Genomic DNA, 144,179 nt, shown 5'->3' on the forward strand with positions numbered 1-144,179 from the left:
AAAATAGGTAAGTGTTCAGTAAAACAGTAGTTTCAATTAAAGATTTTTTTACAGAATTTTCATGAACTGTACTATTTACTAAATTCATCATACCTATAAAATGAAAACAGTAGGTAATAAATACTGATTGTTCACTTTACATTTTCCTGCTAAGCTTTTAATATCAAAGTTAAACTTTATTAGATATATACAGATTATGTTTTCTTTCTACTGATAGTTTTAAAGGAAATATCTGAGTGAAATAAGAACCATAATTTTAAATCTAAAGTATTTTGCATGTGATGGCATTGTTGCCTTGTCAATATTGAATCGAGAATGTTTTTACTAAATGAATACCTGGTACCTGTGAAACAATCTGTGCGATATCTTTATTAGCAGAATGGTATTTAACACACTGTTAGACATGTACTTGTTCTGTACAGGTTTGTAAAAAATCCAGATCGAGTAAAATGCACATATAAAAACTAACAAAAAATAGGGCTAGTAGACTTCTGATCAGGGCTAGTGAAAAATTGATGCTACTAGCCCTTGGGCTAGTGCAAAATTTTCAGAATTGTACACCCCTGTATTTTCGTCATTTTTTATAAGCGAGTCTCCATAAACATTAATTAAAATCCTACTTAAAATCGTCAAATCCTTTAAAAAATGTTATCAGTGATGGGTTATATGAAAACAGTTTAAGAGAGTTAACCATAGAAAGTCAATTGAAATTACTTGAATTGGGAATAAGCAATTAAGTATTAAGCGAACAAACAGCTTTGCACAAGACCATACAATGGGCTCTACACACACTCGATTACGAGGCAACTGAGGGATACTCTCTACTTAGTACTAGCTCTTTTGTAGTTTTTGCATACAAATGCATGTTTAAAGTTGCTAGACTGGACAAATAATAATATTGTAGTGTGTTTCTATATTTGAAAGAAGAAACTGTTTTATAAGGATGCACAAAAAAATTGAATGAATTTAAATCTCTAAACATGTTCTAAATTTCCCCCTGGTTTCGCTGACCTGGTGATCATCCGGGTACATTCGCACAAAGCAATTTTCTGACAAACACATTTACATGTTCCATTTATATATATTAGATATGCAGTTTTGTCGAAACTGTACATATTTGAACAAAATTAAGTAAAGATAATTTCATGAGGATCATCAATGTTTAGCTTGTAGAACATTCATAAAAATATAATGGGACTTTAAATTCTTTAATGCATGACCGACAATATGCTAGACTATTATATGTGATCACGATGTTATCATGGCATAGGATGTAACCACATACAGTATATATTGTCAATGATGACACATCATCAATTTTGTTCTTGTGATGATAGCATGATGAAATGCATGAAAACAATTGAAATTTCTTCTTGAGTATGGGGGAAAAATATATAATAATAAACATGGGTCTGTAAAATAGACAGCTATATTTTCCTGGCATGCATGGCCAATCAACTTTAACGTTAATACTCATGAAGTCTCATGATGACCAGCCAAAATTGGGTTGAGATGTGCATGTTCACTAATTGATAGTAAGATTATATATATATTACTGTCCATCATTCTAGTTCTAGTAATTCATACTAATGTTGACATTGTCTTTTTTTTCATGTCCTTCCTTGGATTGCCGATGATTTATACCCTGTGCCATTTTGTCTGCTTTGTTGACATCCTCTGTGTCTGCTTGGTCAACGATACTGTTTCTGTGATGGCTTCTGCCTGTTTGATCAACTATACATGTCCTCAGCAAGTACCGTGAGTAATGAGCAAGTTCAGGCTTTTGAACTTGCTTTGTAACTCCTAACATTTAAGATGACTTTTGTTACTAACATTAATATTTTCTTCTCACCTACCTAGCTATATATATACCTTAAATGTAATATTTGTACCTCACCTTAGCTGAATGCTATACCGCTCCAATTGTCATGATATGACAATTAAAACCTGATGCAAAAGAAACTACAGTGGAACTTGGTTAATACCAATTTGAAGGAAGCGTGAGAAAACTTTGAGTTATGCAAGTCTGGGCTCACACTAACTTTCCAGCTTGCTTAGCAAAAGTTGCGAAAAGTTACTTTTTTTTCTCTTTAGCAAATAAGAATTTCATTTAGCAAATTGTGTCTTCAAAGCATTCCATAATGAAAAACATTAAATTACTACAGAGCATCAAATAATGTATTTTATGCATCAAGTGAAAAGTACACACATACAAAAGATCCTGATCATTCATTAAACCATACTCCGTTTTGCATATTGTTACTTTACATCCCTTCAACATTAAAATATATATTTGGTACAGTAACTGATTTATTTATCAATTGTTTTGCTATGAAGGTAATGCGACTGAAAAAAACTATGTTTGAAGCTTGTATCCGTGTGATTGGATATCAGGTGTGTGAAGAAAAACTTTAGCATTTTTTTGCGAATTGGATGAATTTATTTTAGCATTTAGCCAGATCGATTCGTTATTAACAAAAATGTGAATGGGTAGCGTGAGCCCAGCAAGTAATCAAATGAAGCTCAAACATTTGCTGATCACTGATGATTGTACATGTTGATGCAGTATAACTGGAGATATTTGTTAAACATTCAAAAATTTTCTCCATATTTCTGTAGTTAGATACAGCTATTGAAGTGCCATTCTGCGACAGAATTATGAAAAAGAAATCAACATTTTGGTGATCTATTAGTCTAGATTTATTTACAGTAAAACCCCTCTAACTCGAACCCGGATTCCTCGAATACCCCCTACTCGTCGAACTGGTCGTACGGTCCCGACCGTGTCCCTATATAATCTATGTAACAAAACCCCGGATAGCTCGAACAGCTATTCGTCGAATACCCCTTATTCCTCGAACAGAAATATATCACTGTTTGAGCAAATACATAGTATGTGCCCATGCATTCGTCGAACAGGTAATCGGCCCTTGATAATTGTATATCTGTGTCACACCTGACTGCACCGACCGTCACGGATAATAGCTCACGACCTGTGTTTATACAGGTGTCGTATCAAGCCTTTCGGTAATTAATGGATTAACAGTGTCAGTATTACCTACCTTCACGATCGCCAGTCGTTGTTTGATGCAAACTTTATTTGAATATTTCAGAAAAGGCATTAAATAATCGATATCTCTCTGGTAATAATCTTCGCTTAAATACGAAAATACGGAAGATGTTGATTCGTGTTAAATAGAAAGTACGCATTGTGAAATGACAAAAGAGTTGGAAGAAATCGCTGACGTCCGACTTCCTGTATAAGTTCAATATTTTTTATTTTAATTTCTGTGTTCTTTTTCCAAAAGACATAAACGATACCAAAATTTGATAGTGCTAAGTACAAATCACATTGACCCATGTTCGATTTTATCAGTGCGTTCCGTATCTTTCCCCGCATATTGTATTTTCGTAACTTTCTTCGTGAACACGTGTAACCTAACGCTTTTACAAGGAAGACATAGGTATCGTTGTTTGTTCTTAACTATGCTGATTAATAACTTTATAGTGTGTATTTATTTTGTAAATGTGTTCAATGATTTTTGTTAATTAAATCATTGAAATTGTACACATTGCCTGTTTTAACCAATATGGTACCACGTTTGACGATTGTTTACATTTGATTTACTTTGTCGTCAGTATTTTCAAACCCTTATTTTATGTAATACATATTTTTTTCAACTTGATATTGCTATCAAAAACACTTTCATAAAAAATCCAAATTGCTGAAATTACGGTAATTAAAATGTCATTGCAATGTATTGTTTGTCTTAGGGAGACCGGACATTTTGACTGTCAACGGTCGATCATGACCAACCTCGGATGAGTCGAATACCCTGTATTCCTCGAATTATTGATATGGTCCCCTGCTGTTCGAGTTATAGGGGTTTTACTGTACTTTGTATTACCCATGTTTTTCAAATTTTCAGAGTTTTTAAAACAAAGATAAAGAGGGAATACGGCTTGCCAGGAATGGCAATTCCAAAGTACTTTGTATTATAAGCCAAGTTGTCAAATCATCTGAGTTGGTATGAACCAAGTTCCACTGTATTGTTTAGGGACAAGATAACTGCAGACTTAGATGTTATTCGTGCTTATTGCAGTCTGTCTTTCTCTTTGTCCAGATGTTTCCAGACAATCGAACAGAAAGATTGATTTTTAGCCTACCGTTATCAGATGGTCAAATTGCCTCTCGTCTATGATCGATTATGATCCTTCATTCCATCCATATATATCCGTCTGTAAACAATTGTTGTTATTGCTATTGCTGTTTCTTAGAAAATACTGAAGAGATAGATACATCTTTCTCAAATTTCATCTAGAGGTTCTTTTAGACCCTAACTATCTAGTCATACATGTCCCCAAACGAAGTGGGGGATATATTGTTAGCTTATACCTGGTATATGCGATGCTGCGACCTCCATTGTCAGTTCGTATATCATCAATCGACTTCTTCATAACCGCCAGTCGATCAGGTGGCATAGTAGTTAAGCCGCCCGCCTTTTGCCTAGCCGGCTGGGGTTCGATCCCGGCCCAGACATGAGAAGGTGAGGTAGGATTTCTCTAGGAGCTCCTGTTTCCTTCCACACCCCTAATTTGCATAAGTTGAACGACTTATTTCGCAATTGATGTAAAAATAAATAAAGTTTATATATTAACCACTGGTGAGTATTTAACAATGTTTGACGGGTAGGATCCTTATACTTATAGGGTGGTAACTCGAAATTGTATATATGGTTGGCTCAGACCTCATAAGGGCCTTAGAGGCGGGGCTAAATGGGTTTAATTTGGGTATTTCCATATATTTGAATGTCTTCACTGAAATTAAGCATTGAATATAACACTCATATTGTTGTACTCCAGTTTCACTTATGGGAGCAGAATATTGGAAGTGATAGAATATAAAGTGAGGGTTGGCAGGGTTAGGTCATCTGACACTAAGGGTGACCTATATTTAGTCATTGTGTTTTGGTCCACCGATGCCATTCCAAAACTTTTCATTCAAACGTTTTCTTCTAACCTAAAGGTTTAGGGTACTGATATTTAGCTTCACGTAGCATGCTGGGATGAAGGGTTACCAAGTTTATTCAAGCAAGTGACCTTGACCTTTATTCAAGGTCATCTTTAATTGACTTCTTGTGATCATGAATTACTAAAAGAAGCATATATATGTTGAGACTAAAGCAAGTTTAATTACCACATGTTAAATTTTGACATGAAAGAAAATCTATAAATATAACCTATGAATGAATCATAAGTTACGATAGCCCCTGACTTGTCATAAGTTACGACATAATTTTATTCATAAATTTATATACAAAGTTTGGTAAGACAGAAATTTCAAATATCTTCACTTAAGATAAGTTTATGGAAATAGATAAGGTTATGGAAATTTTGTATCTTAATTACGAAGCTTAGTAAAAATGGCCACTGATATTGACAGATCGTCAGCTGTCAATCAAAGTGCATGTGACTTTGTATTTTGTATTGTGTGTGCTACGATATTTGCTCCGACATTGAATAGAAATACATGCATTTGTGAGCACAAGGCGTGGCTATATTACACATGACGATCGGTCAATTGGGCCTGTGACACGCTAGAATGAAGGACATAAGGCCTAGTCAAGACCTGGTAGTGGACTTGTTTACATGCTTGGATAAAGGGCTATCAATTTTGTTCAAATGAATGACCTTGACCTTCATTCAAGGTCACAGGGGGCAAATATGATTCACTCTTTAAAAATACAGTTTACTGTGTATTTCAGTTTTACTTCACTCAAACCTGCTCTTTCAACAACCTTCCAATGACCGTATGTCTATAACGACTGCGTGTATATAACGACCAGTTTTTAGACTCGCTGTGCATTTTTACTTGATAATCACTGTGTAGAACAACCACCTATCTAATGTGGCTAATGACCGGTCATTTTTGACCCATCAAAGTTGTCTTAAACGATCAGTTGCTCAGATCAACTTTTCGAGTAGCATACCTTTGACCATGTTTCTTCTGGTAATTAACTGCCTTTAATGCCTCTCGCTGGGCTGTTTTTGGGCCGATTATGGGCCCAATTCCCAAACTAAATTAAAATACCCTTGTTTATTCAAAATTCCTCAGGGTTATTTTCACATCGCCTTTGTGTAAAAAAAAAAAAAAAAAAAGGAAAGGCCAAAAGAAAGAAACCTGAAATATTTTACGAGATTGTCAAACTTGAAATAAATCAAGTTTTCAGTTGTTCTTGTTTTATTTGACAAATTCCAATTTTCACAATTTTGGTCCCCCAGCCCCATTTACACAAAAGTGAGAGAGAGCCCTGAAAGCAAATAACCGCCATTACTGAGGCTCAAGCTATGAATTGTTTATACTGGACTGCTGAGCAATCGTAATGTTTGAGGTACAGATATAGTTGGCGACTTGAGGATGGAAGTTTTAAATTAACAACCGTTTGTGCCTATCAAAGACTGAAATAATATTGATCACTCTTAATGTGTGATTTCGAAGCCACAACTTGGCTGATACTGTAGGCAAAATAAAACATGTCAAGTTGTGCGTATTGCATTTTGGGACCGATGGGTCAACAAGATGGACAACCGACCACCATCTTGGATTTTGATAGTTAAAGTTTGTAACGGCTCTTTCTCAAAAAGTGCTAAAGAGATCTGTTTCAGATTTCATATGTATGTACCCTTAAAGCTTGGACTCTAGTTGTGCATATTGCATTTTGGGACCAATCGGTCAACAAGATGGTCGACCGACCACCCAGGATTTTGTACATGAAGTTTGAAAAGCAGAGAAAAGAGAAAAAAAAGTACTGTGCATGTATACCTAGTAGTTGTTTAATAGTGGTGTGCATATATTGGTATACTAGTATATGATTATCAGGTTCAGTATGAAAAAGATATGAATCATGGTTCATAAAAGATGCTCCACCGCCGACTGAGCATAAATGATATTCATCATTTGAACAATAATTGGTGTTTGATCATGTAGATATGTCTAATTAACACAAAAAAATAATATAAAATAATTTATTTCGCCATTGGTATGCTAATAAGTGCTTCATTCCATATAGGATATAGTGACACATAATTTTTTCGGGATGCAACTAATAATTTTTCATATTTTTAACTTAAAGTAAAATTAGAAGCTCAAACTTTTCAATGGTGGCAATGTTGTAAAGTAAGTACACCTTTTGCAACTGAAGAAAACTACTCAATCATTTGCTCTTGTTTTTAATAGTGAAAAAATACCATTTGTCAGTGGTTGAGCATCTTTAATGGAAATTTTTGAAATACATTTTGGATATATTTGTAAATGTAACAAAACTAGTTCGTGATCGGTTGGGGAAACCATGCTTTATGACAGCAACCATGATGTGATTTTGTTTACACTTGGCTCATTGCATCCTATATATTATCAAGATCATTCGCTGTATTAACATTTTCGGGGTAATTCTCCAACATATTTTAGGTTGCCATTTTCTAACACTTATGACAAAACAACTACATATATACATGTATATGTGATCAGCTGTTTGAAGTTTAGACACTATCATACGGTCATTAAGTGGAGACAAATGTATGTAAATTCTTCCATCACTTAGGTTCAAAATTAATATGTAGTATTAGTTATTGCATTACGTTGTGGCTTTACTTGGACCAATGAATTCTTTAGGCCAGCATGTCAGCTAGACACAGTCAGCAAAAATATGATACATATCACGATATTTCGCGATGCTCTGATCATGTTTCACAAGATATCACAATACCAAAAATTCCACGATACCCACCTCTATTGTTTAATTTCACGAACATATTCGCCTGGTGGGGGGTTGGGGGTATAACACAACATATTGTGGTAGAAATATATATATAGTGCCACCATTCTTATTGAATAGCACACTGTACTGTTGTAAATGAATTTTATCAATGGTTGGTTATTCTTGGACAAGTAAATACACACATTTATCGTAACAATAAGCCTCTGTTGTTTTTCCAGCGTTTGCGTTTTGCTGACTATATCCTATAACAGTTGTAGGCTATACTTTATGAAGATAAGATATACCTATCTCCTACTGGTAATGCTGATACTGTGGTGTTCAGCAGTAAATAAAACCTGTCAGATATTTATATATAGCATAGCTCTACAGGGTCTGCCATACTAGCATGTGTACAATATCTAAAACACAACTCTTCAGGATTTACTCGCTGTACTTGAGTATTGTATGTACCAGTATGTATATATACATACATTAAAACATTTTACACTACAGATCTGTCTTACTGAGTATTAATATACTACATTAAACCAGTATAAACAGTGTGACGTCCAGAGAGACATTCCGCAGATGTGTCAGAGGATGAAGTCGTACCTGATGTGTATTTACCTGTCCATTGTTAGTCAGTCATCAGAGACACCTGGCTCTGTATAGTGTGTGTAATATGTGTTAAGTAATGTCAGAATCATTCAACCAATGTTGTGATCTGTAGCTAATTTGGTGCTAGCTGTTTCTGCTGTGGGACGTCTGCTCTGGAATATTAACAAGTTTGCAATGTGTATTGGGACTGAAATTTCAGATTAAAGCTGATTAATGGTCCAATTTACATTGTGAACGTCCTAGTTAATACATCTACTATAAAGGGTGTGTTATTGTAATCTTTGTTCAACCTATTGGATATTATTCTATTTCCTTTCTGTCAAGGGTTTCCTGTTCAGCCTTGAACAGGGTTGATCATTCCAAGTGTATATAGTGAAGGTTTCATTTCACACATGGCTGTTGTAAATGTAAACTTTTCACTAAGAGCCTGCAAATTGTGAGAATATTAGCGGGGCAAGCTTTGCGGAAGTGCTCAGGATAAAAAGTGTGTATGGATGGGTTGATTGTGAACTTTTGACATTAAGCAGTTTGGATTTGTATTACGTGTGCAGTGACACTGCAGCTGAAGAACAAAAATATAAAAGAATTGTTTCTGAGTTCATTTTCCTACGGATTAGTCAGAAAATGTCGACACAGACAATCCCACTGAACTCTGAAGCTTTTACAGAAGAGGTAAGTGTTGTAAGTTGTAAAGTTGAATTTTTATTCTATTTTTTACTTGGAAGTTCATATTCTGTATGAAGTTTATGCTAGTGAAGCTTCGAGGATCATGTAATCTATATCTACAGGCTATCTTTAGAGACATTATTTCCTTATTAATGTTAAGTGGGTATTTTCTGTGTTGGTCTAGACATTTATAGGTTTGGTATGAGTTTTATAGAACATGCTGTTTGAGATAGTACTGTGCATGTCTGGTCAAATATGTACTCAAATATGACTGAGAAAATTTCTATGAACAACCCCACCTACATGTACCTGCAACAAACTTAGGGGATGCCCCGGAGTATCCACATTTTAACTGGAATCTGCTTGTATGTCTGCATTTCTATAGAAAGTTTTGTCCAGACGACTCCTAAATTTAAACTACCGGGTAATAATGTTATATCATTACGGTCCATGCATGTATCTAGATATATCAAAATGCATGCAGGTTATCAATATTTTTTGTTGTCATGATAACCAGGTCACAACACAAATTAGTATGGATCAATTTTGACCAGAAACATGAAGTTGAACTATAATAGAACTTATAAAATATTTGCTCTGACCCTCTTGAGGTGGAAGGGGGGGGGGGGGCTTATATGGATTATCAGTGGTAAGAATGGTAGAGTTCAGCATAGATTTTAATCAAATTTGACCACAAATATGATCAATATCCTTTACTAAAACAGAACATAGTTTTGCATAAAACTTGGTTCTTTATAGTCCACAACAGGAAAGATTGAGGGTAAAATACTGTTCAAAACGGTATGGAAAGATTCAATCAACATAAGATTATGCGACCATGTCGGAGTGAATACTGCTATAGTTTACTAATTACAAATATACAGTTAAAGTAACCTTTATATTCATCAATGTTTACATTACGTTATTCAGCTGTTCAATATTAGATTGTTTTCTCTCGCTTGTACGAGATGTAAAATATGAAGAAAACAAAATCCCAACCTAGGCATTATTAAATCCTTGCGATAATTAGGAAAATCTGATATGTGACTAAATATGATACAGTGATATTCAGCCAATATTCATCTTATTGTAAATAGATATCATTGCTTCCAATTAGAACAAATAACAGTTGGTAGCTATACATGGTGTGAATTACGAGTTGACACAGAGTGCACTACAATGAAATGTATTAAAGCATCCGGAATGAGCTTTTGAAAAGTTTGAAACCACAAATCACATGCATAGTTTCAAGTCCTCTCCCCAAATATTTTAGCATCATGTAATGACAGTCTATAAAAACTCTGGGAAATAGCAATGTTGACTTCAAAGGGACCTACTGAATTGACTTGAATTTGTATCAATGATCTATTAGCATTTATACACCTGTGAATATAAAGATTTGAAATCTCTTTTAAGTCACTCATCATCACATACCCACCGAAAGATAAAGCAACACAAGGTCTTTGCTAAAGTTTCGTAATTACATTACCTGTAAATGGCGGTGTGTAAATGTTTGAAAGCTATGGAAAGGAAGCCAATCCAGAGCTGGATATCCCACCTCTAACATGCATTGCCAATTGTAATAATATTGCCTAGGTTTTGCTTTTTCACATATTTTGATATTTGAGATACCCTACATGGACTGGTGAATATATAGGTCGAAATAATTATGTTAGTTTTAGTGATTCTCAGGTCTTTGTAAGAGACTACAGCTATAAAATATTATTGTAAAAGCCACCAAGATCATATCACTTAGACCACCTTGTTAAGATATCATATCACAAATTACAACACGCTTACACCTGTGAACTAAAGTAATGTACATGTAGATCATACTATAATATTGTTTTTTACGATTTTGTATACCAAACATGGCTTTGTCATAAGGTTGTTTAACAATGATTGAAATTACAAGTGTAGCCAAGTTTTTGAATGTGTAACAGCCAAAACAGGTAAGTTCTGTCCTCAGTGAGATTAGATTTGTCACTGTTAACTCAACTCCACCATAAGTTTGACTGACATCATTCCCGAGCGGAGAAACGCACATACAACAGGTTGAAACTATTCATGTGATTTATGGTTGGAACATTCCGAAAGTCCATTCCGGACACTTGAACACATATCACTCTAGGTTTATAGACTACAGGTAGACACAGAATTCACAAGGTTTAGACTACAGGTACCTAGACACTGAGTGCATTACGTGGTATCCACTACAGGTGGACATGGTGTCCAGGTGCGTATTGTCAAGGTGATACATATATATCCACTTCATTCAGACTACAGACAGACCAGGTGGGGTGTTACAGGGATATGGGAAAAGATGTATTTAAAAGACTTTACAATTCTGTAATCTGATATATAGACTTTGACAGATAGGAATATTTGTTCAGACCAGAAACATCGCAACATAAAATTGCTACTGGAAATAATCATACTACAATGTTTAAATTGATCATGATACATATGTGAAATAAAAGTAACAAAAGTGTGTATCAACACTTTCTTTTATCAATACATCTTGGGCCATCGTTAAATTTTATTATGTTATAATTGTTTTGAGGAAACTATTTTTGTTTCCGAAAAGTAGTGGCCCATTCATAAATAAATAACACAAAATTGATTATGGTATCATTTACATTGACTGTAAAAACACTTACCTAAATAATCTAAATTATTTTTCTTCAAAATTGAATTGTCATATCATGTTTAACTATGCCAGCTTCTGTGTACAGAAAAATCTGTCAAACTTTCCTATACATTTTTGCCTATAATTATAAATAATGCTGAATAGTAGGCTTTTTAGCTATACTTGTGTAATTATTCTTAATAGTGCGTATGTTAGTCATTGAATGTTGAGGTCATCTCTCCCTAACTCTGTGCACATCCGGCCCTCAGCTATGTAGGCCTAGGCTTGCCTGTTCTACACAGTATGTACATAGTATATAGACGGAAACAGATTAACATGATACACATGCTAGCATACACAGGGCAGTTTCTTACTGTAACATAAACAGCTATAGCAGAAATATAGTTTCTATCAAACGCCCAGGCTAGGCCACATCATCAGAATCCCTATAGCTAGGACTGCTACAGATACTGGTGGTGGTGGTGGTGAAAGTGATGGCAGACGGGGTTGTGTGTTTAGCTGAGAGGAGATTAAATTTCACCCCTAGGCTTGGTTAAAGAATGTAGCCTGCATTACTGAGTACATTCTCTGTGGAAGTTTCCATGTTTATGGAAGTTTGAGGAAGTGAATAGATGTGGAAGGAGTATAATATGTGATGGCGATGAAGACTAGACTGTACTCGGGAACCAAGTGTTATTTGTTTTTGTGAAATTCATTTTGGGATCTTGTGTTGTGCCTGGAGTTTGTTGGTAGGCCTTGTTTTGTCTGCCAGTAAAATATACAACTTACTGTGTGCTTTTATTGAGATTTACCAGCAAAAAAAAAAATTTGCCTGGAGCTTGTGGGAATTAATCAAACAGGCTAACAGCTAACATCGGACTATCTGATTCATACCACATGGCATCCACATCAGTCCCAAACCCTTCTCCATCTTCAACTGGCTCGAGGGGGCCTGCTCCACCTCTCCCTGAAAAACCACCCTCCGTTGCAGAACGAACACGTCTTCTAAGATCTAGTTTTCGAAAAGAAGAAGCAGAAAAACCCAAGGTGGTGGACAATCGTGGGAGTCCTTTATCTGACAGAAGTACCACACTTCCTTCATTGAACAGTAATAATGGGACCACAAATGGTGATAAATCTGAATCGCCATCCCCTGCTAGCAGTGTGGGGTCAATGACTGGGGTAGGTCGGTATGACAAACCGGCCCCTGTACAGACTGATAACAAGGATATACAGCCTATACAGCCTCCTGTTGTAAGTCTTACCAAACTCAGCATAATACCCCTAAGCTTTTTGGAAAGTACGTATGTGTGTGTTATAATGTACTTCAGATCTAGCTATATAGATGTAAGGAGCTGGAGCGGTGGGGCCCAATAGGGGAAATTTGGCCAGAAACATCCTTTGGGGAAGGGGAACAGAGTTTATTATACCACTCACAACAAAGTAAAAGGGGGGGGGGGAGGATATACGGGAATCGGGTTGTCCGTCTGTCTGTCAGCTGTCTGTCTGTAGACACAACATTGTCTGGCCTACTCCTCTTAAACTATTTGACAGATTTTGATAACATTCGGAACATGGAATTCTGACATAAAGGGGAGTTGAGCAAACGATATAGGGCTCTGCAATTTACCCTATTAATGGAGTTGTTACTAAATTTGTGCTGCAGGGGTATTAGTCAGCCACTCTGACTCTGGTGACAGTTCTAGTATTAATATATATTGGCTCTGACTCCCTGGGGGCAGGAAGGGCGGGGCCTAATATCAGAAATAGAGGTAAATCCTCAAAATCACTACTAGTTAACGAGTTCTGCATGAATTGTAACCAAATTTGGCCAGAAACATCTTTGATGGGAAGGGGAACAGAGTTTATATAGAATTTGGCTCTGAATCCCAAGGGGCAGGCGCTAGCTATAGGGGCGAGGCCCAATAGAGAAAAAAGAGGTAAATCTTTTAAATCACTGAAACGCAAACTGATATGAGAACCGGTCCGGAACTATAATAAATATGATTTTGTCAAACAATTTTGCGGTGCATGTTTTCAATGGAATAATCGGCAATCAAGTTTATCTCTGCAGTGATATGCATTTGCTCAATACACAAAGGACAAAGTCCATATTTACGGTAGCAAGCGGGAAATCTGAATAAGAGTGGAAAGAGTTAAGTACTGTGCTGTGCGTGCATAAAAGTTTACAGCTACATATATATACGAGGTGACGCAAAATCTTATCGAAGCGTGAACTAGAAGAAGTCTGAACCTGCACTTCGTTTGTATTCATACGTCATTGCGATTAAGCTAATTTCTACGCAACTCCCCTCCCATTGACTATATAGGGGCATATATATGTATTGTAACCTTAGTTCAGTTGCAATGCTTGCTTTATATATTCATGTAACCATACCAGCATCATAATTGTACAGTAGCTATATATAGATATATTTGTAAAATTCTTGTAAACCCATATCAGGTATTTGTGATATATACACCATGACTACCAAACAGATCACTGCCGTTGTGCTTATGACTTTACATACGGTTATTCACCAAATTTGTGTATTCAGAGGGCGGTATCTCAGTATTGAAGGGGTCGGTGCGGTTTTCAACATTCTTATCTAACACAATAACGTTACATATTATAATATGATTTAACGTTTCAAGTACACTTTAAGGTTCAAGGGCCTCTTCTTGTTTAGTTATAAATGTGTGGTGTTCATTTAATATTAGTTTATTAGCTCAGGATGTCCTACAGTCATCATGCATCGTCAGCATTGCATGGTCGTCGTGTGCAGTCGGTAAACTTTTCTTTCAAATGACTTCTCAATAAACGAAAAACTCAGGGTACTGATATTTGGCCTGTAGCATTCTTGGATGAAGGACTACCAAGATTTTCAAATGGATGACCTTGACCTTCATTCAAGGTCACATGGGTCAAATAGGCTAAAATCTGTTAATTACTTCATGTGCATAACAAAGAGACCTGGAGACCTGATATTGTAGCAAGTTTGTTCAAATGAATGACCTTGACTTTCGATGAAGATCACAGATTATAACCTAATTTTGTACCTGTAGAATTATACCATGCTGGGATGAAGTACTACCAAGTATGTTCAAATGAATGACCTTAACCTTCATTCAATTGCAAGGTCACAGTGGTCAAATATGCTACATTCTGAATCAACTTTGTATTCCATTTATACTTTATATTACATTAACAGTAGATGACTGTTCAGGCCCATTAGGCCTCTTGTATAGTTTATAACTTGTCCTGTTGATCTTTCCAGATCAATGCTGCCAAGCGAGAAGCCTTCTTTAAAGGTGGAGATCCATCAGCACAATTGCCAAAGTTTGATCCAAGTTCTCGTTTCGGGGTTGATCGTGAAAGAATTCAAGAGCCTCCACGTAAAGAGGTAGCAGATCATGGTAAAGACAAGGACAAGAAGTACAATGATAGTACTAAAGAGTTGGATGGTTATGTTGGGTTTGCAAGCTTACCTAACCAGGTCTATAGAAAGTCGGTGAAGAAAGGATTTGAGTTCACTCTTATGGTTGTGGGTAAGTCAATTTTTTACAAAATCCATCTAATACTTCATTAATGTAAATGTACTTATTTTTGCTACAAAAGTAAAAAAAAAAATCTAAATTATGATTTAGAAGTGTGGATAGTAATTAGAGTAATTTGTTGATTCAATACCAGAAATACTCTTTTACAAAATTGAGCAATGTACAGGAATAAGCGCTTCAAAGACAGCGCCAAAATAAAACTGGCCCTCTGAACCTGTTGTTAATCACATCATATCTCTTTTAGGTGAATCTGGTTTAGGAAAATCAACCCTGATCAATTCCTTGTTCCTGTCCGACCTATACAGTGGAGATTATCCAGGCCCTTCCCATCGGATACAGAAAACTGTCAAGGTATTGTCAGACTTCTGCTATAGGAATATATAGGGCTTTTTAGGTCATCTGACCCGAATGGATGACCTATAGTCAAGCGTCGTCCGTCGTCATACACTATTTGTAAAAATTTTATTCAAATGACATCTTCTCAATAATCAAAAGGCTGATAGCTTTCTGAGATGAAGGCTACCAAGTTTGCCTGAATGAATTATCTCGATATTCATTCAAAGCCACAGGGACCAAATAGGTGTTGAACAGCTTCTTGACAAGAACCAAGAGGCCTTGACACCTGATATCGCATGTGCCATGCATAGAAATTATAAATTTACTCTCTAGGTAATCACATTTACTAATATATTCATTATGGGGATGGATTTTAACCAAATTGAGCCAGAAATATCTTGGTAAAAAGGAGAACAGAGTTGGTATGAATCTTTGGCTTGGCCAAGTAGAGGAAAGTAGTGGTAATTGATTCTTTCAAATCGCTACTAATCCTAAAAGTTCTGAATGATTTTTAGGTCATCTGACCTGAAGTAGCCCAAACACTAAGAATTCCATGAAATAGGAGTAACTCTTCTCTGTCCCACCAGGATCCCTGTTAGAGTGGCAAATCCTGCCGGGATCATGGTTGAGTTTTGTTTTGGTTATATTTTTTGCCAGAAACATCCATGGGCAAATTAATTTGATATAAGGGGAACAGTTAAAGTTTGGCTCGGGCCACCCTGGGGAATAGGGTGAGAGGCAATAAGGGAAATATAGGTTTAATCCTTTAAATCGCTATTAGAGTTCTGCATGAATTAATTATTCAAGGTCACAGGGGTCAAATAGGTTACAATCTTTAAACGACTTACTGTGTAATTGTACTATATGTTGTATTAATAGTCAAATGATCATTAAGGCCCATTGGGCCTCTTGTCTATTTATCACCACCATTCATTGCTCTGTCTGATTTAACAGGTAGAAACAACAAAAACAGTTCTGAAGGAAAATGGAGTGCAATTACAGCTGACGGTTGTGGACACTCCAGGTTTTGGGGACGCAGTAGATAATAGTAACTGGTAAGTGTTCACGTCAAAGTGATGATGATATCATAGAAAACAGGTTTGTTTTTAGCTGTAATCACTGGTGCTAATCATACAAACCGGCTACACTATTGACGTTCGTCATTTTACATAGAAGATATCAGAGAGAATGCGTAATGTAGAAAATTTAGATATAATAGTAACATTCAACAAGAAAAAATCACCTAATCATTGAAATCTGTCATAATTTTATGAACTTAATCCAGTTATAGCTGTCTGTCTTTCGCCTGCACTGTGCGAAAACACACTTTAAAGTATATGCAATGAAACCTCAATTTTGCTTCTACGCATTGGTAAAACAATGTTCCATAGGAAACTTGTAGATATAGATTCTTGGCCGTTTTTTGAACACTGAGCAAATATTTATCGCGTATGCTACCCCAGACGACATCTTCAATGTAAAAAAAAAAAGCATTTCCCAGGGCGATAATAGTTTGTATGATTAGCCCAATTGGTAATGCTTGCAGAACAAGACTGTTATATCTGATGTTTGGATTTGATTAAAGTGATATGAAATAAAGACATTAAAAATGACCCAATCATCTTGTCACAGATCTGTTCCTTTTAAAAAATAGAAAAAACAGCAACAAAGTTCGTTCATTGGTTTATAAAAATGAAACTATCGCTCTGCAAACTACTTTTGACTATGTTTTATTTTTTGTATGATTAACATTTACAGTTGGCAACCAGTTATTGACTTCATTGACAGTAAATATGATGATTACCTCAACTCAGAGTCCCGAGTTAGCCGCATCACCATGCCAGACTACAGAGTTCACACATGTCTGTACTTTATTGCTCCAACGGGACATGGGTAAGTTCTTTCATATCTCTGTCAGAACATGGGTAAGTTCTTCATATCTCTGTCAGAACATGGGTAAGTTCTTCATATCTCTGTCAGAACATGGGTAAGTTCTTCATATCTCTGTCATGACATGGGTAAGTTCTTCATATCTCTGTCAGAACATGGGTAAGTTCTTCATATCTCTGTCATGACATGGGTAAGTTCTTCATATCTCTGTCATGACATGGGTAAGTTCTTCATATCTCTGTCAGAACATGGGTAAGTTCTTCATATCTCTGTCATGACATGGGTAAGTTCTTCATATCTCTGTCATGACATGGGTAAGTTCTTCATATCTCTGTCATGACATGGGTAAGTTCTTCATATCTCTGTCATGACATGGGTAAGTTCTTCATATCTCTGTCATGACATGGGTAAGTTCTTCATATCTCTGTCATGACATGGGTAAGTTCTTCATATCTCTGTCATGACATGGGTAAGTTCTTCATATCTCTGTCAGAACATGGGTAAGTTCTTCATATCTCTGTCATGACATGGGTAAGTTCTTCATATCTCTGTCATGACATGGGTAAGTTCTTCATATCTCTGTCATGACATGGTAAGTTCTTCATATCTCTGTCATGACATGGGTAAGTTCTTCATATCTCTGTCATGACATGGTAAGTTCTTTCTATCTGTCATGACATGGGTAAGTTCTTCATATCTCTGTCATGACATGGGTAAGTTCTTCATATCTCTGTCATGACATGGGTAAGTTCTTCATATCTCTGTCAGACATGGGTAAGATCTTCATATCTCTGTCATGACATGGGTAAGTTCTTCATATCTCTGTCAGAGCATGGGTAAGTTCTTCTTATCTCTGTCTTGAGATGGGTAATTGTTTTATAATAATGCTAGGCATACATTACTCCTTGTTAAAATACTCTGATGACTTGTGTGACTAATTTGACCTTGTTGTTTTACAGGTTAAAACCATTAGATGTTGAATTTATGAAAAGACTTCATGACAAAGTGAATATCATCCCTTTAATAGCCAAAGCAGACACCCTCACACCAGACGAATGCAGGGAGTTCAAAAAGACTGTAAGTACCCCAGAATGTTTAGTGTCACCTGCAACAAAGTAATTATTATGGTAACCTTGATCTTTATTCTAAGATAAGATTGGTTAGATATCATATCTCATTTTAATGACCTTCGAAAAAAAATGTACTTGGTTAGAACTCTGGGGGCTCTAGAGTAGAAAGAGTATTGCTCAATAGGGAAAATAAAGTTATTTCAGGAAAGAAAAAATGATTCATTTCATTCAAGGTAATAGGTGTTCAGTCAGCATAAATCCTTCAATACCTCCATCTTAGTAAACCAGTAATGTTGTCTTTTCTGTGAACAAATTTCAATTGTTATTAGGTTCAAATGTATGTTTTTGTCTTTAACAGATTTTAAATGAAATTGCACGTCATAAGATCAGGATATATGAGTTTCCAGAATGTGATGACGATGAAGACAGTAAAATACAGAAAAAATTAAGGGTAAGTAAATTATTTCTCGAATTGGTCTGTCTAAACACAGAATATTGAATATGACCAAATTTATGGATGAGACCTAGCCAGTGTGACCCTAGGATGTAATCATCTTAAGCAGGCCATGTCAATATCCACATGTAGCACTTATAAACATCAAATTAAAGCTATAAAATCAGTGAAAAGTCTTAGTTTTCAGCAAAAAAATAAAGACGTTAAAGCTAAAATGGAACAAATACTTTTAAAATTAGGTCACTGTGACCTACTATTTTAATTTTTTCATCAGTTTTCTGAACTGAAAACTGCAAAAAAAAAATCTCTATTCTAATATTTATTTAATTAACGGTAGGACTTAAACAATGAAAATGTGAATTTCAACCCTTTTGCCTCTGAAATTACCATGAGCCCAGAAAAATTGGATATTCTGATTAGCATACAGTATGCAGCTGACCCTAATGTATCTTCATGCAAAATATTTTGCTTATCGATCACTGAGTGGCCGTTTTACGGCCCAAAGTGATACCCCTCTTTTGATGGTTATGATAAATGAAAATCTGTGAAGTGGAGAATACAGTGCTTGCTTCAATAAACGAAGCTGTCTTATGATATTGATAAACCTATTTTTATAGCAGTTTAATCATCAAGATCATTTGACATTTGAATTGTCCTATTTCCTCTAGGATCGTGTGCCATTTGCTGTAGTTGGAAGCAACAGAGTGATAGAGGCCGGAGGCAAGAGAGTACGTGGCAGACAGTACCCCTGGGGGCTGGTTGAAGGTGAGTCACACACTCTGTAAATAGTCCATAGCTAAGGGAGTGTAGGGCAGCCATTAAGTCAATCTGTAAACATTTGTTTTAAATTGCTACTAGTCATAAAGTTCTACATGGCCAGAAACGTACATATAGGGGCAGGGCCCAATCGTAGAATTAAGAAATAGAGATTATAAGACTCTTTCATAAGTAGATATGAAGGATAGGGATATTCTACCGGAGGGTCACAAAATGTAGTAAAACCTGAGGCTTGCCGAGGGTTTTGCAACATTTTGTGATCCCGAGGGTAGAATATCCCTATCTTTCATATTCTCTTATGAAAGAGTATTTTTCTTTGATACATCGACGTTTTATTGGAATTTTACAACAATAATATATCCCGTCATTTTGAAATAAATTTGAAGAAATCCACGACTGGAAGTCAATTTTCAATACAGGAAAAATAACATGATATTTTCAACACAAATTCCGTTGCATGCATCTTTTATAGTAAAACCAGTAAATTTTGAGAAAATAATGTTTAAATTTTACCGCGGAAATAGAGATTTTGTTGACGCCATGACGTCATGAGGCTTTATTGCATGGGTAGCCATGCAATACAGCCTCAGGCGCCATGAGTGTATACACAAAACAGTGTATTACACGTGTAGGTATGAAAGAAAAAACCTTTACATTGCTACTACTCATTGAGTTCTACAAAGATTGTAACCAAATTTGGCCAAAAATATACTTTTGGGAAGGAGAATAGAGTTTGTATGAATTTTGGCTCTGACTTCCTAGAGCCACAAGGGGTGGGCCCAATAAGGGAAATAGAGGTAACTAGTCAGAGTTCTGCATTTATTTAACCAAATTTGGCCAGAAACATCATTGGGGGAAGTGGAATGTAGGTTGCAAAAATTTTGGCTCTATCAGAGATGTATTGGTATTTTACACATGTATATGACAGACAACAGGTGTATTTCCGGGGATTCTGTCAATTTCCCAGTGTTTTCAAAGAAATTAGTGGCAGCAGTCAAGTTGATCCATGTAAATTACAGGTAACATGATACGGATTTTATAAGCATCACAGTTGTAAAACATAGTTTAATCAATCTCTGCAGCGACATGCGTTTTTCACACAAAGGACTAAGCCCAGGTAATTTGATTGAGTACAGAAATAGTTAAGCCCATCATTAGTCATCAATTATTTCCATTGCCAGTACTGTTAGGCCTCTTGGCCTTTTGTGTAGCCTTGTAATGTGATTTTCCTTTGTAACAAAATAAAACATAAACCATTTCATTTCTTTTTCAGTTGAAAATCTGGAACATAATGATTTTATAGCTCTGAGGAATATGCTGATCAGGTAGGGTATATTATGATACAAATTCTTTAGTTTTGTGTCACTGATTGCATGAATGGCATTCAATTCGCTTTTTCTATGTATGAAAATATATCAGAAACTTGCTACTTACTGAAGAATTCCTATATACAATTCCTTATTGTTAGTTGAATGAAACAGAGAATTTTCAGTCTATTTCATTCTTTTGTAATCGTCAAAAGACTTTTTGCTTAGATAACTTTTGATTGTGTTGTATTGTACTAATAGTGAGATGATGATAAGGCCCATATGGACAGGGGTTTCAATATCAGGCGGTACCTAGTTCTTTTTGCCTGTTTAACCTGGCTGTGGTACCACCTAATTTAGGCTAAATTGCATTAGATAGCATACAGATAGTATAGAAAGGTACCCCTTGAAATTACAATTGTACTGCCTCTCCTGAAAGATATTTGTTATGTTAAATTCTACCGGCAATTATTCCCACTTTGCAATAAGCATCTTCCCCTTTTTAGAAGTCTTTTTCAACTATGGTTAAACTGGCCCCGATTTCTCGAAACAAACTTAAGTCAAAAACTGACTTAAGTCATAAATTTTCATATAATTACATAAGGAGAAAATCTTAAGTTTTGACTTAAGTCTGCACTTTTGTTTCGAGAAATCGGGGCCTGGTGTAACAACTAATTATTCCCCCCTTGGTGAACATTTCCCCAGGGAGAGAATAGGCTAGCTGATTCTTCCCCCTTTAGATTATTTCTTATTCACAATCATTCCTAATGCAGGAAACCATTGGCTAGCTGATTCTTTCCCCCTTTAGATTATTTCTTGTTCACAGTCATTCCTAAGGCGGGAAGCCATTGGCTAGCTGATTCTTTCCCCCTTTAGATTATTTCTTGTTCACAGTCATTCCTAAGGCGGGAAGCCATTGGCTAGCTGATTCTTTCCCCCTTGTCTATTTATTTCTAGAGGGGGGATCGGACATGTAAGGTTTACTTCTTCTGTTGGTTTGTAAAACATTAATGAAGGGAGATAAATTGGAATTTGGATAAAATAACTTAAGTAGCCACTCAATAGTTACAGATTTTGATTTTGAAACCAACATAATCAATTGATATTGATTTTCAATCATAGGAAGGGAAGCAAAACATCTAACAACATTACAGAAAATTACTAGCAATAAACAGATGGTATTCTGAAAATCCAACTCTGGGATATGGAAAAAATACATTTGCCTATATTCAGTAATAAGACCCCTCTCCTGAAAATGCCATTATTTCTGTTTAAGGTATTGCCAGTAGAATATGGCACATTGAAATTTGGTAGTAACTCCTTGTGTTTTCTTTCAGAACTCACATGCAGGACTTGAAGGATGTCACAAATAACGTTCATTATGAGAACTACAGATACAGCAAATTAGCTCCTTCAACCGGTGACAGCAAACAAATCAAACCAGGCTCAATGACTAAGTAAGTAACTCAAAAAGCAGGCTCAGTGTCAAACTAAATGACTAAAAGGCTCATTGATTAAGCAACCAGACTCAGGCCTTAAAGTTGCGAGTAAATTAAATACAATTGTATTCGCAAAAGCAAGTAAAAAGTGGCATGTAAAAAAAATTTGAGTAATAAGTTTTTTGCCCACCATCATTGGATGATGGGCTATTCAAATTCAATTGCCTTTCATCCGTCCTCCGTCCATCCTTCCATACATTAGCAATTCTTGTTACCGCTATTTTTGAAATTACAAAAAGGATCGTTCTTAAATTTGATATGTATAGGTTCCCCTATGAACCATGTTGTGCATATATCATTTTGGGAACTATTGGTCAACAAGATGGCAGACACGCCATACTGGAATCAGGATGTCTGTTTTTCTGTCTGTAGACACAACTTTGTCTGGAGAACTTCTCCTAAACTTCTTGACAGATTTTGATAAAATTTGGTACACAGAACCCTGACATAAAGGGGAGTTGAGTAAACTCTATAGGCTAGCTTATTAAGCAGCTACTATTAACTGTTACAGAGATCCATTGTCACAGATGGCTATATATAAACATTGGTCTGTCTATATAAATATTTATTTAGAGAGTTATTTTATTATTTAAACAAATTAACGAGCTACTATTAACTGTTACAGAGATCCATTGTCACAGATGGCTATATATAAACATTGGTCTGTCTATATAAATATTTATTTAGAGTTATGTTATTATTTAAACAAATTAACGAGCTACTATTAACTGTTACAGAGATCCATTGTCACAGATGGCTATATATAAACATTGGTCTGTCTATATAAATATTTATTTAGAGTTATTTTATTATTTAAACAAATTAACGAGCTACTATTAACTGTTACAGAGATCCATTGTCACAGATGGCTGAAGAGAAGCGTGAACATGACAACAAGATGAAGAAGATGGAAGCAGAAATGGAGCAAGTATTCGAGATGAAAGTCAAAGAAAAGAAGCAAAAACTGAAAGACTCTGAAGCAGATGTGAGTGATATGATACCACACTGAAAAAAAATGTATATTATTGAATGCCCCGCTATGGGATGGAGTGGGTCATATTGGTGAAGTTTTTAATAGTATCCATATCAAGAGTTTTGTGAAGAGTGTAGTGGGTCTTATGTCATCAAAACGTTTGTTTACTCAGTTTGGGCCGGCCAGCTTTTGTCTTGACGCGCCATCCATCGTCGGTCAACTTTTCACAGAAATCCCTACTAGCAGTGAATAGTTTAATGGATTTTGAACAAATTTGCTCTGAAGCTTCATCATGGATGGAAGGGAACTAATTTGATATAATTGGTGTGTCTGGTTCCCCAGGGGCCCAAAAGGGGAAATTAGCAAAGTCTTAAAATCCTTCTTCTGTAGGAGTGAATGGATTTGGTTTTAATTTGGTCTTCTTCTTTAATTCAAATCCTTCTGTAGGAATGAATAGATTAGGTTCTTATCAAAAGCCTTCACGTTGGTAGCTTGTGTACTTGCCTGGAACAGGTGAGCTATACAGGCTCGTTTGGGCCTCTTTTTTTTAACTATGATATGACAATGTTAACTATATATATTGCATTGTTGAAGCCCTCCCTCCCCTAAGAGGTAAGTACAGTTCTTATATAAAGTGTAAGGCAGTTTAGTTTGTCATTAATACTAGGTGCACATACACTTGGACTTGATATTATCATGTCCCGCTGTCATCGGGAATACAAAATGTATTATTTTGGTGTTTTTAGCACACCTGGCCCTAGGGGCGGTGAGCTTATGTTATGGTGCGGCGTCCATTTGTCAACATTTCCTTTAAATCAATACTCATCATAAAATCCTACACGGATTGTAACCAGATTTAGCCAGAAACATCCTTTGGGGAAGGGAAATAGAGTTTATATCAATTTTGGCTCTGACCTGCCGAAGACAGGAGAGTTGGGACTCAATAGGGGAAATAGAGGTAAATCTTTAAATCACTACTTGTCTTAGAGTTCTGCATGGATTGTAACCAAATTTTGTCAGAAGCATAGAGTTTAACTCCCCTGGAGGGACAAGGGATGGGGCCCTTTAGGGCGAATTTTACCACTGTTCCCTGGAATTCCACTGGAAATATGACTGAAATTCCAACAGTAGAATTTCAATAAAATAACATTGTTTATTCACTCCAGTGGATAGTCAGTCATAACCATGCAGCACTTTTGAAATAGTTTAGTGGAGTGTAAATATTCTCTATTGTATCAGTTTGATAGCTCTACTTGAATGTCCTTCTTTGATTCAGTTACAACGACGGGCAGAACAAATGAAAAAATCTCTAGAACAACAGCAGAAGGAGCTGGATGAAAGGTGGAAGCAGTTTGAAAAGGAGAAGACGACATGGGAAGACTCTGTTGGCCTTACCGGCAAAGGATCTTCAGAAAATATGTAAGTAGGATTAAAACATTTTGGTTATGTAGTGGGTCAATGAAAATGCAACCATTAAGGTAGCTAAATCTATAGACGCTACCAGGTAAGTCATTCTATATTCTACATTTTCTCAAAAAAGATCTGTCTTAAATTTCATATTCAGGTCCTCCTATGGCCCTAGCTGTGCATATTGCAGATTGGTCAACAAGATGGCTGACAGAATACAATCTTGGATTTTGAAAGTTAAAAATTGTTATCGCTGTCTCAATTTTAAATTGCCTCTTCATGGCTGCTTGAACCCTATTTCAAGAAGCATTACATCTTAGTTTGTACATTACAATTGTATAGAATATGACAAATGGACATACATTATACCTGTCAGCTGTAGAATTCAGACAATGTATTGGCTGACCAAGGCCACTACAATATGTCCACAATCACCATAAAGTCATTCTTTGTTTTCATTTTCAGATCAGGGAAAAAAGACAAGAAGAGGTTATTCTAATAAAACAGCATTGAAGAGCCTGTATTTCTACTCAAATGATAGATACAAATTGGACCAATATCATCTAACAAATTGGAAGCAAGAAAGATGAAATATACTGCACAGAATTCCATGTTTAGATTGTGAATGAACAGGCGGTAGATCGGCCCACACCAGACTTCTCGCTGTAAAGATGGTTTTAGACTTGGACAGTCCATAGACACACATCTAAGGATTTTGTCAACATTTTCTAAACAATCTGCAGCACTGCTGTGTAATAGGTATTGTTTAGCTGGCAGTGTCATGCCCTGAAGGTTATTTGACCCGTCTGTGTGGACTAGAGGGTTATTTATCTGTGTATGTCAATGTAATTTGTAATACAATGTCAATTTTTATAACACATTGTCTGATCTGTTTGTTTTAATCTATTGTACTGCTGTCACTAGGATGGTTACAATGCTTTTCACCACTGTAAGTGGTCACCCCACAAATGGGAACTCTGTGTTAGATTAATGTCCTTTTCTTGGGCACCATTGGGAGTAGGAGATGGTGCCCTCAAATATGTTGGCACCATTTAGAAGTGAAGGTAAATAGTCTCAAATTACTGTTAGCTTTAGGGCTATAATTGAGATTTAACAAGACAGCTGACCTAGAATCGAAATATGAATTTCTTTTATTTATCATATGTTTACCACTGATATCATACTTATTTGTAAATGCGACTATATGACCAAACTTTCCACAAGTCCGTATCTCTTGTTCTAATACTGATGAGAGTATACTGATGAGGTTACCAAAACTTGTTAAAACACTGGTATGTAGCGAGTAATGATATCGGTATCCTACTCCTGTGTAAGCTGTTCATTTTGTACCACTATATATATAGATATTCTCTATGCAGTAACTGTATCTGTTTTGCCAAAATACACTTTACCAAGAAAACTGCATTTAACACATGTTCATATCCCAAAAAAAAGTTAACCTCTCAAATCTTCTAGCCCCCTTATATATAATAAGCAGCTTATGAAATGCAGTATGATCAGTTTGCTTCTTTTTGTTTTGAAAAAGCTATATATATAATATATAGATACATTCTTGCCAATTTGACATGTCTGTAAGGCCCAGGATAATCACAAGGTAAATCTGTAGGGGAATTTAGAATGTGCTTTGATTTATTTATATGTTTAACAGTGTTAAATAATCACAAAAACATATGTTCTACTTTTCAAAATAAAAATGTTTGATACTTTTTCATGTTCTACTTTTCAAAATAAAAATGATTTACTTCAACTGAACAATGTACCACATTTTGATGACTTTAACTACGCAGTTGCACCCAAAAAATACAAATAAGCAACATATAAAATAAGCATAAAATATCCCTCAGACGCCCCTTTTAAAGTGTAGCTGGCTTTCTGTATTATCATTCAGCAAATGTAACATTGAATAATTTGTAAAGGATTTACAGATTTTGAGGGCTTTTGATATTGACTACCATCAAAATTCTGATAAAAATTACGATGACTTTCCTTTATCATTGGCAGTCAACATGTACAGTGTGTTTACGAATGCATCCGAGGTCAAAGAACAAACTAGTCCTCATGTGTGATTGTCTATATATGGAGTGAGGCGGAAGTATGGAATCTCTGGCAAACTGATGGGATTTCTTTTCTTCATTCTTGTTACAACCCTGATTAACTATTATATTTTCAATCAAGTAATATCGCCTTTAGGATAAACACTCCATCATTAGGTCAAATTTGGTATTTATTTTAACATAATGTGACAATCATTATTATTTTGAAAGGGATTTTTAATTTTGCTCTCCAAGGATTATAAAGATATCTAAATTCATGCATTGATTTCATGAACACACACTACAGATATAAAGCCCTAATGGAACTTCAGTAGTGTACCTGAATCAAATATGTACTAATAATAGGAAGGTCAGACTTAATTTAACCATGTTTAATTGAAAGATGATGCGGTCTTTGTGAACGTTTTTAATATATGTTACAAACATATTAAATATTTCATGCTAGAAACCTAAATATACCAACCAGTATGTATTCTCTTAAAGCATAATCAGCCATATAAATATATATGTTTATATCGCCTGTATAATTATATAGGGTCCAATGATGTTGTCACATTTGAAAGTATGGATGGTCGTGGATCTTTTTATATGGCATGTTATAGGTATCCTTTACACCAATATCATTTTTGATTATGATATAAATTTATAATTAATTTTTATTTGTTTTCATACTAAATCTGACGATCTGATTGGCCAACTCTTTTTCTTATGAAGCTATGAAGAAAAAAGAAAATGGCACGGAAATCTGACGTAATCATGATGTCACAATAGAGACATCGACATTGTGTATTTTTAACTTCATCAGGATTATGAAATAAATTTTGTTTGCAAACTTTTGTGAGAATCTGAAATGCAGATTTACACAAATTGCAAACAAAATTTCATTCATACCCCGATGAAGTTAAAAAATAATGACATCAATACTTAAGTCAAACAAGTTTTATGAGAAGAATATCAGGAATGAAGGCTAGAAGGGTGCACTGACTCTCCAAAATATATTTTAATCTTTACCCTTTCAAATGGTGCCAAGGTTGCATTTTCAGATGACCGTTAAGGCCCTTGGTACCGTTGTTGATTAATATTTTTTCTTTTATTGTTTTTAAATTCTGAACTGGAAATAACTTGCAATTGTTTTTTCCCAAATAAGTATATACACAATTTTGCTGTTGGAATAATATGGAATTTGATAATACAATAATGGATTATGACATTATAAGGCTACAATCTGCAGAAACTCATTTTGACAAGTCAGGTGTTTTGCATGAGATAGGGTATCTCTCTCTATCTTCATTCTTGATGTGATGCTCTCTTGAATAGATGTCACAACTCTTGTATCCACTGTATGTATATGCCTTGTTGTTGTTTTTTTTCTATGATTAATGGTTGTCATTGTGTAACGTAGTCTTATTTTATATATGCAGTTTTTTAACAATGTAACACATATATGTTTTTCATGTTGTCGTCATTATATGTAATAAACATGTATTAATGCATTTATTTATGTTTTCATAAACCTTGCAATAACTTCCATGTGATCTAATGCAATTCCTCTATAAATTTCCGTGTTCTAATTTGTCTTCTTTTTTTCTATTAAAAACTGAAGGTAATGAAAAAGTTTACTAGAACTTTTTTATCTTTAGTATCATCTCCTTACAGTAATTGACTGAATCAAAATTTCATGCAACTAGTCAGAAATCATAATCATTTTCATATCAGTTCACAAATATTAAGTTTAAAGTTACCTCTTTTTAGGTCATCTGACCCAAAGGGTCAGGATGACCAATAGTCATCATCCTTCATCTGTCGTCGTGCGCCGTCAACCATCCATAAGCTTTTCATTCAAATGACTTCTCAATAACCAAAACAATATTTGGCCTGTAGCATAAAAGCATAAAGGGGTACCTAGTTTGTTCAAATAAATGGCCTTGACTTTCATTCAAGGTCACAGGAGTCATAAAGGCTAAAATGTTTTAACGACTTCTTGTGATAAACTAAGAGGCCTAGATACCTGTAGCATGCTGACATGAAGGGCTTATAAGTATGTTCAAATGAACGACCTTGATCTTCATTCAAGGAGACGGGTAAAATAGGCTAAAATTTGTAAACAACAACTTGTGAATAAGTAAGAGGTTCTGAAAGGTACTGATATTAGGCTTGTAGCATACTTGGATGAAGGACTACCATATTGCTCAAATAAATGAACTTGACCTTCATTCAAGTTCACGGTTGCCAAATATGCTACAATATTTAAAAATTTCCTTAGTACGTGTATTTCACTTCTACCATGTATTGTATTAACTGTCAGATGACCGTTAAGGCTCATTGGGCCCCTTGTTTCATTTTCATTCCTGACTGAAGTGTTAAGTGTTGATTTATGAAAACATACTTTGGTTTTACATTAGTCAGAGTTTTAAATTTAGATCCGTAAAGTGCCTGTCAGTGCCTGCCTGCTATCTGGATCACAATGTCGAGGTCCACACAATCTAATTACGATTGTTAATTTTAATTAGATTGAGGTCCACATGGCGTACATTTGTGGTTTCGTGGCTTTTATCAATGGTCAGTCATTTTATCTGCCAAATCAAATTCGCAGGTATGGCTGATAGAACATAAACTCAGTATCACCAAATCCGACGTGTTTAGACTTAATACATGTATCTTAATCAAATTACTTGTATTTCTCTTTATTCAATTGCATTGGTATTCACTGGAGACAATAAATAGACATGCTACTATATGTTTGTGTTGTCTTTTTTACCTCAATTTACTATCTACCTAACTACAGTCAAATCTGAACTAACACCATCTCTGTTACGCGACCGTCTGCTATCTAATCAATCACTTCCGTTCCTCCCCTACGTTTTCACTAAATATTTTAATTCTATTAAATGACTCTCTAAACAAGTCTGGTGACCACGTCATTTTTTTTTAGTGTTTCCAGAAAAAAATTCACTGAAATTAATTATTTAGATTTATTTTATAAAATATTTTTAAAATTATCTATGTATATTTTCATATCATATGTCCTGAAGGGATAACCTATATTCTAGCTCCAGGTAGAAGTGCCGTCTTCAGAGCTACACTTGGTGCCTATTACTGCTAATGGAGTAAGGTCGTGATTATGCAAACCATGATAAAACGTTTGTATGCATTTTTGTCATCATGCATTGTCCGTTGTCATTTTAGTGTTGAATTTATAATAAACGCCCTCAAATCACGTAAGTGGCCTATTTCAAAGCTAAATTAGTCAAAAATGTACATTTCTAAAAAAAATAACATCATTTTAAAGCCAAATAAATGCCCTTTCCAATGATGTATGACATGTTCGTTTTCATTTAAAAAGGACCAGCAGCAATTGGCTGTCAAACAGATGTTTTAAAAAAAAATAACAAAAAATTGAGTTTTGTCTATCACGGCACCTTTAAAAATGACATTACTGATTAGAATTATGTTGCTTTCATTTTTCAGAATCTGCAATTTTCCCTAACACATTAAAATTTAAATAACGATCATTAAGCGAAATATTTGATAGTGACCCGAACATACCTCGAAAATGCAAAAATACATAACAGCAGTCTGCAAATTATCATATGACCGAGGTATAGTTAGAACATAGTAAGAACGATAACTCTGTTAATTCTTCCTAAGGAAATATAGAACACATGAGCATTTACGGAAGTTTAATCCTCCACAAACATTAAAATCTTTTAAATTCATAGAACTGTATGACCAGCATGACTCGGAATAATATATTTCTGGAAATAGCGAGAAATTCAGTAGCTTGGAGCAACATTTTCTCAAGGTTATATTACCATAGAATCCATGTTATTCATAGCCCAAATCCATATCTGTGTTAATCTATATCTGATTGTGTAATCTCATGAAATCAGAGTTGTTTTGGAGAACATTCTGTTAGCAATCGAAGATTAAACATGTTTCACGGACAGTGAAGAATCGAGTCACAAATCGGGGTTGTATTGACTTTCAAATATTATTACATATTCCATAGCACTTTATTATTTACTGCAATGATTTCTTTCTTTTTTGCCTCCGCCCACTCTAAGAGGTCTATGAAATCCTTCACCCTGAACTCTGTGAAACATTCAACACGCCAAAATTGTCGGTATACATCGACCACAAAAGTAATCCTCTGATCTCATCTGAGAAACATACAACTTATTCAGCAGATTTGTTTCTGTTTTACATCAACGGAGTATAGCCATTGTTAACGAATCGTGAATTCGGATGCTATTTTACAAAAATAATGAGTTGGTTTTATAGCTAATTGTCAAGAAATCGTGAATTCTGATGTTATTTTACATAAATTTCTGAGTAGTATAGCTAATTGTTAACGAATCATGAATTCCGATGCTATTTGACATCTATGTAGTAAAGCTAATTGTTAACGAATCGTGAATTCTTATGCCATTTTACATAAATTTCTGAGTAGTATACACTCGATATGGTTGAATGGATATTGGCATGTGAGTCTACATTGTGATAAACCTACCAGAACTATGACGGGGTGTATGATTCCACTTGAAAATAACATTCTAGTTTATGCAAATACAAAAATAATCATATTTGAGTGGTTTTGTCGGGTAGTTGCTTTGTCCAAATGTAAAATCCATATCTACACAAGGGTATCACTTGTTCAAAGATTACAACGAATATCGTCGCAGCTACAAATGTCTTAAACTGTGGTAAGATAGATTCTGCTGGAGGTTTTGCTACATTGATGATAATCATCATACTAATTTAGTAATTGTCTTAATGTTTTACCTCAAAGTAAATGTTCATACCTCTAGATGCTCATATATCTGTACCAATAGTGTTTGTTAAAAAACGAAATTTTAATACTTAACATCACTTGTTTTGATTGATTGTATTGACATGCATGTATGATCTAAGACTGAGGTATTTTGTTTTAAATACATTCCCGAGTACATGGATTCTCAAAATAGGTTCGAAAACAGTCAAAAATTAAAATAGAATGATATCAATGCATGCATTATTAAACATTACCATTTGTAAATCATCAATACTAAAATACATATATTATCTGATTTTCACATTGATAATTTTGTTTTAAAATGTTACTCATATAGCATAGTCGTTTAGTCGCTACAGTTACATGAATTTTGAACATATGTAGAGTGTTTCCCAATAAACATAACGCCAAATCGTTATTAACAAGAGAAAATTCAGCTCTGAAATTGTAAATATAAGTATTGGGGTGAATTTTTCCAATAATGCTCAGTACCTTATAATTAGCCGAATGACTACCCGACATAATATTTAGAACATTTAACGTTTTCAGTCAAAGAATATTGATAAAACAGACACAAGACTGAATATTGTTTATTCACGATACATAAATCAATAAATAATCATTTACTCTAAATGATAAAAAAATAATTTCTTTTTAAATTACACAGTCAACATTTCAAATAATCGATTAAGATCAGTTAGATCTATTTAAAAAAAAATCAAAATGTGATGATAATGACAGCCTTAATTGTTCTGAAAGGTAACGTCATTGTACCCAAATTGATACCAATACACATACATTTCTCTTATATGACATTTGTTGCTTGGTGTGCTTCAATTTTTTTCTGTTTTGTTTTCAAAAAGAGCATAAAACTTTATTTTGATGCTTTGTTTTTGTTATTACAGTGCTTATTTTTACTGTTGAGAACAATTAATATCATGTGTCAGGTTTATTATAATGAGTTATACTGAATACAGTTATACATTTTACTGTGAAAATTGTACAAGTGTTTTTAAACAGTACCTACACTTATTCAGTACCCCCGTTACACCACGTAATGATTTGTGTGATATTTCAATGATTTAAATTAAGTTTTCACCTATAAGCCTATATAGTTCAATGAGGTGTATACGTCAAAAGAACACTATAAATTATTTTTAATGATTGTAAAAAAAAATTCAATGTTAAAAAAATTACAAGCATAATTATGAATCAATCAAGTTACAAGATACTTGAATCTAGTAACAGTTTTAGTAAAAATCAAGATGGAGAAATAACGCTATACAAAGAGCAATTTAAATTAAAAAAAATAATATGTGTCAACTATATCTTTTCTATTTCTGTTATGTGTTTATATCTTAAATTTCATTATTTGATAAAATTTTCTGTGAGGAGGCCTTACTCTTTGTAAAAAAAAACATAATTATAGTACAAAAAGTAATTGTCGCACGGCCACATTTCTAGGGATTAACACGTTTCAGACAGAGTTTTCAATTTCAAAGTTATCTTTCAGAGAAAATAACAGAAATGGGTACACAAAACAAAGCGTAATTATCAATAAATGATTCATCTTTGGTATCACTACTGAGAAATGAGGTGTAATTTATCAAAACAAATGTTTTAGGTAGTATTTTCAATTAGGGTATCAATTTGGGTACAGTATCAATTTGGGTACAATGACGTTATGTTTATTTTATACTTCAAAAGGAAGCGATCTTCCAGTATTCTTAAATCTTCAATATTCAACGTTACCTGTTAGTGGCTATTATCTTATATAAGATCAGTTATATTGTTTACATAGGCAGTGTATTATCTTTAGACAAAAGAGTAAAGTAGCATTGTCATCAAATGTAAGGTTCACTAATTCTCGTTTGTGTATAAAGACCCTGTAATGTACTAAACGATACAAGAAGGGTCTACCATATGTTTCTCTCATACCAAAATACTATCAATATTTAGTCTCAATCTTTAGTTATATATATGAAAACTTTTTTTTTAAATATAAATCTTAAAAAGTTCTTTTACGGATAATGAAAGTCAATAATCCATATACATGTATACAGTGTATACCACAAGTTTACATTTTATAAATGTATGACACAAGATTAAATTTTATAATGTATACCACAAGTTAACATTTTATAAAGTATACCACAAGTTTACATTTTATAGTGTATACCGCCAGCTTACATTTTATAGTGTATACCACAAGCTTAAATTTTATGATATATACCACAAGTTTACACTTTATAATGTAAACCACAAGTTTACATTTTATAATGTATACTTTCAGTTTACATTTTATAATGTATACCACAAGTTTACATTTTATAGTGTATACCACAAGTTTACATTTTATAATGTATACCACAAGTTTACATTTTTATATTTATTTTATAGTGTATACCACAGAAAGTTTACATTTTATAGTGTATACCACAAGTTTACATTTATAATGTATACCACAATTTTACATTTTTATAGTGTATACCACAAGCTTAAATTTTATGATATATACCACAAGTTTACACTTTATAATGTATACCGCCAGCTTACATTTTATAGTGTATACCACAAGCTTAAATTTAATGATATATATACCACAAGTTTACACTTTATAATGTATACCGCCAGCTTACATTTTATAATGTATTATACCACAAGATATACACGTTTAATTTATAATGTATACCGCCAGCTTACATTTTATAGTGTATACCACAAGTTTACATTTTATAGTGTATACCACAAGTTTACATTTTATAGTGTATACCACAAGTTTACATTTTATAAGTGTATACCACAAGTTTACATTTTATAATGTATACACACAAGTTTACATTTTATAATGTATACCACAAGTTTACATTTTTATAAAGTATACCACAAGTTTACACTTTATAATGTATACCGCCAGCTGACATTTTATAATGTATACCACAAGTTTACATTTTATAATGTACCCACAAGTTTACATTTTATAGTGTATACCACTAGCTTACATTTTATAATGTATACCGCAAGCTTACATTTTATAATGTATACCACAAGTTTACATTTTATAATGTATACCACAAGTTTACATTTTATAATGTATACCACAAGCTTACATTTTATAATGTATACCACAAGTTTACATTTTATAGTGTATACCACAAGCTTACATTTTATAATGTATACCACAAGTTTACATTTTATAGTGTATACCACAAGTTTACATTTTATAATGTATACCACAAGCTTACATTTTATAATGTATACCACAAGTTAACATTTTATAATGTATACCACAAGTTAACATTTTATAGTATATACCACAGTATTACATCTTATAATTTACACCACAAGCTTACATTCATAATTCCATTGATTTCATGTTTTCTCATAAACTGATAAAGGTATGTTTTTGTTAAAAAAATAAACACAATTTTAATAAAGTTATTCTTTGTAGAATGTGGTATCCTGTATGATATTGTTGTAAATTATTGTATTCTAATATCACAGTCACTAACGCCGGACTTTCCTCATCAGACAGAAGGTTTTACCTGAGCAAGCCTTGTGTCGTAAACTGCCATGGAGAATTATTCACTTGACTACTATATAGTTGTTAATATTCGCGAGAATAAACAGTCACGATTTACTGTTTGGAGTTTGGAACTCATCCGCGAGGTTTTATTAACGCGATTCTCCTTTGAAAACGATTTTACATGTTGTGTTATGTTAAACTATGATTCTGGAGGGAAAAAATCGTAAGGTATCAGATTTCTCTCATAGTAATGAATCCGCGAATTGAGTGAAATTAATAAGCCCGCGAATTTTAGTAACTATACAGTATGTAAAGTTCTATTTACCACTTACGCCTTACGTTTCTGTTTTGTTATTTCATATTTGATCTCGGCGCTGTTTAGTTATCACATCTGTTGATATATCAAATGTAGTATATCACTATTAAGTGACCACAGTCACTTTAGGGTTAGATGAATCTAACCTGATCACTTTTCATAACGTCAAATCAATGAGCATATATCGGTTCCGTCATGTTTCATCAAACATGACGGCTTCAAAGGCCACGCTCTCCTGAAATGACAACACAATAAATTCGTGTTTTCGTGGGTGGTACGTGACGAAGCGAGGGCGTTTGATATCTCCTTGATATGAAAGTTTGCGTCCTTTTTGGCCGTTCTGTGGCAGTTGGTAAATATAGCCCTTTGGTTGGGTCACGCAGCATACGTGCAAATGGCCGTACATGTCTAGACACATCCCTCGAACTTTCTTGCAGTCATATTGTTTTCTGTTGAGCCTGCAAACTTCGCTGCCATCCATCTGACAATAGACGATATCTTTGTTATGGGCATAACAGAACAGTTTAAGGTTCCTACACACAGTAACAGCGTATGGTTTGCCCTCACGTTTGATGACGCGGAGCACACGTCCGTCCTTGGACATCAACACAACGGACCCCAGGGATCCAACAACGAGAGTATCCTCAAGTAGCTCTATGCCACAATGATGATTTGATCCGGCAGGAAGTTCAATTGTGCCAAGCTTTCTAAGTCCATATCTATCAAGGCTGAATTTAACAATATGTATTCCCGTTCTGACATAAACGATGTTTTGATATTCGCAGTAGGCTACTTCCTGAGGCCCTTCGTCCAGCTTTTCCTTTCGAATAACGTTATACCTTTCATCAAAAAGTATGATTTGTCCGTTCCCGAAATCGGCCAGTATTAACCGTCCGTCCGGGAGATAGGTGGCTCCAGTTAGCCATGTTCTGCGGCCTAAATCCGAGGACTTTACACTGACTAGGCGCTGCAAGGTGCTTGCCAGGACCATTTCTGGCCGACTTGGCACACACGGCCGAGGAAGGACGGAACTGCCCATCTGGCCAGTGATTGGACGTTGTTGACTACCCGCCGTGTCATTCCGATAGGGTAATTTTACTGTGGTCTCGTTCTGGTAATTTTCCAGCGATGGCGGGTCCATGCAATAGTACGAGGAGTCGTTTTTGTCTTCTTGTCCCAATGAACTGAATTGATGATCCTCGGATGAATTTGGAGGAGTGAATTCCTGTTCAATATCATCTAAAGCATCTTTAAATGTGACAGAATTGTAAAAGGTCTCGGTGATATCACCTACAGAATCGAGTGTTGCTAAACCCTGTACTACGTCCGCTACCGCCATCTCTACTTTTACATCAATGCAGCCGTTCAGAAGATGTTGAATAGTTTGAAAATGTCGTCTTGTTTGATCATTTAACTGTGTCGAAATCACTAACATTTTCTTCTGGGAAACATTATTTTCTATTGTGGAGCTAATCCTGAAATTGTTCTCTAACTCGGTTTGAAACATTTTGGTTTGTTCAAGTATTTCCTTTTGGTGTTTCCTCGTCTTCTTTTCTTCTTGTACTTGTGCATTAAATTGTTTATGTAATCTATCTAATGTGGCTTTCGCCTTTGTAATGCAATCAGCCATCGTTGCAAGATGTTGTCCATATTGTATATCTAGTTCATTAATACTTTTTTCCTGAAGTTTACATAACTCCGATATTTTCTTGGCCATTTCTGCAAAATGTACCGTTCCAAGTTCTCGTTGGCGAGCGTCAGCAATTGACATCAGTTCACACTTTATGTGGCGAGATGTCCCACACTCGGAACAACACAATTCAAAATGCAAAGGACAAAACGAAACTAGTTTTCTACCTTTATGATGCGAACACGTTTCGTCTTCCATTGTATTGCTGACGTCATCATTTTCAACTGTTGCGATTTCAATGATATCATGATGCATAGATATCCGTCTTTTTCTGTGATCCACCGTACAGGCTTCACAAAGCGCTCCCTTACAATTTCGGCACCACATTGTTCCTGGTCTGGCACCAGTGTCTGCTGGACAGTGGTCACAGTCACGCGCGGCCAGACGTTCAGATTTCGCAAGGGAAATATACAATGAATTGAGAGGTAATGTCTTGACAAGTTCGTCAACTTGCATGGTCGTGTCCAATACCTTTGGCAATACACAGCCCACAGGACATAAAAACTCCACATCAGAGAATGTTGTAATGTAACGTTTCAAACACTCGGCGCAAAACGTGTGATGACAAGGCAGAATCCGAGGTACATTATAATCTTTACAACAAAGTAAACATTTCAGAGACACACCTTTGGCTGCGCCGGCCGCCATCTTGACAATTACTGTTAAAATACTTATCGAATGTGGCTTAACTCCAGTTATAAATACACACCAATAACATACAGCAGGTTGTTCAGATGATTGTCCTCTGATCGATTGAATTACAGCCTTAAACTTCCCAAACGATCATGACATAGTGTCACACTGCAGCTCTCGTTTAAAGGTCTCGGTCGGTTTTGTTAGTTCATTTAATCAGAAAACACATATTAATTATTAGACACATATATTCATTATTAGAATATCCCATATACTAAAAGACGCATATCTGAAATTTTTTGTATTGTCACTTGAATGCGTGCCTATTTTACAGAAACAAACCAGTAATATACACTCGACTAGATCTTACTTTACAAGGAAGCAGTACTTTTAAAGCCTCAATATGCGGAAGTTGAACTCAACCAACTGTGATGTTAAGGTTACTCACGAGAATGACTCTCATAAAGATGTAAAAAAAAACATATTTTGTTAAATGTATATGTGCCATAACTTTGCAAAAACTATCATTTTTCAGTTATCTATTGAAAACCACAAAGTTTGATGAATTTAGATGTAAAAATCATTCAAAAGCAAGGGCAAACATGTGCACAACATAGAAGGTATGCACCAAGCTTTTCTTTTATCCTTTAATGCTGTATTAGTGGGTTTTTTTTATTCATCCAAGGTTTCTTTTCCTTTCTGCCTGTTCGTACTTTAGTAACTGGTATTCGTACAATTTACTTCCACATACTTGAATATGTCTCTACAAAGTACTCCCAAGCTACAGCTATGTCATCTTCTGGACTTCATGCTTCCAATTTACAGTATTAAGGTCCTCTCTTAATCCGTGGTAGAATCCTCTATAATAACTGAACTTGTCTCCATGCTGTGGACACTTGTTCGCTGGTATATTTAGGTTTAGGGTAAACGTGACATGGTCACTTTTTCCTATAGACGGTCCAATACATAAGTTTTGGATAATAGTCTCATAGTTGCTGAAAACCAAGTCAAGTATGGATGGCCTTCTCTGAAACGGGTAGCCTCGAAAACGTGTTGAATTAAATAACAATTACTACAACTATCCAAGAAACGGCCAGTTGGTGATTCCGGAGCTTCATTTGTACTGATGTTCTTGTACTTGAAGTCGCCAACTATCAGTAGGTGGTTGTTTACGTTTCCAAATGTTTAATTGATCCGAATTATCCCTACTACTATTGAACTCCTGTAAATACATTCAATGACCATCATAGAGTCTATTCTAAGGTTACACCAAACCATCTCTTTTAAAAGCGAAATCCATAAGGTCCTCTTCTAAAATTGCATGTAAATATTGTTTGATATACAAGGCTACTCCTCTCCCCTCCTCTAGCTTGTTGGTAAAAAGGTGATATCCAGTGATGTAAAGTTCCTCTGGATTTATATCTTTTGTGTTTTAGACATAATTTCCGTTGGTGGTATTATTGAATGATTCTCTTCAGTTATTTATATAGTTCCTTCCTTTTGTGTTGGCGGCTATCCACGTTACTGTACAAGACTGTGATATTTATGTTATCTTTTGTTGACACATTCTTTTGCTCATTAAAACGTATTTCCTAGTCTACTAACTGGCGGTAAATGATTGATGGCTCACTGTCACTACTTTGCTCTGTAATTTCCTCTCTCAATCCTTCTATCTCTTGTCTTCCTCGATACTCCAGGGGTTCCGATCACTTACGATCTCTACACCCCTGGACTATCTCATAGTGAAATTGAAGGCAGCTCAGCGGAAAACATTTGATCAATCACAGGCCAGCAAAAATTTCCTTTGAAGATTACAGAGAGAGCGACGCCAAACATCAAAGCCACACAGTCCAACCACAGTGTACCGTTATACGGCTCTTTTGATGTACATCAAAGGACTGAATTGCCTGTACTGTTCTGTTGCCTCCAGTTTCACTATGAGATAGTCCAGGGGCGAAGTGATCGTAAGTGATCGGAACCCCTGGAATATCGAGGATGATATCCTGTATGCTTGAAATATCAAGGTTGTCTATTAACGTCTCTTCCTCGTATTTAGACATTGGTGTCCGATCATGTTCTGTGATCAGATGATTTCTGGTGGTTCACGATAGGCCTTTATCTCTGCTTAGATACTCGGCTGGAGCAATCTCCTCGCCCTGTTCCTGAAGTACTTTTTCCGTCAGTGTTAAATTTGGTCTTTTAGATTTGGATAACCTCCCCTGCCCTAATTTTCACATCTTCTCCAGTCTCTCTTCTCTTCTTTACTCCGTCTCTAAGTTGTCTATTTCTTTGTGACGGTGTTAAGTCTTTAGTGATAACGACTTTTTTCAGTGTGTTGTAGGTGATTTGTTTAATTCCTGGCATTATCCAACAGCGCCTTTCTACTGGTGTTGTCGTCGAAAACTAAATTTGTTGGTCTTAATCTTGTCCCTCCCCTCTTTTCTATCCTTATCACTTATTTTTTCCACTCCAAGATAGATTTGTCATCTTTTGATAGTCTGCTCTTGTCCTTTGCTTACCGTCGCTTAAAAATAGATCGAAGACCATACCTCTAGTTAGGGATACAGTCGCTTTGAGAACGACTATCAGATCTATTGAAGAAAAGGGACTTTGACACTTGAAATCAAAACTATGTCACTTTAGTTTAGTTTAGTAAGTTTTAGATAATTATGACGTAAGTACCGAACACATACATTTTCTTTTACACATATAGAACAAAATCAGGTCAAATCAACAATTTCAAAACACAAATAAGTCAGTTGGACTTGATGGCATGAAGCTGATGATGTGATGATCTAGAAAACTGTGTGTAAATATTTAAATTACCGTTTGGATGTTACTAAATTCCCAAATTCCCTAAAAGCAGCTCACGTTATCCCAATATTAAAAAAGAATGACCCCCTTAGCAAAGAAAATTATCGCCTTATCGGTATTTACCTGCAATATCTAAAAATATTTGAAAAAAAAATCATTCACAACCAGCTTGAAGCTTTCTGTAACACCGTCTTTAATTCCTACTTGGCGGCTTTCAGGCGGGGCTTTGTGTGTCAGTCTACTTACTCTGCTGTGCCTCATTGAGGATTGGTGTCGGACCTTGGAAAATGGAAATCATATAGGAGCAATCCTTATGGACTTAACTAAGGCCTTCGACTGCATTCCTCATGGATTGTTGCTGGGAAAGCTGGGTTTGATCAACCTGCTTCTGAGTTCATCAGCAGTTACCTCAGCAATAGGCACCAGACTGCCATCATACCACGGGTACATTCAGGTTTGAGGCGGCCCGGGTGTGGAACAGCCTAACTAATGATGCATGGGATGTTCTGCAGACTGCTTTACACCTTGGACGGCAACCTGTGTAATTGTGGGAGCTATTCCCAGTAATTGTCTGTGTTTATCTTTTAGGCCAGGACTAATGCAGAACACTGTTACATTAAAATATACACTGTTCAATAAACTTGTTTTTCTGATAAAATTGAGATATGATTTGAAAAAATACAAAATATTCACCTGGAACCCAAAATGCATTGTTCTTAATAATCTGCATGGAGCTCCTTATTAATTCTTAGCATTTACAATATATATAATTATACGTATATTAAAGCACAGATTAACTTTAATTAATGATTTTCTACATAACACGTATATTGTAAGGAATATATTGAAGGAATTATTTTCCAAAACCCACCACTGTTACCTCAATTCATTTCTTTTTCAATTAAAAAAAATGTTACCTATGATAGTGAGATACAGGTAAATCTCAGATGATTTTACAGGTGAAAATAAAGACAGCTTATATGATACAGTATATAATTGCCTTCCCATTGTTTCCTAAAACAACGCCTACCTATTGTTGATAAATATGTTGGCGCTCAGAGAACACCCCTGCAGTAGGTAGGGCTGCCCACTGTCCAGTCACTTGCTTCTTCTAGTCTTTGTTCCAGAGCGACTGGTAAAGAATTTTTACTTGAGTTCTCTCCCTTTTGCTGTAGTTTTTCTTTTCATCTCTTAATTTTATTTAGCTATTACATGTATATGGTGTGCTGCACCCTATATATATGTTTTTGTTATCTTTTAGCTTATTAGACTATTGATGAATATATTATTGATGGGGATAGAAAAATTACATAGATAATATTGTTTTGATGGTGTTTTGATATGTGTGATGTGTGAGAGCCCCACTGTGAGGGGACATTATTTATATATGAAGGCTGTCCCCAAGGCCCCAACCTTGGCAGCCTTCAACTGATAGAGATACATGTATGTCTGGGGAATAAAGAATGTGGTAATAAAATCTTTTAGCTTATTAATCTTGTGTATTTGTGTATGCTTGAGAATATCAGCTCTTAATAATATGCAGCATATTTTATCTAATAATTTCTAGGTTCAATTTTTACTACATAATATTGACTGCTTAGTCTATCCCTTTTAAGTATATATATTATCATTTTTTTTACACTTTGCTATATTATTAAAGCATTTATGTACAATACACTCTCTTTTGTTTAGCAATACATGTGTGATTTACTAGTATTTATTATTATCCTAAACTTTTATTTTATTTGCATTTCTGTGATACTCATAATGTCCATCTTTTTGTCTTTAAACATTCTTTTGTTGCACATGCTTGCTTTACTTACCCGCATGCTGCAGTGTATATGATTTGTCGCAATGGTAACTCTACAGAGCTTATGCTGTTTGTTACTCAATATACGACGTTAAATAAAAAATTATTGTATCTTGTATATGTACCTAAACATCAGCAGATGTGCGGCCAAAAGGAAATTATTATTCTTATAACATCGTCAAGGTAAGACAACTCAGTTTAGTTTACAGCTGTCAAAGAACGATGGTTATCTCCCTTCATATACTGAGCTATGAAACATTGCATTTTGATTATTGTGACGTCTCTGTTCAACGTGTTGATACCAATTACTAGACCCAGTGCACACGTCTAAAACTGATGTATATGTCTTTTTATCCCCCGTCTCTCTCCGTTTCTCTCTGTTCGTTATTTCCTCAATAAAATGCTATATCAAACAATTTAGTCAGTTTGAACATTTTTAATTTTATTTCCGCCAACACATTCTAATTTGTCTATAAGTAATGTCTCCCATCCCGAATGATTAAATGGATCAACAATATTCTTTATCCCACCAAGCTTGGCAAAAAGCCAAAATATGTGGTAGGCGTAAACCTCCATTTATGTAATCATTGTAAGTAGCATTCCTTAAAATAATCTGGCTTTCCATCTCACATGAAATTTAAACAAAAAATCATTAATAACATGTGAGGGTGGGTCAGGAAGGACCGTCAATGTTTGAATGAAAACAGGAAAAGCCGACTCCTAACAATGGTTGTTTTTCCCATAAAAGATACATTTCTAAATGACCAATCTTTTAATAATTTTGAACCGATTTAAATTTTTCATTATTTGCTTTTTTTAGAAATTATATTTAATACCTAGAAGTTTACAGACAGTGTGTAAAAATGCTGCTTGTTTCTATATCCATCGAACTACTTACAAATGTAAAAGATTGAAGCTATATAACGTTGAACTTCAAAAACTGGAACACTTTTGAAGATAATTGTAATTTAATTCCTAGCGTCTGCTTGAATCCAGATTTTTCTCTTGACATTCGACAAACAGATGCCTTCAGATTTAATTTTATCTATATGTTTACTTGTTAGCAGTGCATATATTTATAATTAGAGAGTATTGAAGCAAGCCCTGTGTTTCAAAAGGTTTGAGTACCAAAATTGACCACGTCCTAAATATAGCCTGATTAATAAATGCCCAGACATGGCAAAAAATGTTTGAATTCATTTAAAGAAATTTCAAAACATTTTTAGTTTATTCAAGTCACATATCTGTCAAAAATATTCCATTGAGCAATTGTTTTTCTTGTTTTGAAATATATGGTGTTTTTACGGTTATCGCACGACGTTATTTTTCGGAGTTTTTCACATTTTCATTATTATTTTTATTTTTAAATACAGAATATAAGCAACTGGAAAGAAAATGACTTATGGAAATTGTCACAGTTATTATTCAACAATTTCATTTTTACTAAATCCTCCATTAACAAATCGTCCTTATACGACCCTGGCTGTTAATAGGACGTTAAACTAATAATAAACCAGATACATTTGTTACCTCAATTATATTTCCTGACCAATAATATGCTTATATCAATGTTGAACGTACGTTAACATGTATATGTAGTTATGTTGCCGAATCTTGATTTGAACCCTAAACGAGGTTTGCCATGAGAGAATTCGGGTGGACCTTTTTTATATGGTATGGTGTACCTTTACTAAAGCCAAAACAGCTGAGAAACTTTTGTTAAGGATGCTCCAGCGCGGACAAATAGTATTTTTCTCTGTGAAAAACATGAACAGACAAATTGGTATTTTTCTTCAGTAATAAAAGTTATTTAATTTACACCATTACCACCATATTAAAATTTGAGCTTCTCATTTTACTTCAAAATAAAAATAATAAATTGCATCCCGAAAAAATTCCGTGGCACTTTGTTCTATATGGAATTAAAGAGGTAGTGTAATGGAAATGTTCCTTCATTTATTCTGAAAGAAAATTTTAATCCAACAAAAACAAAAAAAAATATTATGAAAATCGATCCAGAAATCTTCGAGATATTCAAGATCGAAATTTGCCCATTTGCACCTGTTTGAAAAACAATCAACGCAACTTCCGGTTTGGCTTCGAAGTAAAACCGGAAGTATCGTGACGTCATATGAGCAACATTCCGCCGGGTTTATTTCAAGATGTCCGATCACAGCAGTGAGAGCGACGCAATGGAAAGTTTTTCTGATGATTCAGGCGAGATAGAATTAACAGACGTGGAATCAACTAGTCAAGCAGATATCCTACCATATCAGTTCGAGCCAGAACGAGACATAGAAGGAGATTATGATCATGAACAGAACAACGACGTTGTGCCAAACATGGTTCAAGCTGACCAGGCCCGACTCCTGAACACGGAATGGTAGGCCAATTTCTGTTTTACTTTCATAGGCCTATCGAGTTTGAAGTAGAAACGTAAGTTACGTAAAGCTGTGATATTGGGACGTATGTAAATTGATTTTAAAGTATGTAATTACCGTATATTAGACACAAAATAACTATAGGCCACCTACTTTTATAACTAACAAGAAACATTACGAAAATGCTTCACTTATAAGTACATCTTTGTAATGTTAGTTCTGTGATTTATTATATATATATATATATGTTGAGTAATTGTTGGCCACTACATATCTTAATTGTTTTTATCCTAGTCTTCTACTAGACCAGATAATGTACATTGTACACGTACAAGCGCGGTGCTGTAGGTCTAATAGTAGTTTAATGTACCTCTGAACTGGGCATTTCTATAGCATTTTTGTACTTCATAGATTACACCACATCTTCATTTATACAATATATACATGTACATATCATATGTAGATGTAGACTACGTGCATGTATTGTACTATATATCTGTGCAGTCATCTTATGGAAAATCCATATATATGCCTAAAGGCTTGTGGTATATTATTGTATATCTTTCAATTTCACCATGTGTGAATCTGCATCAGCAAGATACTTTGGCCCCAAGACCAGACTTAGGCAATATGACAGATAGATGTCTGGTGTACATGCTAACATTTGTTTATTCATTTATTATGACGTAACTATACCTGTGACATCCTAATCGTGTTATTATATGTGTGTCTTACGATATTTATGACATGGGCTGGCTGGGTGGGCCATTTATGTGATAAATGGCATGTACACCATTGTAGCCATTGTAAGATCATGAAATCATATAATCTATAATTGTTGTAACTTGTAGGTGCAGATGTGGAAACTGTGTGGCCATGCCAACTGCAGCAGAGAGCCGGTGTTGCAGGGAGATAGAGAGGATATCACAGAAAATGGAAGATGTCGAACTTGAAGAAAACGACCTGAAGTGCATTCTAGACCATCCAGGCTTTAACCCAGTTTGCCTCAACGTTTATGTATTGGAAACGGCATACTACCAATACCAGCAGCAATATGGAGGACAACATAAGACAGATGAACAGTAAATAATCATCATTTTAATATAATGCAAATAAATAATATGACCTTTATATTTCGATGTCATAATTTTTTTTAACTTTTATATTCAACATTTTTTTTTAAACTTATACAGAGATTGAGTGATTACCGTATTCGACCCAATAAAAGCGCAAAAAATTGAAGAAACTCAGGGGGCGCTAGTAATAGAAACAAATTTGGACTTAGCTTGCCTTTCATAACATTATTCTACAAATTAAGCCATAAATCAATTTTCAGAAGAAATCAGTAAGAAAACCAACAAAGTATTTATATTTTCAGTCTGCATTTAATTCCAAGTAAGTGAAATTGAAGCCTATATAAAAGAGGGAGGGGTGTTTATAGGAATGGGGGAGCTTACTGGGTCAACTAAGGTATCATACCCTGTATTACAGCAAATGAAATAAACAAATCCCAAATATAACAATCACAGCAATATTAACTGCAATATTTATAACCTTTACCTTTAAAAACAGAACATACTGTTTCAAAACACTCTTTTAGTTGTGCAATATTTTCAGGTTACTAGGACAATTAACAAATCATAGGCATTATCATATGACAGAATAAAAAAAAATTCAAAAATAACTTTAACACAGTATTTTAAATTTCACATTTTTTCTCTTTGCAGACGCAACAGATACACATCCTACAGACAATTTGTCAGATGGTGCTGGGGATATTTGGGCAGGAGAGTGAGGGTACCATTGCCATCTTGTGTAGTTAATGTTATACATCAGAAATTCCCTTCTCCTACATATACAGGATTTAAAGAGTCTGGTAAGTGAATTGAATTAAAACTAATCATTATTGAACTGATTAAATAAAACTTTCCTATACAGTTCTTAATTTTTTAGTTCTGGAATTTAAACTAGACCAGTTTATAGTACCAGTTTATAGTATTGGCTTTATATTACACTTTAAAATCAATGTTTATCTTAATAATTAAACTTTTGACATTATCTGGTGTAGGTATGTAGCTTAACTTAAATATTTATTTTGCAGGTGAGCCTACAGAAATATGAGTTATATACGAAATCCAGCCAACAGAAACAAGAACTGTCTTTACCAAAAAGACCCGGGTATCTTCTACATGTATGTAGAAAGAAAACAAATTAAAAAGAATTCAATGTAAAAACATGGTTGTCCTTTTTCAAACTACCCAGTATATTGTCATACTGTCCAGAAACAATGCCGCCTTATGCACTTGTCTCCTTCCTGGCAAACCGTGATGAAAATGAAGAGATAGCCTCCTCTTTGTCTGGATGTAAATAGTCAGAACACAATGGAGCTGGCACAGATGTTGGCAGTCTGATGCTGTTGTTGTTGTGCATCCGCACTTTCTTCGTTATCTGCGTTGTGACGCTCATCAAGTTCTCTACATAGTCTGAGAAATATATAGGTAAAAATGGACATCTTTTCAAATTCAAAATATAAAACAAACTGTATTAGTCATGTCAAGATATGTTAATATTTTCATTTATTTCAAATCGGTGAAGTTCAAACAGTAGTCTACATTGATCTTTATTACTTTATCCAATATTGATGCTAACAATACTAAATATTAACACATTTGTGATTCTTTTGGGGACAAAAAAATTAAGATATTTGTTGTTGTTTATGAACATGATCATATAACTTACGAAATGATTGGTCAATTTTCATTTGTCGGATCGTGTGTTCTCCTTTCTTATATTTGGGGTAGACAATATTGTATTTTGGAATGCCTTCTTTGGTCAGACTCTGTTCTCTTCCGGAATTCTCATTAAAATGCATAGCAGCTAGCAGCAACCTGTAATTCATAGGTAATAGCTATAAAAATTTAGATGAAGTGATTAACAAACCAAAACATAAATACAAAATTACACAGGTGTATTCAATAAGTGAAAAAACTACCTTATCTGGTATAGTATATACAGTTATTTATTCTGCCATTGCATATTACAGAGTTGTCAACACAATCAATACCTACCTGCAAGGGCAGATAACTCTGTAATATGCAAATACAGAATAGTCGAGACCATGGAAGTTATGTAAACAGATGATATAAGAAAGAAAATATACTGGTTAAAAGGCAAGATCCTTTGATTATCTTGTTGATATTGTAATGAAATTGCTTTGAAATATTTTACCTGCAATACATGCCATGATATGAAAAACCAATCATTTTGGGGGCAAAATGGTTAATGGTGCTGTGATATGCCTCAATTTCAGATGTCTGGAATTCTGGTGACAGTTTGGGGATATCTCTCTTCATCTGTCTGGAAGTGATGAGGTCACCAACTTTTTCACATGCTTTGGTTCCTATGAATACAAATATATTTTTAAATAACACAAAAATGAATTAATAAACTAGAAATGTTTGTGAGCAAGAAATGAACTTAGAATATAAGATGTGACAAGACAAGAATTATGGATTTCACTATGTCCTACAAACGGTTTCATGGAAAGAAATTAAAAAAAAAAAATTAAACATGTTGAAATTGTTCACAATCATAGGGACTACAATAGTAGGAAACAATGGTACTACTGAATCAATACCATGTACATTATTATTCAACCATTTAAAAAAATACCTGGTTTCAGCCATTTTTTCCTTCTTCTGACTTCTGGGTCCATGTCTGGATGAGCACAGTCAGGAAATAAATTTCCATGACCATGATGGATGTTTTGGATGTGGTTTTCCAGAGAAACCCACTTGGCCCACATTATATTACCCTCACCAGGTGGTGTTGACGCAGCGCACCAATACAGGTGGTTTGTTAAGGACTTTATCCAGTCTGTCACCTCTCCACAGTCTTTCTCCTTTGCCAGAGAACAAAGTTTTTTCTTGAGACCTAAAATGAAAGTGGTCATGGATGCTAAATCATTTTAATTTAAGCAGGTATGGTAGGGAGTGATAAATTAATCCATATAGATATATGTAGAAACATATGAATATATATTAATCAATACAATGGCAACCTTCCAAATTCAAACTTAAAAGTTTATCAAGAATAAATCAATTGATATTTCTTTATTTGGTTAGAATCCTCTCATTACATGACAACTTTACGTGTTACTTTAAACATAAGGCAAACAATCATTAAAATTCATCATGTCATTATACTCACCCTTTGCTACATGCCAGACATCATAGTAATGGTCAGTTGTTGGCATATTCTCTCTAACCCACTTTTGAATCTGTAGGTGCCTGTCTGTTACCAGGGCACCAACACTCAATCCTCTCTCCTTCAACACACTCATAGCCCGGACTAAACCCTCTTTCTCCATATTGTTGCTACTTTTTACCTCGTTACTCTGAAACATATCAATAATACAACTGTATGTTATATTTTTAAGAAATTAAAATAAGTTTATATTGAATAAGAGGACCAAGGGTCTAAATGGTCATCTGATAACCTTGGCACATTTGAATGGGAAATTGAATTTAGTTGAATTGTAAGGTTTTTTTATAGTTAATATTACTGACTTTGGCATGCATCCTGAACTTTGGACAGGATTGTTTTTTGGAGCGTCTAAATAACTACAGTTTTTCACCTGTACACGAAGAAGACAAATAAAAAAGTAAATTATACAGAAGTCATGTTTATAACTTTTCATGGCACTTATAGATAAAAACATACCTGTACTAACTGGATGTCTATTACAACACCATCTTGAAGGTCCATCAAGCCATATGACCCATACTTGGCACTATGTCCTGGTGTGTCAGCACGGCCATCACCTCCTAACACCAATGGTGTACCTCGTGCCAAGGCATTCTGCACATAACGGGACTGGTGACTGTTCCAGCAGAAGCTGATTGCAGGAAAAAGGTAGTTTTTCTGGTGTAACATGAAGGTTTCTTTACTTACATGAGAAATGTTCATAAACTGAAACATTCGGAGTGCTTTTGTTGGAATTGCTCCAGAGAATAGGATGCTTGCTGACATAGCTAAATTCACAGATGGAATAGCCCCAACAAATGGCTGACTGTACCAGTATGTAGGGAATGTACATGAAGCGCAAACAGTCTCAATTTTCACTAAAGTACCCATAACATGTTTTATCTCCCCATGAGCTTCATTCCCACAGAATCGACACACCTGGAAAAGTTCCATCAGGTTGGACTCACAGACTATGAATTTTCGTTCACCTGATGGTCCACTGGGAAAGTCCTCACTAAAACACAAAAGAAAAGAAAATTTATTTCTAAAAGTTATAAACTGTGAACAGACATTTTTGTTAAGCTACAGTATATTTTTTCAGTATAAAATTCCTCCATCCCTAAACCTGACACATCCTTACTAAATGACTCTGGCTGTTACATTACTGTAATTTGTGTAAATTTGCACATTACAGAGTTATCTGTTCTTATGGGTAGGTAATGATTGTGACATCATACCAATATCATTGTACAATGGGAGCTATTAATAACATTGTACCAACATTATCGTACAATGGGAGCTAACTCTTCCGAAATTATTAACCAGCATAATGGTATTCGTAAACAAGAGGCCCAGAGGGTCTGTATTGCTCACCTGGATTCAGAGTCAAAATTTATACAAACTCTGTTCTCCTTTCCCCAAGGATGGTTCTGGCCAAATTTGGTTACAATCTATGTAGAACTCTATGACTGGTAGCTATTTAAAGGCCCACTACCTTTCCGAAACGGCTTATAATTATTAAAATGGGAATGTAAAACGAGACCGATAATTTTGAAGATTCACAAAAGTTATTAACTTACCGTTAATACTGCACATATATCATCACCTTCTTAACAATTCTATTAAAATAAATAAAATGTTAATATTCATAACGCGAGTCGTTTTATGTTTCCCCCCGTCGTCCTAAATACCGACGGTGGGGGACTATTACTGCGCCAGACGGCAAAACAGCGAAATGACTCTCCTCTGTTTTCATTTATTACGGATGAAATCATGCAATCTGTTTGGTGTTGTTACCTCATCTTATGCCATCGGCCATATTTTCTGATGTTATAAATGTTTTCTACGAAACCTTTATGTTTTACTGCGGAAAGGTAGTGGGCCTTTAAAGGAAATGTTGACAGACGACCGGATGATGGACGACGTCATGACATAAGCTCATACTGTATCTTCATAGAGTATCTTTTGTAAAATATTTGTTTTTGTATTCATATAAAGAAACAACAATGTAAATTTATAATATTGGTTTCAATGACACAATGTTATTTTGTACAAATTATATTTTCTTTCTAATTACATACTCACTGGCTATCAATGTCACTGTCTGATGAGTTATCTGACAAAGATGGTTGATAGAGAGACGCATCTTCATCAGATAAATAGCTAAGGGTGTCTTCACTATCCACAACTGATATTACAGGACTTTCTGGTGCAGGAATAGGAGGCTCCGGATCAGTAACTTTTCCCCTTGGCTCACTGGGCAACAGATCACACTGTATACCTATACTTCTTATACATGGTGAGATGTCAACACCTATACCTAAAGGAAAACAGATGTAAACATTCTTAATTGTCTTTTTTCTTATATCTTTGTAAAATCAATTGCAAGAGCTGGTGTACAAAATAATACTAAGTCCATGTGTTGTGTGTCAAAACAAAATAGATATATGATTAATATTATTATGTGGTACATATCAGACATAAGCTTACATTTGTAAGTGGTAATGCGAAATAGTTTAACGAGCACTGAAATCACTTATCATGTATAATACAGTATTCTAAGAGAAGCTTTCAAATTTCTTTACTGGTAATATATAATTCGATAAGAATTTATGAGATCCATATCAAATGCCTTATAAGCATTAGATTACAGTCATCAGAAAGTTTAAAAACTAAATTATTTACATTAGTATATGTGTTATGTAACTACAAACATACCTTTTTCTTTGGTCCTGATTTTTATTTTAACCTGTGTTTTTTTGTCCACAAGCTGAACTTTTGGCTTGTCATCGCTGATATCGCTGATGGAGTCGTTCGGAAAAAAGGCAGGTTCTACATTCTAATGAAAAAAATAATGAGTTATAATAAAGAAAATCATAATATAAACATATTGGCAGTGACAATATTACACAGGTATGCTACACTAGGCCTAAAATAAATAATATATCATTTGCATATGGTTGGTTTTGGTTTTATTAGTTTAACGTCCTATTAACAGCCAGGGTCATTGACGTGCCAGGTTTGTTGATGGAGGGAAGCCGGAGTAGCCGCAGAAAAACCACCGACCAGTGGTTTGTACCTGGAAACTGCCCCACATGGGATTCGAACTCGCAACCCAGTGGCTTGTGGTAATATGTCATGACATCTTAACAACTCGTATATATACATGCATATATATATGTATTTACATATATACATACATGTATGTACTGATATCAACAACTGAACAAGTTATATTTTTATCTACATACATATATGATATATTTAACATACCTCTTTGTCATTATCAGTTAGAGGTACATGTGGTGTTGATGTACATGTTGGTGTGTTCTGTTGACCAGCAGCAAGAAAATCTGACATGACCTACAATTCAGAGAAAAGAAAACCCAGTGTAAACAGATGTTATTACCAACTGACAATACAAAGTAAACATGACTAATTAATAATATAACCAAGTTAATTTTACAGTGGCTTGTGGTAATATGTCATGACATCTTAACAACTCGTATATATACATGCATATATATATGTATATTTACATATATACATACATGTATGTACTGATATCAACAACTGAACAAGTTATATTTTTATCTACATACATATATGATATATTTAACATACCTCTTTGTCATTATCAGTTAGAGGTACATGTGGTGTTGATGTACATGTTGGTGTGTTCTGTTGACCAGCAGCAAGAAAATCTGACATGACCTACAATTCAGAGAAAAGAAAACCCAGTGTAAACAGAAGTTATTATGTACTGACAATACAAAGTAAACATGACTAACCGAGTTATTTTATTGTGTTTATTCAAACTTCCATTGTTCAATATACAGAATGTACACTTACTTTTCATATACAATATACAGTGTAACATGTAGGCATACATGTATTCCATATTTTTTTCAATTTTGGATTTTTTTTTCAAATATTGGCTCAAACAGAGGCTTGCTTATATATTTAGATACGTACCCTGGCGATTTTTCTTTTCTCATATGCTCCCCTTGGTTTTTTTTCTGGAACTGGTGCGTCGTCTTGCCTCTCACGGCCTCTCTTTGGGTATATTGATGGCACTGACCCAGTGTTTAGCCTTCTCTTGGAAGCGAAACCTAAACTTTCTTTAATGTTGAACTGGACAGCAAAACATGATGTGGTAAAATGTTCACTACAAATTGCGCTATGCTTCGTGGGTTCTTCCCAGTCGGCCCTTGTCAGCTTAACAAACCTTTTCCATGCGTTTCGTGTCTTTGTTTCCTTCGGGAAAGTGTGGACGGACACTCCGTTACCTGCGGTGTTGCTGCAGCCTGCTACAATACACCGTCGTCCTTTGTGGCGAAAACTTGCCATTTCAATCACATTTACAGGGAAAAAATATGGGATATAAAAACTGTATACGTACGTAAAAAAGATAAAGTCAAATATAAAGAGGCGAGGAGTTATAGTACAATGTTGTCAAATGGATACGCATCGAGCAGAAGCCATAGTGTTGTCACAGACGCAATCTGTTGCTCACAGTACGTCACTTCCGGTAAAAGGGGAATTCCCTAAAGTTGACAGATTCTAAAGGTATGTTTTTGAACGGAGGTTACTTTTACGCCCTGTATATGTGAAATGACGCACCGGAAAATTTTTTTCTTCGTGGCTCAGTATTTTTTATGGTTTATTAATGATTTTATTTAAGGTTTGCTTCAACATTACACTACCTCTTTAAGTACTGACAGCGCAGTCACCAAAAGCAAAATAAATTATCTAATAATATTTTTGTGTTAAATAGACATGTACAGGGGTGTCCCAAAAACACGTCCCGACTTTGACGGGTAATAAATTTTGGAATACTGAACTTTTTTTTGAAAATTCAAAATAATTTGGAAAGCAGGAGTATCCAAATTTAACTTAATTGGGTAAAAATGTACAGATTACATTGTCATTATGTGTGATTACGTCATAATAGAAATGATGACATCATCGATGATGTCACATTTTGATGACTTTCTAGCACCATGAAGATTCAGGCTGAAGTTATTAAAATCTACAATGCGGTAGGAAAATCCCCTACTTTAGTAAATGAAATGTTATGTAAATGTCACCCAACTATGTTGTTCATCTTCAGGAAGCAGATTTACAGAATTGTGAGGTGGTAAGGAATTTCAGGGACAGAATTCCTCATGTCATCGAAAAGAAGGGCGGACACCTCGCGCCCTTTCTTTAACTGAAAGTTATTGATTTTCTGAACAAATCGCAAAATTAGCGAAATATGACTTTCTCTCGATTTTCAATGTAAGTATTAACAAAAAGATATTTCTCCAGGTTGTTATATATCGTTGTACAGAGCAGATCACTACCTTTCTAATGGTATATAGATCAAATTCCTCAGCCTATCAAAACCTTTTTTATTTTGGGACACCCTGTATATTTTTCAAAGATGCTCCACCGCCGACAGAACAAAAACGATACTCATTCTTTAACAATTTTGTCTAAAGTAATTTGCTCGTTGCCTGGCCTATTGTGATCAGTATTGCCCCAGGTGAAACACACTTCCGCCAACATGTAACCACACATGTAAATCCATCATAATAATTGGTTTGATTGACAGTATATAGTGTTACAACATATGTCCATCACCACTGGAAGTTATCAATGAAACCATTCCACAACAATAGCGACTATATAAGTCACATATATATGTCATTATCATATGAATTGGGCATCCTGACCGCAGGATAGTACACATATAACAGCATTTACATTGTATGTGGGGGTAAGTCAGGATGTGTTATAGATTTGTATGTAACACAGGGACCTGACACGAATTTCTAACCAACAGTAGTTATATTTGTTTGTTTGTTTGATTAAAGGCCCATTACCTTTCCGGAGCAAAATATAAAGGTTTCTTAAAAAACATTAATAACATCAGAAAATGCATACCGATGACCTAAAATAAGGTTACGACACCAAACATATGCAAGATTTACTGCGTAATATATGAAAACGGTGGAGAGTCAATTCGCTTACAAATGTAATAGATTGAAGCTAACGTTGAACTTCAAAAACTGGAACACTTTTTGAAGATAATTGTAATTTAATTCCTAGCGTCTGCTTGAATCCAGATTTTTCTCTTGACATTCGACAAACAGATGCCTTCAGATTTAATTTTATCTATATGTTTACTTGTTAGCAGTGCATATATTTATAATTAGAGAGTATTGAAGCAAGCCCTGTGTTTCAAAAGGTTTGAGTACCAAAATTGACCACGTCCTAAATATAGCCTGATTAATAAATGCCCAGACATGGCAAAAAATGTTTGAATTCATTTAAAGAAATTTCAAAACATTTTTAGTTTATTCAAGTCACATATCTGTCAAAAATATTCCATTGAGCAATTGTTTTTCTTGTTTTGAAATATATGGTGTTTTTACGGTTATCGCACGACGTTATTTTCCGGAGTTTTTCACAATTTCATTATTTTTATTTTTGAAATACAGATAATAAGCAACTGGAAAGGAAATGACTTATGGAAATTGTCACAGTTATTATTCAACAATTTCATTTTTACTAAATCCTCCATTAACAAATCGTCCTTATATGACCCTGGCTGTTAATAGGACGTTAAACTAATAATAAACCAGATACATTGATACCTCAATTATATTTCCTGGTCAATAATATGCTTATATCAATGTTGAACGTACGTTAACATGTATATGTAGTTATGGTGGCGAATCTTGATTTGAACCCTAAACGAGGTTTGCCATGAGAGAATTCGGGTGGACCTTTTTCATATGGTATAGTGTACCTTTACTAAAGCCAAAACAGCTGAGAAACTTTTGTTAAGGATGCTCCACCGCTGACAAATAGTATTTTTCTCTATGAAAAACGTGAACAGACAAATTGGTATTTTTCTTCAGTTACAAAAAATTATTTGCTTTACACCATTACCACCATATTCAAGTTTTAGCTTCTCATTTTACTTCAAGATAAAAAAAAAATTGCATCCCGAAAAAAATCTGTGGCACTATGTCCTATATGGAATTAAGCACTGATTGCGCATATACCAAAGGCAAAATAAATCATCTAATAATATTTTTGTGTTAAATAGACATATATATATACACACGATTTATTTTATATATCAACACCAATTATTTTTCAAATAATGAGTATCGTTTTGTCGGCGGTGGAGCATCTTTAACAATTCTGTCTAAAGTAATTTGCTCGTTGCCTGTCCTATTGTGATCAGTATTGCCCCAGGTGAAACACACTTCCGCCAACATGTAACCACACATGTAAATCCATCATAATAATTGGTTTGATTGACAGTATATAGTGTTACAACATATGTCCATCACCACTGGAAGTTATCAATGAAACCATTCCACAACAATAGCGACTATATAAGTCACATATATATGTCATTATCATATGAATTGGGCATCCTGACCGCAGGATAGTACACATATAACAGCATTTACATTGTATGTGGGGGTAAGTCAGGATGTGTTATAGATTTGTATGTAACACAGGGACCTGACACGAATTTCTAACCAACAGTAGTTATATTTGTTTGTTTGTTTGATTAATTAACATCCTATTAACAGCTATGTCATGTCATGTAAGGACAGTCTCCCATGTATGTGTGTGTGTGCTACTTGTATGTTGTGCGAGGTGGTGTGTTTTGGGAGACTGCGGTATATTCATGTTGTGTCTTCTTGCATAGTAGAACTGTTGTCCTTTTTATAGTTCTATATCACTGAAGCAATGTATATTATAATATCAAGGGTACATTTATGAACACATATATATAACAAATATACCCAAATTGGCCTAGGAAGACATTTCCCTGTCCGCTCTAAATGTAAAAAACCAAGTCAATACCACAAAATCTACTCTCTGTGTTCATCCACAATCTCCTTTGGAGGTGTTATGTCTCATACTTTGTAGAAACCGAGTTTAAATTTCGTGTAATATAGTATGAATATATATATATATAAATTCACCCTATACACTATATAAAAACATATATATAGTATATAGGGGTATTTTTTAATATATTATTTATATACTATATATGTTATTGACAAAACGTCAAACTCCTGTGCCTACTTTAAGCTCCACCGCCATGGTTTTTTTCGGAACCCTTCTCGACTTTACCGAACAAGATAACACTACATACTTTTCATAATGCATCCACGATATTTAAAATCGAAAGGCAATCCGAAACATGATGTTTCCAAAATTTTCAACACGATATTTGTAAAGATTGTATTTAGATGAGTTTGACATACATTGTAGTTCCTAAAAGGATTATCCTGGCATGGTCAAAAATTCGCTCCTTCGACAGTTTTTTTCCATCAATATAAGTATGCTGGTTGATCCAGAGAAAACCTAAACCAAGACTAAAAAGTTACTGCTTCATAAGTTGGCTAGAGTTTCCATCCTCAGTCATTTGGCGCAACATTTTGTATTCAAATATATTGTACCAATATTTGAGTACTAAAGTTAAAACAAAATATTCCAATGGATATCTACCAAGTTCGTAAAACACAATGGAATTGCACGTTGATTATTTTACCCCCAAACAGTTTCTTACAAAAGTCTAGACGGTGTTTAATATAAGCATATTTCTTTATGTATGTACACATTTATATTTCATCGTATTTATTATAGTATAATTAGTATATAATTTCTTAATTGCAAATTAGCGAACATTATGCAGTATAATCATACTAACGCTGAACCATGCCAATTTTCTTATTGCATTTATATTTTTAAGGAGATACAAAGAACATTGCTTGATTTGCTTTATACGTGTCTATAATTGGCGTCGATAACACCGAGCGAGACGCTCCATTCACTTATAAATACATGCACATTTTAAGTTGTCAGACACTGGTCTAATGTGATACCGGATGAGGCCACATTTGATAGAGTGCCAAAGTTACCTTTTTAATTGAAGTAAAATAATTTACCCGTGAAGAGTATATGTTTTTCGACGTTTGAAAGGAGTATGTTTTATTTTCGCTGCATGAACGGAGTAATTAAAGTTAACCCATAGGAAAACCCCGTTGGGGCCTTCCAAACGACGGGCTCGCGATATGACCTGCAATTTGATTGGTCCATCACAAATCCGAATCACATGACTACACAGTCATTCAGATTTTGCTCACTGATTCAGTCATTATTACTACGTGTAGCTGTGTGTGTGCTCGTGGTGTTACGGACCGGTGACTGCCCCTTAGTGAATGTGTGATCACAAACCGATCAAGTTACATGGGTGCAGCCCTGGATACAAGTTGTACTATGTCTATGGTCGTGGGAGGATCATTTTCTACAGCCTAATGTCACAGGCCCATATATCACCACGTGGAATGCGGGATTAACTCTTGAAGTTGTATAAACATTATTACTGTACAACTTCGTTGAAGGTTGTACGACAGATTTAGTATATTATACACTAAGGTTTTTCTGTGATATTTCTAACGGAATCCAATGACCATGGGTCAAAACGGAGGAGAAAATGAGGCAGCCGCCTCAAGTGTAACTGTTGTGAAATCCAAACTTGTTGTAGTAGGGGATTGTGGATGTGGGAAAACCTCCCTCATTAAACGTTACGTACATGGCGAACACAAAGATGTAAGTATAGAAAAGTAATGCAGTAACCAGATTTCTATATATCAATATCGACAACAATTATAAAGATAATCATTAACATTTCTCATTATACGAGTGTGTTTTAATTTCACGTGTTATCATATTCCTCTTGATTGGGGGGTCGAGGGGTCTGGTTTGATTTAATTAGGGAGGGGCGCATTTGATTTAAAGCTCCAATGTAGTTTAAAAGCCTATATTTGTATGTGTCTCACTCGGGAATGGTAAAAACGATCACCATATTAATAAAGTAATAGTAAGTTTATTGACAACCCTTTACTTCACATTCAAAAATATAATCTATTAAAATATAGTCTAGTTAGCTTAGTTGTAACAAAACTTTATTAACTCATTCTAACATTGTAGTATTCTAAGTCAATAACATCCTTACCCGCCATACCCGATTTGCCATCTGAATGTCTGTGAATATATGTATAGCTCTGCCTCAAACCTACACTCTGACTGTAATTAAAGTCTCCGTGATTAATTACGTACCCTGGCCGATTATATATACCACTACACGGTTACTATCAGCAAGTTATCAAGTTCTGCAGTCAAGGGGTCAAACTAGAAACAATAGTTCAATGCATATCCCAAAATGTATACTGTTACAAGCCCTATTTAACAAGAGGCGTTGAAATCTCATTTCTGTATTTTATAGTTCTAAAACCCATATAGATATATTAGTTATAAATCAAATATATTTTTATTAAATAAGTGATGTCCATAATTTTAATGTCATATATTGTAGTTTTAGCTTACTCCACCACTTGAAGTGTATTATTTCACTATATACATTGATGTATAATTATATTAGTTCACTCGTCACAACCACAAACCGGAAGAATTTACTTGTTTATAATACAATTCTCTTATTATAATCAAATATTATGCAATGAGACGGGCAAAGTCTAGCGACATTTTCTGTTTCCGGAGCATTTACAATAAAATGTGGTATTGGTCACACTGTGGTTTCCTGTACCACTTGACAAGTCTACATATACCTGTATACATGTTACCTGTACAGATATGCGTTCTCACCTGCTGACCTAGATTGATCGCCGAGGAGTGCCGTTCATATACATTTTTGTCGGTTATAAATACCTATAAAACTTATGCAACATAGTACAGTAGCGGCATTGTCCGTGTATGGGATATATAAATTAGGCGACAAAAATCGCTTGTACTAATCTAAATGTGCAGGTATTAATGATCCCCTCTGCCCCTATTACCAGACATTGATATTCTAATCTCATCCCCTGAAAGTCCTCTGCCCCTAATTACTTCAATAACTTGATTTCGTTCCTTTGTGATTTTGACATTATATTAAACAAATAAGTTTTCAGTGGCTTACAATTGTTACAATCTAAATTGAAACTAGTTAACTTGGACCTGGGAGAAAATGTAAAAAGACAAAAGCAATATATCGGATTTTATAAATAGATACAATCTATAGGTATACTTGCCAAGTATAATAACCTCTCACATCTCGTCGAAGACTAAATACTTTTGGCACTTTGCGTTATCAGAAAATGCCGAATTATTCCGATAATTTAATTATCCAAACCTAAATACAGCTACACAGCATGACTATTTGTCACGTGACCCGTCATTGCCGATCTCCGTATGCACATGCTCATTAGTGACTAACGATAGCACTAATGTAAAGTGTAGATTTGCGGAGTAAAATTAACTTCATTGGAGATGTTGTTCGTGGGAAAAACCAAAGACATTACTTTTAAACTCTGAAGGCTTAAATGTGATTAGGGAGAACGCATCACTTAATTACTTATAAACACTGACATTTAGAGTTCATGTAGAATTAAATTTTAAAGTCTTTGAGTAAAATTCAAAGAGAGTAAAAAGATCTGCTGGATTGTGCAAAGTCTGGTGTTTTGAGCATAAGAAAGTGACATCGTACAGAATTCAATTAACTACTGGTCCGTACTAGAAATGCATTTACTTTGTTTTTAATTATAAAACAGTTTTCGATGGATACACAAAGACATATTATGCACTCCCAGCGCTGACATTGCTGAAACCCCTGCTAAGTCGACAGACAGATCTATGTGAAATTAAACTTGGTTGTAAATTTCACTGATGAAATGGATTATTTTGTGGGGAATGTTGATTTGAGGTTTCTCTTGAAATATGAATTTCATGATGATTAATGAAGTGACTTTTTATGGAATGCTTGTGTAGGTCAGAGATATCGAATAAAGAATTCTAAAAAAAAATATGCTTATTCGACGCGTTTATAACGGAACAATTATTATAGTCTTTGTATTACGATGCTTTATTACGCACGATTACATAACTTTGTCTGACAAGACCGTAGTCTCACATATACATGGTGCATATAACTGTCAGATATATGTTTGATATAGTGGTAGTATAATGACTGCACTGATTTCCCTAAGAGTCCGTCACATATCAGACGTTTTAGTGCCGATAAACTGGGGTTCCTATAAAGCACTGAATGCTTACAAATTCGGATAAAACACGTGAAACGTTTTAAAATAAAACTTTATATGAAGCTTCATAATCAACTCATATCATAACGTAATCAGTGTCAAAGTGTATAAGTATTAGTTCTTTGATATGAACAAATCACAAATCGTGAAAATAGCACGATCTCTTGTATGTATTCAAATAAAGATTTCGGCGAGGATTTAATACGCGTAGTGGGCCAAGGTTTATACCATGCGGGGGAGATATTTCTAGTGGCTAACGTTTTAAATTTGACAAGTTATCAGTGACAAGTATTTTCGTAAAAGTGGACCGCAGGATTTCAATTTAATGTCAGTATAGTTTCCATTATAAAGTGTTTGTTTCTTCTTCAGTAGTCCCTTTTTGTAGAACTGTATCATACTAAGTTGTTTTTAGAATTTAAATCTAGTACTGCGATATGTTTGAGAAGTAAACGTTGGCAAAATGTTTATTGAAATAATGTGAAAGTTGTGGTTGCGCTCGCGGTAGTTAGAATAGTTTTTATTTACCCGAGAAGAAAAATAAAAAACCTTGAAAGCCATCGAGATTTATTGAGAAACGTTGAAACAGAGAAACTAAGGCTAAAAAGAGTACATTTGAGAAGTCATTAGTCAAATATATATTGATTTCTTTCGCAACTTTGATGCCTTTCTGGAAATTCGCATGAAACAAAAATGGAATTGAATCGGATATACGACTCGTTAAAGAGTTAAAGTAAAGTTACTCTTATAATTGGACTGCAAAAGTCGATGTACGGTAGTGAAATTAACAAATATTGAGCCTGCTGCGCTGAATTTGTTTTCCTATGTCTGTTTCGTTATCTGAAATCGACACACCGAGACTCCAACACACGCTTTTTGTCGTCGTAAAAAATTGGCAAGGTTCCTTGTTTAGCTGGAGAATTCTCTAAATATTTTGTCGGTAAGAACCTGATATCCAAACACGTTATCATTTGATGATAATTTCGCATGTTTTACATTTTAAATTTCATGATGGACGGTCAAGCGATTTTTGGGCGCGTAGTAAGTTCTAGTTGTTTGTAAACAATATATATTCTTTTTTTTTCTACATCAAAATGTTTCCTACATTTAGACTGAAACCTACTCCCGTTGCAAAGGCTTGCTTTTCTTGAAAGTATTTGAGATGACGTGACCCACATTTCGCTATCTCGGAAATCTAAACACAAAATAAACCACTAATGGAATAGATTGTATCGTTAAATGGCGGAGTCCAATTTCTCTGACGAAACGTGATGACTGGAAAGTTCCGTCTTTCTCTCTCCCCTTTCCCAATGTTAGTTTTGGCGTTGAATCAGATTGGAGCCTGCAGGTGGGCTCAATAAGGATGGTTAGTTTACGTGGGATACATCGATATCATTGCCTCCGAGTAAACCTGTAAAAGATAGGTAATGCATGTTTAAGCCGTCATATGATGGTATATACGTAACCAGCCAGAGCATAGGACTACTCAAACACTAGGTGATAAAAAAGTACTTTCACAGCACATTTTATTTGCGACGTCTAAAATATAGACGGACCAGGGATAACAAAAATGGTGTTGATTTAGAAAATGTGGACGTAATTACTATTGTATAAATTTATCATTTTAATGCCTATATCTTAAGTAGATCATATTGCGTGTATAGCTACCAGTTTGGTAGACGCATCGTAACGCTACCGTCAGTATAGATTTTCTAGAAGAATGAATAACTTTCTTATTCAGAAAACCATGAATGAAGTACGATCAGGTGATAGTAGGCTCGACACCTACACACATTACATTATGTATATATATATATCACTGCTCAGTGACAGGTTAGGGCATGTGTCGGTCTGAAAATCTACAGCGAGATAAAAATAGACTTTACGAAATGTGTCTCTAGTACGTACACAGCGTATAAATGTATGGAGCGTTCTCATTGGCCATTATACTACCAGAATATGTTTAGGTATGCAACATTTTCTCAAGATCATTTCTAAAATGAATATTATGTACATGAATATGTTATAAAAGTTTCTCTTGGCTCACCCACCAGTACACATAGGAATGACGTCGGATAGGAAGTGAAATTGTAGCCAAAATGTAATTGCTATAAATTAATTAATTTACAATTAGTTTACGATATACGTAGATCACCGTTTTGATCATCTTGATGCATCTCAATAAGTTTGTTTCGAGGCGAGTCATGGTATCTAGAGAATTTACATTCCTCTATGGAGGATAAAAACAGAAAAGTAACATTCCATCATTTTGTCGGACCACATGTACTTACTCTGTTTTCATATCTTCATGTTCCAAAATTGCATGTACTATAACTGATATTTGAGTGCAATGACGAGTTTTGTACAGACCCTGACGATATAAAGAATCCGATAAATTTCTTTTTCTGACATGAATGTGAACATTATCGAGATTGAGTTGGAGGTTCGTTGTGCCACGATGAAGTGGTGTTTAACATATTCAGACAGGGATGAAAGTTTTATCAGCGGTAACGATGGCGTTATCATTGGAACTTGTAACTGGACACTTCACAGGTCAGCTCAACAAAATTTACAACACAATGTATGAGGCATGTATCTGATAGTGTACCCTTAATTACAAGGTCAAATCCAGGGCAAACATATTTTACGTGTATCTCGTGATTGTAATACAATTCCAACACAATTGCATAGATTCATGTGATTCGCATTTGATGCATTATGCCACAATTCATCCTCGGAAAATTGGGGAAAATGAGCATAAAGTATCCTTTTGGATACGGCCAGTGTAACTGACTTTCCCTGACTGTGTGTGCCATATACATTCACATAGCCTATAAGTGGGAGAATTGTTCTTTTCATTCTTTGTCAAGTGAATGAAATCATTCATCTTCTTTAGCGTATGACATGCTATGGCTAAGTGGACAGGAGGGATACAAAGGCGGCACCTTATAGCAGGCCCCAATTATCGACAAATTAAAGGTTCACTTCCCTTCTAGCGTGGGAACAGAGCGTTTGGACTAATATAGATCCCAAACGGGTTTGTCACCAAAACTTTTTTTCGTGCGAATGCCCAAGGTTTGATGATCATTTCTGTATCTAGAAAGTGACGAAATTGTTCTGACTCTAGATTAGTATCGAGATGAAACTTCCTCTGTTATTGCCAATTGTCTTGTCTGGTGTAGAGGCTTACACTACTGATATTTACTAGGTTTCCGCGACGAGATTAATCGAATGTTAGCTTCAGTTTGTTTAGAAAGATAATGCAGTGCTTTTGAAGTAATATTAGGAAAAAATAATTCACTGCATCAGCTCTTACATATGAAGTTGTCATCAATATTGTATATGTCACCTATTTATCTAAATCTGACTGCTAAATCTGAAAATGCATATTCATGATTTGTGCTTGTCATTGAGATTGCATCAAAATACACTTGTCATTTCAATGATTAAGTCTACTCATCATTCACGTGGAACCAGATACGGTTGACCTGTAGGAATTTCACACATGAGTTGAATTCTATGGCACAATTTGTGTTAGATTATCTCCCTTGACAGCGTTGTACATACCCTCCGGGAAAACAAATGTTAGAAATATTTTTACGATTATTTGAGAGATAAAAACAGAAAAGGCAAGCCTCGGGTCTACAAAAATATTTACACATTTTCAACGACGAAATACGACAGTTTACATAACGATAGATGATGTAGATATTAAGAGTGTCACTCGTCTTGGCCAGTCGTGAAATAGCTGTTTTGATCGGTATGTGTCGGGGTCAAGCAATCTGCTCCCTCAGGTGGCGCAGTGTAACACTCAGAATATATATGGTGCATTACACGTGCACGTAGAAGTGTTTATGTGTATCTCCGTGTGTCTCGGAAAAAAGATTGGGTAAGATTCCTGTCACAGCGGGACAAAGTACCAGACCAGCCTGTAAAATACCACGATGTGCAGACACGAACGACTAGATACACATGCTGCTGCATATATTTGTGAATATATCAAAATTCCAGACGAAGACCACAGGGATCTGAGAGTTAGTTCCCGAATTTTTTATCTAGACCTCTAAAACGTCTAAAAATGGTCTTGAGGCATTCTGGTGGGTCCATATTTATATAAACTATAACTAATTCTCAGATCCCTGTGGGTTTTTTTCTGACGTCTTGCGTTTCACCGAATTATATGCAGCATATATTACCACCTGAAATATTGAAATATACATAAATTCGTGTGTTATCACCGAACGGCAATATGATGCATACATGGTGAAGACATTAGACAAAATCTGTTCAGTAGTATCAGTGACTGATCGACAGATTGGAAATTTATCATTTGTTTGCGTTTTCTGCTAGAAGAAAGCACGACAGACACGCGTTACTATGCACTGTGATAAAAATAGCTTAGCGATTAAAATAGTTTAAGGACGCTCTACGCATTCAAAGGGAATACTTCACTTTACAAATGAAACTCCCATGTTTATAAACAGAAGTAAAGAATTTTGAGCTTCTAGTTAATTGTAGGTCAAGCTTATTTGAATAATGACGTCATTACTATATCTTTATTAACCTCCACATTGAGTTATATATATTTATTATAATAAAATTACGTTAAAGAAGTAAAATACAAGTACAAACTACATAATATTTTTTGAGGATACAGTCCATTTATCACCAGTTAATTAGATAACAATAATAAAGTTAATTGATAACTAATAAATCAAGAAAAAACGTTTGTTGACAGTGATATAATTTAATACAAATAATAATTTAAATATACGTTCATGAGATGCACTAGGGAGTATGCATGTATACAAAAAGATCTGTTCACAACTTGTTTATAACGATTTTGAAAACAATGTCACTCACAAATAAACTGTACGAAAGGAAATAATTTATAAACAGGAGTAAAGATTTTTGAGCTGCTAGTTACTAGTAGGTCAAGCTTGTTTGAACAATGATTCATCTCCCTGTAGTGTGCGATAACAACATGCATAAAACTCACAGATTGAAAAAAAAAATCTCGGCACGCGAGTATATTATTAGATGTTGGCAAAATGTCACATTCTTTAGAAAATAAAAACATTTTCCCTTAATCCTATAACAGTCATTTCTTCATATTAGTTTATGATAGTCTGCATGGAATGTATACACCCAAACGAAAAGAGCTAGTCTAGACCGGGCCCAAAGGCGTGAAACAAAATATAGCAAAGATGCATAGAACGCGAGTGTTTTATTAATGAATAGAAAGGGGAAATGTGTTTTGTGTAGATTGTGTTGTATGTAATGTCGCTCCTCTCTAGGCCTCAAGGCCCGTATACGGTACTGAACTACAGTTTATAACAAAACCATGAAATCAAGGATATAAGCCAATGCCACTATTTGAATGATACCATTTATAGCTGACCTTGTCCTTTTCTATCATTAGTCATTGCTTGGTGTTTTCGGCGGCATGCTTCAGTGATATAGCACTATAAAAAGGGTAACAATTCCACTATACAAAAAGACACAACACGAACATACCGCAGTCTCCCAAAACACGCACCTCGCATGACATTCACGCTACACATCGCATACATGGGAGGCCGTCCTTACACGACCCTGGCGGTTAATAGGACGTTAATTAATAACGACTAATCTAACAGAGCTTGTGTAGCAGTCAGATCTCGACATTCAGGACGGCAAATACACATGAAACAAATGAAGCAACTCTGCGTTTTACAATACTGTGAACCGATCTGTAGAAAAAAAGTTTGATTTGGAGTCAATTCCCATTGGCAAACAGTAGAATCGATTCACATGCTACATTTCTGTGTGAGATTTTACCGGAAATTTAAATCTCTGAAATGTTTGCAAACCTGTCATCCCTATTTTGTAAAATTGATCGAGCCATTGGCACGGAAAGTAACAGTCGACTGTTAAAATTTCAGGGGGATTTGTGGCATATTGACATTTCCCAAATGTATTACGAACTCTGAATAATGCAAGTATAAAATTTAATAATGTAAATCTGAACAGCATGTTTTAATTGAAATTTATTTGAATCCGTTTCTATCGAAACCCTTACCGATGGAATTTCAGAATTTCGTCTATAGTACAATTAGATTATGTAAATTAGACGAGTTTGTTTATTAGATTTTAGGCACCAAATGCAATTTTTGTTCTTTTCTTCTTGGAATTTTAACCTACTTTTGGCGCAGCATAACGCGAGTGCAAAAAGATGGCATATTCTGTATGTTAATCATACAGTTTTGGAATATAGATGGTAGAGAGACAGTTTTGGTATATGGATTATAGAGACAAATTGCGTGACGTATCTATAGCTACCAAAGGAAATGAGTGACAGTTTGATAATATTTGACGGACATGAATGAATATGGACGCTATATCTGTAGACGATTGATAATGGTTTTATGGACTGCTTTTCAATGATTTAACATCGGCCCGTGAAGACGTAGCATTACTGTCAACCGAAGAATGTCTAATGTACAAAATTATATATATTTATATACACGCACTTGTCAGAAACTCGCATTTCGATCGCATTCGTATTCATGCCGTGTTTCTGAACACACGAATTCTCTGACTAGATTTAGATTTCCTTCTAAAATCAATAAAATTCTATTTTGTATTCGGTCAAACTAGAATCCAAACGCTACAGTTCCTGCAAAGGACAGGATTCTGTATTTCCTAGCAACAAACCGAAATTACAACTGACATTCCCCTACATAATGCTAATCAACATGCCAGAACAGATTAACCTTGATAAGGCGTTTCCCTAAAACATTTCGATGTAACAAGGACACACTAAATTTTATGAAAATTTCATCAAAACCGACACATTTTGTTTCCGTATGAATAAGCCAAATTTTCCCAGAATTTCAGTCCAGAATACGCTTGGTATTTCCCTAAAACATGCCGCAATGACTTGCTTAAAATGATCATAACGTCGAATTTTATGCCATCACTTTATTTATGTTATTGGATAATCTATTTGTTTGCAAAGCTGTTCTTTTGGGAGTTGCTCACTCGATTTAACCTAACTTTGAGTAATTGTTATTCCATATACTAGGTGATTGACTTTGCTAATAAATGTTAACCATTTTATACTCACAAAGCATGAATATAAATGATTGTGATAACCATTTCATACTCACAAAGTATGAATATAAGTTATGATAACTATTTCATATACTCACAAAACATGACTATCAAAGATTCCATACTCACAAAGTATGAATATAAGTTGTGATAACTATTTCATATACTCACAAAACATAACTATCAAAGATTCCATACTCACAAAGTATGAATATAAGTTGTGATAACTATTTCATATACTCACCAAACATAAATATCAAAGATTCCATACTCACAAAGAATGAATATAACTTATGGTAATAACTAAAATTATTTTACGTTTGAAATTCCGTTGTTTATGTCGTGAATCGAATGATTTAAAAAAAAAGTTGTTGCATAACTTTAAATGTTGTCAATTAATTTACTCAAATTATTTAATAAAACAAATCATTTCGTTAACCGATGCTCGTAGTTGGACATACATATATGATTATCGGTAAATTGTTGATGACGTTTGAAGAAGCTGCGTCTTGATGACGTCACAAACCTATTACCATCTCGCTGTGTGCACAGCTATGGATTGAGTAATTAACAAATCCGTCTAATTAGGACCATGTGGTCGTGCGAGGCCGGTTCAGAACCCTCTAATTAACATCCGCGGAACCAGGCAATGTTCATTATGAAATCGCAAAAGCATACATACATCTACAAGTATAAGTTAATGAGGAATATTTTTTTTATTTCTCTTTAATGCCCTTGTTAAAGTTTAGACCTTATAAAGTGGACAAGTTGTTAATAAATGTGTTACATTTCAATAATTTCGGGTGTCAGAAACAATAACAATGAGACGTTCTGCTACAGTTGTTCATTTAGTGTGCGTATCATGACCTGAAATTAGTGGACCAAGAACGCAGGATATGGGTTTAAGCCCGTAATCTTGACTTTTTGACTTGTTAATAGCTCGTAATCTGTCTGGTAAACTTTGTCCCGTCTGTGTTAAGTACCACGTGATTATTAGACTGTCAAACTCGTCTAACTTGTTAATGCATTAATACGGATGTCCACTAAATGCTGCGACGGTCAATCGGTCAAGATATCGTTAATTGCCTTTATCGAAGGGTAATCAACGATGTGTTGAACATAATGCCAAGTGGTCAAGATTATGCAAATGTCATTTTCGAGCTATGTATAGATTCGTTCCCAAGCAGGGATTATGGTACAATACGTCATTTTACGATGTGTGCGTAACTACCGAAATGTCACATAAGTCACGGGCAGGCAATGGCGTTAATACAATGAATAGTCGCGCGACTATCATTGTAACTCGACATTACGAGACAAAAATTTCCTGTTGGTCACTAGACGTCAACTGTTTAGTCCAATCTATGGCCAGTAGTTTACAGAGTTTGTCACTGGCGAGTTATTTGTCTGCTAACCCGGCGGCTTAATCCGCGACAATTGTTATCTAGATAGGTCTATGTATTAACGTGAAACCCACAAAATGTTATTTATAATGCTGACAATGTCATGATCAGGACGAAATGATACGTAACTAAGAATTCAAGCTTTTATCTTTTTTTTCTCTCAAACAGTATACGCACTAGATTTTGAGGCCTCTGGAAACTGAATAACAAAGTGGTCTTGGGAGTATACATTTAGTCATCGCCTGATGTAAGGATATTCAGCTGTAGATAAATTTAAGACCATATAGTCATCGCCTGATGAAAGAGTATTTCGGTGACGATAAAACCCAAGAAAGAATTTACCAGACCAGTGACGTAACCGTACCGCACTTTTAGTTTGCCGACATGTTTGGTATCTGCACCGGTATCATTAATCATGATATTTCCTTCGGTGCAGCTCGTAACTATATCGATTTCATATTGTATTATATCATATTCATACTAGGAAATATTTCTCTCGTTACCGTTAAAGCGAGATGCCAAGTGAGCCCCAACTATTGAATAAAATACTATTGAGCAAAGAGTATTTGATCAAATTTTAAAATCTTTACAAAGCTTAGACCTTTTCAATACACAAAAAGTCCAAAGGCCTTCGTGAAAATTTCAGCCAGAATACATTCATTAAAGTCCGTCCCACCTGAGGTATTCTGGCAAAAAGACATGTGTGTGTCTTTCATGTTGGGAAGCCGTCCATGTGTCATTTATAACGACACTGAATATCGAGACATTCTGCCATTGTCGTAAAAAGCCTCCGACATAAATCTATACATGTTAAAATCCTAACTTGTCACGATATGTCATTAATTTACATAAGTATATATATATAGTGCCATTTCTTTGTGCTATATCTCTTTGTGTGTCTGGACTTTTAAAACCTGCCAAGCTAACTCCCCCGCCCAGAAAGTGTCGTGTAAATCATTAAAAAACAGCAGCAATAACTATAAGATTCATCACATGATCGGTTTTCATACTAGTTCATTGATATAATGACCATATGTATGTTCTATATATGGATTAATATTGATTGGTTTATCTTTATATTTCAGAAATACACACCGACCGGATTCGATACCTACACAGCGACATACCATGTATCCGACACATATAAAATACAGATGTCTATATGGGACACATCAGGTAAGTACAGGTGCATTAGGGACAGTAAAATCGAGTGTTGGGGCGAAAAAAATAGGAGGGGGTATTGGTCGAATTCTTCTACCTGCTGGGTTAGTATTTAAATGAAAACAGAAAGTCGCGAGAACTTAATTAATGCATTAAGATATTAGTATCAGCCCTTGTTTCTTAGGTAAGTATACATAACAGGTTGATAAAAACGCGTATGCAGCGGGTGTAATCATTTCAACCATTACAAATACTCATATTATTACTTTTGGGGACACTGAACATGAAACGAAGACAGTTTTGAGAAAAAAACGTTCAACTGTTGTATTTGGGGCATGATATGCAGCTTTGTGGAAATGCACGTGCACTTAAACTCCTAAATTTAATTTCTTTTCTTGTAACAACATTCCCACTATGTTCATATGAAATTATAAAATTGAATAAGTACATTGGTATCAACTGAAATGCCTCTATATATATATATACCATACTTTCTACAACCGCCACCGTGATAACACCGGAAGTGGGGTGGAATTGTAAGGAGATTACTATTCTGCATAGTGGATGGTGGAACGTTAAACAGACAGGCGGGTTCACGGAGAAAACAAAATATCCACCTCCATGCATGTTTTAATAATTCAGTTGGAATTCAACCAAGATGTGTGGGCTTTTACTACAACACAAGTAAATAGGCGCTCTGAACGCTTATTGCTATTCCCTATCCATACCAGGGCGTCCGAAATTCTGCACTTTGGGAAATTGCTGTATCACCTTCAGATTTCTATTGATCAGTCTTGCTTGACATTAATTACAATCAATATTGTTGACGTAAAATTGAAGCGAGTGCTTTTATTCCATTCAACATCTCGACATGATTACTGCCGACAAACAGTTAATTATGGCTCGAAAGTAGTGTCATTTATCATCTCTGTGCCTTCCAATATCGAGGAATCGTAATCCGCATCCTAGGAGAGATTGGGCGGCGACATAAGATAGGAGGAATACCCGTCTGTTAATTCCGATTTTGATGTTGAGAATGATTACTCGGTTTTATGTCAATACTATTTATAACATTTCGGATATTGTGATAGATTGAAACACATATGGTGTAGCCATCGCATGCTGGTAATTACCTCGACAAACGAAACGTGTTACACACTCAATAGTGAGCAACACTTTAATACATAATATGCAATGTCTGCGAATTTCAAGGAACGATTTCAACTTTGTCTGTGATACGCCAGTTCACTCAATAGACATGATTCAGTTTCACTCCCAAAGTATTTGAATTCTAAATAGTTCCAAGCGTTATATCCGGTTAATCGTAATAATCAATAAAGTGTTACCTAATTGTACTTGTCATATTTTAACTACCCTGAGGCGATTAAAAGTTGACTGTATTAGATTGGGGTTTTATTGCGCGATTTTCGATAATGAAGCCAATTTATAAACTCAATTCTTTGCTGTGCGGTATAGTTCATTATTCCTATCTTAAATGTTGCCACTGAAATCATTTAAAGTTTTTACCAATATAGTTCCTTGAAAAGCGCTGACATTTACTAAGGAAATGCGAGATCTATTTTGGTTAATACTTAATAGCGATATCGTACGAAGCTACAGGCCGATTTTCGTTTAAATACAAATTTACGTCAGTCGAAATGTGTGCTACACACTCAAACAGATAACGTAGCCAGGTATGTTTGTGGTTCTAAGCCCTGGAATTTCTTCTTCTATTGCAAACTACCATTTGAACAGCGCGATACGATTTGTCATTTCACTTTCGTTCCTAGACTCTTAGTTTCAAAAAGAAATGAAGGAGGGGCTATTTGTAGTGTTGCCTGTCACTTCACCGGGCACTTGGTAGGTCGATATTGGCCGTTATTGGGACAGGTTAGGAACCGATTTGACGAATGTCAAGAACTAACGCTATGGGCGATTATATGGCTTTGCAAGTCAATGAAACATGGCGATAATAATCAATGCGCTTTAACGATCTGTCGGACAGAAAAACCTAAGGAGTGTCAAAATAGGATTATAATAACTGATTAATTATTAATAATCTACGTTATGTATATACGCAGTTTCGTTTCGCTTTATTGCAGCATTTTCATTGGTCCATGAACCAATTTAGTGCCCGGTCAATGGTCGCCATATGAAACAGATTTACACTTTCATATCACAGTTATACGTTTTGGCAAAGAACATGCCAATGTGCTGAGTTTCTTTCCAGTTCACCAAGCATAGTGTTTCTTAACATTTGCCTTCAGCCAAGACGGTTATGTCATCAATACAATGCTCTGTCGAAACAATAAAGAATTTCACTGTCGAACCACTGTTTGAAATTGACGGAGAATGTTGGGTATTGACGAAAATGTTAAGTTTAAGAAGGATAGCAGAACATTGTCCAGAGGGGACTAATTATAGCGAAATAATCCTCAACAATATCGATTTCGTAAGTTATATATTAACTTTCAGTATTTAATGTAAACCACGTGATGCGATGCCCGCCAGTGAAATCACTTTATTGTAAATAAGCACGTGAATTACGCGTAAGCATGGGTGACCGAATTCGACACTAGTAGCGGCATTCCTTCAGACATTTTTTTTCCCACGACGAGAAGTGGGTAGGTGGAGGGGAGATAAGATTGGCGATAAAGTTTGTTTTGGTGGGGAACTAAGTCATGGGGTGTTGATGTACATGTGAAAAATGGGGTTTGGGAAGGAGGGGGGTATGTCGATTCTATTCAGATTTGTATTCTAAAATAATGGAGGATTATGATTAAAATATACTATTACTATTTGTCCAAAAAATAGACCGGTGGTCAGCAGCAGATCTGAATTGGAAGAACAAAATTTCTGTTATGATTCTACGAATTTATCTGAAACTATGTTAGGATCACAAATATCATACTAATTAAATTCTAAGGACACATTTTGTAATTCTAAAACGTACGGATTTGGACTGATTATTTTTCACCTTGTCATAAAACAGGAAACACTGTTCGTTTACTTACCTGGGCAGACGACACCCACTCATCTCCAGGAGTGTACTATTGCATGTATAAAGTCTGCGGTTTCTCGAAATATTTGGGGTTGGTCTTATATCAACATACTTCCTTGTGGATTTAGGATAGGTCATCATTTAGAGATAAGATCGAATCATAATTGAAAATTTAAAAGGCAATATTTCTTTTTATAGATAACATAGGATGGAAGAGCAACCCAACTGCACATGTCTGACATTTGGCATTTTGCGGTTGACACGCCTTTTTATTTAACCATGCTAGATTGATATATCTCAATCATGCGGCACGACATTTAGTGTCGTCTTTGTTCAGTTCCACAACAGGTGTTGAATAATCCACAGGAGTTTGACTTTCTGTCAATAATATGTAGTAAAAATATATTTTAAAAAAATACTCCTATATACTATATAAAACGTTCTGTCAATAATATATAATATATAAAAAAATACCCCTATATACTATATAAAAACACATAAGGGTATTTTTTTATATATATTTTTACTACATATTATTGACAGAACGTCAAACTCCTGTGAATAATCTAATGAATGATTTTTCTGTCACATCAGTAACTACGCAATATACAGACAAACAAAACAAAAGGTTTGTGTTTAGGATGCCGCCTGGATAGAACGTCTTTATAAACAGTAGCACAGTATCTGTAGTTCAGCTGCAAACAAGTACTTTTGTAAGTGAGCCATCGCAATAAACAATGAAGTAGTCATCACGTTGTGTAATTCAGCGTCTCGCGAGAAGGAAATGTTTCCGGATCGCTTTGTCCGCGAACGTCTCGGGTTTAGTTGATGACTGACCCGTGACTGTGGGGTTCACGCGTGTTCTCCGAGGGGGTGAGAAGCGCATGGTCGGGTTGGACTGACTTGGCTTTGTTCGTTGGTGATAAGATCCATACAAGGTCTATGAATTGACTGACCTTTTGTCTGTACATGTTTAAGTACGACATTGGATCTGCTGATTCTAATGATTAAGAAACGTCTACCAGAGCAAAAAAAAAAACCTATTCATGTAAATCTGACAGAACTTAGGAATAGCAAGTCAATACAGAGCTGGTTTGTGCGTGCTGTTATACGTATATCCCATGCTGTATTGGTGATATGCCTTTGAACAGTTGGCATTGGGCCCGAGTCATCTTGTAATATATTTTGCAAGCGCAAAGACCGTTCCGTTTCTCAGCCAAAGCAAGTACCTAATTCTGGACACAGTTTCTCCCGTTGTCATTTTCTATTTGTGTGTATTATGTTTGATGGGTGTTGCCATGGGCGTGTGTTTTGCGATGTTGTTTAATATCTTCGACAGGTATATGAAACAATTGGACGGAATGACCTTTTTATACGATGTACTAGCTGTACGTCACGGGTATAGGTGTCTTTTAAGCTAGTAAGTAAACAACAAGGACGATATCGGTGTCGCTACAGTAAACAGTCAGCGAGCCGTGTGGGATTAAAGGGTTCATTTGGGGCAAAACCCGGTCACGAAATATATCTTCAAAGACTTGGGATTTCAACATATCATTCATCTTTATACCAAAGTAAAACAATTTAGTCAATTTACCGCTTATGTTTCTATGACAAATTGTAAATTATTCGGTAACTAAAATTTGTGTTAAGTCAGGATTATGTGTTTGAGCGGGAGTACATTCCTATTTGTTGGGTTGCACCTGTCAATGTCCTAGTAGATTAATACATGAACTGACACGACCTCGGTCATTCCTCTAAGTTTATGGGTCTTTACCATGAATAGTATTTGTATCCAAGTTTTAAATGTTGTATCCTTCATTGAAATGTGATAAAAGTATTTGTATGATAAACTCTAAGTACGACCCCGATAATGAAGTCCGTTACATCAGTAGTATTTCGAGAACCTGTTTTGTCATTGCATTAAAGCCATGACGCCTTTTATATTGACAGTCGGTGACACGATTATTTACAAGTCTTTTGTTTTCTTATGTTTAGTTCTGACAAAAGGCTATGCGGAGGTATGACCTTATGAACGACATACTGCCCCGGTACAATTTGTATGAATGACATACTGTGTGTGAATGACAACCTACTGTATGAATGACATACTGTGTATGAATGACAACCTACTGTATGAATGACATACTATGTATGAACGACAACCTACTGTATGAATGACAACCTACTGTATGAATGACATACTGTGTATGAACGACAACCTACTGTATGAATGACATACTGTGTATGAACGACAACCTACTGTATGAATGACATACTGTGTATGAACGACAACCTACTGTATGAATGACATACTGTATGACAACCTACTGTATGAATGACATACCTGTGTATGAATGACAACCTATATGAATGTACTGTTATGAACGACAACCTACTGTATGAATGACATACTGTGTATGAACGACAACCTACTTATGAATGACATACTGTGTATGAACGACAACCTACTGTATGAATGACATACTTGTATGAACGACAACCTACTGTATGAATGACATACTGTGTATGAACGACAACCTACTGTATGAATGACATACTGTATGAATGACATACTGTGTATGAACGACAACCTACTGTATGAATGACATACTGTGTATGAACGACAACCTACTGTATGAATGACATACTGTGTATGAACGACAACCTACTGTATGAATGACATACTGTGTATGAACGACAACCTACTGTATGAATGACATACTGTGTATGAATGACAACCTACTGTATGAATGACAACTTGAACGACAACCTACTGTATGAATGACATACTGTGTATGAATGACAACCTACTGTATGAATGACATACGTATGTGACAACATGTATGAATGAAATGATGAAGACACCTACTTATGACTACTGTATGAATGACAACCTACTGTATGAATGACATACTGTGACAATACTTATGAATGACATACTGTATGAAGACAACCTACTGTATGAATGACATACTGTGTATGAACGACAACCTACTGTATGAATGACATACTGTGTATGAATGACAACCTACTGTATGAATGACATACTGTGTATGAACGACAACCTACTGTATGAATGACATACTGTGTATGAACGACAACCTACTGTATGAATGACATACTGTGTATGAACGACAACCTACTGTATGAATGACATACTGTGTATGAACGACAACCTACTGTATGAATGACATACTGTGTATGAACGACAACCTACTGTATGAATGACATACTGTGTATGAACGACAACCTACTATATGAATGACATACTGTGTATGAATGACAACCTACTGTATGAACGACACACTGTGCTTCATCAATTTGTCAAAAGTCATATATCGACAAAACGGGATACCACATGTCGACATAATAGGACTTGTACTTTGTAATGATAAACCTTGGAATTCTGGGATGCATGCCCGTCATTCTCCTTCTAAAAGAACACAAATTTTACTTTACACGAACATCCCATCTAGCGAATGCGGGACGCTCCCCAGCATTCCTTTGTGTTGTTCTCTGTGCCAGTAATTATGTTTTGAATTGAGCTACATAAAATTGTATGTCAAATTTAACGAAATAACTTCCTTTGCAAGCAGAAATGGACATTATACGGAACAGAACATGCAATAGGCCTTTGCACAACAGACAGACACAACACGTGCAGCAGTTGTTGCTATACAACCTACTAAATGTAGTTCATAAACCTATGCACAAGTACATCCAGTCAGACAATCTTGAATCTCTTTCAAGACATTATTCTATTTAAAGGTAATTGAATGTCAAGGTCACATCCGTTGTTCTCTCCTAAAGTTTGAAAAGTCTACAGAAACGAGCATATTTTGTAGAATACATACAAAACATCGCTACGATGTACACCGTGAACCAATCGAGAAATGTCTATGTTGTCTTAATGTAAACAAATCGAGAAATGCCTATGTGTCTTTCAAAACTTGATGTTTTGAATAATATTTCGATTTATATTTGATGACGCAAACGCTATTTGCTGAGTACATCTACTTGGTCTGCCAATGACAGTACTGGGCGTTTACTATTGTATAGAGGCGACTTGCCAGGAGTATGGTTCAATCGAGTACTTCCTCATCAGGAGGGAAGGCGGCAGTATGTACGGAATACCTGCAACAAATTAGTGATAGCTCCTGCCGCGACATTCCATGACTGACAACTTTCTTGAAGTGCACTCTATTTACTGTCATTAGATTAAAGAAACATGAAATGTGTGTCGAACACTATCGTGCGAGATTTGCAAACTAGATTATTCGAAATAAAAAAACGCAGTCTAAGCATTTGCGTTCGTTTCTTACCAAACCACACATCTGACGAAATATCCGATTAAATTGCTTGTGTGCTTCGCCAAAAACAACAGAAACATCGAGGTACAGATTAAAGATGCGCCAGCTTGAACGTGTCCATTGGCGCTATCAGATTTAGGTTTGTGTTTTGTAATTCTTTTGTTTTCTGCTATATATATAAAAATAAATGATTGCTTGTTAGCTACCGACATACGAGTTGACTCCGAAAGAAGATACGTACATCTGCCCTGAGAACAGATACTAGGTCTTATCTGAAATAATTGTAGTCGACATGTGCTATCGTCGAACTCGGCATGATACCGGAAACGGAGACTGTGCCAATACATGGTGGGGTATAGGCTGGGTCGGGGTAAGGGGGAGAAATAGGGGGGCATGGCATGCCGGAAGTATCGACCGGGGGCATGGGCTGGTAGCAAAAATGACGGACATATGTTTGCCCATCAAAGGAACTAGTCTGGCACGTATGCGTTTGTAAGTCTGTCGGAGCATATGCTATTGTCATTCTGACAATCCGTAAAAAATGATGATGTATTGAGCAAGCTTTCCACATTGAAGTTGATTCAGTACAGACACCTAAATTACGGGTCATAGAAAGGCTGATCTCCATGCCTGTATGGTGGAGGGAATGGGGGTCATGTACATGTATCTTGAGGGGGAGGGGATGGGGTCACGTACATGTATCTTGAGGGGGACGGGATAGGGGTCACGTACATGTATCTGGTGGGGGAGGGGTGGGGGTTACGTACATGTATCTGGGCATTAAGAAAAGACGAAGAACAAGAATAGAAGAATATGCTTCTTATGACGTAACACTATCTGCATCTCCCACTACTTATTGTTACATATCTAGACTTACACCGCACAATCCATATATATTAGAGTACATATCATACAAAAACTTATGAACTTTCCCCTAATTACACACCAAAAAAGTCCCAAGTTCATAAGAATTGAAAACTAAATATGAAGCTCAGGATGCATGTTAACGATTATCGAGCCATATGTGAATAGTGAAATGTGTGGGCGTGTGGCTATGTTCTCATTCAGCCGTGCAAAATTTTGAATGAAATATTTGACACTAATCATACTTCTAAATTTAAAACCTTCCTCATCCGGATTGTTATAATCTCTGAATTAAATAGTTTGTTATGTTGAAGAATGTTGATAGAGTATGTATACAAACTTTAAATAATCTTAATCTCGGGTGCTTTTGATGTGGCATGAGTAAGATGTGTATATTGGAATTCCGACATAAATCACCATGGATATTAAAGAGTTATGGATATAATAACTTTAATTAAATCTGATCTGATGAGATATTTCACTTTTGTGGTTCATAAAGCTAAAACGGTAGTTATTAAAAAAAATCACACAATTGTTCCGACGAAACAACAGACCTGCATCTACTTAGTGAACATGATCCCCATTATTGAACCTCATTCCCTTGCATCGCTATGCCAGACTTGATATTTTCTCTAACAGAATTTACCCTTGTCATTCCCCACGGAATCACTCGTGGATATATATATGAGAATACCACCAGCTCTTGTTTCTCCTGTCAATTTCTAGTGTTTCACAATTGTTTACATGGCCTCGCGTTTTAAAGCAGCTCGCCTATCAGACAATATTTGTCGATGGCCCGATACCACCCTTCCAATACTGCCGGACCACGGGGAGCCGGAGAATATCTCGCCGTCTCCGATTCTACATTTAAAATTTAATTATCGTTAAAAGCTCTTCAGTACCGAGTTGTTAGGATAATTTACTCTGACGCAAGTCGCAGACGTAATCAGTATCGAACATGAAACGCAGAAACAAAATACGACGATTCCGGGAGGACATTTTTGTAATTTGAACGGGAGTAATTACATACAGTAATCTATTGGATATTCATATTTTATAAGGACGAGAAGTTCTATTGACTACTGAGCTTTGATGATGTCATTATCCACAATCGAGAATTCGCGTAATTTTCTCTAAGTGTGATTGATTTTACTGTCGTAACAACATTTAAATAACAACTTATCTTTTAGAGTTACAGGAAGGAAAGACGTGACAGAAATACTTAAATGTTGACTTTGAGAAAGTTCAAGGGTAGCGTTTCCTGGGAAACTCGCTGACTTATAATGACGTTATGGGAAAACTTAATACTTTATGTCTAAAACGTCAGCAAAGCATAATCTCAAATGGTTTTCCTGTTTCATTGTTACCGAATTTATCTGTGAAATCGGGCTCCGCAGAAACAATCTACTTTAACAAACTTTTTTTAATGTAGAACAAGCGATGCTTCTTTGTGTAACTTATAGAATGAAAAAAAGTAATTCATCAGTTATTTCTCTTCGATTCACGATCATATATACAAGTAATATGTTTTATAAACAATTCCAAAAGTGTATTTTTTCAAGCATGAAAATTACACATATATGAGCAATATAAATGTTTACACAACAATATAATGTGGTGGTGTGTTTATATTTTCCAGGAGACAGTGGATATAACCGCGTGCGCCCTCTATCCTACAGCGATGCTGATCTTATCCTTGTATGTTTTTCCGTGGCGGAACCCGACTCCATGGAATCGGTCGTGTCCAAGGTAATGCTTTAATCAAGGATTAGTTTATATTCTATTTACATGTTTTGAAAAATTCTATCTATTTTGTAATTCAATGTTGAATTTGAATATCTTGATTCCGACAACTGAGAATCTTTAAGCAACAATAATACTATCAAGTTTGGGAAAATGGAAATTGGGGTCTACAGGAGATGGGACATTTCTATATAGAAAACCCGAATACATGGGCAGTTTTCGTCGTTTATTCGGAACAACCGCTTCGACTGTTTGTTAAAGTCATTATTTCAAGTATAAATCCTGATGGACCTGCAGTTTTTTTCAAACAGGCCTATGAGGGTTTTGTTCAAGTCTCGTCCGGAAACAATATAAAATCATAAGGTCCGTCTTTAATTTACAAACGAACAATTAAGCCCAGCCATTCAAACTGATAATTGAAAACGGTCCGTGAAAGCCTGTTTCCTAGCTGAAGGCAATTTTGCTATAAACATAGGGAGTTTTAAATGTCGTATTTTGTTAATGTAGTGGTACGGAGAGGTGCGAGAGCATTGTCCAACCCAACCCATCATCCTGGTGGGATGTAAAACTGACCTTAGGTCAGACACCGACTTTACAGCCAGGCTCGCCAGAAAGAAACAGTCTATGGCCACTTATGACCAGGTAAATTTTGGGCACGAACCTGGCCATAACTTACATGTACCTTATGATTGATAAAACATATAACACTTAACTTTGAAGAATTGTAATGGATGTCAAGACGTTAATCTGTAGAATATCAAACTAATTAATTAATAGAGGCATCTTTAAAAACATCATTGTTTTGAGCATATTGCGCACAAATGAATAATATGTGTATTATTTTGTATTTTAGGGTTTGAAGACTGCCAAACACATCGGTGCTTTAGTGTATTCAGAGACTTCATCCAAAACCTCCCACAGAAGCGTGTGTGACGTGGTCGAAGTGGCGGCCCTGTCTTCCGCCGGAAATAAAAGTACCGCAGAAACGACGAACTTTAGACGGCAGAGGTCATTTATCAGACGCAAACGCTTCAGTGGTATTGGCGAAGCCAAAGTCCACCTACGGAAGGAAGCGGCAAAGAGCTGTGTCGTCATGTGATTTTTTTTGTTTCATACCAAATACAAGTGTTGTGATAATTATCCGTAATTATGAGTGATAATGCTAGACTTAGCCAAAGCAACGTTTGCTCAAATATTGAGTCTGAAACACCACGAGGTGTGTTTGACCAAATCGTTGATTTTCAATGTGTTGATCAAAGAAAAGTTTTGATAAAACTATTCTGACTTGTTGGTTAGCCAACTGTTTCCAGGGAATGCAGAGAGTACTTTGTGGCAATACATTTGTTTGTGAAATGAAATCTGTCGAAAAATAATTTGATAGAGACGTCTTAAATGTAATTCAAAGACTCGATGATGAACGTCATTCGTGATGTCAGATAAAGTTTCTGGTTAGTGAAAAGTGTGCCGAGTTGCACACATGGTGCCCATCTATCTAGTCATTAAAGAGACGGTTGGTCCGATCCTGGTGTATTAATGGATTGTAATATGTGCATGTGTTTTGTTGCTAATGGTTGATGATGTCGCCGTGGTGGACCTATCCAGACCACAGACTCGCTATGTACACCACTTGTGTTTTGTAACTTATTTATATTTATTAAGTAGTGAATGCGATATCAGTGTGGTGTGAAGAAAAAGCAGGATGATGTTTAACTGACCTCACAGTGATGTCAGGTGCTGAAGGAGAGAGAAAAAGCTTGGTGAAAGAAACCGTGCGAGTAGGAAGTTCCAGACGATCTATGTCAAAGGGAGATAACCGCTGTTGAAGTATTTTCATATTTTTACAGAATACTATGTGTATCGAATGCTACTGTAGTTTCATTTCACGGTTCAACCAAAGAGTTTTTTTCCATTTTTTGGCGGGAAACCCAAGAGAAGACCCAGATATTTAAATTAGTATCAAGATTATTTGACGTGAATTACCTCATAGATATATATGATAGAGAAACAATTTGACAAAATGAGGGAATTCAATAGTTGTAGAATAGTACCAGGACTTGGGTAACTGTCTCCATGTTTATCCATATCAAGCTTTATTTAATTAGTAGAAGATGTTTGTGTTTGCGAGACCTTTGCAAGTTGAGTTCGATCCAATTCTATGTGTAATATTGCTGGAAGAATATATTCCACTTTTAACATTTACACACAAGTCCCATATTCATGAAAGTATTAAATAGTTTAAATGGAATAGATAACATTTGCATGACTCCTCTCCGCAAGATGGCGCCTATGTAATATTTTCAACCCAAAGCAATCCTGATTGAAACGTTAACGTGTAGCATGTTTGTTTTACTTGTAAATACTGTTACATGATACACAATGTAAGGACGGTTTGGGGTGTGTGTGTGTGTGTGAGGGTGTAAGATTTCTCATTATTATCCTTATTAATTGTTTTGCAATACACACGTCTTTCATCCATTGTAACCATTGTCTCTGTTGTTTTGGTTGAGATTATAGATGTATTCTGCCAATTGTCTGTGATCCCAGTCATAGCTGTATCAACCAATTACCCACTCTGTTTGTGCTCACTGGTGTTTTCATTAAATGAAAGCTTTTAACGTCATCATGCTTATGTATGATACATGTACAACTTCTTTGACGCTATTAAATATCCGATTATCCTAGAAAATAGAATAATGCTTTAGTTAGAATATGATCACCTTATTTAAATTATTCTGGTTGATTTGACGTTCCTGTTGTCATTTCGTAATTAAAACATCCTAAATCCGTTAGTATTTGATCAGATCAACAATATTCAGCCATGTAGGAAAAAAGAAAAATGTTCATATTTACTAGCCATTCTAAACCTTTAAGCATATCACTTACATGGCATTCATTGTTTATAGAAACATAATTTTGGATTTATGAAAGGTGTTTCATAACTAAGCCAGGTTTTTGTTTTTGGAATTTACTATTTCTTCATAATCTGTGGGTTTGGAATATATCGTAATTGACCAAATAAGCGCACATGGCGTTTAAAAAATTGAAAAAAAGAATGAAAAGGTCCTTAATAAGACGAAATGATAACAAATATATAGTGTTGTGTAGTTATGGTCTTTATTTATGCCTGGACAATTGAAATCCAGGCCTCAAAAAGGGAGATGGGCACTTATAGGGGCATGGGCGCTTATTGGGTCGAATACGGTAACTGCTTTTTTTGCATTAATTTATTGATATGGTTATGACCAGAGATTGTTTGAGTCAGAGTGAGGAGAGAAAAGTATTGTATACCTTTTTGTTGCATTGCTATTCCAGATTATAAACAAAGAATCTTGAAGAACAAAAGGAATCTTAATAAATTCATGAAAAAAACAATACACGAGGTTTGTTATTCTTTTCTTTTTTTGGTAGTTTTTAGGTCACCGAAGTGACCTATTCTAATCGCCTTTTGTCCGTCGTCGTGCGTCGTCCGTCGTATGTCCGTAAACAATTTATATTTTCGACTTCTTCTCAAAAACCGCTGAAGCAAATTCAATGAAATTTTGCACAAACCTTCTGAGGCATAAGGCCAATCAAAATTGTGAATTATATGGTCCCCACCCCCCTGGGGGCTGTGGGAGGGGCCAAAAGGGGTAAAAATTGACTATAATTTCAAAAATCTTCTCCGCTCACATATGTGATGGAATCAAATACTTTTCATAGATAGAAAGGTCCTTTACAAAAATTGTGAATTATATGACAGAACTATCCCTATGAAATGGCCATTGAATCCTATTAACAAATTTTCCATGACTGACTCCCAGGGGCCAAAAGGGGTCAAATAAGCTAAAACTTCAAAAATCTTCTTCTGAAATTCTGGAACTGGTAGAATCAAATACTCTTCATAGATGGAAAGGTCTTAAGGTCCTTTACAAAAATTGTGAATTATATGACCCTGGGGTCTCATGTTTCCCCCTGGGGAAGGGGTCAAGTTTACTATAGTTTATATAGGGAAAACACATTTATGAATGTTATTTGCTTATTTTTCATAGGAAATTAGTCCTGGGTTAGAATTATTAGTCTGAGATAACATTTTATCGTCATATCCATATTGGTCCTGGCCGACCCCCAGGGGCCTTAGGGGCGGGGCCAAAAAGGGTCAAATAGGCTAAAACTTCAAAAATCTTCTGTATTCACAGATTTGATGGAACCAAATACTCTTCATAGATTGGAAGGTCTTAAGGCCCTTTACAAAAATTGTGAATTTCATGGCCCTGGGATCTCAGATTTTCCCCTGGGGAGGGGGTCAAATTTACTATAGTTTATATAGGAAAAAGACATTTATGAATGTTTTTTGCTTATTTTTCATGAGAAATTAGTCAAACTGGGTTAGAATTATTAGTCTGAGATAGCATATTATCGTCATATCCATATTGGTCCTGGCCGACCCCCAGGGGCCTTAGAGGCGGGGCCAAAAAGGGTCAAATAGGCTAAAACTTCAAAAATCTTCTTCTGAATTCAGATTTGATGGTACCAAACACTCTTCATAGATTGGAAGGTCTTAAGGTCCTTTACAAAAATTGTGAATTTCATGGCCCTCGGATCTCAGATTTTCACCTGGGGAGGGGGTCAAATTTACTATAGTCTATATAGGAAAAACACATTTATTAACATTATTTGTTTAGTTTTAATAGGAAATGAATCAAACTGGGTTAGAATTATTAGCCTGAAATAGCATTTGAACACCATATCCATATTGGTCCTGGCTGACCCCCAGGGACCAGGGGGCGGGTTCAAAATGGCTAAAATTTCAAATATCTTCTTCTGAATTCACAGGTTTGATGGAACCAAATAATCTTCATAGATTAAAAAGTGAAATTTATAAAATCACTGACACTGACTGACTTCTAGTTTGGTTTTGTTGTTTAACGTTAGCAAAGCAAATTGGAATTTTAAGCATAAGGTTTGGTAACATAATACACTAACTATCAAAATGAAAAAAAAAAAAAAAAAAATTCTGATACGAAAGCTCAACTTTATAGTTTATTTTAATTCGTAAATATTTTTTATAGATTTGAACCAACTTTGCAATGCTCTTTCTGTAGCAGCACTCAGGTGACCGTCAAGGCCTCGTGGGCCTCTTGTTTTATTGTTTATCATTCTACTCGATTTCAATATTATTGAAACCAGACATTCAATAGCTATTGAAGATTTATTCGGCAACGTGAGCTAGGCTCTGGGTTCTGTCCCATGGCTGAAACATACCAAAGTCTATAAAAATGGTAGTTTATGCTCCTGCTTAGCGCTCAGCATTTAAATAAAACGAGTGGGACGACTGGTTCGCCCGTTGTCAGTATAATGTGAAAGAGTAGGGTGTGTAGCTTGGTGTCTTCGACGCAGGCTTAAGTGATATAGCGCTAGAAAAAGAGCATTAGTTCCAATGTACAAGAATCCACAACACGAATACAAATGTATAACACAGTCTCCCAAAATAAAATAATATAAAATATACACCACGCACTTCATACACGCTACACACCGCATACATGACCCAGGTTGTTAAAAAGACTACCATAGAAATTAGGATATAAAGGTTACGAGGTTAATCGAACTGCCATAGAAATTAGGATATAAAGGTTACGAGGCTAATCGAACTGCCATAGAAATTAGGATATAAAGGTTACGAGGTTAATCGAACTGCCATCGAATTTAGAATATAAAGATCACGAGGTTACACAAACTGACATCAAAATAAGGATATAAATGTCACGTGGTTACACAAACTGCCATTGAATATAGTATATAAATGTCACGTCGTTACACAAACTGCCATCGAATATAGGATATAAAGGTCACGATGGTTACACAAACTGCCATCGAATATAGGATATAAAGGTCACGATGTAACACAAACTGCCATCGAATATAGGATATAAGGGTCACGAGGTTACACAAACTGCCACAATAAATTATTGGATCAAAAGGTCACGACGTTACACACAACTGTCATAGAAAATTAGGTCGAAAGGTCACGAGGTTACACAGCCTGCCATCGAATTTAGGATATAAAGGTCACGAAGTTACACAAACTGCCATCGAATTAGGATATAAAGGTCACGATGTTACACAAACTGCCATCGAATATAGGATATAAAGGTCACGGGGTTACACAAACTGCCATCGAATATAGGATATAAAGGTCACGAGGTTACACAAACTGCCATCGAATATAGGATATAAAGGTCACGATGTTACACAAACTGCCATCGAATATAGGATATAAAGGTCACGAGGTTACACAAACTGCCATCGAAATATAGGATATAAAGGTCACGAGGTTACACAAACTGCCGCCGAAATTAGGATATAAAGGTCACGAGGTTACACAAACTGCCATCGAAATTAGGATATAAAGGTCACGAGGTTACACAAACTGCCATCGAAATTAGGATATAAAGGTCACGAGGTTACACAAACTGCCATCGAATATAGGATATAAAGGTCACGAGGTTACACAAACTGCCATCGAATATAGGATATAAAGGTCACGAGGTTACACAAACTGCCGCCGAAATTAGGATATAAAGGTCACGAGGTTACACAAACTGCCATCGAATATAGGATATAAAGGTCACGAGGTTACACAAACTGCCATCGAATATAGGATATAAAGGTCACGAGGTTACACAAACTGCCATCAAATATAGGATATAAAGGTCACGAGGGTTACACAAACTGCCGCCGAATATAGGATATAAAGGTCACGAGGTTACACAAACTGCCATCGAATATAGGATATATAAAGGTCACGAGGTTACACAAACTGCCATCGAAATTAGGATAAATAAAGGTCACGAGGTTACACAAACTGCCATCGAATATAGGATATAAAGGTCACGAGGTTACACAAACTGCCATCGAATATAGGATATAAAGGTCACGAGGTTACACAAACTGCCATCGAATATAGGATATAAAGGTCACGAGGTTTACACAAACTGCACATCAAAATATAGGATATATAAAAGGTCACGAGGTTACACAAACTGCCATCGAATTATAGGATATAAAGGTCACGAGGTTACACAAACTGCCATCGAATATAGGATATAAAGGTCACGAGGTTACACAAACTGCCATCGAATATAGGATATAAAGGTCACGATGTTACACAAACTGCCATCGAATATAGGATATAAAGGTCACGAGGTTACACAAACTGCCATCGAATATAGGATATAAAGGTCACGAGAGGTTACACAAACTGCCATCGAATATAGGATATAAAGGTCACGAGGTTACACAAAACTGCCATCGAATATAGGATATAAAGGTCACGAGGTTACACAAACTGCCATCGAATATAGGATATAAAGGTCACGAGGTTACACAAACTGCCATCGAATATAGGATATAAAGGTCACGAGGTTACACAAACTGCCATCGAATATAGGATATAAAGGTCACGAGGTTACACAAACTGCCATCGAATATAGGATATAAAGGTCACGATGTTACACAAACTGCCATCGAATATAGGATATAAAGGTCACGAGGTTACACAAACTGCCATCGAATATAGGATATAAAGGTCACGAGGTTACACAAACTGCCATCGAATATAGGATATAAAGGTCACGAGGTTACACAAACTGCCATCGAATATAGGATATAAAGGTCACGAGGTTACACAAACTGCCATCGAATATAGGATATAAAGGTCACGATGTTACACAAACTGCCATCGAATATAGGATATAAAGGTCACGAGGTTACACAAACTGCCATCGAATATAGGATATAAAGGTCACGAGGTTACACAAACTGCCATCGAATATAGGATATAAAGGTCACGAGGTTACACAAACTGCCATCGAATATAGGATATAAAGGTCACGAGGTTACACAAACTGCCATCGAATATAGGATATAAAGGTCACGAGGTTACACAAACTGCCATCGAATATAGGATATAAAGGTCACGAGGTTACACAAACTGCCATCGAATATAGGATATAAAGGTCACGAGGTTACACAAACTGCCATCGAAATTAGGATATAAAGGTCACGAGGTTACACAAACTGCCATCGAATATAGGATATAAAGGTCACGAGGTTACACAAACTGCCATCGAATATAGGATATAAAGGTCACGAGGTTACACAAACTGCCATCGAATATAGGATATAAAGGTCACGAGGTTACACAAACTGCCCATCGAAATATAGGATATAAAGGTCACGATGTTACACAAACTGCCATCGAATATAGGATATAAAGGTCACGAGGTTACCAAACTGCCATCGAAAATAGGATATAAAGGTCACGAGGTTACACAAACTGCCGCCGAATATAAGGATATAAAGGTCACGAGGTTACACAAACTGCCATCGAATATAGGATATAAAGGTCACGAGGTTACACAAACTGCCATCGAATATAGGATATAAAGGTCACGAGGTTACACAAACTGCCATCGAATATAGGATATAAAGGTCACGAGGTTACACAAACTGCCCATCGAATATAGGATATAAAGGTCACGATGTTACACAAAACTGCCATCGAATATAGGATATAAAGGTCACGATGTGGTTACACAAAACTGCCATCGAATATAGGGATATAAAGTTTCACGAGTTTGTTACACAAACTGCCATCGAATTATAGGATATAAAGGTCAAGAGGTTACACAAACTGCCATCGAATATAGTATAAAAAGGTCACGAGGAGGTTACACAAACTGCCATCGAATATAGTATATAAAGGTCACGAGGTGGTTACACAAACTGCCATCGAATATAGGATATAAAGTTCACGAGGTTACACAAACTGCCATCTAAAAAAGTGATATAAAGTCACGATATTACACAGGTCACGAATATTAGGATATACACAAACTGCCATCGAATTATAGGATATAAAGGTCACGATGTTACACAAACTGCCATCGAATATAGGATATAAAGGTCACGAGGTTACACAAACTGCCATCGAATATAGGATATAAAGGTCACGATGTTACACAAACTGCCATCGAATATAGGATATAAAGGTCACGAGGTTACACAAACTGCCATCGAATATAGGATATAAAGGTCACGATGAGTTACACAAACTGCCATCGAATATAAGGATATAAAAGGTCACGATGTTACACAAACTGCCATCGAAAATAGGATATAAAGGTCACGAGGTTACACAAACTGCCATCGAATATTAGGATATAAAGGTCACGAGGTTACACAAACTGCCATCGAATATAGGATATAAAGGTCACGATGTTACACAAACTGTCATCGAATATAGGATATAAAGGTCACGAGGTTACAATACAAACTGCCATCGAATATAGGATATAAAGGTCACGAGGTTACAGCAAACTGCCATCGAAAATGGGATATATAAGTTTTACGAGTGTTACACAAACTGCCATCGAATTATAGGATATAAAGGTTCACGAGGTTACACAAACTGCCATCGAATATAGGATATAAAGGTCACGAGGTTACACATAAACTGCCATCGAATTAGGATATAAAGGTCACGAGGTTACACAAACTGCCATAGAATTTTGATGTAAAGGTCACGAGGTTACACAAACTGCCATCGAAATTATAGGATATAAAGGTCACGAGGTTACACAAACTACCACGATAAGGTATTGTCAAAAGGTTCACAATGAGGTTACAAAACTGCCATCGAAAATATTGGATACGATGTACATCAAAGGTCACGAGGTTAACACAACGCGATTAATAAAACTGCCATCGAAATTATGGGATATAAAGTCACGAGGTTACACAAACTGCCATCGAAATATGGATATAAAGGTCACGAGGTTACACTAACTGCCATCGAATAATAGGATAGGTACAAAGGTCACGAGGTGGTTACACAAACTGCCATCGAAATATAGGCATATTAAGTTCACGAGGTTACACAATACTAAGGCGCATCGTCCAGAATACAATAGGATGCACATAAAAGGTGCACGAGGTTACACAAACTGCCATCGAATGATTAGGATATACAAGGTCACACGGGTGTTACAACATAACTGTCATCAAAAATTTGATACATAGGTTCACATGGTGTGCTATTTTATACACAAACTGCCATCGACATAGGAGTGTAAATTATGCATAGTTTAGACACCAGACATATCGATTTTAGGTATATAAGTCCATAGGGTTATCATAGACCGCCATAGGTACACAAATGGTCTTAATTAGGTATACAGATGTGCATAGTTACACAAACTACCATGGTATTGTCATAAAGGTCACGATGTTACACAACACTGCCGCCGAATATAGGATATAAAGGTCACGATTGTTACCACAAAACTGTCCATCCGGAATATAGTAGTATAAAGGTCACGTTGTAACACAAACATAGCCAATCGATATAGATATAAGGTCACGAGGTTACACAAACTGCCGCCGAATATAGGATATAAAGGTCACGATGTTACATACAAACTGCCATCGAATATAGGATATCAAAGGTCACGATGGTTACACAAACTATGCCATACGCAATATAGGATATATGAAAGGTCCACGTAGGTACACCAAAACTGCCCCATCGATATAGGTTATAAAGAGTTCACGAGGTTACACAAACTGACGCCGATATAGGTTATACAAGTTAACTGATGTTACACAAACTGTATCACGATTTTGGATACAAAGGTACACAAGGTTACACAAACTGCCATCGAAATTATAGGATATAAAAGTCACGAGGTTACAAACTGCCATCGAAATATAGGATATAAAGGTCATGAGGTTACACAAACTGCGCATCGAAATAATAGTGATATGAGTCAAAGGTCTCGAAGGGTTACACACAACTGCCATCGAATAATGGATGCAAGGTGTCACAAGGTGTACTACAGACTACCATCAAAATGTACTGAGTATCAAAAGTTAAGAGGTTACCAAAACTCAACATCGAAACATATGATGTAAAGGTGTATACGAGGTAGCACAGCCCTGTCTATGGGTAGCATAGGAATATAAAGTCACGAGATGTTACAGTTAACTGCATAACTAAAATTTAGGGTAGTAGGTTCACATGTTACATCAACTGACATCGCAATTAAGGATATAAAAGGTCACGAGGGTACATTAACTATAAGGCAAATATTAGTCATAGGTCAAAATGGTGCCATAGGTGCATGATTCATAAAAACTGCCATAGGTGTTACATTGTAGCATAGGTGTATTCTGGTATCATAGTTTTGTATATGGTTGCATAGGAGGGTATGAATTGTGCATATAGGTGTATATAGGTGCATAGGGTGTACACATGGTGCAAAGGTTTATATGGTCATCGCATTATATGGTGCATAGGTGTATATGGTCAGCATAGGTGTACTTATAGACTGCAATAGGTATGCATAGAGTTGCATATGGTGCAATAGGTGTATATGGATGCACATAGGTGGTTTATAGTAGTGCATAGGTGTATATGATGTACACAATGTGTATATGGTGCATAGTTACATATAGTGCATAGGTGTATGTGGTGCATAGGTTTATATGGTAGCATAGGTGTATATGGTGCATAGGTATGCATGTGCATATACATGTGCATAGGTGTATAATGGTGCATAGGTGTATATGGTGCATAGGTGTATATGGTGGCATAGGTGTATATTGGTGCATATGTGTTATATGTGCAATGGTGTATGCATGGTGCATATTTGTATGCATGATGCATAGGTTTATATGGTGCATAGGTGTATATGGTGCATAGGTAATCGCATGATGCATAGGTGTACATGTTGCATAGGTGTATATGGGCATAGGTAGTACTATGGGTACATATGTGTATATGGTGAATAGGTGTATATGGTACATATGGTGTATATGGTGCATAGGTATGCATGATGCATAGGTGTACATGATGCATAGGTTTATATATGGTGCATAGGTGTATATGTGTCGCATATGTGTATATGGTGCAATAGGTGTATATGAGCAATAGGGTACATTGTGTAGAGTATAATGGTGCATAGTTTATGTGATTCATAGGTGTATATGGTAGCATAGGTGTATATGGTGCATAGGTGTGTATATGGTATCATAGGTGTATATGGTGCATAGGTATGACATGATGAATAGGTGTACATAGGTGACATAGGTTTATAAATGGTGCATAGAGTATATGGTACATATGTGTATTATGGTTGCATAGGTGTAATATAGTGCATAGGTGCTATATGTGTGCCATAGGTGTATATGGTGCATATGTGTATATGGTGCATAGGGTGTATTATGGTGCATAGGTATAATATGGTGCATAGGTGTACGTATGGTGCATAGGTTATATATGTTGGCATAGGTATTTATATGGTGCATAGGTGGTATATGGTGCATAGGGTTTATATGGAGCATAGGTTGTATGAGTGGTGCATAGGGTTTATATGGTGCATAGGTGTATATTGGTGGCATATGTGTATATGGTGCATATGGTGTATGGTGCATATGTTGACATAGGTGCATATGTGTGCATTGCAACAGGTGTATATGGTGCATAGGTGTATATGGTGCATAGGTGTATATGGTGCATAGGTTTATTAGTGTTGAATAGGTGTACATTATATAGGTGTATAAATTGGTGTAGGTATATGGTGCATAGGTGTATATGGTGCATAGGTGTATAATGGTGCATAGGTTTTATATGGTGCATAGGTGTATATGGTGCATAGGTGTGCATATGTATGTGCATATGTGTATATGGTGCAATAAGTGTATACATAAGGTGCATATGTCAAGTGCATAGTATATGGTGCATAGGTGTATATGGTGCATAGGTGTATATGGTGCATAGGTGTATAATGAGTGCATAAGGTGATCATATAATGGTGCATAGGTATGTATATGGTGCATAGGTGTATATGGTGCATAGGATGTATATGGTGCATAGGTTCATATATAGTGCATAGGATGTATATGGTGCATAGGTTCATATGGTGCATAGGTGTATATGGTGCATAGGTGTATATGGTGCATAGGTGTATATGGTGCATAGGTGTATATGGTGCATAGGTTGCATATGGTGCATAGGTGTATATGGTGCATAGGTGTATATGGTGCATAGGTGTATATGGTGCATAGGTTCATATAGTGCATAGGTGTATATGGTGCATAGGTTCATATGGTGCATAGGTGTATATGGTGCATAGGTGTATATGGTGCATAGGTGTATATAGTGCATAGGTGTATATGGTGCATAGGTGTATATGGTGTGCATAGGTGTAGTTGCATAGGTGTACGTGCATAGGTGTATATGGTGCATAGGTTGTATATGGTGCATAGGTGTATATGGTGCATAGGTGTATATGGTGCATAGGTTATATATGGTGCATAGGTGTATATGGTGCATAGGTGTATATCTTGCATAGGTGTATATGATGCATAGGTATAGTGCATATGTATATAGTGCATAGGTGTATATAGTGCATAGGTGTATATGGTGCATAGGTGTATATAGTGCATAGGTGATGCATATAGTGCATAGGTGTATATAGTGCATAGGTGTATATGGTGCATAGGTGTATATGGGTGCATAGGTGTAATATATTGCATAGGTGTGTAAAATAGTGCATAGTGTGTGCATAAAGGTAAATGGTGCATAGGTGTATATGGTGCAATAGGTGTCATATAGTGCATAGGTGTATTAGGTGCATAGGTGTATATGGTTGTCATAGGTGTATATGGTGCATAGGTTGTATATAGGTGCATAGGTGTATATGGTGCATAGGTGTATATGGTAGCATAGGTATATGGTGCATATGTGCATATATAGTGTTATATGGTGTGAATGGGTCATTCATATATGGTGCATAGGTGTATCATAGGTGCATAGTGCATAGTATACATATGGTGCATAGGTGTATATGGTGCATAGGTGTTATTATGGTGCATAGGTTCATATGGTGCATAGGTGTATATGGTGCATAGGTGAATATGAGTGCATAGGTGTGCATGGTGCATAGGTGTATATAGGTGCATAGGTGTATATGGTGCAATAGGTGTATATAGTGCATAGGTGTATATGGTGCAAAGGTTGTATAAGGTGCATAGGTGAAATGGGTGCATAGTTCATATAGTGCATAGGTGCATATGGAGCATAGGTTGTAATTGGTGCATAGGTGTATATGGTGCATAGGTGCATAGGTATAGGTGCATAGGTTGTAATATGGTGCATAGGTTCATATAGTGGCAATAGGTGTATATGGTGCATAGGTGTATAATGTGCATATGTGTATATGTGTTTGGTGATCAGGAGTATATGGTGCATAGGTACAATATGGTGTCATATATGGTATATATGAAATGCATAGGTGTTGGATATGTGTGCATAGGTGTATATGGTGCATATGGTGTATATGGTGTACGGTGTCATAGTGTATCATATGGAGCATAGGTGTAAAATATGGTGCATAGGTGTTCATATGGTGCATAGGTGTATATGTGTGCAAAGGTTCATATGGTGCATAGGTGTATATGGTGCATAGGTGTATATGGTGCATAGGTGTATATGGTGCATAGGTATGCATGATGCATAGGTGTATATGGTGCATAGGTGTATATGGTGCATAGTGTATATGGTGCATAGGTGTATTGGTGCATAGGTGTATATAGTGCATAGGTGTATAATAGTGCATAGGTGTATATAGTGCATAGGTGTATATAGTGCATAGGTGGTATAAATATAGGTGCATATGGATCATAGTGTAATCTGGTGCATAGGTGTATATGGTGCATAGGTGTATATGGTGCATAGGTATGCATGATGCATAGGTGTATATGGTGCATAGGTGTATATGGTGCATAGGTGTATATGGTGCATAGGTGTATATAGTGCATAGGTGTATATGGTGCATAGGTGTATATGGTGCATAGGTGTATATGGTGCATAGGTGTATATGGTGCATAGGTGTATATGGTGCATAGGTGTATATGGTGCATAGGTGTATGTGGTGCATAGGTATGCATGATGCATAGGTGTATATGGTGCATAGGTGTATATGGTGCATAGGTGTATATGGTGCATAGGTGTATATGGTGCATAGGTGTATTATAGTGCATAGGTGTATATAGTGCATAGGTGTATATGGTGCATAGGTGTATATGGTGCATAGGGTTCATATAGTGCATAGGTGTATATGGTGCATAGGTGTATGTGGTGCATAGGTATGCATGTGCATAGGTGTATGTGGTGCATAGGTGTATATGGTGCATAGGTGTATATGGTGCATAGGTGTATATAGTGCACAGGTGTATATGGTGCATAGGTGTATATGGTGCATAGGTGTATATAGTGCATAGGTGTATATGGTGCATAGGTGTACATGGTGCATAGGTTCATATAGTGCATAGGTGTATATGGTGCATAGGTGTATATGGTGCATAGGTGTATATGGTGCATAGGTGTATATGGTGCATAGGTGTATATGGTGCATATGGTGCATAGGTTCATATGGTGCATAGGTGTATATGGTGCATAGGTTCATATGGTGCATAGGTGTACATGGTGCATAGGTCCATATAGTGCATAGGTGTATATGGTGCATAGGTGTATATGGTGCATAGGTGTATATGGTGCATAGGTGTATATGGTGCATAGGTGTATATGGTGCATAGGTGTATATGATGCATAGGTGTATATGGTGCATAGGTGTATATGGTGCATAGGTGTATATGGTGCATAGGTGTATATGGTGCATAGGTTCATATAGTGCATAGGTGTATATGGTGCATAGGTGTATATGGTGCATAGGTGTATATGGTGCATAGGTGTATATGGTGCATAGGTGTATATGGTGCATAGGTGTATATGGTGCATAGGTGTATATGGTGCATAGGTCATATGGTGCATAGGTGTATATGGTGCATAGGTGTATATAGTGCATAGGTGTATATAGTGCATATGTGTATAGTGCATAGGTGTATATGGTGCATAGGTTCATATAGTGCATAGGTGTATAGGTGTATGTGGTGCATAGGTATGCATGATGCATAGGTGTATATGGTGCATAGGTGTATATGGTGCATAGGTGTATATGGTGCATAGGTGTATATGGTGCATAGGTTCATATAGTGCATAGGTGTATATGGTGCATATGTGTATATGGTGCATAGGTGTATATGGTGCATAGGTTCATATAGTGCATAGGTTCATATAGTGCATAGGTGTATATGGTGCATAGGTGTATATGGTGCATAGGTGTATATGGTGCATAGGTGTATATAGTGCATAGGTGTATATGGTGCATAGGTGTATATGGTGCATAGGTGTATATGGTGCATAGGTGTATATGGTGCATAGGTGTATATGGTGCATAGGTGTATATAGTGCATAGGTGTATATGGTGCATAGGTGTATATGGTGCATAGGTTCATATAGTGCATAGGTGTATATGGTGCATAGGTTCATATGGATGGTGCATAGGTGTATATGGTGCATAGGTGTATATGGTGCATAGGTGTATATGGTGCATAGGTGTATATGGTGCATAGGTGTATATGGTGCATAGGTGTATATGGTGCATAGGTGTATATGGTGCATAGGTGTATATGGTGCATAGGTGTATATGGTGCATAGGTGTATATAGTGCATAGGTGTATATAGTGCATAGGTGTATATAGTGCATAGGTGTATATGGTGCATATGGTACATAGGTTCATATAGTGCATAGGTGTATATGGTGCATAGGTGTATGTGGTGCATAGGTATGCATGATGCATAGGTGTATATGGTGCATAGGTGTATATGGTGCATAGGTGTATATGGTGCATAGGTGTATATGGTGCATAGGTTCATATAGTGCATAGGTGTATATGGTGCATATGTGTATATGGTGCATAGGTGTATATGGTGCATAGGTTCATATAGTGCATAGGTTCATATAGTGCATAGGTGTATATGGTGCATAGGTGTATATGGTGCATATGTGTATATGGTGCATAGGTTCATATAGTGCATAGGTGTATATGGTGCATAGGTTCATATGGTGCATAGGTGTATATGGTGCATAGGTGTATATGGTGCATATAGGTTCACATAGTGCCATAGGTGTATATAGTGCATAGGTCTGTATATGGTGGAGCATAGGTGTATATGGTGCATAGGTTATATGGTGCATAGGTGTATATGGTGCATAGGTGTATATGGCAAATACACGATTAGATTCATATTTAAAACAGTACTGGAGATTGTAAAAACAAACTTAATGCTCCATTCCTATCTGTAGATTCAATACCAAATCAGGAATCAATGTCATAATTGACTTCATTTTGTCTACCTTAGTTTTAATTAATCCTATGCATAAATGCCATAATTGTCTGTGATAGACCGATCATTCCTAAAATTGTGTAGAATACCGACACCCCCTCCCACTTCGTACTCGTGTAAGCGATTTACCTTAGGTAACGCCTACACCCGGTGATAACAGACTATTAGCTTATTTGTTTTTTTTTTCTTGGTTCTCAAACTCAGTGGCAAGTAGTCATTAATGTGTTTCTTGAAGACTAAATTTTTGCTTTAATATTGTAACGCGATTAGAATCTCCCTCTTCGTTAAGGTTCCGCTAAATGCTAAATAAGCCCAAATTTCACTCAACTCATTTATCCCCATTAATTAACTATGCCTTTTTGAAGTTTTGGGTGTGACATGACCCTATTTTGCATTTAGCGGGTCACGTTTAGGCTTATTCTGTTGTCCACCAGATTTACCTCCCTTGTTTGCTGCACCCCCTCATTTTTGAGGTATTGATAGTGGTAACTAAAATAATATTATGTTCAATATTTACTCTTATGTTAAATTTTCAGCCACTTTTGAATCCGTATTCAGTGTTAATAAAGAATTTACATTTGAATCGAGGCAAATAAAATATATATTTGATCATTAGTGAAAACTAAAATGACATTTCCGGTTGATAGTGTCCGGATAAATTTTAATTGCGCATAGCAATTTATCCTACAGATGATATGATCAATATGATATTGTTTTCAACATTAATAAATATTAATACATTTTTAACAAATTATTTATTGCAATTAATGATATTGCTTCAAGAAATAAAACCAGTCATAACATATTCCTTTCCGTATAATATATCCATTTTCGTTTTGAATGTTACAAGGCCAAAAACCCAAAAAACCCAATATGGCGGAACGGCGGCAGAGAGAATTTGAAGACTAAAATGTGCAAAATTCATATTAAAAGCGATTAAGATATTCTTTTAATGTAAGTAAGTAAGTAATTCGAATGGACACGAATATGTTTTTGTGTATACATTGGTTTTTAGAAATGTGATATCGGGGGTTATAGGTGATTAAAAGCAACATAGGAGGGGGTAGGGGGTGGGGGGTCTTTTATATACAAGTAAGCTTAGACCCTAGGTATAACACTATTTAGACCTGTTGTTCAAAAATTCGTGAACTTTTGTCAAATTCGTTGATTAAAGTGGATACGATTTATTGGAATATTGTAGGATTTATGTTTCAAATGTGATCTCGATTTTGTTATTGGACAATGTTTCGTCCATATTCTGTATGATTCATTGCATTGATTTTATACAATTGTCACTTGTCCAATACAGCATGTATGTTATTATAAATATTCTAATAAATCTAATATTTGTTTCTGAGTATGAGTTTTTTACAGCAGGCGTATGTGCTGTATGAATTTTATTTTTGAAATTGAAATTTTAACATATATAACATATACAGACGAATATTATATTTTAGTCTTGTTTAGAAAAATAATATGTACATGCTTTTTAAAATCCCAAGCTTTATAATAATACTTATCATGTATCTCCTTGGCAAATACACGATTAGATTCATATTTAAAACAGTGCACTGGAGATTGTAAAAACATGCTTAATGCTCCATTCCTATCTGTAGATTCAATACCAAATCAGGTATTAATGTCATAATTGACTTCATTTTGTGTACCATAGTTTTAATTAATCCTATGCATAAATGCCATAATTGTCTGTGATAAACCGATCATTCCTAAAATTGTGTAGAATACCGACACCCCCTCCCACTTCGTACTCGTGTAAGCGATTTCCCTTAGGTAACGCCTACACCCGGTGATAACAGACTATTAGCTTATTTGTTTTTTTTTTCTTGGTTCTCAAACTCAGTGGCAAGTAGTCATTAATGTGTTTCTTGAAGACTAAATTTTTGCTTTAATATTGTAACACGATTAGAATCTCCCTCTTCGTTAAGGTTCCGCTAAATGCAAAATAAGCCCAAATTTCACTCAACTCATTTATCCCCATTAATTAACTATGCCTTTTTGAAGTTTTGGGTGTGACATGACCCTATTTTGCATTTAGCGGGTCACGTTTAGGCCTATTCTGTTGTCCACCAGATTTACCTCCCTTGTTTGCTGCACCCCTCATTTTTGAGGTATTGATAGTGGTAACTAAAATAATATTATGTTCAATATTTACTCTTATGTTAAATTTTCAGCCACTTTTGAATCCGTATTCAGTGTTAATAAAGAATTTACATTTGCATCGAGGCAAAAAAAAATATATGTTTGATCATTAGTGAAAACTAAAATGACATTTCCGGTTGATAGTGTCCGGATAAATTTTAATTGCGCATAGCAATTTATCCTACGGATGATATGATCAATATGATATTGTTTTCAACATTAATAAATATTAATAAATTTTTAACAATTTTTTATTGCAATTAATGATATTGCTTCAAGAAATAAAACCAGTCATAACATATTCCTTTCCGTATAATATATCCATTTTCGTTTTGAATGTTACAAGGCCAAAAACCCAATATGGCGGAACGGCGGCAGGGAGAATTTGAAGACTAAAATGTGCAAAATTCATATTAAAAGCGATTAAGATATTCTTTAAATGTAAGTAAGTAAATAATTCAAATGGACACGAACATGTTTATGTGTATACATTGGTTTTTAGAAATGTGAATCGGGGTTATAGGTGATTAAAAGCAACGGGGAGAGGGGGGGGGGGGGGTTTATATGCAGTAGACCCATACAACACTATTTAGACCTGTTGTTAAAAAATTCGTGAACTTTTGTCAAATTCGTTGATTAAAGTGGATACGAATATTGGAATATTTTAGGATTTATGTTTCAAATGTGATCGATTTTGTTATTGGACGTTTCGTCCATATTCTGTATGTTCATTGCATAGATTTTATACATGAGGAAAAACGGTATAAAGCTAGTATATTAATAATCCGAAATAAAAGGCCAAAATGAATTCAAAGTAAAATCAAAATCATTTCTATGGAATATATATTCAGCCACTATAGGGCCTTCTTCAGTCCGAAATAACACTAACACCATAGATTTTATACAATTGTCATTTGTCCAATACAGCATGTATGTTATTATAAATATTCTAATAAATCTAATATTTGTTTCTGATTATGAGTTTCAGGCGTATGTGCTAAATTAATTTTATTTTTTAAATTTGAAATTTATACCTATATATTTACAGTCAGTGGTGAATTGATAGTATAAACCCCGTTGATTTCAACCAAAGGCTACTCAACTTTATTTCTCGATAGATTCAGTATGTCACGCACAATTTAGAGCTGCACGGATGAATTTATGATGGTCCAAATCAGAAACTTTTGGTGTTTTCAGTACCGAACGTATGTTCGATGAACATGTACATGCATCAAAATAGGTTTATAAAATAAACAAAATAACACATATACATGTACGTGTGTAAATACAAATGTAGAAAAGTTACATTGTTTAGGTTACTACCGTACCTCTTTGAGCAATGCTTCCGTGCGTATGATAAATAAACAATGTTGTACAATGTACAGTTTTGCACATTCCGATGACGTCGCAATGTTTACATGTTGTGTGTCGGTGAGTCTGCGTTGTTTGCTACAACATGTAGATCTACATCCTAGACTATTTGTTTATTTAGCATCATTGGTTGTACGCAAATGGATAAGATACATGTATGTCAGGACAACATCAGTCTTTGTGTTGGATAAGTTTAACCAAAATGACCTAGCACGACAAAGCATTTTTGTTCACCTCGGGGGACAGACAAGTCATGTACGTTATCTACTAGGCCTTACATACACAATGTACGTTTGGGTGTTTCGAAATAGCAATGAAACGGAATCCTACAATTGTAGCTTTATAATACTTGTAATAGATATCTCTAATATTTATTGAAGTGTTTGAAACAACAATACGAAACGACGTCCGATACATTTGAAAATCTCCAAAATCCGGAAATAATGACACAGAACTATGTAAACATCCATGTATTCAAGTAATTTCAAACGTGAACTGATTAAGTAGAACTCAAGTGATCACAAAATTGAAGAAACTCTCTGTTTGTCACACCTCCTTGACACAGGCGGTTTGAATCGGACGCCGCGTCACAACTACGTTAAATATCCTGCCACGTTATGAATTGTGTAAGCGTGTGTAATCATACGAAGTAAAATATTAAAACCAAAGTGCTTTGCACCATGGTGTTTTAACAACAGATAGATAAAACGATTTATAGTTTCATACCGGGAAAACCCCAGATATATGCTTCATCAGACGGAACTCATTTTATTTGTATGTTCATTGATAAATTGGCGGGAATTTCCGCCACTTCGAGTGGCTGTTCCAAATGCCTGTCGGAACCAAACGATATAATCCATTTTAGCCTCATAAATACCATAAACACTATTAAGTGTAAATTTTGAGCTATGAAAATAATAGTTAAGACTGTAAATATAAGGATTAAAGTCTCTTTCTGGTGGTTATATCGAAGGATAAAGTTGAGTAGGGTATCGATATTTGTTTCATGGACCGCTTCGTGGTCCATTCCAAATATCGATGCTTTACTCAACTTTATCCTTTGATAGAACCACCAGAAAGAGACTTTAATCCTTAAATATAAACAAAAATGCGGTAGCTATAGGACATTATTTATCTTATAATCAGTATGTGTTTACGTTCCATTTATAATATTAGTTTTTGAAGTATTGCTCTAAATTTATGTAACCTCAGAAATGCTCATATATGGGAAAGGCAATGACATAACAAAAGTAATTTAGATATCACACATTTTTGTCAGTTTTTATATGACCACCAATATTTAATACAATATATACAATACAATAAATTTAATTTAAAGTCACATATTTCTTACAAATAACATTGCTCTTGTGAGCTATTATCGGGACAAACAAAATTATATATGTATTTTTAACAACACAAAGATTATATTAAAATGTGGAAAATCAAAAGATATAGGTTTGTATATATATCACAGAAATTAGAGTGTAAAACAAAAACATTAGTTAAACATGAACACTCAAATTTGTACAAACACTGTGCTACTTAAGGTAAGAACTGTGACATATATTAGCCATGTTTAATATATTTATTAGATTTTGATTAAAAGTTTCCGAATCATTATCACTCATCTTGACTTCGGTTTAGTCCTGTCTCTGCATGATTTACAACATGTCTTTTTTTCAAAACTCTTCTAAATTATAAAAAAAAACCCAGACAGATACAGATATTGGGACTTTAAAACATGTACATGTATATAGTAATGTGAAAACTGTTTCAATGCCAATACACCCTTAATTCTAATTTTTGTATACAGTGGCTACACAAACCAAGATGATGGTGGCTTCACCACTGAGTCCTCATGATGCCTCGGCACAACTCACCACTTTCAAATCCTATGTGGCATTGATTGATGACCCAACACCTGGCAGTAAGTTTCTCACGAATTGTCATGATCAATTTTCATTGATTTATGATAATTTTGTCCAAAGGAACATCATTTCATTTATAAATGGCAACTAGTTTTCATTGAATGCGTTGTTTAGACTTAGATTTACTGTTAAAATGCTTATTATAGCACAGTCAAATTTTAGAGCAAATGTGAAAAACTGTATGATTTATTAGCGCGGGTATAAATTCGCACTGTTCAATACCGGAAACACTCTATTACAAAATTTAGGGCTGTACATGAATTAGCACGAAAAGCGCTAAAATATAGCAACCACTGAAATAAGTATGTCTATATACAGTATTGATTTTTTAAGCAATTATTTAAAATTCATTTAATGAAATATTCAAAGTATATGAAGAGTGAATATAAATTTTTGACAGAGTCTTAAATGTTAATTTTTACTGCTGACAAGAACAGGATGATGACAGAACGATTTGATCTGACTCCTGGTTTTCCAGTTGAGACAGATATGAAAGGCCAAAAAAAAAGCTGATAAGATCTGACTATTTCTTGTCAACAGATCAGGTCAATAGTATCAAAATTCTAATATCTAATTGAGTTATTATTCTTCATTGTCATTTGTACCATTAGTTGTGGAGAAAAAACTCAAAGCAGCACAAGAACTGAGCGAGAACTTTGAAGTACGAGGCTTCTGGCAGGTATGTATGATGTTTATGCTAGAATCCAACTACCGTATTCGACCCAATAAGCGCCCAGGGCGTTAAAAAAATTGAAAAAGTTGAAAGGTGTTTAATAAAATGAAATTATTGTAAACCTACATAGTTTTGTGTAATCTTGGTCTGTATTTATACCTGGGAAATTGAAATTGAGGCCTCAAAAGGGGAGGGGCGCTTATAGGGATATGGGCGCTTATTGGGATGAATAAGGTATATGTGCTGTAAAGTGAGTTGGAGGTGATTTGATTTTATAAGTCAGGGTTACTCATTACATACCGTATTCTCCGTAATTAGCATCCCTCCCCTTTTCTAGAGATAAAATGAAGTTGTATCTATGCCTTCATCCCATGGATTTAACAATATTTTACAACAAATGATACCTCCAACATCAACATTGTATCCCAATATTACATGATCATGAACTTGCAAGTCTTTTACAAGTCTTTGACATGTGAATTACGACATGATAACGTGTCTCAAAGGATAAAAGTCATATACATGTTTTCTACAACAAATTAATGTACCATGAGTACAGAAAGATTTAAAATGTGACTGAATTTTTTCGACTAAAACTAAAATTTTGGTTCTTTAACAAGCACCCCAATTATCATAATTATTGAGGTGCTAATTACGGCAAATTTGGTAAAGTGTTTTTATGTTAAGGTGCAAGGCAACAAATACTACAATAAAACAAAAATACACTCTTATATTCACAAATATGTCACCAGGAAATCTATTCTTCTATGATGTTAATGTTGATTATATAAAAGACGATTTAGCAATAATACTGACCATTTAGCAATAATACTGACCATTTACCATTTAGCAATAATACTGACCATTTAGCAATAATACTGAAGCAAGCATTTTATATACACTCAATGAAAAATAATCATTTTGTATGCATAATCTTTTTTGCAAGATGATGTCTAATAAAGGTTTTAATAGGGACAGAAAAAATGGTTTTTGTAAAGGTTCTTGTTATAATCAACATTCATTGTATTTGTATGTGTCAATGGTAAAACAAATTTCTTCAGCCTAAAAATTACATTTATATTATTGATTTATTATAGGCAATAATGCAAAAATACCATATCCAACAGTGTTTATTTATTTGTTAAACCTAGACCATAAAAATACCACATCCAATAGTGGTGTTGATTATTGTTAAGCCTAGACCATATCAATTCAATCAGTTGCTTTCTGTATTTTCAGAGTGTTGTGCTTTCACCACAGTACCCACAATTCCTTGCTGATGCTTTGCGGGTGTTTCTCAAAATACTGGAGGAGGGAGAGCCTCAGTTTATAGCCGAACAAAACATGCAGGTAATTCATTTACATAAAATCTTGTTTTCTTATATATATTCTAAACATGAGGTTACACAAGGGTAAGTTCTTTTATTCCTTGTGGTTTGCAGTTTGACAGTGAAACCTTGTGAACTTGAAAGGACCATATTTCCACCGAAGTATCCAAGTAATTTAGATAAGTTACATCAATTCATTCTGGACAATATCATTTTAGTTCAAATTAAATGGGTATTTAAGTCACATAAGTTTAAGTTCTTGCTCCAATTTCTCAAAACAAACTTAAGTAAAAAAAACTGGCTTTAGTCAAAATATTACACATAAGTTGCATGAGGGAAAAAATCAGTTTTGTTTCGAGAAATCAGAGCTAGTAGGTTTAACTGTATGTTAATTTTATACATTTTCTCAAGTACTGTTGATGTACATTTTTGATGAAGAATATTTTCTTATTTCTTCAGCAATTGAGAAAGCTGTTACTGGAAATCATACACCGAATCCCTAGTAACGACCACCTGAAGAAGTTTGTACAGCAGATTCTCTCTCTCATGTTTAAACTCCTAAAGGTGAGATTTATTTACATTATAGCAGATTCTCTCTCTCATGTTTAAACTCCTAAAGGTGAGATTGATTTACCTTACAGCAGATTCTCTCTCTCATGTTTAAACTCCTAAAGGGGAGATTTATTTACATTATATAGCAGATTCTCTCTCTCATGTTTAAACTCCTAAAGGGGAGATTTATTTACATTATATAGCAGATTCTCTCTCTCATGTTTAAACTCCTAAAGGGGAGATTTATTTACATTATATAGCAGATTCTCTCTCTCATGTTTAAACTCCTAAAGGTGAGATTTATTTCACTTACAGCAGATTCTCTCTCTCATGTTTAAACTCCTAAAGGTGAGATTTATTTCACTTGTAGCAGATTCTCTCTCTCATGTTTAAACTCCTAAATGTGAAATTGATTTACCTTAATAGCAGATTCTCTCTCTCATGTTTAAAGGTGAGATTTATTTACCTTACAACAGATTCTCTTTCTTATATTTACCTTCACAAATCCAGTCCATAAGCTTCATAAACTACAAAGGGTAGTAAGAATCATATGTCCTCCAAGTTGGTAATCAAATCATCAGGTTATTCCACATTTTGGGTTACAGTGTGTAATGTGAAGTTTGTTTTGGCCAGTAAAATACATCAAATCAAGTCTTAAATCAAGTTATGTTTTAACAGCTTTTCATTTGATATTGAATTTTGTTTCCGAAAATTCACATAAAATAATGTATTAAAAGGATAAAGATATTAAAAGAAATTAATTAAAGCAAGTCAAAAGTTAATGGAAAGAATTATCTCTCAGGAAGAAAAATACAAGTACAGAGACATGTTCCTTCAAACTCCGGGTATCAGATCGATTTGGAGGCCAAATTTTAATTTGTGTTCAGAGTAAAATTTTGTATCTTAATCACATAAAAAAAACCCAGTAACTGTGATAGTTCTGACCAAATGTGAGGTAGTAAAACAGTCCCACAGCCAGTGATAACATTGATGATAAAGCCAATTAGTCTTTGGGATAGTATTTTCCAAATGTCATCAACGGTTTTGACCTTTATAAGGATTTAATGAAAACTACCGTAATCACCTGTCGTCTAAAATTGTGAACGCTGTTTCAGATTGAGAATGAGGAGAATGTGCTGGTTTGTCTGCGGATCATCATAGAACTACACAAACAGTACCGACCACAGATGAATGAGGAGGTCAGTAAACATTTTATAAAAAAAGATGATGTCATAAAAAGTATTTGGTCAGATACCGTATTCGACCCTATAAGCGTCCAGGAGGCATAAATAATTGAAGAATCACGGGGAGCTTAATAGTACCAATTTGGACTTGTCTTTCATAAAATTATTCTACAAAGTAAGCCATAAATCAATTTGCAAAAGAAATTGGTAAGAAAACCAACAAAGTTTTCAAATTTTCACTCTGCAGTGAATAATTCCAAGTAAGTGAAATTGAAGCCTAAAAAAGGGGAAGGGGCCCTTATTGGGTGGAATACGGTAGTTTAATTGATCACATAACTCTTATTTTAGATGTATCATACAACCATGTCATTACATACAAAATCTAGCTGTATGCTATAAAACTTCCAATACTACTATTCAAAATCAATAAAACATCGTCTGAAAAAAGTAAGTGTAAATTTTTCTTATTCTGGACCAAACTTCAACAAAGGTTTAACATACGGTGATTTCAGCCTAAAGAAACCCTTGTATTAAGTGTGAGCCTTTGTTTTAGATAAAGGATTTTCTGACATTTGTGAAGAGTATCTACAACGCCATCCCTAATCACCTACCTAAGATCTTTGAGCCTCATAGTCAAGTAAAGGTGAAAGATGTCATGGAAATCAATGTGGACGCTCTCCTACAAGAAACCTTCACCGTCACGACGATCTTGACTGACAAGAAAAACGCTGATAACCAAAACATTTCAGTAAGTATAAGATGTTCTGGGTTTGTCTGACGTACATATTGGTTGTACTATATGTTTGTGAATGTGTTTGCAAAGAGATGGTTACTATAAGTTTGTGAATGTGTTTACTAAGGGATGGTTACTATAGGTTTGTGGTTGTGTTTACTAAGGGATGGTTACTATAAGTTTGTAAATGTGTTTATTAAGGGATGGTTACTATAGGTTTGTGAATGTGTTTACTATGGGATGGTTGCCAAAGGTCTGTGAATGTGTTTACTAAGAGATGGTTACTATAGGTTTGAGGAAATGTTTACTAGGAGATGGTTACTATACTTTTGTGAAAGTGTTTTCTACAGAATGGTTACTATAGGTTTGTGAATGTGTTTACTGAGGGACAGTTACTATAGGTTTGAGGAAATGTTTACTAGGGGAAAGTATCTATAGGTTTGTTAATGTGCTTACTCTCCAGAAATGCCTGGTTTATTTTCCAGGACTTTCCTTACAAATCTATATCTTGTTCATTATTCCACTATTCTTGCTGATATCATTTTATCATTTCTAATTTGTTTTTCAGTACAACATCATACCGCGTGGAATTCTCTCCCTAAAAGTGTTAGCTGAGCTGCCGATCATTGTTGTCCTCATGTATCAGCTGTACAAACAGAATGTCCACCAGGAGGTGGCTGACTTCATCCCCCTCATCATGAACACCATCATTCTTCAGCCAGCCACCGTCCACAGGTAACAACAGCTTGTCATATTCTCAAGTTTGAATATTTCCCTCCACCTATGGGGTGTGAGTCTGAATTCCATAAGAAGCAGTTGCCAGGTACTGACCGCTGGTTGATGCTTTTTCTCTGGCTACTCACAGGCTTTCCTCCACCAACAAAGCTGGCACGTCCTTACATGACACCCGCTGTTAATAGGATGTTAAATTAATAAAACCACACACCCACTTGAATATTTCTCTCTTTTAATCATGTGTTAACAGCTAATGTCTGTGTTTGTTGTAGATCAAGCCCATCCTTCAACAAGGAGGTGTATGTAGATTTTATTGCTGCTCAGATAAAGACCTTATCCTTTCTGGCCTATATCATCAGGTTCTATCAGGTGGGTCACATGAAAACTTACTTATAATTAGTTTTCCTCTTCAGGGTTTTCGAGATAATATTGCATTTACCGTATTCGACCCAATAAGCGCCCAGGGCGTTTTAAAATTTAAAAAATGAAAAGGTGCTAATAAGACGAAATTATTGCAAATCTAGACAGTTTTGTGTAGTTTTGGTCTTTATTTATGCGTGGACAATTGAAATCGAGGCCTCAAAAAGGGGGAGGGCGCTTATAGGGACATGGGCGCTTATTGGGTCGAATACGGTAATATATATTGATTTGCCAATGAAATTATTAAAAAAATAATCCTAAGATTGATGGAAAACAAATTACTGTAGCGAAAAGCGAACAAGAATGAGGAATATATCAAAATATAGCACACCAATATCAAATTTTTTTCAGCTGCAAGTTAGTGTTTATCACATGTGGTTATTGATAATAGTGAAAAAAGTGTGATTTTCAGCACAGTGTTGTAAAACTTTGTATAATCAATTTTAAAAATTGTTTATAAGATAATATTGACAGCGAGAGTTTAAATTTTCTTTAGGAGCAAGTTCAGGTGCATGCCACTCCAATGATGAAAGGACTCCTGGGACTACTGACCTATTGCCCGCAGGAAGTTGCTCACCTTCGTAAAGATCTTCTTATCGCTGCACGACACATCCTCGCCACAGACCTTAGAAACAGTGAGTCTTTCAAAGAAGCAAAATATCACTTCAAGTAGGATGAAACATTCATATAACTGATTTCATGTATTTCAATACTAAATCCGATTTTCTGATTGGTTGATTCTTTTTTGTCATTCTACGAATAAAAAAATCCAAGAATGGTGCGAAAACCAGACATTATCATGATGTCACAATAGAGACGTCGTGATGGATATTGATTTGTAAAAATAATCCATTGGAAAATCAATGGAATCATATCTTTAAACATATTTTCTTTTATCCAGTAGACTGAAAAATTAATTATAAGCAAACCAAATTTCTGTCATACCATGATGAAGTTAAAAAATGGTAACATCAATGTTTAAATAAAGTTTGCTTGCTTAATTTCCTTCATGATTTAGGACTATTTATGACATTTTATTTTGTAGAATTTGTACACTGTATAGACAAGCTGTTCGATGAGAATGTCCTGATTGGGTCTGGTTGGACAACATACGAGTCTCTACGACCACTTGCCTACAGCACTTTAGCTGATCTCGTTCATCATGTGCGCCAGGCTTTACCTCTGAACGAGCTCTCCCTTGCTGTGAACCTATTCAGTAAAAATGTACATGACGAGTCCTTGCCAAGCTCCATCCAGACTATGTCATGTAAACTTCTGCTGAACCTGGTTGAGTGTATCCGAGCAAAGAGTGAGCAAGAGAATGGCAATGTAAGTAGGACATTGGCAATATAAGTAGGACATTGGTAATGTAAGTGGGACATTGGCAATATACCAGTATGATATTGGCAATGTAAGTATGATATTGGCAATGTTAGCAGTACTTTATCCTTTGTATTTTTCTTAGGTGCAAAGTTTTCAATTTTGTCGAAAATATATTTTTAGTATCAAGCTTAATTTGTATTTTGCTTTTTAATTTGTCAATCTTATTTGTGATAGTAATGATTGTTACATGACCACAATACCTTGTATTACAATAGAGCTTTTGCTATGAAAATTACTTATCTTGAAATCTTTGTCTTCACAAATGTAGCCGACTATTTTTCAGGGGAGAGAACTCTTGATGAGGATGCTAGAGGTGTTTGTTCTCAAGTTTAAAACCATTGCCAAAATACAGCTTCCTCAGATTCTACAGAAATGGTGAGTATTATCATCTTGACACCTGTCTCTGTTTAGTGTCTTATGTTGGGTCCAGTCTCTCAAGTATAAATCTAAACACTGCTCTGTATCAAACTGAAATGGCAAGGCTGTATCATAAAATCATATGGACATACAAATATCGCAATGAACTGTTACAGCCCTAGAAATATTCAGATAAAAAAAAGAGTCTAATTATCCTAGATTGAAGATTTAACATTGACTTGTTTGGTTTCAGTAAACAACAGCCACAAACTCCAAACAGCAACCACCAACAACCCATAGATCCTAAAACACCAGCAGCTGACGTCAAACCAACACTGGAGCTTCCCAAGGTTGCTTCTGAGGGATTAAAAGGGGGGCTGGACATATCTAAACCTCCAGGAGACTCGGTGAAGGACGATAACAAACTGCCTTCTCAGGGTTTACTGTCTGACACGGTGAAAGACAAGGAAGATAAGCCTTGGTCAGAGAAGGGGCCAGGGGAGGTAACTCATTAAATTAATGGATAATTTGCATGTTTCCTGGTTACTAATTTGATAATTTGCTTATTTCCTAGCTGTCAATAATGTTCTAGAAATTATTCTCTAAAAAAATATTTTGCCGTAAATGTGTATGAATTAACTCTGGAAAGTTATCTTCTATGGTTGATACAGTATATCAAAAAGGAGTAAGTATTATATGCTAGAACACTAGCAATATTGTTCTATAAGTTCTGAAATAATGTGAAAAAATAATGGAAATTTATCTTAATGTCTATGTAGTATTTATGTCTTTTTGATTTTTATTCCAGAATCGGTTTGGTGTGACACCCAGTCAGTATACAACCTATTCCGTGACAGACTGTCGGGGCCTGGTGAAGACGTTGGTCTGTGGAGTTAAAACCATCACCTGGGGCATAGTATCCTGTAAAGCAGCTGGTGTAGGTCAGTAGACATTAAAACTATTTCCTGTAGATGCCAACTGATGAAGACATTGATGTTATAAATGCTGACTGATTAAGACATATTGATGTTATAGATGCTGACTAATTAAGACATGTTGATGTTATAGATGCTGACTGATTAAGACATGTTGATGTTATAGATGCTGACTGATTAAGACATGTTGATGTTATAGATGCCAACTGATTAAGACATGTTGATGTTATAGATGCTGATGATGACTGATTAAGACATGTTGATGTTATAGAAGCCGACTGATTAAGACATGTTGATGTTATAGATGCCGACTGATTAAGACATGTTGATGTTATAGATGCCAACTGATTAAGACATGTTGATGTTATAGATGCTGACTGATTAAGACATGTTGATGTTATAGATGCCAACTGATTAAGACATGTTGATGTTATAGATGCCGACTGATTAAGACATGTTGATGTTATAGATGTTGACTGATTAAGACATGTTGATGTTGACTGATTAAGACATGTTGATGTTGACTGATTAAGACATGTTGATGTTATAGATGCCGACTGATTAAGACATGTTGATGTTGACTGATTAAGACATGTTGATGTTGACTCATTAAGACATGTTGATGTTTTAGATACCGACTGATTAAGACATGTTGATGTTATAGAAGCCGACTGATTAAGACATGTTGATGTTTTAGATACCGACTGATTAAGACATGTTGATGTTTTAGAGATGCCAACTGATTAAGACATGTTGATGTTATAGATGCCAACTGATTAAGACATGTTGATGTTATAGATGCCAACTGATTAAGACATGTTGATGTTATAGATGCCAACTGATTAAGACATGTTGATGTTATAGATGCCAACTGATTAAGACATGTTGATGTTATAGATGCCAACTGATTAAGACATGTTGATGTTATAGATGCCAACTGATTAAGACATGTTGATGTTATAGATGCCAACTGATTAAGACATATTGATGTTATAGATGCCGACTGATTAAGACATGTTGATGTTATAGATGTTGACTAATTAAGTCATGTTGATGTTGACTGATTAAGACATGTTGATGTTTTAGATGCGACAGTCATGCAGAGTAAACAGTTCCTACCAAAGGAGGCCCTTGTCTACATTCGTCTGGTGAAGTATGCGCTACAAGCCCTTGATATTTATACCATCAACGTGTCGCCATCAGGACAGGCCGTCATCAGACCAGCTGTGTAAGTCAGACATGTTAACCTCGAGAGAATAACACTTTCCAGGGAGACAATTCTAGACGTATACCTCCACAGAGGGCCATACTTGTATATTATTATCCTAGTTAACCTGTTGTCTGTGGCACTAGTAATACATACTGTGTCCTCAACTCATAGTCAAAAGTTATAGATTGAAAAGATCAGTATCAAGTAAATGAGACCGTTTGTTAAACAGCTGTCTGTCAGCGATAAAAGATCCAAGTAAACTTCATTCTTTGCTGTGTGCAATAAGTATACATTTCAAGGTTACACAATATTTGCAAAATATTCTTACAACTTTAGTCAGAGGATAGAAGATGTGAATGGTTATATCCGAATGTGTATGTTATATTTACAGGGTCCAGAGTGTGCGGACCAAGGAAGAGAAAGAGGTTCTAGAACACTTCGCTGGTGTGGTAAGAATGACTAAATGTTGTGTTTACTTCCTGTGTATCACTTGATAGGAGCAGAATGCCTGACACATTGTGGCGTACACAACAAATAATGCATGTAGACATGTCTGTGAAGAAAGAAATAGACACCCACAAATTCTATGCAAAATATCTTTGATTGTACAATATATTTTTGATAATAATTATCTCACCTAGTCCAAACGACTAAGTTGAGCTTATGTAATACAGTGGCATCTGTTGTCTGTCATCCATCTGTTCGTCAACAATCAACTGCGTTGGTAGCATCTTTTCAGAGTTAAGATTCAAAATTGTACAAATAGTGGTGCTGAACCCCCAGAGGCATGAGGGGGCGGGGCCAAAAGGGTCAATTTGGCTATTTCCATATACAACATGTAAATGACTTCTGAAGCAAAGCATTGATAGAATCCTTATGTGTTAAGGATTCAAAATTATACAGATCGTGGGGCTGATAGCCCAAGGGGTGGGGCCAAAAGGATCAATTTGGCTATCTCCATATACAGCATGTAAATGACTTCTCTGAAGCAAAGCATTGATAGAATCCTTATGTGTTAAGGATTCAAAATTATACAAGTTGTGGGGCTGATCCCCATTCCCCAATAGCCCGAGGTGTGGGGCAAAAAGGGGTCTAGATCTATTTTGCTATTTCCAATTGTTATTGTGTCACACAGCGATAATTACTAAATAAACCAGGTGTTGTAACGTCAATTGCTAAAATTACCACAGAATATAACACGTGATCACCAAATTAAAACAAAGGTTTTCTTCTTTTCAGTTCACCATGATGCATACTCTGACATTTAAGGAGATATTTGCTCAGACAGTCGAGGTGAGATATACATGTTAGGATGTAATGTTGCTACACATGTTTGTCCTACCATCATATCCAATTTTGATAATACATGTCCAACTATAAATATATCAAAGTAGTGACTTTCTGATAGTAGCACACTGATCCCCTTGAAATGATAAAATCACCAGAAATTTTTACTGGAAATGGTCAATGACAAATGTAACATGATTAACATTAATGTTGTTGATTTAACTTTTTCAGTATATGGTGGATAGAATTCACAACAACTATGCACTTCAGGTAAGACTATTTAAAATGCAAAAATCATGTATTTCATTTGTTCAGGCAAAATAGTCTATTTTAAATGCAAAATAATGTGTTTCATTTGTACAGTGGAAATAGTCTATTTAAAGAGCTAAATTGCGGGTCATTGATCACATGATTGCAGAAATTTCATGGAAGATTTAGAAAATTGAAAATTGCTAAAATTTAATTTCGTTGTTTTTAGTTCAAATTGTAAAAATTCTTTTCTGCAAGACTAACCAGCTATTCCGTCTTTGCATATTACAGAGTTAGCTCCCTTGTGGGTAGGTACCGATTGTTATGTCATCATTTTGTGAGCGCAATTCACGTCATTTTCTCTGAAAAGTATGACGTTACACTCGAAAACACATGGCGTCACAATCAATATACCTACCCGCAAGGGCAGATAACTCTGTAATATGCAAACTCGAAATACAGTATTTAAAGTGCAAAATTAGGTATTTCATTTCTACAGCCCAAAGAGACTATTTCAAGTGCATTAAATCATATATTTTGGAGGAGTGTTTTTGGTTACCACCTGCAGCAACATCATTTCCCTCTCTTCTAGTATCACATCTATCTTTTGTTTTATTTTTCATAAACTTGACTAATTATATATACAGATCGTCGCAAACTCCTTCCTGGCAAACCCAACAACCTCAGCAACTTTTGCTACAATATTGGTGGACTATTTATTGGCTCGTCTGGAGGAGATGGGATGTAAGTATATATAAGCCATATTGGCATGCTCCAGAATTTTTTCATCTTCTCTATAAACTTGATAATTTTTGAAAATGCTTCTGAATGGTCTGTAACAATATAAAATACTATTAATATTTTCCTCCATAGCTACAATGGATCGATCAAACCTCTACCTGAAACTCTTCAAACTAGTTTTTGGGTCGGTGTCACTATTTGCTGCCGAGAATGAGAAAATGCTGAAGGTATGTTTATTCACTTTTTAACACCATTTCATGACGACATATTTATTGTTAATATTGTCTAGGCCCATCGCACCACATACAATCTGATTTCATTAAGGTATTTATCTTTAAAACATTTCATACAGACATTTCTAGATTTTATTTATTAGTTCATCTGCCCGAAGGCCAAATGAGCTTATGCTTTGGTGCGGCAACCATTGGCGATGGAGAAGGCAATTAATAATACACATATTGCAAATGTACCGAGTAGCATTCTTATAGGGTGGGGATTTAAAATTGTACAAATGGTGGGGCTGACCCCATGGAAACCTGAGGGGTTGAGCCAAAAGAGGTAAATCTGGCAAAAACAACTTCTCTGAAACTTAGCATTGAATAACACTCATAGTCATATAATATTGATAGCATCGTTATGTGGTTGGGATTCAAAATTAAACAAATTGTGGGGTCAATTTTGCTGTATCTAATTGTAAGAGTTTTTGTGATAATTAGTGGTACAGGCCCTCTAGGCATCTTGTTATATTCTGTTATCTATAGCGGTCCACCTACACACGATTTTGAACTGATTATTTATTACCCATTCCAGCCCTCCCTACACACAGTGAACTGATTATTTGTTACACATTTCAGCCCCACCTGCACACGATTGTGAACCGATCCATGGAGTTAGCAATGAGTGCTAAGGAGCCATATAACTACTTCCTGTTGTTACGGGCATTGTTCCGCTCCATTGGAGGTGGCAGTCATGACCTTCTGTACCAAGAGTTCCTGCCATTGCTTCCAAACCTGCTTCAAGGTACACACTCACATTCTTCAATGCATAAATGGAAAACATGATCATCAATTGATAGTCTTATCAGTCAATAATACAATGATCTTATCAGTCAATAATACAATGACTTATCAGTCAATGATACAATGATCTTATCAGTCAATAATACAATGATCTTATCAGTCAATAATACAATGATCTTATCAGTCAATAATACAATGATCTTATCAGTCAATAATACAATGATCTTATCAGTCAATAATACAATGATCTTATCAGTCAATAATACAATGATCTTATCAGTCAATAATACAATGATCTTATCAGTCAATAATATACGGTAATGATCTTATCGGTCAATAATACAATGATCTTGTCAGTCCATAAGACAATGATCTTATCAGTCAATAATACAATGATCTTATCAGTCAATGATACAATGATCTTATCAGTCAATAACACAATGATCTTATCAGTCCATAAGACAATGATCTTATCAGTCAATAATACAATGATCTTATCAGTCAATAATACAATGATCTTATCAGTCCATAAGACAATGATCTTATCAGTCAATAACACAATGATCTTATCAGTCAATAAAACAATGATCTTATCAGTCAATGATACAATGATCTTATCAGTCAATGATACAATGATCTTATCAGTCAATAATACAATGATCTTATCAGTCAATAATACAATGATCTTATCAGTCCATAAGACAATGATCTTATCAGTCCATAAGACAATGATCTTATCAGTCAATAATACAATGATCTTATCAGTCAATGATACAATGATCTTATCAGTCAATGATACAATGATCTTATCAGTCAATAATACAATGATCTTATCAGTCAATAACACAATGATCTTATCAGTCCATAAGACAATGATCTTATCAGTCAATTATACAATGATCTTATCAGTCAATGATACAATGATCTTATCAGTCAATAATACAATGATCTTATCAGTCAATAATACAATGATCTTATCAGTCAATAATACAATGATCTTATCAGTCAATGATACAATGATCTTATCAGTCAATGATACAATGATCTTATCAGTCAATAATACAATGATCTTATCAGTCAATAACACAATGATCTTATCAGTCAATAATACAATGATCTTATCAGTCCATAAGACAATGATCTTATCAGTCAATAACACAATGATCTTATCAGTCCATAAGACAATGATCTTATCAGTCAATAATACAATGATCTTATCAGTCAATAACACAATGATCTTATCGGTCCATAATACAATGATCTTATCAGTCCATAAGACAATGATCTTATCAGTCAATAATACAATGATCTTATCAGTCAATAATACAATGATCTTATCAGTCAATAACACAATGATCTTATCGGTCCATAATACAATGATCTTATCAGTCCATAAGACAATGATCTTATCAGTCAATAATACAATGATCTTATCAGTCCATAAGACAATGATCTTATCAGTCAATAATACAATGATCTTATCGGTCCATAATACAATGATCTTATCAGTCAATAATACAATGATCTTATCAGTCAATAATACAATGATCTTATCAGTCAATAATACAATGATCTTATCAGTCAATAATACAATGATCTTATCAGTCAATAATACAATGATCTTATCAGTCAATAATACAATGATCTTATCAGTCAATTATATACAATGATCTTATCAGTCAATAATACAATGATCTTATCAGTCAATAATACAATGATCTTATCAGTCAATAATACAATGATCTTATCAGTCAATGATACAATGATCTTATCAGTCAATAATACAATGATCTTATCAGTCAATAATACAATGATCTTATCAGTCAATAATACAATGATCTTATCAGTCAATAATACAATGATCTTATCAGTCAATAATACAATGATCTTATCAGTCAATAATACAATGATCTTATCAGTCAATAATACAATGATCTTATCAGTCAATAATACAATGATCTTATCAGTCAATAATACAATGATCTTATCAGTCAATAATACAATGATCTTATCAGTCAATGATACAATGATCTTATCAGTCCATAAGACAATGATCTTATCAGTCAATAATACAATGATCTTATCAGTCAATAATACAATGATCTTATCAGTCAATAATACAACGATCTTATCAATCAATGATACAATGATCTTATCAGTCAATAATACAATGATCTTATCAGTCAATGATACAATGATCTTATCAGTCAATAATACAATGATCTTATCAGTCAATAATACAATGATCTTATCAGTCAATAATACAATGATCTTATCAGTCAATAATACAATGATCTTATCAGTCAATAATACAATGATCTTATCAGTCTATAATACAATGATAATGAATTAAGATAATGTTGAATGTTGATCTAGGCCTGAACAGCCTACAGAGTGGGTTACATCGTCAGCACATGAAGGACCTGTTTGTTGAGCTCTGCCTAACCGTCCCCGTCCGACTTAGCTCCCTATTACCATACCTACCGATGTTGATGGACCCCTTGGTGTCAGCGCTGAATGGCTCCCAGACCCTTGTCAGTCAGGTATAGTTTCTAGTTGTATCCATTTAACTCGGTTGACTCTTTATAAATCATTAAGTCTTATACTGTGTTAAATTTCATCCCTCCCACCCATCCCTCCAATCTTTATCTTTCCCCTGATGTCTCACCTTATCTACCTACTCCTCTTAGATCTCTAGGTGAAGGTAAACTCAATCTATTGATAACACCTTACATAACCCTTATAGTACAGATACATTTTTCCGGATATATTCTTGTCCCCATTGTTTGAGAACATTATCTTGTGTCTTTAATGTTATTGACATAATCTTTTTTCCAGGGTTTGCGGACACTGGAACTGTGCGTTGATAACCTGCAGCCGGACTTTTTATACGATCACATACAACCTGTTAGGGCAGAACTGATGCAGGTAAGTATAAAGACCTAAATACCTATTCAGTTAAAGCCAGACTATTAATTAAACTCCATAGCTTAAATCAGTAATAGAATTCATTCTTATAACATGATATTCTAAAAGAAACCTTGGATTCAAGGATGCTTTAAAGTTACTTCTTAACAGGTGTCTTGTTTCGGACATTTAAGAATATATGTAGACTGACTTATGTTGTGTATCAGGAGACTATGTGTGTTTTGCAGGCACTGTGGAGAACGCTTCGTAGTCCAGTCGACAATATTGCTCATGTGGCGTTCCGGGTGTTGGGAAAGTTTGGTGGAGGTAATCGGAAGATGTTACGGGAGCCACAGAGGGTAGGTTTACAGCGTCTACATCTACATATTGACAGTCAATATAGACAAACCTGTTCTATATATAGACAAACCTGTTCTATATATAAACAAACCTGTTCTATATATAGACAAACCTGTTCTATATATAAACAAACCTGTTCTTTATAATAACATTAGGTTGTAAGATTTCTAACAGCATTTGTTGTAATATTTCTCATAACATTATGTTGTAAGATTTCTAATAGTATTATATTATAGATTTCTAATAGTATTATGTTATAAGATTCCTAATAGTATAGTTGTAAGATTAATACTTAGGTAAGATTCCTAATAGTATTATGTTATAAGATTTCTAATAGCATTATGTTGTAAGATTCCTAATAGTATTATGTTGTAAGATTTCCTAATAGTATTATGTTGTAAGATTCCTAATAGTATTATGTTGTAAGATTTCTAATAGATTCTAATTATGTTGTAAGATTCCTAGTAATGTTGTAAGATTCTAATATTATTGTGTGTGTAAGATGTGTTTCTAATAGTATTATGTTGTAAGATTCCTAATAGTATTATGTTGTAAGATTCCTAATAGCATTATGTTGTAAGATTTCTCATAGCATTATGTTGTAAGATTTCTAAGCATTATGTTGTAAGATTTCTAACAGCATTATGTTGTGAGATTTCTAAAAGCATTATGTTGTAAGATTTCTAAAAGCATTATGTTGTAAGATTTCTAATAGCATTATATTATAAGATTTCTAATAGCATTATGTTGTAAGATTTCTAATAGCATTATGTTGTAAGATTTCTAATAGCATTATGTTGTAAGATTTCTAATAGCATTATATTATAAGATTTCTAATAGCTTTATATTATAAGATTTCTAATAGCATTATGTTGTAAGATTTCTAATAGCATTATATTATAAGATTTCTAATAGCTTTATATTATAAGATTTCTAATAGCATTATATTATAAGATTTCTAATAGCATTATATTATAAGATTTCTAATAGCATTATATTATAAGATTTCTAATAGCATTATGTTGTAAGATTTCTAATAGCATTATGTTGTAAGATTCCTAATAGTTACCTTTAACCTTCAGTTACCTAGCATGAAATTTGATTTTGAAATGCTTCCAATTGTTTCAGCTGCAGTACAATGGTATGATAAAAACTTAAAATTATCCAGCATGAAATTTGATTTTGACATGAAATTTGATTTTGAAATGCTTCCAATTGTTTCAGCTGCATTACTATGGTATGATAAAAACTTAAAATTATCCAGCAAGAAATTTGATTTTGAAATGCATCCATTTGTTCCAGCTTCAGTACAATGACAGAGAGACTGTTGGGCCGTGTATCACTGTCTACTTCCAGGATGTAAAAACACCCATCACTCTCCCCGTGGAAAAGGTAGTAGTGCTTACAAATATCACCATTGTTATTAGTAGATATGAAATTTCAAGATCTGTATAATGACTACTAACTATTAAAAATATGTACCAGAAATTTATTAATGTAAAAATGATGATTCCTTTGTTTACATTTGTTACCTAAAATAAATACTAAATCATGCTAAATAATTCCTTTGTTTACATTTGTTACCTACAATAAATACTAAATCATGCTAATGTTACATACAATAAAGATTTAAACATTTCATTTATAATAGGCATTTCATGAATATTTTTTGATGATAGGCAATTTCACGAACATTTTTCTTGTGATAGGCGATTGATGCAGCTCTCACCACACTCAAGTGCAGCACTTCAGACAACTTCGCGAGGCGCCAGGCTTGGGAGCTCATCAAATGTTTCTTAGTTTCCGTAATGAACCTAGAGGATGACAAACAGACACTCACCAACCTCTTCACTCATCCGAGGTAAAATACTTCCTCCTTTGTTTTGCTGTAGTGGTTTAATTGACCAATCGCTAGGTATTACATAGCCACGCCTCTTGCCTGCAAACACACGTGTACCTATTTGATGTCGGAGCAAACATCGTAGCATACACAATACAAAATTTAAAGTCACATGCAGTTTGATTGACAGCTGGCGATCCGTCAATTGTCCAACATTCTATTACTTGCCATTCCCCTATACGTTACAAGAAGTTTGAGGCCTATATTGGGTACTTATCAGATAAATGTCACAGATGAGTGGTTTTTTTTTAGGAAACTCCGATTTTCCTTCGCCCTTCTCCTGGCATATTTTTAATTTCATTTAAATTATTTATCATCATTACTGTAGACCAAACATCAAATTAAAAAAAAAATAGACTGAATTATAGGGAATTTGGGAATAAGAAATTGATTCTGTCATGGTTACCTTTGAATTTTAGACATAGATAAAATTTTCATTATTTTAAAGTTTTACCATGGCAGTTTTCCCAAAGTTTCTGCAGGAAAGTTTTTTTAGTAGTATGTATTTATTGTATTTATTTGAAAACATATTGTATGTTAGTGGATCTACTGTTGTGTTATTTTATAGTTTCACTGAGAAGGACGTAGCCCTACAGACTGGACCTCTGTACAAAAATCCAGATTCACACTCCCGCAGAGTCCACGAACAAGCACTCACTGGCATGTTTGGTAAGGAGACAATAGTCCAGTCTTCACGAAATTAACTTGGTACATGTTCCCGTAAAGGCCCACTACCTTTGCAAAACAAAAATTAAAAGTTTCTTCAAAACGATACTAATTTAGGAAAATGTATATTAATGGCCTAACTAAATGCAGGATTCCCTGCGTAAACTATGTTAACAGTGAAGATTCATGGGTTTTTTTTTTCCGTCTGGCGCAGTGATAATCAACCGATGCGCGATAATTAGGATGACGATATAGGAAACAGAAAACGATCCACGTTATGAAAATTAGCATTAGATTTATCTAAATTTTGTTCAGAAGGTGATGGTAAGTGTAGTATTAACGGTAAGCTAATCACTTTTGTGACTCTATAAAACTCATTAAAGAATGTAATGGTAAGGAACATGTTCCTGGGAACCTTGACGATTTAAAAGGAGAAATGTGTATGCAGAAATTAGAAATATGTTAACATCTAATTAAGATGTAAAGTAGTTTTGACAGGTCTATGATTTGTTATTATTATTCAGTTTGCTTCAATATTTTCATCTAGTCTGACTGCAATGTTTCTTTTTCCAGTTGCCGCGGCCATCAAAGAGTTACGACAAACAGTACTGACCTTTATGGCATGTATGGTGCGACACTACACCATGATTTCTATATCCCAGCAGTGTGGTAAGGAATATTTACCCTAAAACTTTAAATAAGAGCGTTGGTAGATAGGTAATCTTACATTGAAGTGAAGCGTCAACTCCTTGACCTACAAATTTAAATGTGAAATAGGAGATGGCCAGAATTTGCTACAAATTTAAATTAATGACTGTTATTTAAGCATTAAACCGTCTTCCTATGAAATCTATGGTCTATTTAGATGCCAAAGCTTTGCAGGCAATCTTCATAATATGCGTTAGTAATGTCATGACTCCAAATCCTGATCTAAAATTAAATCTTCTATTCCAATATAATGTAATGTCTAAACTCCAAATGGTGGTTTTCATTGTGTTGTATGATTTGTGTACAGGCCCATTCCCTGTCGGCGAGAAACAGAGTAAACTTCACGGGATGGACACACAGATTCTGATTGATGCTCTGGCAGTCATCATGGGTCACGAGGAAAAGGAACTGTGTAAGCCTGGAAACCTCGCTCTCATCCTCATTCTAGACACAGCTACCACCATTCTGGGCAGCAAAGAGAAGGTAAAATATTTAAAATAGTTGGTTGAAAGTATGGTATGCATTTTTTGTCAATTAAGTGTTTTCACTTTCACCATTTAAGCATTGAACTGCATTCGGTAGGCTATTATGGGAGTATGAATTCCAACTGAACAGCGCCAAATTCAGTGAAGCACATAGTGCGCTTCATCTTGAATTTGTTGCTGTCCAGTTGGCATTCAAACTTCCATAATTGCCAACTTAATGCAGCTGAATGCTTATATATACATTTTATAACAACTTTATGATGAAATGCTAAGAGATTTTGCATCTATGATGAATAAATAATTTATTATCATGAAGGACTAAACAGCCATATGAAAGCCTTTTTCTGTGATCGCTGGCACACCTGATGTCAAAATAGCAATGACATAAAAAAAGCAAATGGCAGTTCATGCACTGGTGAATACCACCTGCCTTCGATAAGGTTACATAGTAGGGTTGCAGTGAAAATGTGAATATAAAATTATGAGAAATAATTTAAATAGTTGACATTGAAATTTGTTTTCGTGTAAACATGAAATGTGATGCATTCACTTTACCCTTACATGACATGTACACTACAGTAACTCAAATTAATGATAAGTTTTTGTGGTTACCAATAACAGGCGTGTCAGCTACCAATGTTTGACTATCTGGTGGAAAGAATGTGCTCGCTGTGTTATGATCGGGCCTGGTATGCAAAATGTGGAGGGTAAGTTATCAATATTAATATCATACCCTGTTATTATTGCAGGTCAAACAATTTATAATTCTTATTTAAACATTGAAAGTTTTAATTTAAAATCAATATTGACATTAGGATATATGTAAGTTGCTTATTATTATTACTCCATGATATGATTTCTGTAGCTAACTCTGGTAGATAATATCTTGTTCCTATCAGATAGGCTAAATGATTTCAGTAAAGATACCTTGCCATATCTTGTGACTATCAGATAGGCTGAATGATTTCAGTAAAGGTACCTAGGTATATCTTGTTCCTATCAGATAGACTAAATGATTTCTGTAAAGATACCTAGGTATATCTTGTTCCTATCAGATAGGCTAAAAGATTTCAGTAAAGGTACTTAGCTATATCTTGCTAGGTATATCTTGTTCCTATCAGATAGGCTAAATGATTTTAGTAAAGATACCTAGGTATATCTTGTTCCTATCAGATAGGCTAAAAGATTTCAGTAAAGGTACTTAGCTATATCTTGTTCCTATCAGATAGGCTAAATGATTTTAAATGTATATCTTGTTCCTTTAGTAAAGATACCTAGTATATCTTGTTCCTATCAGATAGGCTAAATGATTTCAGTAAAGTAAAGGTATAGGCTAAGCTATGATTTCAGTAAAGGTACCTAGGTATATCTTGTTCCTATCAGATCTAAATGATTTCTGTAAAGTTACCTAGGTTCCTAAAATGATAGGCCTAAATGATTTCAGTAAAGATACCTAGGTATATCTTGTTCCTATCAATACTACAGGTGCGAGCTTATGGTCCTGATCAAATATGGTATTGTAGCCTAGCTATCAAATTTATGTACGAGTGTATGATATCTATTGTAGGTGCCTAGCTATCAAGTTTATGTACGAGTGTATGATATCTATTGTAGGTGCCTAGCTATCAAGGTTATGTACAAGTGTATGATATCTATTGTAGGTGCCTAGCTATCAAGGTTATGTACAAGTGTATGATATCTATTGTAGGTGCCTAGCTATCAAGTTTATGTACGAGTGTATGATATCTATTGTAGGCTGCTATCTAGTTATGTCAAGTATTTATGTACATCAAGTGTATGATATATCTATTGTAGGTGCCTAGCTATCAAGTTTATGTACGAGTGTATGATATCTATTGTAGGTGCCTAGCTATCAAGGTTATGTACGAGTGTATGATATCTATTGTAGGTGCCTAGCTATCAAGTTTATGTATGAACGTATGTCCCTGAAATGGGTGCTGGAGCATCAGTTTACCTTCCTCAAAGCTCTGCTGTTTGTTATGATGGATCTCACCAAGGAGGTAAGTTCTTGTTGAAATTTCTTTAGATTTAATCTTTGTCAAAACCAATTGGTTTGAGTGTTGATGTTGTTATTATAATAGACAAGATTATGTTTTGTTCATGATATGTAGTTTCAATGCATACATATGAATTAGAAGTTTAGATTGTCAAATTGCCATTCGTATGTCCTTCCTTCCTTCCATCCGCCTGTCTGTTACAGTTAACAATTGTTGTAACCGTTATTTCTCAGAACCTATTGAAGGATTCTTTCTCAAATTTCATATGTAGTTTGTAGTTGAAGTTTGAAAAGCAGAAAAAAAGATCATGCTTTCTATTGGCAGACGTAGATCACTCTTTGGTGGGCGCCAAAATCCCTTTAGGATCTCTTCTATTAGTTTGGAGCTGATAACGGTGTTCATTTTGTTTAAATATAAATTGATCTCTGTAGGTGTCAAGTGGAGCTGTAGACCTGGCTAAATATAACTTGGAGAACATGCTGACAAAATGTGCACAGGAGATCAAGGCCGAGGATGTAAACGAGGAACTTCTGGCTGTACAGAAAAAATCATTCAATGAGGTCACCCACGAACTGGTCCGGCAGATCACATCACCTAATACCACTGTCAGGGAACAGGTAATCTTCGGAAACAATTGTCTTCTTTAAAATTCATTCTTTTATCATAATTGTTCAAAGAATTAGGCATATTAATGTGAAAAACTTTTTCGAACTGCTTCATTTATCAGTTTCATTTTCCTGGACTGGACTTTGTGGTCTTCAGTATTTGAATTTAAATAGAACCTGAAAGTGTATAAGGTTTGACTGTACATATTCATTTTTAGGCGATGCATTCTCTAGAGGTACTTGCCAAGACCACCAATAAGTCAGTGACAGAGATTATGGAGCCACAGAAACAAGTTCTACAGGACATGATACCGCCTAAGAAACACCTATTACGCCACCAGCCGGCCAACGCACAGATAGGGCTCATGGTTTGTAGTTGTCCTAGCTGTTAAGTGGGTAATGGAACCAACCTTGTGTCCTACAACACCAACGTGATGATTCAATTAAGGAGATTATCAATAGTGTAGATACATTGATAGATCTGTATGTATATTAGAACTTACAGATTTATATTAAGGGTGACTATCGCCTACAATTTTAACTATTGCAATACTATTGCTATCAGGGAAAACACTATTGCGATAGTTCAACTATTGTAGACTACAATTGTGATAGTACTGCGATAGAATTGCATTCTAAATTCTACTAAATTCCTGTTGATAAATTGGCTGCCATGTCATATATCTAGTCCAATGTTGGTTGAGAGCTGCTTCCCTTTACCTGCTAGCGTCAGTAGCAAATCAAATACACTTGAAGATTCTGATTTGGAATATTGTTTGTGTTTTGCTTTTTGATTGAATAGCATGAGAAAAGTGATTTTCTTTTTATGATTGTTCGAGTTGAGAGGCATACAATCGCAATATATCGATAGTCCGATGTAATTTATTACACCCCTAATTTACATAGAAATGATCTGTTGTTTACTGTGTTGTATGTCCTCAGGATGGAAATACTTTCTGTACGACTCTGGAGCCGCGTCTCTTTACCATCGATCTGACCGTTATTGAACACAATGTTTTCTTTAATGAGCTGTTAAGTCTGTGTGAGGCTGAGGATGCGGCCCTACAGAAACTGCCCTGTTACAAGTCTGTCACAGACCTGGTGCCTCTCCGCAAAAGTGCTCTGCGTAAGTGATTAACCCAGCATCTTGCCATGATAAAATGGCATCTGATTTAAATTTTAGACCTCAACAGGTGCTCTGGCTGCCTGCTACTACATAAGTAGATTAATGTTATGTTACCTCAACAGGTGCTCTGGCTGCCTGCCACTACATACAGTAAATTAATGCTATATTACCTCAACAGGTGCTCTGGCTGCCTGCCACTACATACAGAACCAGAGAGAGAAATTGTTCTCTGTACTAGACAAAGCTCTCAACAGTAACAGCTCAGAGCTACAGAGAGTGGCCTTCGACTGCATGAAGAAGGTAAGAATAACATCAATAATAGCTAGTCAAAAAGAAATAAAGGATATTATTTATTCTGCTCAATGGTAGGGATGAGACATTGGATAACATGCTCAGTATCATAGGGGTGATCATGAGGATAAGACTCTCAGTATCATTCTTATGTTGTCGATTACTAGCTTAGCCAGAGCCTAACTCGATTTGCCCTCTTCTACTTCAGAATATAGCTTTACTCGATTGTAGCTCTACTACTTCTGGAAGCTCTTCTGTCTATAGGCTGGAAGATCTTCTGAGAAGACTTTTCTTCTTAGAAAAGCACATATTGAGTTGAGCTCTGGAGAACTAAGGAATCATACATCTCTCGTCTTTGCCCTGGATTGAAGGATAGAAGAATAAACAATACAAGCCCATTTATGATTCTGGCTTTCCTTTTTGTGACCTCAGTATTCAGTTATAATGATATATGGCGGTATTTCAGTTATTGATTGCTTATCTTACAGCTTTAATGCTAATCCTTGATACTTTAATGCTAATCCTTGATGGTTTAATGCTAATCCTTGATGATTTAATGCTAACCCGCGATGATTTAATGCTAATCTTTGATGATTAATGCTAATCCTGGATGCTTTAATCCTAATCCGTGATGATTTAATGCTAATCCTTGATGATTTAATGCTAATCCTTGATGGTTTAATGCTAATTCGTGATGATTACTGGTTTTCATGTTTACAGTTTATATCTGGCTGTCAGATTGAGATTGAGATTGTTTACAAAAAGATGAGGCCGTTATTGTCTACACTGAGTGACCACAGTAGCCTGAACAGTAACGTGATTCAGCGTTTATCATACATTACGCAGCTCTTCCCAAACATCTTTAACGAGAAATTCTGTGAACAGCTCCTCGTAAGTTATCTCTAATTGTTTGAGGCTGAGGATGCGGCCCTACAGAAACTGCCCTGTTACAAGTCCGTCACAGACCTGGTGCCTCCTCCGCAAAAGTGCTCTGCGTAAGTGATTAACCCAGCATCTTGCCATGATAAAATGGCATCTGATTTAAATTTTAGACCTCAACAGGTGCTCTGGCTGCCTGCTACTACATAAGTAGATTAATGTTATGTTACCTCAACAGGTGCTCTGGCTGCCTGCCACTACATACAGTAAATTAATGTTATGTTACCTCAACAGGTGCTCTGGCTGCCTGCCACTACATACAGTAAATTAATGCTATATTACCTCAACAGGTGCTCTGGCTGCCTGCCACTACATACAGTAAATTAATGTTATATTACCTCAACAGGTGCTCTGGCTGCCTGCCACTACATACAGAACCAGAGAGAGAAATTGTTCTCAGTACTAGACAAAGCTCTCAACAGTAACAGCTCAGAGCTACAGAGAGTGGCCTTCGACTGCATGAAGAAGGTAAGATTACAAGAATGATTACACCTTCACTGAAAAATATACGAACGTGACAATACATATCATTAATAACATCAATAATAGCTAGTCAAAAAGGAATAAAGGATATTATACTCAATTTGCCCTCTTCTACTTCCTGAATATAACTTAACTCAATTGTAGCTCTACTACTACTTCTAGAAGCTCTTCTGTCTATAGGCTGGAAGATCTTCTGAGAAGACTTTTCTTCTTAGAAAAGCACATATTGAGTTGAGCTCTGGAGAACTAAGGAATCATACATCTATGATTCTAGCTTTCCTTTTTGTGACCTCAGTATTCAGTTATAATGATATATGGCGGTATTTCCGTTATTGATTGCATGTCTTGATGCTTTCATGCTAATCCTTGATACTTTAATGCTAATCCTTGATGATTTAATGCTAATCCTTGATGATTTAATCCTAATCCGTGATGATTTAATGCTAATCCTTGATGATTTAATGCTAATCCGTGATGATTTAATGCTAATCTTTGATGATTTAATGCTAATCCTTGATGCTTTAATCCTAATCCGTGATGATTTAATGCTAATCCTTGATGATTTAATGCTAATCCTTGATGGTTTAATGCTAATTCGTGATGATTACTGGTTTTCATGTTTACAGTTTATATCTGGCTGTCAGATTGAGATTGAGATTGTTTACAAAAAGATGAGGCCGTTATTGTCTACACTGAGTGACCACAGTAGCCTGAACAGTAACGTGATTCAGCGTTTATCATACATTACGCAGCTCTTCCCAAACATCTTTAACGAGAAATTCTGTGAACAGCTCCTCGTAAGTTATCTCTAATTTATTTTGATTGGTTGAATATTGCTACATTATCTAATGCATTTATTTTGATTGGTTGAATATCAATTTGCTATCTAATTGGTTGAATATCAATTTGCTATCTAAAAACTTTAATTTGATTGGTTGAATATCGATTTGCTATCTAATAAATTTATTTTGATTGGTTGAATATCGATTTGCTATCTAATAAATTCATTTTGACTGGTTGAATATCGGTATTTTATCTGATAAATTTATTTCCTTTGGTTGAATATAGGGGCATGAACATGACCACATGATCAGTTCAACGAGGGGGGGGGGGGGGGCGGTATTCAAGGAATGTGAGTTAGAGTTAAAGAGGTTATACTGCATTGTGTTTGTGGTATACTTAGTACATGTATTTTTAAAATTCTTTCCTCATAATAAGTAATAACTTCTGGTAATTGTTTATCATCAGAAACACTTAAAGAAATGGCTAGATGTTGCTGCCACCAGCCAGAAGCCATCACCGAACCAGAGTAAATCTAATGGACAAGTCATACCACAGGTAGATGTTGTGATTGCTCGAAAATGATTTAAAGTTAAAAACCAATTTCAGAAGATCTCATGATTAGGGGAAAAACTGGTGATAAATATTGTTTAAGTGATCATATTATCAAACTTAAAAGTTCTTTGACTTGTTATTCAAGTGATCATATTATCAAACTTTAAGGTTCTTTAACTTTTTATTCCAGTGATCATATTATCAAACTTAAAGGTTCTTTGACTTGTTATTCAAGTGATCATATTATCAAACTTAAAAGTTCTTTGACTTGTTATTCAAGTGATCATATTATCAAACTTAAAAGTTCTTTGACTTGTTATTCAAGTGATCATATTATCAAACTTAAAAGTTCTTTGACTTGTTATTCAAGTGATCATATTATCAAACTTAAAGGTTCTTTGACTTGTTATTCAAGTGATCATATTATCAAACTTAAAGGTTCTTTGACTTGTTATTCAAGTGATCATATTCTTTGACTTAAACGTTGACAAGAGGTATGGAATACTAATTGTAATGTTTTGATTTGTACTCAGGAGTTGAAGACCTGCGCCTCCATCATTGACATTTTCCACATGATTCCAGCTGCCAGCAGCAAACTCATCGAACCCCTAATACAAATAACTCTATTAGGGGAGAAAACTCTCTTCCTGGAAGTAAGGAACCCTTTCAGCTAAGGGTTCCCTCATGTTAGCTCTTCTGTCTTTCTTCACTAAAAAGTTATTGCCAGATAATCTGTGTAGGAAAGATGGGAAAATTTTTAAGCTTATTTCTGTGACCCGAAGATTTTTCAAATAGCAAACCAGATGGCTGATGTATTTAAAAACCGTACTATATATTGCGTTTTAAAGAGATATATCATTGCTGTCTCGTTGAATTTAAGTTTGACCCTAAATGACCCTGGCTATCAATGGGCTGATAAACTAAACAAGAATCGTTAAATTCCGGTAATTACTAATTACTATCACCTTAATTGGATCTATTATAAGGATGCCCCTAATTAATTGTCAGGTTTAATTCTATGTTTCTTTGTAGGCTGGAAGTCCATTCCGTGACCCACTAATCAACTTCTTAATGCGATACCCTGAGGTCACGGTTGACTTGTTCCTCAATGAGACGCGCTTGAGTGATCAGCAGTGGACGCGACTGTTCCATGTAGGTCTTCTGTTTGTTTGCCTAGTCTTATTACTTCATTTTCCCCACTCAGATAGCTTAATTGCAGATCAACTAATTTTTCAAGCACAACTATTATGATAATCTTATTTCAAGTTTTTTTTTTTTTTGACATAATGCCCTACAGAATGGTTCCAAGTGAAGAAAGGAATACTTGTCTTTTTTAGCTGAATACTTTCTAGATGCAACATACAAATCTTCCCGTCAATATAAATAATTAATCGCTTATAAATGTTAAGATTATATTATGTGCCTTATTAACCCCAAAAATCTTTTTTTTTTTCAGTTTGTAATCTCCCACAAGAACGGGAAACAATTCAGAGAAGTTCTCAAAAGTAACGCCACCCGACTGATGAATGTCTTCTCTATTGCCCAGGTAATTATGAACATTTCTTTGTGGAATGTATCACTTTTGCATCATAAGTTAAGGAGATAAGTAGGAAACTGTACTATATGTGTGAGAGGGTACAGCTAATTATTAGGTTGATTATTGATGTTTGTTTGTGGAATGTATCACTTTTGCATCATAAGTTAAGGAGATAAGTTGGAAATTGTACTACATGTGTGAGAGGGTACAGCTAATTATTAGATTGATTATTGATGTTTGTTTGTGGAATGTATTACTTTTGAATCACTAGTTATGGAGATAAGTAGGAAACTGTACTATATGTGTGAGAGGGTACAGCTAATTATTAGGTTGATTATTGAAGTTTATTTGTGGAATGTATCACTTTTGAATCACAAGTTATGGAGATAAACTAGAACTGTACAATATGTGTGAGAGGGTAAAGCTATGTGGCCTATTTGTGATCAAGTGATGCATTGGATCTAGAAATTGATAGGGATTTGTAAAGTGCAATTTAGTGTTTTTTAGCAAATCTGAAAAAGAAATGAAAAAAATACCCAAGAAATGGACAAATTAAAACAAACTTCAGCTTTGTTTCCCCTTGAAAGAAACTTTCCAAAATAAAGAATTTAGAACATTTTTTTTTTCAAATCGTTTCATTGGTACCAAACTGTGTTTTAACAATGATTATAGTCAAATTATGCTATAGGAATCTCCAGAATGTTTGTAGATTTGATGAAGTAGATGAAGTAATCCCTGTTAGTGTAGAGATAAAATGTTTTGTTGGATTTTACAGGGGACGACTCCCACGAGTACTGATGTGTCCGTGTCCTCTCCTGCCCCGTCCCCCACCCCGGGGCCCAATGTGGAGCTTCAGTACCAAGTCATCAAACTAATCAGCCTTCTAGTCCGACATGAAGAACCCTGGCTGTCACAACACCCAGCTATTGTAAGTTCTTGTCTTACATTAAATATCATCAAATGTGTATATGATAGTAGAGAAGTTTGTATCAAATATTTACAGTAGACTAGAGACATGTGATTTTTGTTATCAGGTGACCAGCCTACTACAGCTATGGAAGTCTGAAGCTTTCCAGGACAGACATAACAAACTAGAAGCAGTGGAGATGGTCCACTGGAAGGAACCAGCGCTCTTAGTCAAGTGTCTCCTTAACTACTTCAAGTAAGTCATGTGACTCTCACCTCCTCAACTACTTCAAGTAAGTCATGTGACTCTCAACTACTTCAAGTAAGTCATGTGACTCTCAACTACTTCAAGTAAGTCATGTGACTCTCAACTACTTCAAGTAAGTCATGTGACTCTCAACTACTTCAAGTAAGTCATGTGTCTCACCTCCTCATCTATTTCAAGTAAGTCATGTGACTCTCACCTCCTCAACTACTTCAAGTTAGTCATGTGACTCTCACCTCCTCAACTACTTCAAGTAAGTCATGTGTCTCAACTCCTCATCTATTTCAAGTAAGTCATGTGTCTCACCTCCTCATCTACTTCAAGTAAGTCATGTGTCTCACCTCCTCATCTATTTCAAGTAAGTCATGTGTCTCACCTCCTCAACTACTTCAAGTAAGTCATGTGACTCTCACCTCCTCATCTACTTCAAGTAAGTCATGTGACTCTCACCTCCTCATCTATTTCAAGTAAGTCATGTGTCTCACCTCCTCATCTACTTCAAGTAAGTCATGTGTCTCACCTCCTCATCTACTTCAAGTAAGTCATGTGACTCTCACCTCCTCATCTATTTCAAGTAAGTCATGTGTCTCACCTCCTCATCTACTTCAAGTAAGTCATGTGACTCTCACCTCCTCATCTATTTCAAGTAAGTCATGTGTCTCACCTCCTCATCTACTTCAAGTAAGTCATGTGACTCTCAACTACTTCAAGTAAATCATGTGACTCTCACCTCCTCAACTACTTCAAGTAAGTCATGTGTCTCACCTCCTCATCTACTTCAAGTAAGTCATGTGTGTCACCTCCTCATCCACTTCAAGTAAGTCATGTGTCTCACCTCAACTACTTCAAGTAAGTCATATGACTCTCAACTACTTCAAGTAAGTCATGTGACTCTAAACTACTTCAAGTAAGTCATGTGACTCTCACCTCCTCAACTACTTTCAAGTATAAATAAAAATATAAACTTTATTTATTTTACATCAATTGAGAAACAAGTTATACAACTTATATAAATCACTCTCGATGGCCGAATGTAAGTGCACAAGGAGTCTTAGTGTGGGAGGAAACCGGAGTGCCCGGAGGAAACCCAAGTGACCGGGTAGGTGACCCCTGACCTTTTCACGTCCGTACCGGGGATCAAACCCCAGCCGGCTAGGTGAAAGGTGAGCGGCTTAACCACTACACCACCCGATCACACCAAGTACTTACTCCAAGTAAGTCATATGACTCCCTGCTGGACAACATTTTCATTTGACTTCAGAATAAGGAAGTGACTTCCTTGGTCTCTTGGTCAAAGGAATTGTACATCAATCATCTTTCAAAATATCCTTCCTTGTAAAGTTTGCTTTGAGTGTTGTTTACCTTGATCTGTAAATACATCATTTTGTATAATACATATCATTGATCATATAATGTTTTAAATGTATCTGTATCGGGGCAGTATGTAACTTTGGTCTATGATGTCTGTCTATTATCATTCTTATATAGCTGGTACCTACAACTGTATATATAAACTAATTAGACCTGTATCGGGGCAGTATGTAACTTTGGTCCTTTGATGTCAGTCTATTGTCATTCTTATATAGATATACCTACAACTGTATAATATAAACTAATTAGACCTGTATCGGGGCAGTATGTAACTTTGGTCCATGATGTCAGTCTATTATCAAACTTATATAGATATACCTACAACTGTATAATATAAACTAATTAGACCTGTATCGGGGCAGTATGTAACTTTGGTCCATGATGTCAGTCTATTGTCATTCTTATATAGATATACCTACAACTGTATAATATAAACTAATTAGACCTGTATCGGGGCAGTATGTAACTTTGGTCCATGATGTCAGTCTATTGTCATTCTTATATAGATATACCTACAACTGTATTATATAAACTAATTAGACCTGTATCGGGGCAGTATGTAACTTTGGCCCATGATGTCAGTCTATTATCACACTTATATAGCTATACCTACAGCTGTGTTATATAAACTAATTGAACCTGTATTTTCCTAAAGCTATTTAAGAATTAACAATGTTGTGCTATTTCAGACATACTCCATTGAGTGGAAGAGAAGTGCTTTTTTCAAGTTTGTGGATATTTTCCATGACACCAAGTGGACACAGGAAATCAAGGCTAAGGTATAGACCAGTTGATTTTAAAGTTAACTGTAAGAAAGTGTAATGATATTGTAACCTGTACAACGTTTATCGTATCAACTCAACAACATATACTTGATATTTACACCATAAAATTCTCCACCTCAATTCAACTGAAATTGTTCAAGGGTAAAAGCTAAACGATTCTTAAAATAAACTGCAATAAATACCATCCTGCACATATATCTTATTGATCTGCTTACTATTAGGATTTCTCAACCAATTCTTCCTCTGATTAAACTTGTCACTGGTCAAAATTTAAGGCCATAGACCAAATACTTTATTGACAATTATGCAAAATCTTTACCATCCTTCTTAGCTGTTATTTTTCTGCCACAGATCCTGCAGCACATCCTCATCCCGTGCTTCCATCAGGTGTTTGAGGGTGGCGACGGGGAGAAACTGATTGGAGGACCGCCCGCACCTGACCAGGACAACATGGAGAATATCATCAGTGTGTTCATTAACAAAATCATTGACCCAGACAACCCGTTTGGGACGTCTGATGCTGTCAGGATTCTCCTCCTCCAGTTGTCCTCTCTCTTAGTGGAACAGGCATCGTCTCACATACACGACGCAGCTAACAAGTATGTTAATCCACAGGCGTTTGGCTCTATAGACAATTTTCTCTCTATATATATATGTAAAACTGTGTCAAGGTCTATAACTCGGCCGGCCATATAACACTACCCAATTTCAGAAAAAGTATGATTATTAACAAACCGTATAAGATGTGACAAAGGGAATACTCTCAATCGACAGCCAGATAATTATCTTTAATTTGGTATATGATAAAATATATATCATGCCATAAAAATGTCACTAGGAATCCAGATACATCGGAAAACAGCCAGATTTCAACTGGTCGGACAATGTGGTGTCCTCCAATAAACACGCCAGGGCTCTAATGGGTAGCTCAAAAACCAGTTCATGTCAACACTTCAGCTTCATAGGAATAAAAGTTATGTAGAAAAGAAACTTACCGGTATGTTAGTGTATATCTATATACCATCCATTTGCTCAATACAGCTCTTTGAAATTTCCGATCGAAAAATTTGTGTCTCTAGCCACCATGTAAGTTTGTTTGGAGTACATTTGTTTTCTTGGTGTTGATTGGCTCTTGAAAATTAATTGACCAATCAACACTCCAAAAATTTGATTATATTTCAAACAAATGAAATATTCCAAAATATTTAGATCACTGTATCTGATACAGAGACTGCTGTGTGTCAAATTTTAGATCTTTATCTTTGACAATCAATCTAGGAAACAAGGGAACAAACTCCGACGTCTAATGACATTTGCCTGGCCCTGCCTGCTGTCCAAGAACTGTGTCGACCCCGCCACAAAGTACCATGGACACCTGTTACTGTCTCACATCATTGCCAAGTTTGCCATCCACAAACGAATCGTCCTTCAGGTGTTTCACAGTTTACTCAAGGCTCACGCTGTGGAGGCTCGTACGGTTGTGAGACAGGCGCTTGAGATCCTTACCCCAGCCATGCCGGGACGCATGGAAGACGGCAATGTGTGTAACAATCAATCATATGTATAGGGTCAAGATGGAATAATGGACCATTTTTTATAGTTTGGTAACAAATTATTGTAGATTCCAGGCTAGATATAGAATTACACATGAGAATAATTAATCGCATCATCAAATAGGAAATTTTTTATTTCCACCTACGATTTGTAGAATTTTTCTGTATTTGTAATTCTCCAACTAGGGTATGTAGATATGCTTCAATTAGATATTCAACATGGATAACATTCTATGATCTTTGAATGTAGAAAGATCATGTAAATTGTTAACAATTTCAAAGATATTAACTGCAGCAAAATATTGTTATATTTTACAGGGAATGTTAACCCATTGGACTAAGAAGATAATCGTAGAGGAAGGACACACCGTTGCACAACTAGTCCATATACTGTATGTACACTTACCACTTACGTAAATTTGCTCATTATTTAGGATCAAAATTGATATGAGAATATTTGCAGATACAATTATTATAAGTTATTAGGTCAGGATCATCTGTAGCCTAGACTCAAACAGATTCACATGTCAATTCAACAAGAACTTTACATCGGAGCTTTTTTTTTAATTAAACAATACGATCATATAAACGATTTAAAAAAACTTCCAAAATTATGACTTGTTTTTCATTTCAAGTGTAAATCATCTAAGTATGCATCAAGCAAATTAAATAATGTCGATTTGCCTATTCACATGTATCTAAGTTAGAAGGGGTCAAACGAATATTCAAAATGCTTATTCACATATTTTCTTGTGGATAATACCCTCAGCAAATAAGCAGAATACTCTGTATATAAATTCTGATAATTTTATTGCCGTATTCAACTCAATAAGCGCCCAGGGCGTTGGAAAAAATTTAAAAAAAAAGGAAAAGCTGCTGAATAAGACGAAATTATTGCAGACCTATACAGTTTTGTGTAGGTTTGGTCATTATTTATGACCAGGCAATTGAAATTGAGGCCTTAAAAAGGGGAGGGGTGCTTATAGGGACATGGGCGCTTATTGGGTCGAATGCGGTATGTCTTTATATATGACATATGTCCATACTATTATGTTTCCTTACAGACAATTGGTGGTGCGTCATTTCAAAGTGTATTACCCAGTGCGACATCATCTTATCCCACACATGGTCAACTCTCTACACAAACTTGGCTTCACCTCCAGTGTGAGTACCAATGATAATTAATTAACCTGTATGATAAATGGTCAACTCTCTACACAAATTTGGCTTCACCTCCAGTCAACTGTCTACAAAAACTTGACGTCACTTCCGATGCAAGTACTATTGATATTCTAACATATGATAAGTGATCAATGATAGGATGGTGACGTCATTAGTTTGATGCTGATTATAGAGTTTACAACCTTAAGTAAAGAAAGTAAAGATTCTCGGCCGTTTCAAATATATGCATTCTGATATGATGTAATACAAATTTGTTTTCATTTTGGACTTTTACTTGAGATTGAACTATAACCTGTAATTAATCTGTTCACATATGACCTCTGACCTTTAAACTCTTGTGTGTATCTATTAGTGACTTCTGACCTTAACCTTTTACCCTTTGACATAGGCGTCTATTGAGCACCGTAAGCTGGCAGTGGACTTGGCCGAGGTTGTAATAAAGTGGGAGATGCAGCGTATCAAAGACGACCAGGATCCGTCGTTCGTAGAACCAGCTGGTCCTGAACTGAGTCAAGCGCTCACACAGAATCTACCAGTAAAGCGCTCAACTTCTGTGGACTCGCCGCAGGAAGCCAAAAGGTCTCGTCATTCATCTGGTGCGGTAAGTGAGACCTAATTAATCGTTAACACTGATTTTTGATTCAAAGGAGCCTGTCAGATCTAACTAATAATTTTTTAACATTGATTTATTATACCCCCGCAAGGAAGTTAAGGTGAGGGGGGGGGTGATACTGGAATTAGTCGTCCACTCCAGCGGCCAGTCTAGTTTTACAGAGGAGTCAGTCAGACCTAACCAAGTCTTTACCGGTAACATTGATTTATTTTTCAGAGCACCAGGAGCCAGTCAGACCTAACGAAGCCGATTGAGAAGAATTACTGTGATGCTGTTGTGAACTTTTTACTGCGAATAGCCTGTCCTACTGTGAATAGCCTTTGTGTTGTAAACTTCTTACTGAGGATAGCCTGTCATATATACTGTCTGTTGGTATCCTTGTAAAGGAAACTGAAAAAAGGCTTCATAATCACTTTGACAAATCTTATCTCAATTTCTTTGCCGGGTGTCGTAATTCATCTGTCTTTAGTTGTGTACTAATTATTTAATATTCTTGAATTCTAATTACCAAGAATTTCTTAATACCAAAGTTGGAATTAAATAACTACTATTTGATAGTAATTTTGTCATTAAAAGCTGATGTTTTACAATGTTTAATTATAGATAGGTAAGGTGAAGTATTTTGTCCAACATTAGTCAGAGTAACTATTTTGTATTTGTAGGTAAATGAAACCCCAGGGTCTCCAGGAGAAATCTTATCTCGGCGATGTGTGGGATTACTGAAGATGGCACTTCGTCCGGATATCTGGCCCACTACAGAACTGAAACTTGTCTGGTTCGATAAGTTACTGACGACGGTTGAGAACCCTCTGCCTAACTTCAACAATATCTGTACGGCTCTGGAGTTACTGAGTTTTCTTCTGACAATACTGGTAGGTGCTAGTAACTAAAGAACAAATGACATCTTATGCCCTCTACTTTGATTTAGATTTACTATTCATCATTATTTTAATGAAATAGAAATTTGCTATGATTTGTTCTTTCAGTGAATTTCTTTTAATCCGTTAATTCTCTGCAGATTGCATTAAGACTTCTTGGCTATCACATAGGTTTTGTTACTTGATATGGTTAGATAAATCTTTTGTAGTCAGATTTTAGAAAGTCCGTTAACAATGGTCTTATGACTGATATTTGGGCAATATTAAGATAATATCAAAACATTCTGGGTGGTTTTCTTAGATGACTGGAGACTTGTGTAGAGATCCTGACAGCAGTTTTGTATAATTAATACAACGCGTGTAGCGTTTGTATTATTGCTATCCGGTTTACTATTGATTTGTAGGACTTGCCCTACAGTGACATCTAGTGGTGACCTCTTGAACCATTTCATTCATAAACTTCCATTCATAAATTCACTATTCATTGAATAATATTCCGTTGGACCCATCAGTAGTCATGGGAAGACTGCCTTCTGATTGGTAGAATACACAGAGTGTGTATAGAATACAGAGAGTGTGTATAGAATACACAGAGTGTTATATAATACACAGCACCATCCAGGTCAACTGTACCTTATACCAGTACTCCCTGACTGTTGCCTGCTGGTGACTCCTCTGTCCAACTTACATAACTCAAATTGGACTTACTATCTAAGGCTTATAGACCTGAGAGTTATAAAGTAAACTAATCAGATTTCTTAATGTGTACCTTAAAATCATGTTAAAAACAGATCTGAGGTAAAGGCAATATATCTTGTAAGGCTGTCCTCATGTGTGCATGGTTTTACCAAAATAAGTGTATGTGCAACAAGAGTATAGGATAAAAACTCATTTTTAATGAAGACTTTTGTTTTCTTTTTCATTTTTAAGTCTTTTATTTCTTGTAGGAAATTTAATTAAGAAAAAATGTGAAACAAAACATGTCTTTTTTGTGATCAGTTGAATGTTCTTGAAATAATTGATATCAAAGTCTTTATAATATGGTTTATATATTTTGATTTTGGAAATTCATTTGATTTCATTCTATTTTTCTGTTTCTGCTGCGTTGTATTTGCAGTACTTTGAGTACTTTGATTAAACTTCTTGTTAGTTGTAGCTTTAAGCTTAGCGACCGACTGGTATGTTGTGTTGCGCTCTGACAAAGAGACTGACACATTATCTGATCACTGTTGATCCAATTGTATATCAATATCCAAATGGTGATGTTGTCCCACTCTCCAGCTTCAAAATTTCTCATCAGAAAATAAACCCTGGCAGCAATAGAAACGTTAAGTTCTATTACAGAAAAAAGAGACGATACTGACAAGTTTTAAGCCGCTTCAGCGTGGAATAGCTGCCTGTATGACTTGTCCCAATACCAAGGTGATAAGAGGAGTACACAGTCTACTGTCAAGGCTAATGAGCTTCTTCCCAACCGAACCCGTTACGTCGAATGTGGCATCCAAGTATGAGGAATTGGAATGTTTGTACGCCTGTGTCAGCAAAGTAGTGTACGAGGGATTAACCAATTACGAAAAGTAAGTAAAGCATTTGTCGACTATCAGAGAAGTTCAATGCTAGCCCGTATTTCTTTATTTAATTAACAAAAAAATATATTTCCTAAGTAGACGTTGAATTTTTGTGTGAATATGTTCTATTGAATGATATTTTCCTGAAATAATTGTTTTGACACTTAGTCCACTTTAACGTTACTCTTTAAACTGAGCATGGATTTTTTTTTTTACCAGAGCATCGACTGGCTCCCCATCACAGTTGTTCAGTACCCTGATGATCCTGAAGGCTGCATGCATGCACAATCACTGTTACATAGACAGACTCATCACAACATTCATGAAGGTGTTACACAAGATGGCTCGAGAACATTTAGTCCCCACCTCGCCAGAATCTAGTCCAGGTCTGCATCCAGCATTTTGTTTTGTTAGGCGTAATAAGATACATACACTTATATTAGTAAATCGAAAGTATCCAAATTATAACATTAATTGTTGACAAAGCTACCGATTTAAAACAATAACCAGCCTGTTGACAGTGAGCTACCAATGTATAACATTAACCGTCCTGTTGACAGTTGCTAGTGAGTTGATGATCCTGAGTCTAGACCTGGTAAAGAACAGAGTTGGGGTGATGAGCCTAGAGATGAGGAAGAGCTTCATCGGACAAATCCTTGTCGGCCTCATTGAGAAGACAACTGATGCTAAAGTGATGAAAGCCATTACAAAAATGGTGGAGGACTGGGTGAAAACTAAGGTAGGCATTACAGGTAGATAGAGGTCAAGTCGTAGATATGAATAACAAAGGTAAAAATATCAGGATATGGTTCACAGGTCAAAGGACATTTCCTTGATGACAGGATAACAGTCCAATCAAAGGTACATTGTATGACTTTATGTAATGTATATTGATACAATGTATGGCATGTGATGTACATTCACACAATGTATGACTTGATGAAATGTATATTGATACAATGTATGACTTGTAATGTATATTTTCGATACAATGTATGACATGAAATGTACCTTCATACAATGTATGACTTGTAATGTACCTTCATACATTGTACACAATGTATGACTTGATTTAATGTACCTTCATACATTGTATGACATGATGTAATGTACATTGATACATTGTATGACATGAGATATACATTCACACAATGTATGACTTGATGTAATGTACCTTCATACATTGTATGACATGATGTAATGTACCTTCATGAATTGTATGACTTGATGTAATGTATATTGATACAATGTATGACTTGTAATGTATATTTTCGATACAATGTATGACATGAAATGTACCTTCATACAATGTATGACTTGTAATGTACCTTCATACATTGTATGACATGTGATGTACATTCACACAATGTATGACTTGATTTAATGTACCTTCATACATTGTATGACATGATGTAATGTACATTGATACATTGTATGACATGAGATATACATTCACACAATGTATGACTTGATGTAATGTACCTTCATACATTGTATGACATGATGTAATGTACCTTCATGAATTGTATGACTTGATGTAATGTATCTTCATACATTGTATGACTTGAACTTGTACTTATTCTGTCAGCAATGTAAGAGATTGTTCTGTTTACTTATATATTTTCTGTCATCCATGCAAGAGGTTATTTTGTTTTTTATTCAGACACCTATAGCAATCAACCAGTCGCCCAGTATCAGGGAGAAAGCCATACTGTTGGTGAAACTCATGCAGCATGTGGAGAAACGCTTCCCAGATGAACAAGAACTGAACGCTCAGTTCCTGGAGTTAGTCAACTATATTTACCGTGACGAAAGCCTCAGCGGGACAGAACTAACCTCGAAACTTGAGTCGGCTTTCCTCAGTGGCTTACGATGTAATCAACCCTCTATCAGACATAAGTTTGTGGAGGTAAGGTTAAACATAGTAAAAATTGACATTCTTTCTCTTGTTACATCAAAATTATATAGCTGAGAAACTAGATGGCTGTCAAACTGATGTTATCATCGTAAAGAAAATTCAGCCTTTTGCATTTTCACTTTGGATTGCAGTATTTAAAAAGTCAGGTTTTAAATAATTCATAAAAATGAATTCTAAGGAAATGTTTAGATTAAATGAATTAACATGTGAGAAATCTACTAAATAATTCATATTAAAAATGAATTCTAAGGAAATGTTTAGATTAAATGAATTAACATGTGACAAATCTACACGTTGTCCAATTTTTTTTTCAAAGACTTCCTAAGATGAGGTGCTATGGGCATTAGATAAAATTGTATTTGAATTTTTTAGTAAAAAAAAATTCTTTTTGTTATGTATATATAGGTATTTGAGAACTCAATCCCCCGACGAATGTTTGACCGTCTGCTGTATATCACCTGTACACAGAACTGGGAAGCCATGGGAACCCACTTCTGGATCAAGCAATGTGTGGAGGTAAGAAGATGCTTCTCATCATGATGATTTAATTTAACTATCACCAAAAATATTGAATTTAAACAGAATCCTTATAATAGATTTCCATTTAGAAAATAACAGATTTTGAATTTCGAAAGTATCTTTGCCTGTTTTCCTATATTCATAATTATTTTGATAGACAAATATTTAGATTTAAAATATTTCTATTTGATACTTTTTTTAGTTACAGTGGAACCTCCCAAAACCGAACCTTCTCAAAACCGATCACCTCTAGAAACCGAACATGGATGTCATGTACGGAATGAATTCCTCTTTATTAATAGTATATAAAACTTCCCGAAACCGATCCCTCCCAATTCCGAATACCGGACCGATTTTGAGATCGGAATAGTCAAATGTAACTAAAATACACTTCTGAAAACCGGCCTTACCTGAGCGACACCGATAGATTGCATTGAGGTCTGATCAACCGACCGTGAAATACACATACCTGTACCATAGTTGTTGTATGTCATGTCCTTGGATATGTATATACCGATGGGAAGGCTATAGGTACACAGTAATTATATCCGAGATGGTGGTGTAAATTATTTAATCATGCCTATTGTTTAGATATCTAACGAAGGTCTACCATGTGCACGCGGTTTGTTTACTGTAGGAAAACAAACAGAGCTAGTAATAAAGAGAAAGTTTCGTATTCAAATCACACGGGTTTTTTTTATTTTCATATGTAGTTGTCGGATAACGTAAATTATCTGTATGAAGAAGCCGGAGCCACGTATTGTTTTAGAAAATGTCTGTCATATAATGACCGGCATCGACTGAT

At 35.4% G+C, this 144,179-nt stretch overlaps 6 protein-coding genes across 7 annotated transcripts in view; 4 read left to right on the forward strand and 2 right to left on the reverse strand.

The window, feature by feature from the left end:
- Nucleotides 1-8,335: 8,335 nt before the first annotated feature.
- Nucleotides 8,336-26,376, forward strand: LOC138314476 (septin-7-like). 2 transcript variants are annotated; one of them, XM_069254834.1, is made up of 13 exons: nucleotides 8,336-9,047; nucleotides 14,949-15,219; nucleotides 15,473-15,579; nucleotides 16,519-16,619; nucleotides 17,323-17,457; nucleotides 18,414-18,531; nucleotides 18,883-18,975; nucleotides 19,647-19,743; nucleotides 21,029-21,080; nucleotides 22,400-22,519; nucleotides 23,411-23,546; nucleotides 24,811-24,953; nucleotides 25,407-26,376. In XM_069254834.1, exons 1-13 carry the CDS (start codon nucleotides 9,000-9,002, stop codon nucleotides 25,438-25,440), a joined length of 1,455 nt encoding a protein of 484 aa, XP_069110935.1. In that variant the 5' UTR covers nucleotides 8,336-8,999; the 3' UTR covers nucleotides 25,441-26,376. The 2 variants fall into 2 exon arrangements, with proteins under 2 accessions (XP_069110935.1, XP_069110934.1); XM_069254833.1 differs by lacking the exon at nucleotides 8,336-9,047 and adding an exon at nucleotides 12,012-12,924.
- An 8,627-nt stretch (nucleotides 26,377-35,003) lies between these two features.
- On the reverse strand, nucleotides 35,004-38,095 carry LOC138314478 (uncharacterized). The gene has a single exon (XM_069254835.1). The coding sequence runs from the start codon at nucleotides 37,965-37,967 to the stop codon at nucleotides 35,823-35,825; it is 2,145 nt and encodes a 714-aa protein (XP_069110936.1). The 5' UTR covers nucleotides 37,968-38,095; the 3' UTR covers nucleotides 35,004-35,822.
- A 6,413-nt stretch (nucleotides 38,096-44,508) lies between these two features.
- On the forward strand, nucleotides 44,509-47,198 carry LOC138314480 (uncharacterized). The gene is made up of 4 exons (XM_069254838.1): nucleotides 44,509-44,959; nucleotides 45,809-46,039; nucleotides 46,685-46,833; nucleotides 47,059-47,198. Exons 1-4 carry the CDS (start codon nucleotides 44,739-44,741, stop codon nucleotides 47,076-47,078), a joined length of 621 nt encoding a protein of 206 aa, XP_069110939.1. The 5' UTR covers nucleotides 44,509-44,738; the 3' UTR covers nucleotides 47,079-47,198.
- Nucleotides 46,036-53,911, reverse strand: LOC138314479 (uncharacterized). Its single transcript, XM_069254836.1, has 11 exons — nucleotides 53,178-53,911; nucleotides 52,827-52,916; nucleotides 52,476-52,565; nucleotides 51,921-52,041; nucleotides 51,288-51,522; nucleotides 49,680-50,217; nucleotides 49,167-49,353; nucleotides 48,630-48,890; nucleotides 48,186-48,357; nucleotides 47,697-47,845; nucleotides 46,036-47,440 (listed from the first exon to the last, which is right to left on the reverse strand). The coding sequence occupies exons 1-11, from the start codon at nucleotides 53,550-53,552 to the stop codon at nucleotides 47,253-47,255; spliced, it is 2,406 nt and encodes an 801-aa protein (XP_069110937.1). The 5' UTR covers nucleotides 53,553-53,911; the 3' UTR covers nucleotides 46,036-47,252.
- Nucleotides 53,912-58,356: 4,445 nt separating this feature from the next.
- Nucleotides 58,357-84,270, forward strand: LOC138314481 (ras-like GTP-binding protein rhoA). The gene is made up of 5 exons (XM_069254839.1): nucleotides 58,357-58,835; nucleotides 70,905-70,995; nucleotides 80,795-80,904; nucleotides 81,406-81,540; nucleotides 81,752-84,270. The coding sequence occupies exons 1-5, from the start codon at nucleotides 58,692-58,694 to the stop codon at nucleotides 81,995-81,997; spliced, it is 726 nt and encodes a 241-aa protein (XP_069110940.1). The 5' UTR covers nucleotides 58,357-58,691; the 3' UTR covers nucleotides 81,998-84,270.
- A 16,426-nt stretch (nucleotides 84,271-100,696) lies between these two features.
- LOC138316442 (transformation/transcription domain-associated protein-like) overlaps nucleotides 100,697-144,179 on the forward strand; it is a 63,281-nt gene continuing 19,798 nt past the window's right edge. Inside the window, 58 exon segments of the mRNA XM_069258137.1 lie at nucleotides 100,697-100,793; nucleotides 103,536-103,649; nucleotides 104,262-104,329; nucleotides 105,563-105,673; nucleotides 106,111-106,215; nucleotides 107,319-107,402; nucleotides 107,941-108,135; nucleotides 108,689-108,855; nucleotides 109,128-109,224; nucleotides 109,772-109,910; nucleotides 110,321-110,604; nucleotides 110,942-111,033; nucleotides 111,269-111,518; nucleotides 111,824-111,956; nucleotides 113,037-113,178; nucleotides 113,552-113,609; nucleotides 114,400-114,453; nucleotides 114,679-114,717; nucleotides 115,344-115,440; nucleotides 115,570-115,664; nucleotides 116,292-116,457; nucleotides 118,833-118,999; nucleotides 119,295-119,384; nucleotides 119,612-119,722; nucleotides 121,026-121,115; nucleotides 121,433-121,584; nucleotides 122,192-122,292; nucleotides 122,863-122,958; nucleotides 123,305-123,480; nucleotides 124,104-124,189; nucleotides 125,392-125,503; nucleotides 125,932-126,117; nucleotides 126,324-126,473; nucleotides 127,048-127,231; nucleotides 127,410-127,531; nucleotides 128,243-128,420; nucleotides 128,422-128,517; nucleotides 128,808-128,929; nucleotides 129,571-129,741; nucleotides 130,193-130,282; nucleotides 130,813-130,932; nucleotides 131,312-131,431; nucleotides 131,736-131,825; nucleotides 132,592-132,744; nucleotides 132,851-132,978; nucleotides 135,014-135,137; nucleotides 135,495-135,742; nucleotides 136,422-136,683; nucleotides 137,015-137,088; nucleotides 137,761-137,860; nucleotides 138,267-138,479; nucleotides 138,708-138,795; nucleotides 139,152-139,363; nucleotides 140,714-140,946; nucleotides 141,157-141,323; nucleotides 141,498-141,676; nucleotides 142,601-142,846; nucleotides 143,261-143,371. Coding sequence (XP_069114238.1) covers nucleotide 100,793; nucleotides 103,536-103,649; nucleotides 104,262-104,329; nucleotides 105,563-105,673; nucleotides 106,111-106,215; nucleotides 107,319-107,402; nucleotides 107,941-108,135; nucleotides 108,689-108,855; nucleotides 109,128-109,224; nucleotides 109,772-109,910; nucleotides 110,321-110,604; nucleotides 110,942-111,033; nucleotides 111,269-111,518; nucleotides 111,824-111,956; nucleotides 113,037-113,178; nucleotides 113,552-113,609; nucleotides 114,400-114,453; nucleotides 114,679-114,717; nucleotides 115,344-115,440; nucleotides 115,570-115,664; nucleotides 116,292-116,457; nucleotides 118,833-118,999; nucleotides 119,295-119,384; nucleotides 119,612-119,722; nucleotides 121,026-121,115; nucleotides 121,433-121,584; nucleotides 122,192-122,292; nucleotides 122,863-122,958; nucleotides 123,305-123,480; nucleotides 124,104-124,189; nucleotides 125,392-125,503; nucleotides 125,932-126,117; nucleotides 126,324-126,473; nucleotides 127,048-127,231; nucleotides 127,410-127,531; nucleotides 128,243-128,420; nucleotides 128,422-128,517; nucleotides 128,808-128,929; nucleotides 129,571-129,741; nucleotides 130,193-130,282; nucleotides 130,813-130,932; nucleotides 131,312-131,431; nucleotides 131,736-131,825; nucleotides 132,592-132,744; nucleotides 132,851-132,978; nucleotides 135,014-135,137; nucleotides 135,495-135,742; nucleotides 136,422-136,683; nucleotides 137,015-137,088; nucleotides 137,761-137,860; nucleotides 138,267-138,479; nucleotides 138,708-138,795; nucleotides 139,152-139,363; nucleotides 140,714-140,946; nucleotides 141,157-141,323; nucleotides 141,498-141,676; nucleotides 142,601-142,846; nucleotides 143,261-143,371 — 7,839 coding nt within the window. The 5' untranslated portion in view covers nucleotides 100,697-100,792.

The sequence above is a fragment of the Argopecten irradians genome, chromosome 2 (assembly GCF_041381155.1).
Source record: "Argopecten irradians isolate NY chromosome 2, Ai_NY, whole genome shotgun sequence".
Lineage (NCBI taxonomy): Eukaryota > Metazoa > Mollusca > Bivalvia > Pectinida > Pectinidae > Argopecten > Argopecten irradians.

Coding starts and splice junctions, on each gene's coding strand:
- LOC138314476 (XM_069254833.1), top strand. CDS start 12,568: ATGGCATCCACATCAGTCCCAAACCCTTCTCCATCTTCAACTGGCTCG. Junction 16,620..17,322: donor GCAGTAGATAATAGTAACTG/GTAAGTGTTCAC, acceptor TAACATTTACAG/TTGGCAACCAGTTATTGACT. Junction 18,532..18,882: donor GCAGGGAGTTCAAAAAGACT/GTAAGTACCCCA, acceptor TGTCTTTAACAG/ATTTTAAATGAAATTGCACG.
- LOC138314478 (XM_069254835.1), bottom strand. CDS start 37,967: ATGGCGGCCGGCGCAGCCAAAGGTGTGTCTCTGAAATGTTTACTTTGT.
- LOC138314480 (XM_069254838.1), top strand. CDS start 44,739: ATGTCCGATCACAGCAGTGAGAGCGACGCAATGGAAAGTTTTTCTGAT. Junction 46,040..46,684: donor CAACATAAGACAGATGAACA/GTAAATAATCAT, acceptor TTCTCTTTGCAG/ACGCAACAGATACACATCCT. Junction 46,834..47,058: donor TACAGGATTTAAAGAGTCTG/GTAAGTGAATTG, acceptor TTTATTTTGCAG/GTGAGCCTACAGAAATATGA.
- LOC138314479 (XM_069254836.1), bottom strand. CDS start 53,552: ATGGCAAGTTTTCGCCACAAAGGACGACGGTGTATTGTAGCAGGCTGC. Junction 52,566..52,826: donor TAACTGATAATGACAAAGAG/GTATGTTAAATA, acceptor TCTGAATTGTAG/GTCATGTCAGATTTTCTTGC. Junction 51,523..51,920: donor AATCAGGACCAAAGAAAAAG/GTATGTTTGTAG, acceptor GTTTTCCTTTAG/GTATAGGTGTTGACATCTCA.
- LOC138314481 (XM_069254839.1), top strand. CDS start 58,692: ATGACCATGGGTCAAAACGGAGGAGAAAATGAGGCAGCCGCCTCAAGT. Junction 70,996..80,794: donor GTCTATATGGGACACATCAG/GTAAGTACAGGT, acceptor TATATTTTCCAG/GAGACAGTGGATATAACCGC. Junction 80,905..81,405: donor TGGAATCGGTCGTGTCCAAG/GTAATGCTTTAA, acceptor TTGTTAATGTAG/TGGTACGGAGAGGTGCGAGA.